Consider the following 144,179-nt stretch of genomic DNA (forward strand, 5'->3'; position numbering starts at 1 on the left):
TTCAGGCATTTAATGACCGTGGTACTGGTCATGTCTGGGCAGGGGAAGGCAAAGGGGAAACGGGAGTACTCATCAACAATATTGAGGAAGTACACATTACGGTCAGAGGACGGGAGGGGCCCCTTAAAGTCGATGCTCAGGCGCTCGAAGGGGCGGGTGGCCTTGATCAGGCTTGCTCTGTCCGGCCTAAAGAAGTGCGGTTTGCACTCGGCGCAGGTCTGGCAGTTCCTGGTTATGGTCCTGACCTCCTCGATGGAGTAGGGCAGGTTGCGGGCCTTAATGAAGTGGTAAAGTCTGGTGACCCCGGGGTGGCAGAGGTCGTTGTGGAGGGTCTGAAGTCTATCACTTTGCGCGCTGGCGCATGTAATTCGTGACAGAGCATCGGGGGGTTCGTTCAGCTTACCTGGCCGGTACAAGATATCATAATCGTAGGTGGAGAGCTCGATTCTCCACCTCAAGATCTTGTCATTCTTGATTTTGCCCCTCAGCTTGTTATTAAACATAAAAGCGACCGAACGTTGGTCGGTAAGGAGGGTAAATCGTTTGCCTGCCAGGTAGTGCCTCCAGCGTCGTACCGCCTCCACAATCGCCTGGGCCTCCTTCTCGACCGACGAGTGTCGGATCTCAGGGCCCTGTAGGGTCCTTGAGAAGAAGGCCACCGGTCTCCCCTCCTGGTTAAGGGTGGCGGCTAGGGCGAAGTCGGATGCATCGCTCTCGACTTGGAAGGGGATGGACTCATCCACTGCGTGCATAGTGGCCTTGGCAATGTCTCCCTTAATGAGGGAGAAGGCTGCGCACGCTTCCTCCGTAAGGGGGAAGGATGTGGACTTCATGAGGGGTCTGGCTTTGTCCGCATAATTGGGCACCCATTGGGCATAGTAGGCGAAGAGCCCCAGGGTTCTCTTAAGTGCCTTAGGGCAGTGGGGGAGGGGTAGCTCCATGAGGGGGCGCATTCTTTCGGGGTCAGGGCCGATGAGTCCGTTCTCTACTACACAGCCAAGGATGGCAAGGCGCGAGGTGTTAAACACACATTTCTCCTTATTGTAGGTGAGGTTCAGCCGTTGGGCTGTACGGAGGAATTTCTCCAGATTCACGTCGTGGTCCTGCCGGTCGCGGCCGCAGATGGTGACGTTATCTAGGTAGGGGAATGTGGCCTGCAGTCCGTTCTGGTCAACCATCCGGTCCATCTCCCTTTGGAAGACCGAGACCCCGTTGGTGACACCGAAGGGGACCCTAAGGAAGTGGTATAGGCGCCCATTCGCCTCGAAGGCGGTGTACTGGCGGTCCTCGGGGTGGATAGGGAGTTGGTGGTAGGCCGACTTAAGGTCGATGGTCGAGAATACGCGGTATTGTGCAATCTGATTGACCATGTCAGATATGCGGGGAAGGGGGTATGCGTCCAGCTGGGTGTATCTGTTTATGGTCTGGCTGTAGTCGATGACCAGGCGATTTTTATCGCCGGTCTTAACGACCACGACCTGGGCACGCCAGGGGCTGTTGCTCCCCTCGATGATGCCCTCCTTCAGGAGACGCTGCACCTCAGAGCTAATGAAAGCTCTGTCCCCAGCGCTGTACCGCCTGCTCTTGGTAGCGACGGGTTTGCAGTCGGGGGTGAGGTTAGCGAACAGGGAAGGTGGCGGCACCTTGAGGGTGGATAGGCTGCAGGTGTTACGCGGTGGGCGGTTTAACCTTCGCTGGTTGTCGACTGTGAGTGGGGGGAGGGGTCCACCGTATGCTAGGGTTACACTTTGGAGGTGGGATTGGAAGTCCAGCCCTAGTAGGACGGCAGCGCAGAGCTGGGGGAGGACGAGGAGTTTAAAGTTTTTATACTCTGTACCCTTAACCGACAAGGTCACAGCACAGTAGCCGCTAATGTCCGTGGCGTGGGACCTCGATGCCATCGAGATTCGGTTGCGCGTTGGCAGGACAGGGAGGGAGTAGTGGCTCACCGTGTCTGGGTGGATGAAGCTCTCCGTGCTTCCGCTGTCGAACAGGCAGGTCGTGGCGTGGCCGTTTACTTTGATGTCCATCATCGACTTGGACAGGTGGTGTGGGCGGGCTTGATCCAGAGTGACGGAGGCTAGCGTGTAGGTAAGCGAGTCGTTGTCGTCTGCGGGCGAGGCGGTCGTCGGGTCCGGGGGCCCGGTGGCAGTCGGGCGTGGTGGGTAAAATGGCGTCTCCCACGAGGTAGGACAAAATGGCGGAGAAGATGGCTGCCCCCATAACTCACATGAGGCACTATTGGGGTCGGTTGCCTTGATCAAAGATGGCCGCCCCCATGACTCACGTGTGGGGATACTGGCCTCAGTTGCCGTGAAAGAAGATGGCCGCCCCCACAGTTCGCATGAGGCACTGCTGGCCTCTGAAGATCCGCTCCTGCAGGCCTTAGAGAAGTGGCCTTTCTTCCTGCAGGTTGTGCAGGTAGAGTTCCTGGCTGGGCAGCGCGACCTCGGGTGCTTCTCCTGGCCGCAAAAGAAGCAGCCGGCGGCCCGATCGCGGGTGCCCGATGTCGGAGCCAGTACCGGGGGTGGCGGGCCCGGTCGGGTCCGGGACGCCGACGCTGAGGTAGGTCCCGGGGGGCGGCGCTGCGAAGGGTATTGCGGTAGGGGTCGGGCCCGAGTCCCAGGGTCGCGAGCAGTACCTGGAAAACGCCTCCTGGTCCTGATGGGCCACCTCCAGGGAGAGAGCGAGGGCTTCAGCTTTGTCCAGGTCGAGGTCTTTAGCTTCAAGCAGTCTTTGCCGTGAGTAGTCGGACCGTAGGCCTTTCACAAAGGCATCGCGGATATTATCTTCCGTATTTTCAACAGCCGTCACCGCTTTAAAGTCACAGTTCCTGCCGAGTGCTCTTAGCGCCCGTAAAAATTCAGCTACAGACTCTCCTGGCTGTTGCGGGCGGGATCTTAGGAGGTGCCTGGTGTACATGTAATTTACCGGGCTGCGGTACTGCTGTTTCAGTAGGTTGATAGCGGCCTCGTACGTAGTCGTGTCCTGGATGAGTGCGTATACTCTCGGGCTCGCTTGGGCGTTCAGAAGTCTTAGTTTGGATCTCTGCGGGGCGCCGGATTCTTCCAGGTAGGATTCGAAGCAGTCCAGCCAGTGTTTGAAGTTGAGGGCTGCGTTTGCTGCCTGTGGGTTTAGATCCAGGTACGGTGGTTTGAGGGCTTGCAGCCAAGCCGGCTGGTGTGGCTGTGCTTCTGGGAGGGCTTCTGGCTGGCCAGTAGTAGACATCTTTAAAATTTAGTCAATAAAATTGATATACCTATCAATTCGTCCAATAAAAAGCGACGAGTTAGGAACGTAACTAAAGGTTTTTATTGACTAAATAACAGAGCCCACCCTCGTGGGTGATCGGGTCCAACAAGGAGGAATACCAGCCAGTCGACTACCTTTATACCTGGGCAGGTAGGTGGAGCCATGGGCGGAGTCGGAGGTGGTCAGCCCAGGTATAACAGCGCGACAAGAGGCGACCTCGTATCGTGATACAACAGTGATAACGGTGATAACAATACAACAGTGATAACTATAGTGTAACGATAAAAGTGGTTTACCACACAAGGTATAGTTGAATTTAGCTTGACAACTCATCCAATCCTTTGTCACCTCCACACTTGAATATTCCAATGCAGTCCCAGCCAACCTCCCATCCTCCATCCTCCATGAACTTCATCTCCTTCAGAACTCTGCAGTCTGTATCCTATATCGCACCAAATCTCATATGCTTTTCACCCCTGTCCTCACCGACCTACATTGTCTCCCAGTCCCTGAACGGCTCAAATTTAAAATTCTCATCCTTGTGTTTAAATCCCTTCATGGCTTCACCTCTCCCTATCTCTGTAACCTCCTATACCCCTACAACCCCTCCCCTCACTCAGAATTCTCTATTCCTCAGTTTCTGGACACTTATGCACTCCCCTTTCGCTTTGCCTCACCATTAACTGCTATGCCTGCCACACTCTGAAATTCCTTCCCTAAACCCCTCGGCCTCTCTCTCTTCCTTTAAGATGCTCCTTAAAACCCACCACTTTGACCAAGCTGCTGGCCATCACGCCTAAGATCTCCTTCTTTATCCTCGGTATCCAGTTTCTTGTTACACCTCTGTGAAGCGTTTAGGATGTTAAAGATGCTATAATAAATGCAAGTTGTTGTTGTGACTCAAATAAAACAAATACCTGTAGTAAGCACTGAAAGACCAACATGGTGTGATGTCAGAAATGCAGCATGGAAAGCACTGATACAAATGCTCACATCTTGTACCATGCCTGTTACACTGTAGCTGAAAATTGGGACTGCCAAAGGGAAGGCTGTCATTGCTTCACAGAGCTATTGCATGTTTTGCCACCAAGTACAAATGGTGCCTCAAAATGTTTGCAAACTGTGCAGCCAACCCAAGGTGAAATGTAGGCTGGGCAATGGGAGGCATGTTGATGAGGTGATGGGTTGCCTCACTTTCTGAACTGCTCACTGACTGCACATCCAAGGGCAGGGGGGCCCAGAAAACATGGAGCATCCATAGGGGTCCTAGGGTCAGGCTGAAGATGTAACAGTAGGCCACTTTTAAAAATTTCAACACCCCCATTTCCCAGAACTTCAGATGGAATCAGAATCTTCATAGAAACATAGAAACATAGAAACTAGGAGCAGGAGTAGGCCATTCGGCCCTTCGAGCCTGCTCCGCCATTCAACGAGATCATGGCTGATCATCCAAACCCTAGCACCCGGTCCCTACACCGACAGCCATTCCACCCAAGCCCTATCCCCCGTAACCCCGTAACCCCACGTATTTAATCCCCCCTAACACTAAGGGCCAATTTTTATCATGGCCAATCAACCTAACCCGCACATCTTTGGACATCTCCCTCAGCAGCCAGAAGTTCTGATGTCAAAGGCCCAATGTACCTCTCAGGCCTGCAGTGGTCTCTCAGTTTGCTGTCCATTCTGCAACACCAGGCCCTGCCAGGCAGCAGGCCTCTGCCAGAGATGTTCCTGGGCTATGTAAATAATTCATGACAGGAAATCCTGGCACTCCTGTCTAGCGCTGAGTCATGGGGATGGGGGAGATAAATCTTCACTTGATTATCAAAAGGGACATAATAATGTTACAGGTTGTGGCAAACAGGGAGGGATGGTAATAGAGGCAGTGGTGATTAGGCAGAGCTTTATGGTCATGGAGCCAGTATATCATAAAGAGGACCATAGGACTACTCATGCAGAGCCATAAGTACAGATTTTCTCAATCAAATCAAATCAAATCAACTTTTATTGTCATTGTTAGTGCACAAGTGCAGTACAACTAAATGTAGGCTTGCGGCTCCCGAGAGTGTACAATTTGGATTAGGACACTTAAACATTCAACATACATTTATACATTTGGCTTGCAGTATATTAGCATAAATATGACCATAATAAAGTGCATTGGCAGATGTGCAGGCTTTAGTGTTTATTTGTGGAGTTCAGTAGGATGACAGCCCTGGGAAAGAAGCTGTTCCTAAATCTGGTCGTACGGGTGCGAATGCATCTGTAGCGTCTTCCAGATGGTAGGAGGGCGAACAGACTGTGGCTGGGGTGGGTAGGGTCTTTGATGATGGACCGTGCCCTCCGTAGGCAGCGTTTCTGATATATATGCTCTATGGTCGGTAGCCGGGTGCCGGTAATGCGTTGGGAAGTTTTGACTACCCGCTGCAGGGCTTTCCGGTCATGGGAGCTACAGCTGCCATACCATACCGTGATACAGTTTGTCAGGATGCTCTCTATAGTGCAGCGGTAGAAGTTAGAGAGGATCAGGGGTGACAGATTACATCCCTTCAGCCTCCTCAAGAAATATAGGCGCTGCTGGGCCTTCTTCACCAGAGAGGAGGTGTTGAGGGACCAGGAGAGGTCTTCCGTGATGTGGACTCCGAGGAACGTAAAGCTGGCCACCCTTTCCACCTCCGTCCCATTGATGTGGATGGGGGTGTGACTTCCGCCTTTTGGACTTCCTGAAGTCCACGATTATTTCCTTTGTTTTCTTGGTGTTAAGGGCCAGGTTGTTGTCGGCGCACCACTTCACGAGATGCTGGACCTCCTCCCTGTAGGCTGACTCATCGTTGTTGGTGATCTGGCCTACTACCGTGGTGTCATCTGCAAACTTGATGATGGTGTTGGAACCATTAACAGCCACACAGTCGTGGGTGAAGAGGGAGTAGAGGAGGGGGCTCAGCACACATCCTTGTGGGGCCCCCGTGTTCAGGGTCGGGGGGGAGGTGTGGTTACCTAATTTGACAGACTGGGGTCTGTTTGTTAGGAAGTCCAGGGTCCAGTTGCAGAGGGAAGTGTTCAGGCCAAGAGTTTGGAGTTTGGTGGCCAGCTTGTTGGGGACGATAGTGTTGAATGCTGAGCTGTAGTCTATAAACAACATTCTGATGTAGGTCTCCTTACCATCTAGGTGATTCAGTGCCGAGTGTAGAGCAGTTGTGATTGCATCCTCCGTTGATCTGTTTGCACGATAGGCAAACTGGTGTTGGTCAAGAGAGGCAGGAACACTGGCTTTGATGTGGGCTAAGACCAGTCTCTCGAAACACTTCATTATGATGGGTGTGAGTGCGACAGGTCGATAGTCGTTCAGACACGTCACAGCCGCTTGTTTAGGCACAGGAATGATGGTGGCGGTCTTGAAGCATGTAGGGACTACTGCCTGGGCCAATGACAGATTGAAGATGGCGGTGAAGACATCAGCCAGCTGATCAGCACATTCCTTGAGTACCCGTCCAGGGATGCTATCCGGTCCAGCAGCCTTACGTGTGTTCACTCTGCGTAGAGCGCCCCTTACGTCGGAGGTCGACAGAGTGAGCACCTGGTCTTCCGGGGGTGGCAAGGCTTTGGTAGCCGGCTCCTTGTTGTCCCTGTCGAAGCGAGCGTAGAAGTTGTTAAGCTCCTCCGGAAGGGAGGCGTCGCTGACCGGGGGACTGGTGTTTTTGCCCTTGTAGTCAGTGATGGACTGGATGCCTTGCCACATGCGCCGGGGGTCCGAGTTGTTGCGGAAGTGGTCCTCTATCCGCAGTGTCTGTTTCCTTTTGGCAGTCCCGATACCCTTTTTTAGGTTGGTCCTAGCTGCACTGTAAGCCGCCGCGTCGCCAGATTTAAATGCTGCGTCGCGTGCTTTCAACAGTGAGCGGACCTCTCCGTTCATCCAGGGTTTCTGGTTGGGGTATGACCTGATATTTTTGTGGGTCGTGACGACCTCGACGCAGCTGTTGATGTAGAATAGCACTGTGGATGCGTATTCCTCGATGTCATTATGGGCATTTTAGAAAATTGACGCACCAGTTTTCCACACCTAATCTGTTTAGTCAGTGGAACCTCTGTTTCATCATGCCAATTGTATGTTCCACCAGAATTGAGGTAGAAGCATGAGCCTCATTCCATATCCTTATGCCCTCTATTTGGGGATTCCTTACTGGCTGTAGATAGCCCTGGTCTACTAGCGAACAGTCTGCCTGCTCCTTAAATTAGTGCTGGCACAGTGAACTGCCACTAAACTAAAATATTGAGGCTGAGGTATCACTTATTCACCTACATTATCCTGTTCCTGTGGCTAACATCATCTGCACATTGATGGAATGGAAGCCTTTCCTATTCATATATGCAATGGGATTGCTGTTGGGGACCTTGATGGCTACATGGGTGCATTAGTGAGGCCTTTAGGAAAGCCTGCCACCTGGTAAAAGTGCTGTGCCCTCTTGTGTTGTTTGCTCTTCCCATGGGACAATGGACAAAAGTGTTTCCCCTGCCAAACAAGGCAACTGCTTGATGCATTGTTGGACTGAAGTATGACTGACGCGGCAACTGTCACCAGTGGTTGCTTGAAATAATCTAATTGTGTAAAAATTCAACAGCAACATGCAGGTCTAGATCTTATCATCAGTTGGGTTCCAGTAGATGACATAACTTGGTGTTAGCTTCCCTCATAAAGCAGATTCAGCAAAAGCAGGTATCTTCAGAAATGGCCAAGTAGGTGTGCCTACGTGTGAATACTTTGGTGCTGGACAGAGTCTGAGTGGGTGCCAGACACCTCAGGTACAAGTGCACCTGTCTTTCTTCCCTCTGCCTGAACTCCTCTTCCTCTTCCAATTCTATAATAGCCATTGGAAGGTCCTGCAGAATGCAGACGCTGAGCATTACAGCAAAGGTTTGCAGTTGCTGCCAGAAACAGTGCTGTGGCTACAGGTCTGTGCTAAATGAATGCTGTGTCCAAATATGCAGCATTAAATAGCAGAAGAAAGTAATGCAAAAGCAATAACACAGAAACTACAATATGAAAAGTCAAACAACGAACCAAATTGCAATGCAATTCAAATGTGTCTGTTCCAGGTTTAAGAATCCAAGTTTAATGAACAAACAGAAAAAAAACAAAAAAGACCAACAAGCCCTTCTGTTCTTCCCATCCAAACTACAGTCTACAAGCACCATCAATCCACCTCCCCCTCCCCAGTCCTGCAATCTTCCATTGTGTGTGTGTGCAGAATGCATGGGTATGTTCCCCGAGCGGACCATCAAGAAATCAGGCCGTATATTCCAAGTATGAGCTTACCAGTGATCTATATACATTTAGAGTAGCTTACTTCACCTTACAGTCAAAATCCATGATATAGATCCTAGTATTTATTTAGCTTTGTTCATGACAGCTTCACACTGAATGAAAACTTTCAGTGAATGATCATTAATCACATTTAAATTATTTTCCTTGTCCACATTTGCTGATAATCTCATCATCATACACACGTTGCTGTTTCCAGATCCAACATATATTAGCATGCATTAAAATATTTACTTTAGAGTCCAGCTGTCATTCCTTAAACTATCTGCTTAATTGGTTCAGATCTCATTAAATGTTGCTTATCTCCTTACACTTATCACCTGCATGTTCGCGCCCGGGTGGCCCTGGAGATGGAGCACGCGGTGTCCGCCGGCACGCTTGAGTACTTCCACGACCGGTGGGCGCCGCGGGGACTGGAGTGCGTCATCAATTCAGACAACACAATTTTAATTTGATTTGTTAAGGTTTATTTAAAATTTGATTAATTTACAGACAATTTGTTTTTGGTCCAATCAAAAGAGTACACTTATCACCTGCCCACAAATCTTGGTATCATCAGCAAATTTTATAAAAGCGTAGTACCATTACTTCCCTATATGACAACAGCAGGAAAGCCAGAACGTACCTACAGAAATCTACGAGTCACTACAACCAGGCAGAGTTTTTGTCAATTGATCATTACCTTCTGCTTCCAATTGCCAAGCTAGCTTTAAATCTAGTTAGCTAGTTCGCCTGTAGTTCCGTAAATCTTATCCTTGTTTAAAAGTTTCACATGTGAATTTTTCTCAAATGCCTCTTGTAAATCCAAGTACATTGCATCCAATGGATAGTCCCCATATATTAGCTTAGTCACTCCCTCAAAAGATTCCTCCTAAATCTATGCTGCCTACTCTTTATAGTCTCTGTAATTTTTAAAATTAACATTTAAAGCATCTGATAGACTACTCCTGAGCATTTAGCACACTGATGAATATATAACACAATTAAGACATTCTTTAACAGTCCTTTCCCCACCTCTTTTGTTTGGGACAACATAGGGTAAATTCACTGCTGAAGATATTCATACTTTCTTACAGCAGCTCCCCATTTGCTATCTGTGGCCACAAGCTGAGGGAGCTACTGTATAATTCTACCTAATTAGGGCCTATGGGTATCTTGCTGGCCATTCCACTCTATCTATTGGTTCTGGAGCAGGAAGGACATGAGCAAAAGAGGTATGTAGTTTAGTTAGGCATATGTATCCAAGATGATTGCAACTGGATGCACCTTACACAAGCTTGTCTTGAAAAGGACAGTGCTATGGAACAAGTGGCGAAGATAAGCTGTGGCCAAAAATCCTCACCTCCGCTCCATTGGTATAAGCGCTGGTATAATGGGTGGCAGTAACCTTCACTCCTGATCATGCCAGAATATCCAAGGTCAGAACAGGGTCACGTAACTTGTATGCCAATGGTGGGCACTCACCAGATGGCTGCTTAGGAGAACCAACAGCTGTGTCCTCCTCCCCAAGATGTGCAGGCCCCTCAGCCCTGCCCCCTTCTACATCATCTTTGGGGCAGACAGAAGTTCAACCCATCCCAGGCCTAGTCGGAAACTCAAAGCCAGCGGGATTCTGAACAAGAGACTTGGCATTCCCAGGCTGATCCACAGATTTCTAAGCTATCCAAATTCCAAGAAATTAATAAATAGTGCAGGAGTGACCAACAGGCATCCAGAGAGCTACAAGCAGCTCTTTAAAAGCTTTATTTAGCTGCCTCGCCTACACAATCTATTCCAAGGTCAGGTATGCATTAGGGTTAGGGTTACTTAAGAAGACAATAGACCACAACAATATAGGCAGCTTGCCTTCCGTTCTGTCCCAGATACCCTATACATGTTGAATGAATTTGAACATTAAATGTTTCCTACTGGGCATATGCAGTAGAACTGGTATTGTCCTCCATAATGTCATAACATATGAATGAAAACCGGGATCCTCGGAGTCACTTTAACTTTTGGGCAGCTGACTGGCGGAATGTGCCAGCTGGCCACCCATTCGATCAGTGAAGAGGCCGGAGCCATTTTGAGGTCTGGGTCCCATCTAAATAGAACTAGCAAGCTGTCTACCTGATGTGTGACCTGATGCAACTCGCTGGCTAGAGGCCGGTGCAATATCCCACGGGCCTGCGGCTGCCCAACCAGCAGCAAGGTAAGACCCGGGGGTGGCAATCACAGAAAGAACCCGCTCCTCCTGAAATCACAAAAAGTAATTTAAAACTTACCTTGTTGGGGCTTCTTCAGCTGTATTGTTAATAAAACTGGTCATAGAGAGCACGGCACACGCTCCTACTAGTTCTGCACTAAAATGCCAATCAGGGTCCTACGTATGCCCTAGTATGTCGTTGGCTCCTCAGCGGTAGGCTTCTGTAAAAATGGCATCAGGCATTGGCACTAACGGGGCTGTGAGTCAACCGACCCCATTTTGAGGCCGTTACCGCCCATTAATGCCGATTTCGGCAAGTTAAAATCGGCCCTCTAAACTTGGGTTTCATCTTTCTGAAAATAAAGCTTTTCATTTTGTGATGAATGTGTTAATTTTAGGAAATAGATCTTATACATTTAACCAACCCCCAAGGACTGTTGATATTGGACAGTAGTTTTGGAGAGTGAGTTTTCGGAGGTAACGTAGAAACATAGAAGATAGGAGCAGGAGTAGGCCATTCGGCCCTTCGAGCCTGCTCCGCCATTCAACGAGATCATGGCTGATCATCCAACCCCAGCACCCGGTTCCTACACCGACAGCCATCCCACCCAAGCCCTATCCCCGTAACCTCATAACCCCACGTATTTAATCCCCCCTAACACTAAGGGTCAATTTTTTATCATGGCCAATCAACCTAACCCGCACATCTTTGGACTGCAGTCTTTGTCAGCATTGGCTTCAGCAGAATCGTGCAACATGGGGATGCTGCTGGGGCTGCCTTCGAGGCTGCCAAATGAGGAGGAAGGGCAGCAGCGAGGAAACCAGCTCAGACCTGCAGAGGCTGCTAGAGAAGGGAAAAGGAGGTTCCAGAAGGCCTTGTAGCAGGCGAGTATTCAGAAACCGAACATCATACCTGGACCTGACAGAGGAGCAATGTGTCGGGTGGCTTGTGGGCGATCCCAAAGGTTACTTATTTCTCTTTTAGGTGGCCCTGTCAATTTCACATAATATGCTCACCCCACCATCTACAGGTGCAATACCTTTGGCCTGTTACAACCATGTACCATTTTAATCCATGATAGAATACAAAAGAACAGCTATAACAGATGTGTAAACAGAACACTGCCAATTTTTTCACACACATACACAGGGGAGGGAACAAGGAGGACAGGGGAGAGAAAGGGGGGAGGGAGAGAGGAGAAAGGGGGGGAATGAGGGGAGATAGTAGAGTATGGAAGAAAGTGAGTAAAAGAAGGGGCATAGGAAGGGAGAAAAAGAGTAAGGAAGGAGAGAAAGAGAGTGGATGAGAGACTAGGGAAGGAAGAGAGAGACAGAGTAGGAAAGAAGAGAGTGGAGAAAGAGGGGGTAGGGAGTACCAAATGAGGGGTGAGAATGAGAGGGGAGGAGGAGACAGCACAGAGATAAAGGAGAGGTCAGGAAGAGAGGGAGAAGGAGGGGAGAGACAGAGGGAGAAAGAGGGAGTAAGGCTGTGAAACAGGGGAAGGAGAAGGAGGCAGAAAGAGAGGGAGGGGGAAAGGTGGGGGAGATAGGGAATGGTGGATAGAGAAAGAAAAAAGGTGGGGAGGGAGAGGTGGGGCGATAAGGAAAGGTGGGAAGAGAGAAAGCAAAAGGTGAGGAGAGAGGGGAAGTTGGGAGGGAGAGGGTAAAGTGATGAGAGAGAAGAAAGGTGAGGAGAGAAAAAGAAGGGACATAGCGAAGGGAGAGAGGAGGGGAAATAAAGATTGGAAGGAGGAGGGAAGAAAGAGGGGAAGGAGAGAAGGGAAGGAGAGAAGAGATTGAATGAAGAGAGGAGAGAATGGGAGGGAGGAAGCAAAAGGAGGAGAGGCGAGAGGGGATGAGGAAGAATGTGGAAAAATGAGAGGTGAAGAAGGGGTAAGTTGGAGAAGAAAGGGAAAGGACATATAGGTTGAAGTAAAATAGGAGAGGGAGAAAGGAGGAGACGGAAAGGAGTACAGAGAGAGGAAGGAGGTGAGGGAAGGAGGAAGGAAAAAGGGAGGGAAAGGAGGAGGGAGAAGAGGAGCGAAGGATAGTGGAGCAGAGAAGGAGTTGAGAGATGGAGAGTGAGCAAGAAAGAAGGGAAGAGAGAAAACAAAGGCTGTGGAGGAGGGTCAGCTGTTAAATTCAAAATGATTGATGGCGGGATGTCAACCCGCCAAGATCCCGCCTCCGTATGAGTTTCAAGAGTGTCGGAATAAACGGGTCTTTTTCCAAGTGGCAGGCATTGACTAGTGGGATACCACAGGGATCGGTCCTAGGACCCCAGCTATTCACAATATATATATTAATGATCTAGACGAGGGAACTAGATGTAATATCTCCAAATTTGCAGATGACACAAAGCTGGGTGGGCGTGTGTACTGTGAGGAGAATGCTGAGAAACTCCAGTATGATTTGGACAGGTTGGGTGATTGGACAGATGCAGTATGATATGGATAAATGCGAGGTTATCCACTTTGGTGGCAAAAACAGGAAGACAGATTATTATCTGAACGGCAATAGATTGGGAGAAGGGGAAGTGCAACGAGACCTGGGTGTCCTTGTGCACCAGTCGCTGAAGGTAAGCATGCAGGTGCAGCAGGCGGTTAAGAAGGCAAATGGTATGTTGGCCTCCATAGCGAGAGGGTTCGCGTACAGGAACAAAGATGTCTTGCTGCAGTTGTACAGGGCCTTGGTGAGACCACTCCTTGAGTATTGTGTGCAGTTTTGGTCGCCTTATCTGAGGAAGGATGTTCTTGCCATGGAGGGAGTGCAGTGAAGATTCACCAGACTGATACCTGGGATGGCAGGAATGACGTATGAGGAGAGATTGGGTCGATTGGGCTGGAGTTTAGAAGAATGAGAGGGGATCGCATTGAAACTTATAAAATTCTAACGGGACTAGATGCAGGAAGGATGTTCCCGATGGCGGGGGAGTCCAGGACCAGGGGTCACAGTCTAAGGATAAGGGGGAAGCCATTTAGGACAGAGATGAGGAGGAATTTCTTCACCCAGGGAGTGGTGAACCTGTGGAATTCTCTACCACAGAAGGCAGTTGAGGCCAATTCATTAAATATATTCAAGAAGGAGTTAGATATATTTCTTAAGGCTAAAGGGATCAAGGGATATGGGGAGAAGGCAGGGACCGGGTACTGAGTTTGGATGATCAGCCATGATCTCACTGAATGGCGGAGCAGGCTTGAGGGGCCAAATGGCCTACTCCTGCTCCTATCTTCTATGTTTCTATGTCGAGTCTGCGATCTCAGAACAGACCCGACACCAAGTGGCGAGTGACGGATTTAAGACACTTAACTCCTTGTTAAGTGCTTGTTAATTGCTATTTGGACAGCCTTTTCCTATTTTCCCGCATTTTAAACAGGTTTCATGACGTTTGGAGATCACGTCAGGTAAGTATGTTGGGAGTAGCAGTGAGCTGCATAGTTCACAGCTGCAACTGCAGTATAAAAGCTGAACTCACACATCTGTTCATTTTCAAATGTCAGAGGTGTCTGATTTCAGGATTTGGATGACACATTTGATCTGTCTGGAGGCTGTAAGTGTGTGGTGTTAACTCTATATGCACTGTCACCTTCTTGGAGCAAGCTGTTTTACCACTGACAGATCGCTTCTGCAATCTCAACTTCAGCTGCCATCTAAAGAAAGAAAGACTTACATTTATGTAGCGCCTTTCATGACCACTGGACGTCTCAAAGCGCTTTACAGCCAATGAAGTATTTTTGGAGTGTAGTCACTGTTGTACTGTGGGAAACGTGGCAGCCAATTTGCACACAGCAAGCTCCCACAAACAGCAATGTGATAATGACCAGATAATCTGTTTTTGTTATGTTGATTGAGGGATAAATATTGGCCAGGACACCGAGGATAACTCCCCTGCTCTTCTTCGAAATAGTGCCTTGGGATCTTTTACGTTCACCTGAGAGAGCAGACGGGGCCTCGGTTTAATGTCTCATCCGAAAGACCGCATCTCTGACAGTGCAGCACTCCCTCAGCACTGCACTGGAGTGTCAGCCTAGATTTATGTGCTCAAGTCACTGGAGTGGGACTTGAACCCACAACCTTCTGACTCAGAGGCAAGTGTGCTACCCACTGAGCCACAGCTGACTCCATCCATTCCAGCAACATCGGTGCCCTTGAAAAAATCTCACCTTGGTCCTCTGAATCCCTCCACGATCAGCCCCAACACCAACATCACCAGGCATACAAACATCACCAACAACATCACCTACCTTCTGTGCAATCAGCTGATGCTACACAGGGCATCAGTACCTGACTACATTGCTGCCCGGGAGGCCAGCGATTGCATCACCATGGCCAGATGTACTTCACTTGACGCTGTACACCCTGGCTGCCTAAGCATATGAAGGGAGTCATGCATGAGCCAGGGAGTCATGCGCGAGCCTGGGTGCAGCCATGCACCTTTGTGCAGTGCTTGTCAGTGTTTGCAACACCTCAACACTGTAGAACACTGACAGCACAACTGTCAAAATCAATGTGGCCGTGGTCCCTTTAAGGAAACCGGCTGATGACGCGTCATCGAATGATGTCATCAGACCTGCTTCCTGTTAATTGGCTAGGAACCTCACAGGGCGGGCTTAACAAGGCCAATCAATGGAAAATCATTTTCGGAGAGTGGCTGCAGACGGGAACGAGACCGGAACCCACCAGCCAGTTCTCCCGCTGCCATCCTGCCTCCGCAGGGAAAATCCAGCCCAAAGAGATGGAAAGGAGGAGAAAGAGAGATTGTAGGAGGAGAGGAGAAAAATAGAGAGGAAGCAGAGAGAAGAAAGGAGAATTCCAAGAGAAGGTATGGAACAGAGAAAGGAAAGATCAAGAAGGAGGGAAAGAGATGGGAAGGAGAGAGGGGTCTGTCAGTAGATGGAGAGTAAGAAATGAGGGGAGAGGTAGGAGAGGTACAGAAGTGGAGAGAAAGGGAGCAACAAGTGGAAGCGAGAGAAGGGAAGGATGACATAAAGAGTGGAAGAGAAGGCAATGAAAGTGAGAAGGGAAGGAGAGAAAGAAAAAGAGGGGAAGGGACGACAAATGAATATAGGCGAGACAGACAGAAGGGAAGGAGAGGGAGAAAAAAAGTTAAGTGCGAGACAATTGTTATGTATTGTGTGTTCTCCTCCCACCTGTGGTGGTGCTGTCACAGCAGATAAATGGTTGGGTGTTCTCTTGGTTAAGTTTAGCTCTCTTTGTTCGGAACTTCCCAGAACTTCCTGTCCTTCCTGAATAAAGCACTTTATGTTTGAATCTCTGAGTTCTGAGTTCTAATTGTGTCTAGGTAGAAAGGTACAGACACAACAAGTGGCGACGAGGATCGGATGAATCTGCGTTGTGGGAACTTTCTTGTTTTCGATTACAAAACACTCGGAACAGAGATTGCAGCATCACATTAACGTTACGGCAGTGAGTAAACAGAAATTTAAATTTGAAACGTGAGATGGCTACTATATTAGGAAACATCGGTGATTTTGATGAAAATGTGGAGCAATGGCGCGCATATACGGAACGTTTTGACTATTTTGTATTGGCGAATGTGGTGGCAAACGAAAAGGTCGTGCCTACCTTTTTGAGTGTAATGGGACAGAAGACATTCAATTTACTTCACAGCCTTGTGCAGCCAGATAAGCCAGGAACTAAAACATATAAGCAACTAGTGGAAATTCTTGGAGCACATTTTTCACCAAAACCTCTGGTTATTGCTGAGAGATTTAGATTTCACAAACGGAATCAAGAGGAGGGGGAATCGGTGACGATGTTTATTGCTGCTTTAAAAAGGTTGTCAGAACACTGCAAGTTCAAGGAGGTGCTGAAGGACACCATTAGAGACAGACTCGTGTGTGTGTGGTCTGCAAAATGCAGCCACACAGAAGCGCCTTCTTACTGAGGACAACCTTACTCTTGAAAAGGCCATTGAAGTTAGTGTCTCCATGGAGATGGCGGAAAAGGAGGCTCACCAGTTGAGTTCAACAGGGAGAGTTCACAAGGTGTCGTCTGAGCCTAAAGGTGCGCGGAACGGCACATGTTACCATTGTGGGAAAACGGGCCATCACGCAAATGACTGCTGGTGTGCGGCGCTGGAATGCCGAAATTGTGGCAAAAAGGGTCACATTGAACGCGCCTGTAGAGGTAAAAAAAGAACAGACAGAGCTGGGAAGCATGAAAGCAAAATGTCTGTATTTGGACAAGAGAGGAAAAGGAGTGTTCATTCAGTGCAGTATGATGGAACAAGCAAAACAGAGGGGAGCGACACCTCTGAGGAGGAAGAGGTGCACATACTGACGGTTGCAGGTGGTTCAAATGGCTACTGGGTATCACCACTGGTGGAGGGACAATCAGTGCGGATGGAGGTGGACACAGGCGCAGCTGTGTCTCTTGTTTCAGACACTGTCTACAACAAAATGCTAAAGCATCTTACCCCTCAGCCAACAAACATTGTGCTAAAGACGTATACCGGCGAACCTGTGGCCATGACAGGCGTCATTGAGGTGACAGTTAAATTGAACGGACAGACTGCGAAACTGCCACTATATGTGGTAAAGGGAAATTACCCATCTCTACTGGGATGTGCGTGGCTAGAGAAAATCACACTGGACTGGCCTACAGTCCGCATGATGTCAAAAGGGGAGTCAGGTCTGACTGCAGTGTTAAACAAACATGCAGAACTCTTCAATGGGGAACTTGGGAGCATGAAAAAGATCAGCGTGAGACTGGACATTAAACCTGACAGCAAGCCGAAGTTTCACAAAGCCCGACCTGTACCCTATGCAATTAGGCCAAAAGTTGAGGCTAACTTGGAGGCCTTAGTCGAGAATGGAGTCCTGGAGCCTGTGAGCGTGAGCAAATGGGCCACACCCATTGTTCCTGTCCTGAAAAAGGATGGATCTGTTCGAATCTGCGGGGATTTTAAAGTGACTATTAACCCGGTGCTGTCTGCGGAACAGTACCCTCTTCCCCCTCATTGATGATCTTTTTACGGGCCTGGCCGGAGGGCAAAAGTTCAGCAAAATAGACTTATGCCAGGCTTATCTACAAATGCATGTCGATGACAAATCAAAGGAGCTGCTGACAATTGTGACACACAAGGGGCTATACAGGTACTGCCGCCTTCCGTTTGGAATTACGTCGGCCCCTGCTCTATTCCAAAGGGCAATGGATGAGATTTTGAGTGGACTGCCAGGAGTCCAGTGCTACCTGGACGACATCCTTGTCACTGGGACAAATGAGGAGGATCATCTTCTGAACTTGGATGCGACACTACAACGACTGAAAGAGTACAGACTCAGAGTTCGCAAAGACAAATGTGAATTCTTTCAGTCTTCAGTTGAGTACCTGGGGCATGTGATTGACGCTACTGGCCTGCATAAGGCGCCGTCAAAGGTCAAGGCGATCGTGGAGGCCCCAGCACCCCAGAATGTGAGCCAGTTACGTTCATTTCTGGGGTTACTTAACTACTATGGGAAGTTTATTCCAGACTTAGCAACATTGCTGAAGCCGTTACATCAGTTGCTATGTCAAGGCAAAACATGGAAATGGACTGAACTGTGCAACGAAGCTTTCGCCCAAGCAAAGAAAGCATTGCTGAAATCGGAGGTCCTGACACACTTCGACCCAAAGCTACCCATGCAGCTAGCATGTGATGCGTCACCATATGGTGTGGGAGCAGTCATATCCCACATCATGCCTTCGGGTGAAGAGAAACCTATCGCCTTTGCATCACGCACATTGAACAAGGCCGAGAGTAACTATGCACAGATTGAGCGCGAGGCCTTGGGAATCGTTTTTGGAATTCGAAAATTTCCTCAGTACCTGTTTGGGAGAAGGTTCACACTCCTGACGGACCACCGTCCATTGACTTCAATCTTCGGGCCCCACACCGGAATTCCGTCTCTTGCTGCAAGCAGGATGCAAAGCTGGGCTTTACTGTTGTCAGGACACACATACGACATCAAATATCGCAAATCAGACTTGCACGGCAACGCAGACGGTCTCTCGAGGCTACCCTTGCCTGTTACTCCCCCAGAGCCTCGTCAGATAGACATCTTCTACTTTAGACAAGTGGAGGGAGCACCTGTCACGGCAGTTCAGGTGCGAAAGTACACCCGCAACGATCCAGTCCTGTCTGAGGTAATGGACAATGTCATTCGAGGGCGAGCTATAGGAGATTCTCCTAGTTTGAAACCTTACGTTTCAAAAAGAAATGAGCTCTCCGTCCAGGCAGGTTGTCTTCTTTGGGGACGCCGTGTCATCATTCCGCCACCTCTGAGGGAACCTATACTGCAACAACTTCATACAGGCCACAGTGGGATGGTTCGGATGAAGGAAATGGCAAGAAGCTACTTCTGGTGGCCAGGTCTTGATGGAAATATTGAGGAGAAAGCCAAAACATGTTCCCCATGTCAAAGGGTCCGGAATGTTCCACAGCTGGCAACCCTACACCCCTGGGATTGGCCTGCAGAAGTGTGGCAGCGAGTACATGTGGACTTCGCCGGTCCTTTCGAAGAGAAGATGTTTATGGTGGTTGTGGACGCTCGTAGCAAGTGGCCGGAGGTCGCTGTGATGTCTACCACGGCAGAGAAAACAATTGAGAAACTTGGTGAGCTGTTCAGCCATTATGGCTCACCGGAACAACTCGTAAGTGACAACGGTCCACAATTTGTATCACAGGAGTTTGCAACCTTCCTGCATGTGAATGGTGTCCAACACATCAGGTCTGCGCCCTATCATCCCTCTACTTTACTTTAACGGCCAGGCAGAAAGGTTCATGCAAACTTTGAAGCAAGCCTTGAAGGCATCGCAAGGTCAGGGCTCCATCCACCAACGTCTGAACAGCTTCCTGTTGTCCTACAGGAACGAGCCACATGCCACAACCAAAACTTCACCCGCTTCGCTCATGATGAAGAGGCAGTTGCAGACAAGTTTTGACTTACTCAAACCTCCAAGGGCAGAACAGGTTGTCCATTGTCAACAACAAGCTCAAGTTGAAAAGAGAGAGAAAAGAGCCAAGGAGAGACGGTTTCACCCTGGAGAGCACGTCCTAGCTCGAAACTACAACACTGGACTGAAATGGGTTCCTGCTACGGTGATCGCACAGACGGGCCCTGTGTCTTACACGGTTGAGACTGCTGAGGACGTCATCTGTGTGTCTTCTCCAGATCAACTGTTGCTAGGAGCAGAGACAGCCACAGAGGCTCCAACGGCTGGTTGGCCTGAACTGTTTCCGGATGATACCGCAAACCAGCATCCTTTGCCACAGTGCTCTTCTCCAACACAGGAAGTCATAGAGACTGTTCCACCTGTGCAAACTCCTGACTTTCGACTGACACAGGCACCTTCTCCATCCAGGCCTGTGTCAATGCCTACTGCTGTGCAAGCCAGCGATGACCGCCGGTATCCTGTCAGGGAGCGGCGGCCTCCAAGACGCTTGGATCTGTAGGCTTAGTGACTTACCCACAAGACTGGGGCAGAATAAACCCCAGGGTAAAGTCAGGGTTTGAAGCAGTCTACCTCTACCCTTGGTTAGTGAGTGCATTGAAAGTAACTTACCTGTTGAGCAATAATGTGGACCTTTCATTTAAGAGGGGAGGAATATGTTATGTATTGTGTGTTCTCCTCCCACCTGTGGTGGCGCTGTCACAGCAGATAAATGGTTGGGTGTTCTCTTGGTTAAGTTTAGCTCTCTTTGTTCGGAACTTCCCAGAACTTCCTGTCCTTCCTGAATAAAGCACTTTATGTTTGAATCTCTGAGTTCTGATTGTGTCTAGGTGGAAAGGTACAGACACAACAACAATAATTTTCAAACTTACCACTGTTGGTATCCTTATTTATTGGGACATGAGAGGCTGGGAGTTTTGGGTAGACTTGACTGATTATAAGCCAAACATTTTACACTTATTGCCAACAATGGCATGTTGCCTAAGTGAGCAGCAAGAAAATGTTGTCTCAAAAATAAAATATAATTTTGCTCCAACAGAATTAGATGTGTCCATCGCTGTTTGCTCACAAATTAGCAAACAAACAGCAATGTCTATGCTAATGTTGCTATGACAATGTAAAACAGAAATGCATCTCGAATCTGTTAAAGAGGAAGACTGACTCAAGACGCAACTACAAATTGTGCTAAAGGAAACAAAAGCTGTTTATTTCATTTACTAGTACTGCAAAGAAGAAGTTCAGTTACAAGGGGAACTCCAAAAGGCAAAACACATCAGTGTTGTTCATATCAAAGAAAAACACCTTTCGCTCATGTGAAGATGTATGTAGCTTCAAATATGACTCATAATTAAGAAAATTCAAAGTCCACTCAAGAAAATGAAAGAACTTGAGGTCAGTAAAATAAAATGGTATTCTGTGTACTTGGAGAAGCTGTTTAGTGTAAAAGCTCTTTCAGTGGTTGATGTAGCCTTTTGGTGTTAAAATGCACCGGACCGTGGAGTGACTGATAAGATTTCAATTTGTTCCGGTGATTACCCGCATGTTGAGTTTACAACTTTGGTTGCGGTACCAGTATTTGACTGCAACAAGGGAGGTTAAAAAAAGGAAACGTGGCAGTCTGGCCTACTTGGTTTTGTATCTCACAATCTGGTTATACAATATCAGTGATGTGACAATAGGTTAGATTTGGTAAAGGCAGGAGCAGATAGAGTGCCTCTGAAAATCAGGCAGGAAGAGACTGAGATTGTCCAGGAGTCTCCAGGAATTAAAGGTTAATCTCCAGAACACTGGTGCAAATAACCAGGGAGAAAAACCATAGGTGCATTAAAATAAAATGCATGTTTATTTAATTGTCTTTGAACACTTTCATTTAGTAATTATAAAAATACTGGGGATGGGGAAAAAGGCTGTGAAACAATCAAGAATCATCCAATCTAGCGAAGAAGAGGCTGTATGCTTGCCAATTGGTGTGGGAAGGCGGTACACCGTGAGGATAGACATGTCAGGTGACCAGTGTTGGGAGCAGTTGGAGATTGATGAAACCGTCTGGAATATGTCCAGAGTTGGTAAATTTGGAAGAAGTGAAGTGTGTTAAAAATTCAAATATCAGTTTGTTTTGTCCCTTTTTAGATTGAAAAAAATCGAGAAACTGAGGTATAAAAATGCTTAAAATTAACTAGATTGCACCTTTTAAGTGTAAATTTTAAGTTGAACGTTTGTTGAGAAAGTATATCCTTGGACCACCCAATAATTTTCTGCCTTCAAGAGTTCATTTCCTCCTTTTAAGACCTTTTATGAACTTATATATACTTTTCTAATATAAGTGCAGCAACGTTAAGTAAACCACCAGCTAAAGTTACAAGGCTCACGTCAGAGGTGGTTCTTGAGTTACATTTTGAAGCTGTTGGCCAACATCGGCTAGTTTTCTGGTTGCAACATTTGATTAGTAAGTTAAAGCTGGTTGGGTGAGGGGGGCGGAAGGGATTTGAAGGCTGACGTTTGTTTCAATACTCACCAAACCTCCTCTCTTTCTCGCTCTGGAAAGTACCACTGTCTTCCTGCAGATGGCGGCCGGGGGCAGAAGGATCACTGGGAGCAGTCGGGCGGCGCTCGCAGCTCGGAAAACAGCGGCGGACGGAGAGCGCCACCGCCCCCTGCCGGCGGGGAGGAACCGCGGCGGACGGAGAGCGCCAGCGCCCCTTGCCGGCGTGGAGGAGCCGCGGCGAGCGCCAGCGCCCCCTGCCGGCGTGGAGGAGCCGCGGCGAGCGCCAGCGCCCCCTGCCGGTGGGGAGGAGCCGCGGCGGGCGGAGTGCGCGGCGGATGGAGAGCGCCAGCGCCCCCTGCCGGTGGGGAGGAGCCGTGGCGGACGCAGAGCGCGGCGGATGGAGCGCCAGCGCCCCCTGCCGGTGGGGAGGAGCCGCGACGGGCGGAGAGCGCCAGCGCCCCCTGCCGGTGGGGAGGAGCTGCGGCGGATGGAGAGCGCCAGCGCCCCCTGCCGGTGGGGAGGAGCTGCGGCGGATGGAGAGCGCCAGCGCCCCCTGCCGACGGGGAGGAGTCGGTGGTCCTCCGGAGCCGGCCCAGTGCGAGCTGGGAAGACACGCCCAAGATGGCGGCAGGGTTGAAAAGTTGCGCACGGTGGCGTGGGTTTTGAGCGGTGGGTCTGTCAGGCGAAGAGCAGCTGGGACCGAGCCAGGGAGGGAGAAGGGAAGCGTGAGAGCGCCCCCAGCCTGCGCACCGTGACACCCGTGTGTTGAGGCAGTTGCCCGATGTTGTTGCAGTAATGTCATTGTGGGCGGGAGTCGGGGGGTTTGTCGCCGTGGTTACCCTGATCGCCAGGAGCTGCCGCTGGTTCTTCAGCTAGAAATGGAGGATGATGCGAAGAAAGGTAAAAAGGTGAGAGTTGAGCGCGGCCCAAATTGTTGTAATTAAACGGCGGCGAGCTGTAGCTGACACCCCCTCCTTTGGGCCGGCTGACGGCGCTCGGTGGGTAACTTGCACCGACCGTGGAGCCGGGGTGGCGAGAGTTACATCGCCGTGGGAAAAGAAGAGAACGCAGGATAGTTTTGCAAAGACCAAGAAAAAAATATAACCCAGCTTTTCGAAATTTGTAATTTGACCAAAACTACGTTTCCACTTTGGGGAGGGTTTGTAATATTGGTAATTTGGAGTTGAGGCAGGCAATGTACTTAAAATATAAGAAACTTAGACCCTTTTTGTGCTTCGGTTTAAAAAAAAAAGTACTTCAGATGCAGTTGGTTAAACTTAATGTGATGTTCAGTGAAGGGCGTTTCTGTTGCTGTTTGGGTTGGGCTGTTTTCAATGGTGACTTTTTTTTAACGTCCGCTGGGGAGCTGCAGGCGTCGGCTCTTCAGTGGGTGATGGTTTCAGTGAGGCCGAGACTGACTGAACAAGGGTCTGTACCCGAAGTGTGATCGTGTGTTTCCAGCACATTCTGCTTCATTTTCAGTTCCGCGGTATATTGCTTTTTACTCGGTTTATTAACGTGTAAATGTGGCGTGCAAGAACAACAGGGTGCTTTACGCGAAAATGTTATGTGGCAAGCGGTTTTTTGTTTCATCTAATTGATAACGGTGGCGTTTCTCATATTAAAATGAGTACAGTTCTACAGCTTCATATGTGAAACTTTTATCCCTTTTGCAGTGCAGTTTGATTAGGCAGGTATCAAATTCAGTGACTCAGTTTACAATCTTTGATATTTCTTTTTTTCTTTGAACTGATATTTCCTGGGACTTGTGTCATGCTACAGCGTAGTTCGGTAGACAAAGTTTTCTCTGCATTTTTGCGAATTTTTAGAATCTTATACAGTACGGAAATGGGCCTTTTGGTCGAACAAATCTGCTGCTGTCTGTCTTCACACGAGCCAGCTTTAAACTGCTCTCACTCCAAAACCTTTAATATTCCTCGTTCTTGAGCAGCTATCTAATTCCCGTTCAAAATAATTTATGGATTCTGAATCAGCTGTGCTTTGTGACACAATCTCCCATTCTAGCCACCCTCTATATGTATAAACTTCTGCTAATCCCCCCCCTCTTTAATTTTTGTAATTTAACTTGTACCTTGTTTCTGCCTTGCTGGTCAGTGGAAAATAGGCTCGAGCCTATCACAATCCTTCATAATGTTGAAGACTTCTATCAGGTGACATGGTAAAAAATGCTCTAACTTCTCAAGTCTTCATAACTCTGATTCCCTCATCTCTGTTCAAACATTAATGAATCTACACTGCACTTTTTCAACTGCTTTTATATCCTTCCTATAATTGGGTGCCCAAAACTGCATGCAGTATCCCACCTGTGGCCTAATTGAAGTCTTGTATAGGTTCAGTACTTGCTTTTGTGTTTTTATGCCCACTAGATGCAAAACCAAGGATTCTATGGCCTGTAATTTGTGGTCAGCGGTGAAGCAAAGACACCCAAAGAAAGTTGCCCACCGAGATCTCGCAATTTCTGTGGCGAGACGTTTGGCTTTTTTGACATTCAATTGATTTCAGTGCTCTGCCATGGGCATTCCTGGTGCAATGACATCAACAAGCTGTCGAAGCAGCCAATCACATTGCAGAATTCTCAGACGGGAAACCGGGAAATGAGAGGCTGCTTTTATCTGGACTTTTTAAAAATGTTAGAGCAAAATAAAGACTGGGACTCTTGTGGGGACTAGGTAGAAGCTGAAATATTACAAACAAACTTTAAAAAAAAAAAGAACCTGAAGATTTTTAAAAATTGTAATTTTTATCATGGAGAAATTTGAACTCATAAAAATTAGTTTTTTGGGCTCAGAACATTTGTTTACCAGTCAATAAGCTGTTAAATCCAGTTACACCTATTCCAAGAAGGCTTAATATTTAATGAGTTATTTAAGTGATATTTCTGCAGAAAAGCCCAAGTTTCCGTCCGTTTTGCTGATTGCCGGCTCTGGCGGCGGGGGCACCGTGTCGGAGCAGTGAATTGCTGACCGCAACTTCAGAATTTCCACGTTTAAATGCGCACGCGTTACATCCTGAAGTTGCGGCCTGTTTCAGAGGGGTAATAACGGCGAATGCTGGTAGTTCGTAGTCATGACCCACTGCAAATTTAGGGCCTATATGTCTTTTCAATTTGCATTACTATCTTTATTAATCTACATCTGCACACCAAGGTCCTTCTGCTCTAATATTTCACTGAAAATGTTACCATTTAAAATATTTTTATTTTCTATTTTCTGAAAGATTACTTCATAGTTTTCTACATTGCAATTAGGAGGTGAAAAGGCAGAAACTAAATTTTGATGCTGGATTGAATTATTTACCGTATCTTAATTCTGTGCAGTTAATTTAAAACTTGCAATTATCACAACGAATCAGTAGTTATAGAAAAAAAATTAGTACGTTCCACTCGCCTATTGATCTGCAAATTAGATACACAGGACGCATTCAGTGGTATTTTTAAAAACACCACTATGTATGGATGGTGTGCAAATTTTTTTTAATGCTTTTTATTCCTACATTTATAAACAATTTAAATATAGAAGCCATACCCCCAGTAAGTAGTCCTAAACATTTTATTATGGGGGAGGGCTTAAAGTCACGCAGTGGTCGTAGCCATTATTTTTGACCTTGCTGCCACAGCTCGGTGCTCAATAAAATTGAGTTCTAGGGTTCCTTTTGGAATCTCGCCAAGTGGTTTTGGACTTTTTTTTGTAGTTTTTTTTATGGTGCACAAGATCTCCGTTACATAGATATTCAGTTCTTGCTGTAAATTTAAGTATTTTGGAACTGCATTTCTTTGAGTTAAGTTGTAATTTGATGGGTTGCTTAATTATGTAACAAACCTTAGGCCCTGCTTAATTAAGTGCCTTTGAAGGTTGTTTTGGGGGTGATTGGGATAGGAAAGGACCACTGACTTATGGAATTGTGCTTTATACTCATGGCTGATGTTTCAGTGAGAATTGTAATAGTACCAGGTATGTAATAGCGGTGGGCTTAAAGAACCTATGTACAAAAGTAGATCTTCCAGGAGTTCTAGAAAGCAACACGTTGAATTGAGGATTGTGTCGTGTGACACTTTTCCATTCCAGACATGTATTTTTGTGATCCATACAGAATTACAAATGAAAAAAGGAAGAGTTGTACTTCAATCGCCTTATTGAGCAATGATGGCTGGAGCTGGCCTTAAAAAGCACTGCCATGGTGATTCTGAAAAAGGATCAAAAGAAACAGATCACTGTGGAATAAATGTATTTTTAAACATATTGCAAAACCACTGAACCAGCCTGTATCTGTACTAGGAGCTGAAACACTTAAGTATCTCACCACCCTATACTTTTTGACCTGTAGACAGAATTGGTGCATTTTCAGACTTTGGAACTCCATTTCCTGCAACAGGTTTACTTGCTGAACTTGAATCAAGCACTGAAAAATTAATTTACAGGCCACTTATTTGTCCTTTTTCTGTCAATTTTCTCCCCATTTCCAAAATGTTGTACTTATGTTCATTAATAACTAGACATTCTTATTATGAACACAGCTAGCTTCTAGCTAGTCATTTATTCCGTACACGTTCTCTAGGTACAGTATCTGTAGAGATGCAGCATGTGTGCTCCTGTGTGCAGGCTGCCATCTTGACTGTTGCCTTGTGGGTAGCCTAGCCTCATGGGTAATGTAGTCTTAATATATATATACAGCTGGGTAGTGTAGTCTTATACATACAGCTATGTACAGCTCTACGGCTCCACCTAGTGTCCACTATAGAATGACGTTATTGATCATTACAGTACTGACTTTCTTGCTGAGTGTGGTTTCATGGGTGCCTTAAGGATGTCAGTGAATCTGGCAAGGCTGCATTTATTACCAACCCTAGTTTCCCTGTAGCTTCAAGGTGGGGTTCCTTGAACTACTACATACCATGTGATGGTGCTAGGAAATTCCAGGCTCTTGAAGTTGACCGTGATGGGTTGGCGATCTATGTCCATGTCGGGATGTGTGACTTGGAGGTGGTGTTGCTCTTGTCCTTCTCTGAAGTAGAGGCCATTGCATTTGCTGTCAAAATAAGCTTGGCAAGTTGCTGTGCATCCTGTAAATAGTACTGCAGTCACAATGCATCAGTAATGGAGTGATGGATATGGATAGTGAGTTATCAGTAAGAATGCCAATCAAACAGACTGCTTTGTTCTTGATGGTGTGGAGCTTCTAGTTTTGCAACTGTACCAATCTAGGTGGGTGAGTATGCCTTCACTCTCTTGACTTGAGCCTTATTGATGGTGGGGAGGTATTTAGGGGTCAGTAGATGAGCCACTTGTCAAATCTAACATCTTCCCTGCTCTTATTGCTGGGCCAGTTAAGCATCTGGTCATTGAGGACCTCTGGGATGTTGGTGGGGGGCTCTGTTGATAAGGTGGTGGTTGGGCCTTTCCTTGGTGCAGGTAGTTATTTCCTGGTACTCTAGCACAAATGTTACCTGCCATTTGTTAGCCCAAGCTTGTTGGTCAGCACAGGCTGCTTCATTATTGGAGGAATTGAGAATCGAGCTGATCGCTGTAGAATCATCTGCAAATAGCTCCACTCCTTTATGACTGAGGGAAGGTCATTGATCCTCTTAGCAGTGATGTCTTGAGCCATGGTTGGCCTCTGACAAACATGGCCATATTCCTGTATGTCTGAGATGACTCCAGCCACTGGAGGGTTTTCCCAATACCCTTCATTTTGTTAGGGCTCCTTGCAACCATACTTGGTCAGTGCCTTGATGTAGAAGCCAGCTGATTGTGCCTCTTTCTGGCCCTCCAGTAGCGTGCCCAAGTGGTATTTTTCGGGTGTGAGCTTAGATAGTGAGCATCAGCAGAAGATTTGACTGGGTCAGCATAGCAGAGTCCAATCCAGTCCTCCTCTGATGTCCACATGGAAGCACTTCCAGCAGGTATCATTAGACAGTGATCAGGAATGGGAGCCCTGATATATTTATCTTTCCTAACCCAGGATACTGAGACCAATTGTAGCAGCCCTACTGCCACTCACTACTTTTGAAGTGTAGTCCCTATGTAATTGAATGTGGTAGTTATTTTGTGCACAGCAAAGACCCATAAATAGCAATGGGATGAAGGCCAGTTTTCACTTTTGGTAATAACAGAAAATGCTGGAAAAACTCAGCAGGCCAGGCAACATCTGTGGAGAGAAATTAGAGTCAACGTTTCGGGTCAAAACCCTTTATTTCGGATTTCCAGCATCTGCAGTATTTTGCTATTCACTTTTGGTATGGTGGTTTGAGTGTTGGCAAGACACTGGGGGACCTTTTTCTTGAATATTGTTATAGGGTGCATAAAGCCCATGTTTATAGGGTGCTTAAAGCCCATGTTAACAGGCAAATGGGGTTTCTGTTTAACTTCCCATCTCTGGGTTTCTGTTTAACTTCCCATCTCCAGGCATCTGTGACAGTGCTGCACTCCTTCAATACTGCACTGAAGTGTCAGCCCAGAGTGCTTGCTCAAGTCCTAGACTGCAACCTAATCCTATATCGTTTCAATTAATGGAACAATACTACCATTTGAGCCAAATTTGTGCTTTTAGTGCAGAAGCTTTTTGATAGTTTATTGTGCAGAAGTGGAAAACTGAACACCTTTTCCCCCCACCTTGTGTAATGGTGAGACATTTTAGATTGGTTATTTGAGTAATAGTGGCAAGCTGGATTATTGGCTGAATTGACAATGATGGGGAATCTAAATTGTCACAAAATAAGGTGCATCAGTCGTACCTTTTTTCTGCCGTGTTTTTTTTTCTCTGCTTGGGCCTTGTATATCTTCTGGATGAGAAGGGAGATGGCTTACAGCTATCTGTTTGTCGATGCCCCTGTGTGCCAGCTGCTTCAAGATGCAGGGGGAGCCAAGATTGATTCCCATGGGAAAGCAGTTGAATTGCATTCTGCTTCCCTTAAAGCGTAGCTGAGTTGAGCGATCTGTGCTATGGGAAATTGGACCTGTGTCTACCTCTGCTGTCCAAGCTTCTTGCCATGTGGTTTTTATGATCTGCAGACTTGGGGCTGTGACTTGTGACCGTGCAGTTTTCCAAAATTATTTCAACTGAAATTTAGAAAAGCTGGCAAATTTTTCTTGGGCTACTGAATGACTACCTTCAGTCTGACAGCATCTCTGGACTAGTATGCTACGAAAAGTGTAAATCATTTGTGGGTCATTCTTTTTCTTGTAGCACCCTATTCCTTGAGCACTTTCCATGGTGGAAAGCATTTTATCCTTTTTATGCTGAATTAATGTAGGAAAAAATTCAGTGTGAAACCTGTAGAGCAGCCATTGACAATCAAATCTCAAGTCAATTGATACAACTTGAAGACCCATTTTGCTTTGTTACTGTCGCAAGAAGCCAGCTCAATGTTTATAGTCAGTACAAGTAGACTATCCTTTATCCGAACTTCCGAAAACCTCTATAAAAACCGAAAGTTTTTTCGTTCAGCGTAAGTCGTGCGCACGACATGACCAGAGTGGCGCACGACTTACGCTGAGCAGGGCAGAGGGTCACAGAGTTCACTCCTGGGTAGGAGATTGCCGGGCAGTGTGAAGGAGGTACCAGGAGAGTGAACCCAACAATACAGCGGCCGGTGCGATAGCTGCAGCAGCCCGTCCGATATTCTTTCCTCACCCGACCCGGACCGCGGCCTGTCCGATATTCTTTTCTCTTTCCCCCCCCCACCCCACCCGACCTGATTTGCGGGCCAGCTTAGTAGGAGTCAACCGATATCCGGCTTTCCAGAAAAGCAGGAAGGGGAATGAGACACAAGAGGTAGCCTGAACTTTTAAAATTTATATTAAATACAAATTTCCCAGTCTTATAATACCTTCTGAAATCTGAAAACCGAAACTCAGCTGGTCCCAAGGCTTTCGGATAAGGGATAGTGTACCTGTAACTCATTGCCATCTACTCCAGAAGATTCAGTTTTTGATTTTGACAAATACAATATTTTGAATTAAATATTAAGAAATTTATTACTTGCATAATTTGAATTCAAAGAGTAGGTAGTACTGACATTTGAGGCACCCAACTAAAGATGGTGAATGTTTTTCTATAACCAATAATACCTTGGTCTGTTTCCACCTTAATGCATGCACTCTGAAGCAGCAGCTTGGCTGTAGAAAGCACCCCTACTATTTTGGTTACGTAAAATGCCATAATGTGATGTGTTTCTACAGTTGCAATCTTTCTTCACTTTGCCTGTCTATGCAGTAATGTGCTGAAATTGGGCAGGTTTGGTTCTGTTCTGCACTGTGCTGGTGGCCAAACCATACCTGCCAGTATAATGGTGCTGGCATAGGAGACTGAATGGGAACTCTGCACGATGCCAATCTTGCTTTGTAAAAATGTCTGGTAATTGCTATGGATCTGCAGTCATGAGTTGTAAGATTTCTCAGTTCTTTGAAGAATTAGTGAATAAGGGTTTTAAGATACAGGAAATGTACAGCAAGTCAATTAACATCTGCAATGATAGGTAAATATTTTGGGTCTTGCCATTCCTTAGAATGGATTGTTTCTCCTATTCCCCAATGTCTAGCATTTTGTCCAGGTGTAGGTGTTGTAATTCTTTGTTTAGGATTTGTACATGAAATTACTGTAAATAACACAACTGATGGTTGTTAACTAAGCATTTTACATTTCCCATTCTCCTGTTTGATTCAGCATTCTTCTGATGTGTATCCACCTAACTGCACATCCAGTGCCTGCTTCTGAGATGACTACTTCTATGACCCAAATCTTCCTCAAATGAGTTGAAGTTTCTCTGACTTAAAAAATGACTAGTTTAGGACAGTGTACAAAAAGATTCTGTTGAAATTACCTGATTGGATTATTTTTGGATTAGTAAATTCATTTGAAGTGCACAACATTACCTAGAGTCAGAAAGTGGTAGTCTTGTTGGGGAAAGGGGGGCAAAAATATAGCCAGCTTGTCTTGGGCCTAGATTTTGCTGTCAAAATAATGATGAGGCTAATGGTACTCACCATTGAGCGCAAGTGGTACAGCAACTTCAGGCAAGGGGGCAGATTCGCGGTTAAATGCCAGTACACGCAAGTTGCTGTCCGAGTTGCGCAGCTCTGTTGTTGGAGTTGCAAATACAGCATTTTGCTGTTTGCCTTGCCATTGAAATGCATTGAATGGCGTGAAGTGGCTGCATTTGCGCAGTAGATACAAACTAAACTCGGCACAAAGTTAAGTCTTGTCACAAGCACAAGTACCCTTTTAGTGACGTGAAACTGTTAATTACTGCCAATCCACCTCTCTAACACCTAATTAAGTGTGAAGTCTCATTCCTTCAGGTATTTGAGATTTTAAAAATGTCAAATTAAAAAAATATTTTACTTTTCCTGTCTCCTTTCTCAATCCAATTTCCACCCTTCCCTCACCTTCACATGGTCCATCTCTGACTCTTCCCTTCCCTTCCTCGACTTCTCCGTCTCCATCTCTGGGGATAGGTTATCGACCAATATTTACTACAAGCCCACTGACTCCCACAGCTACCTGGACTACACTTCCTCCCACCCCGCTTCCTGTAAGTACTCTATTCCATTCTCCCAGTTTCTCCGCCTCCGCCGTATCTGCTCCGACGATGCCACCTTCCACACCAGTGCTTCAGACATGTCTTCCTTTTTCCGCAACCGAGGATTCCCCTCTACTGTGGTTGACACGGCCCGCGACCGTGTCAGTTCTATCTCCCGCACCTCTGCCCTCACCCCTGCCCCTCCCTCCCGGAACCACGATAGGGTTCCCCTTGTCCTCGCCTTTCACCCCACCAGCCTCCACATTCAACGGATCATCCTCCGGCATTTCCGCTACCTCCAAAGTGATCCCACCACCAAACGTATCTTCCCCTCCCCTCCCCTTTCAGCATTCCGCAGGGACCGCTCTCTCCGAGACACCCTAGTCCACTCCTCTATCACCCCAAACAGCCCTTCCCCTTCGCCTGGCACCTTCCCGTGCAAGCGGAGGAGATGTAACGCCTGCCCCTATACCTCCCCACTGTCCAGGGCCCCAAACACCCCTTCCAGGTGAAACAGCGATTTACTTGTACTTCTCGCAATCTAGTATACTGTATTCGCTGCTCACGATGCGGTCTCCTCTACATTGGGGAGACCAAACGCAGATTGGGTGACCGCTTTGCGGAACACCTCCGTTCAGTCCGTAAGGGTGACCCCGAGCTTCCGGTCGCCTGTCATTTCAATTCACCGCTCCATTCCCACTCGGACCTCACCGTCCTTGGCCTCTTGTACTGTTCCACGGAAGCTCAACGTAAACTCGAGGAACAGCACCTCATCTTCCGATTAGGCACTCTGCAGCCTTCCGGTCTCAATATTGAGTTCAACAATTTCAGATCATAACCTCGGCCCCTATTTCATTTTCACTTACATTTTTCCACTCCTTTCCTTTCCCCCCCCCCCCCCCCCTTTCCTTTTGTTTCTCTCTCACACCTGGCAGCTATCTTTTACCCTGCCAGTACACTTTACACCTAATCACAGCCTATTACCATCTCGTCTAGCTTCTAATCTCTTTTACTTCTTTTGGTTCTTTTATTCTTTTGTCCGATCGCAGCCCTGCCTTCGATCTAGTTCCTTTTCTCTCCAGTTTTGAAGAAGGGTCAAACCCGAAACGTCAACTCAAATTTCTCTCCACGGATGTTGCCTGACTTGCTGAGTTTTTCCAGCATTTTCTGTTGTTATTTCTTCCTTTCCCTCTGTTATTTCTCTTTCTGCACCTGATTGAACATTGAATTCACCCACTCTAACTTACACTTCCTTCCCAGTCCTTGCGTGGTTTATATTTCAGTCCTTTTAATCTGATTTGGTTAAGGAGATTCACAGTTGCTTTCCTTGTTCATTCAGGTCCCAGTTGTCCTGTTTCCCTCGCTGAGCTGTTATCAGCTCTCTTTCAGCAGCTTGCCGCGAAAATTTTTTTAAAAACCTAAACTTTGAAGTCCAACTATGCTGTTCCTTAATCATTGTTGGGGTCAAAATCCTGGAAAACACTGCATGGCAGGATTGTGTAATCAATTATACCACATGGACTCCAGAGGTACAAGAAGGTCCCCTAGTACCACCATCTTAAGGGCAATGAGGGATGGGCAATAAATGCCAGCCTTGCCAGTGATGCCCACATCCTAATTTTTTTTAAACAATACCATTGGCCCAGAATTTCCATTTAATCAATGGGACTAAGTGGCAACAAATCCCCTGGACCTGATGACCTGCATCCTAGGGTTTTAAGAAGTAGCTACAGAGATAGTGGATGCACTGGTATTAATCTTCCAGAATTCCCTAGATTCTAGAACAGTCCCCCAAGGATTGGAAGGTAGCAAACATAACCCCGCTATTTAAGAAAGATGAGAAACAGGGCGCTACAGGCCAGTTAGCCAGTAGTAGGCAAAATGATGGTACATGGTAACGGGGCATTTAGAATATCATCTGATTAGGCAGAGTCAACATGGTTTTATGAAAGGGAAATCTTGTTTGACCAATCTTAGTTTTTTGAAGATGTAACTAGTAGGATGGATACGGGGGAAACCAGTGGATGTAGTGTATTTGGATTTTCAAAAAGCATTCAGTAAGGTGCCACATGAGGTTATCGCAAAATTAGAACTCGTAGTATTGGGGGTATTAGCATGGATTGAGGATTGCGAAATGGACAGAACAGATTAGGAATAAACAAGACTTTAAGTTGGCAGGCTGTAACTAGCAGGGTACTGCAAGGATCAGTGCTTGGGCCTCAGCTATTTACAATCTATATAATGTCTTGGATGAAGGGACTGAGTGTAACGTATCCAAGTTTGCTGATGGTGCGAAAGTAAGCTGTGAGGAAGAGGTTGCAGAGAGATCTAGACAAGTTGACTGAGTGGGCAAGAACATGGCAAATGGAATACAATGTGGGGAAGTGTGAAGTTATCCACTTTGGTACGAAAAACAAAGCTGAATATTTTTTGAATGGGGAGACTTGGAAATGTTTGCATTCAGAGGGACCTGGATGTCCTTGTACATGTATCACAGTTAACATGTAGGCATAGCAAGCAATTAGGAAAGCAAATGGTATGTTAGCTTTTGTTACAAAGGGATTAAAGAAGTTTTAGTACAATTATATAGGGCATTGGTGAGGCCGCACCTGGAGTACTATGTACATTTCTGGTCTCCTAACCTAAGGAAAGACATACTTGCCTTTGAGGGAGTGCAGCAAAGGTTCACCTAGACTGGTTCCGGGGATGAGGGGATTGCCCTATGAGGAGAGATTGAGTAGACTAGGCCTATACTCCTTTAGAAGAATGAGGTGTGATCTAATTGAAGCTTATAAAATTCTTAAGGGGCTTGACTGGATTAATGCTAGGAAAATGTTTTCCCCTGGCTGGGGAATCTAGAACACGGGGGCACAGTCTCAGAATAAGGGGTTGGCCATTTAGGACTGAGATGAGAGAAATTTCTTCACCCAGGGTTGTGAATCTTTGGAATTCTCTACCCCAGAGAGCCGTGGATGCTCTGTCATTGAGTATGTTCAAGGACAGAGGTCGATAAATTTTGGGGAATTAAGGGGATAGTGTGGAAAGATGGAGTTGAGTTAGAAGATCAGCTATGATCTTGTTGAATGGCAGAACAGACACGAAGGGCCAAATGGCCTACTCCAGCTCCTATTTCTTATGTTCTTTACCACAGAAATGTAGAAGTTTGCAGCACTGAAGGAGGCCCTTCTGCCCATGTCTGTACCAGCTCTTTGGAGCAATCCAAAACACCAATCTCACTGCCCTGATCTCTTCCACCACCCTGCATTTTCCTCTACTTGTCCCTTTATCAATGCAAGCGTCTGCCTCAACTACTCTGGTAAAGCATTCTATGCTCCAGCGACTTCACATAATTAAATGTCTCTTAACCCCTCTCCTTGCTGTGCTAATTTTAAACTGATCAGCCCTGGGAGTCGATGACAATCGGGGGACATAGTGAAAATCCTTCATTATTTTGAAAATCTTCGACTATGTGTGTGTATGTATGTATGTTTGGTTTATTTTCTTGGTGTCCTATTTAATGGACTAAACCATATAAAATGCTGAATATTTTTTCTCTGCTCCTTGCCCCTCCATTTATATTAGTAAAATTCCTGCCTAATTTCTTAGAGTTTATCCTGCTCCTATAGAACTACAATATCTAAAGTGAAAACTACAATGCCCATGATGCATCGCGCATACTAATGCAGTGCATAGTTGGGATTTCCCAGGCTCTCAAATTGCCAGCTCCAGCTCACCTCCTGGAGGGAATGGCAGGTGTTTCTGGCATTAACTAATTTTATAGGTATACTTAGTGATTTTTATGTAACTTTTTTGAGATTTTTAACTGATGCAATAAAGTATTTTACAGCCTTTCCTCCTGTGATTAATTTGCTATCATTTCTTAATGCAAGTACTTTATTATTTTTTTATATTTTAAAATAAAAACCTTGTACTTTTTTTTTTTTTTTTTCAAATTTCAAACGGCAAGGGATCAGTTAAATACTGTTCAGAATCCCCACCCATCCAGGCACCCGCTCAGCTAGTCAGTAATGACTCCTTTTTCTCTGGGAGAGCCTGTGTAGCTGGCTCTCTGTAGAACAGAAAGAACTGAATCAGAATGATTGTGAATTTTTTTAATCTGTATTGTTTGGGAGCCCTGAGGCAGTGGTGTATGCTGCAGAAACTCTGGCAATTCTAATTCCTTTAACTTTGATTCAGAAGCTCAATGCAAAAACGGTGGGGGAAATGAAACGATGAGAATGCAGCACTCCTCAGTCCTGTACTGAATTGTCAGCTCCGATTGTGAGCTCGAGACCTGGAGCTGAGCTTGAACCCACAGCTTTCAGACTCCAGGGTGAGTGAAATCGAGCCAAGTCAACAGTTTTGTAAAGAAGTGGGCACTAAAGGCATTATTTTGATGTGGGAGGAACTAAGTGCCCCAGGGATCAGTGTTGGGACCCTTTTATAACTTGGATTCAGAAGCACAATGCAAACTGTTAAAATTTGCAGCCCACATTAAACTAGGAGAGGCACTTAAATCTGAGGAAGCAGCCTGGGTACCACAAAACAAGTTAGACAATATACATGAGGCAATAAAGCACATGAAATTTAATATGAACTAATGTGAAGTACACTGTGACTTAAGTACTCTGTATGGTGTTGAAATGGCTAAAGTGAAGTTGAGAGATTTAGGGGTTTTAGTAGACTGGATGCTCAACATGTTGAATCGCTAATCAAAATGTTTATTGATGAGAAAATGCAGGGTAATCTCACATCCTGGACCTGCATATTGCTAGTAACAAGATGCATTGCTAACATTACAAGATCAGGTGTGAAATTAGCTCTATAATATGGGCTTAATGTGGCACTTTTTCAGCCATACATCCAAACAGATGTGAATTTTATTTTAAGAAAGAATGTAGAGGAAAGTAACTTTTGAGGCTGATGAAATTGAGACTAGTGCAGATTTCTAAATTTCCTGTAGATGCCATGATAAAATTTTGGATTTGACTCCATAAATTTCTTTTTTAAAATTAAAGAATTTGTGGAATGCAATGTTCCTTGACCAAGTGCAGCAGGTGCTAAGGCAAGATCTTTCAAGAGGAATAACTGACTGACTTCTGTTGTAATAGGTTGGAAAATTTTAGAGCTGGTTCACAGATAAATGGGGAAGGAAGTAAGAAATAGGGAATGGGATGATGGATATGTGTGCACAAGGATTCTTACTCCAGCCCCACCTAATGGGGGAAACATTTTTTCTTCAAGTACAGGAAACTTTCTTTTATCCGACGTGGTGCCGGTTCATCAAAAATTCCGGATAACCGAAAGATACGGAGCTGAGAGCTCCATATAAAGCAACAAACCCTGTTGCTTAGCAACAAGTTCAGAACAATGGCCACAAGTTGCAAGTGTCTCTGTAGCTTAGCAACAGCTGCAGCCACACCCTTGCACAGCAACACATGGAGCAAGGCAAGTAATAAAAGTTACCTGAACCTACTCCTGAATTTTGCCGGTTAACCGGCATTTCCAGTTATTTAGGGGCCGGTTAATCGAAAGTTTCCTGTAGTTGGGTTTGTTGAAGTTATTGATACTCAAGCCCAGAAGAGCCTGGATAGCTAAACTGGTAAGAGCACATGGTTTTGTGTTTTATTTTAGCCATCCAATACTTCATCCACATCACTTGTTTTATAATTAGCTAGCTTAGCATCAGAATAGAACTACATTTCTCAAGTTTTAACTTGAGCTAGGTTGTTGGGAGTGGCAGGTTGGGCACAGTACTTGGAGCATTCATTGAAATAAGCAGAAACATTGTGGAACAGGAAGTTGCCATACTGTCGAAGCCTTGAAGTGAAAAATGCTTCTGTGTATGGACTCACTTGCATTGCAATTGGGGATGTTAGGTAGAAGCCAGAGCTCCTGGAGCTCCTGGTTAAGCCAGTGGGTGTGGAAAGTGTGTACCATTCACACTTCCAAACCCTGCTCCCCACCTTCCAAAACTCCTGGGGAAACAAAGCACTCCTTCAACCCCCCCCCCCCCCCCCCAAACAGTCACTTACAATTGCACTTTCAAGCTGCCAACTGCCGAGCCTTGTAGTTCAGGCCTTGCAAAGCCTCCGGCTCCCGTACTCACTAAAAGTACACCTTTCACATCGGAGACTTGAGCCGCTCTGCCAAACAGCCATGAGTAGACTTTCAGTACAACATATAATCGATTTGATCAATCATTTCATTCCTTTAGTAATGGAAGATTTTACTATTTTACACTACATTTTGTGTATTTAAGATAGTATCTGAATTTGTTTATAAATTATTGGGAGGGTAGAAGTGGGAGTGATAAACACAGAGTTGGCCTGTTCCAAATTTACCAATTTGACAATTTGCTCTCACCAGTGACTGTTAATGGGGTTATTAATTTTTGCACTATTATTCACGTGCTTTAATATCTCTCAATTAGCATAGCGGAGGCATAACTAAATGGACCTGGGTATATTGGACATTGCTTTCACTGTTTTAATTTAAGCCCTTTTTTTTCCCCCATACCACGAACAATTTAAGTTTTATTGTCCTGCCTGGAGGAGGGTTGTAAAGCTTTGTTTGCCAGTCCCAGTAATAAATAGCACTTGGAAGAAATGTGTATATTAGTGCATTACTTGTGCCCATTCTCGAGTGAAAGTCTGCAAACTCTACAGGCTTTAGCCATAAACCATCAATCTGCCTTTTCACATCCCAGAAGCAACGGCATTAGTGATTAACAATTTGTTTTAGGATGTGGGTGACTCTGGCAAGGCCATATTTATTGCTTTGGAGGTGATGGTCCCATGATATTTCTGCTCTTGACCTCCTCCAGAATAGAGGTCATGAGGCTGGAAAGTGCTTTTGAAGTAGTTGCTCCAGTGCATCCTCTCGATAGTGCATACTACAGCAGTGCACCAGTAGTGGAGGTGGTGGATATGGAGTTTAGTTGCAGGGTTACTGATCGATCAATCAACTGTTCTTTCATATATGGAACTGAAATTGTCAGACGTTTGGCAGCGCTGTCAAATTACCCATTGCTTCTGGGCAGAAATCTACTCTGTCTCAGAAAAAGTGTCTCCTTTTTCACTTTTTTTGTTACTTCCGACTGACTTGATGGGGCTGGAACTTGCATATCGTGAGGCTTTTCACCATCTCTATTCTTGCCACCAGCCATAGAGATGCCTGGCTGCCCTTGGTCCACAAGGTAACAGTAAGCAATGTTTTTCAAAAGGACACACAACTTCATACTTGGGTCAATTGAATGTGTCTGTGGTGATGGAGCTAATTGTTGCAGGAGGTATCCTAAGGCTCACCTTTCATCTGAGTGGGATAGGCTGGATGTCTGACATGAGCACTCCAGCTCTTTGCACATAACTCCTTTTGAATAGCAACACATTAGAAAGAATAACTCCCTCCACTATAGTCAGCAAGGATCAACGTACATATATTATTGATGGTCAACCTTTTTATTCAGTGATCAGTGCCATTGCCCATTACAAATGCTGTCAGGTGACAGCCAAGTGGCCAGGTCCTAGATGCATGCCTCTAAACTGCTTATGTAATATTTCATGCCATGCTTGTGGGTTACTAATATAAATTGGGGGTCGCAGTCTCCGAATAAGGGGTCGGCCATTTAGCACTGAGATGAGGAGAAATTTGTTCAATATATTCACAACCCTTTGTGAATTCTCTACCCTAGAGAGTTGTAGCTGCTCAGTCGTTGAGTATATTCAAGGCAGAGATCGATTTTAACCGATTTGAACCGAGTTAAGCCAAGATCAACCAACAATTATTTACAATGTTTTTGTACCCTTTTTATTATTTGAGCTTTAGCAATATTCAAAACCTTTTCCCACTGAATTTACCTGGGTTTTGTCAATTTCTCTTTTTTCGCCTCCCTTTTTAACACTGTTTACTGCCAATTTAAAAACCTACTTTGGGCATGGAATATAAAATATCCCCAAAGAAGGGTGACTACTGTGTTGCAGATGTTTTGGTTCTGGACAATCTACCTATCCAGGTAATACAAAGTGTTAGTTGTTCACCTACCTGGGCTAACAATCCAAATATAGCATTCATTGTTATTAATTGATGTGCTCAACTGCACTTGATGCATATTCTGGTACTGACATATTTTATTCATCCTTCACTTAAATTTCAACAGTACAGAGGACCATATATTAGTACATGATTTTGTGATGTTCTGCTGACTGAGTTATGAAACACTTTGCCCTTCCGTGACAAAATGGCATGCATTGGGTAACTGCTTATTGGGCAGGAATGCTGTCCTTTTAGATCCTATTGCATTATTTATGAGCTTTTATTGATTACAGTTCTAATCTACAAGTACATAGTTTGAATGTAAGAGCCCATCTTAATGGATAGAGAAGTGATCCATTTTCTTTGGGGAATATGTAACATATTTAATATATTGGTGCATTTAAAATGCACTGGAGATTTGTTGAGCAGAGAAGCTGTGCTATCTCCTTGGAGGTGGGAGGACAAATCCAGGGAGAGGCCTGTCTTGTCTCCTGGTGACTGGGTTTCGGGGCCATTGAGGGTGGTTTTGGTACTGCTGTACACTTGCCATCATGATGGGGGCATCAGGCAGTAGATAAAGAAAAGGAAATGAAGTGCTAAATAAATGGGGGAATCTTGGCCAAATACCCCAATCATTTTTTAAATTCACCTTGCAGCCTATACTCACCCCTTTTTGTAGGAACAAATATTAGACTTTAGGAAAACGGTGTGTTGACCTCACCCAGGCATGTCCATAAGTGATTTGATGTTTGTTTCTTCCCTTTAGGTTGTGAAAATCTGGTTAACTTGAATAGATGCTGGCTGTTGTTTATGACCATCAAAATGGATAATAAAAGCTCCGCACAAATGTCTCCTGTTTTCAGCTCCTTACTGTCACATTTCCTATTAGCTGGGGAGAGAGTATCGTAAACCTTTCAGTAGTGCACTGATCTAGAATGAAACTCGACAAAAACGGAAGGCTGGAGAAACACTGGTCAAACAGCATCTGGAAAACAGACAAGTTCATGTTTTAGATGTGGACCCTTTGTCAGAACTGGAAGATATTGCAGATGAGCAACATTTTAAAAAGGAACAGAACGTGGGGGGGGGGGGGGGGGGTGTGAGGTGATGCATGCACCAGCATACAGCTGTAAAGTGCTTAAGTGGAAAACGAGATGGTTTAGTGTCTGAAGTGAGGTGTGACAATAGGCACAATGAGGGATATAAGACATTTGTCAGACAGACCATGTGTTGGAATAGCTTTGGGGGGGGGGGGGGGGGTTTAATAGCCCCAAAAAACTGGCAGTGAAGCAGGCTCAAGGAAAAAAGTCAACACCAGAGGTTGAAGAAAAAATGTGAGCTATAGTTTTTAAGATCTACATTATTGAAGTAAATGTTAAAGGCCAAGGGCTGCAAAGTGCTATTAAGATAAGGTGCTGTTCCTCAAGCTTTTGTTGAGCTTCATTAGAATAGTTTGAAAGCCAAAGAAAGGCCTGAGCGGGATGGGAAGCTAAAGTGGTAAGCGACAGGTAACTAAACATCGCACTTGTGGAGAGAGCAAAAGTGTTTAGCAGAGCGGTCACCTAATCTGATCTGTGTTCGGTCTGCCCAATGTAGAGGAGAGTGCACTGTGGGCAGCAAATGCAGCACGGGGTTAAATATTTGGGAACATGCGTTTTATATTTTTTTCTTGTGGATGTGTATGAGGGTCTGATGGAGGAAAATCAAATTGAAGAACCAGTCAGTGCAAATGAGGAAAATTGTGATCAAGATTGTTCTCATTCCATACATGCATGGTCTGCTTGTATTGTGATGACTCCCCATCAGACTTTGGTGTAGCCATGCTTCCTCTCTCCACCCTTGATTACACAGTTGTCGGTTTATCTGCATCCTCTCTTGGCCAGACTTCATGAAAGATTCACGACCCTAGTTCTGAATGCGATCTGATCAATCTACAGTTACATGTTCTGATGCCTTGCAGTGCTTGCTGTGTTCTGTTCTGGTCTACTTTCAATTCTTGTGCAACTATCTTTATTTGCTATTGCTGATAAATTTGGTCCACTGGAAGTTACTGGAATCATCTGTCACAATCTTTGGAACATTTTCTTCCAGTCTTTGAGCTCTGCAACAGCCTTTTTTGCTGGGGGGGGGGGGGGTGGAGAAATGACAGTTCCTCTAAAGACCAATCCAATTCTGAATATATGAAGTCTAGCTTTTTGTGTAAATCTGAGGACCCAGTGTCAGCAACCACATATCCTTGTTTTCTCCCTTTTTTTTCCTCTCTCTCTCTCTCTCTCAACACCAGCATCTTCCCTGAAACTCTACAGCAAACTGAGTCAACCGTTTGTTATATTGACATGTACGTCCATACCCCTCTGAACAATCCTTAACTACAATAACAAAATAAACCTCAAGCTCTAGCTTCTCATAGATACTTCTCAATGCTCTGATATACCAATAGTCAATAAGAGCCAGCACACAGTCTGGGACTTGCTCACTCCCAGGTCTGACTGGAAATCTACCTTTCACAGGAGGGAAATAAGAGCTGTTCAAAATATAAACTTGCTTCAACTGCCAAGCCAAATGTAATTTTGCTCCCTCCCATGCCAACTTGCTGTGAGATTGTCGAATATTAATCACAGACTCGCCCACAGAACTCCAATTACATCATCCTTTTTGTTTCCGAGTTCATGACAGCTGTATGGCACCGCACACATTGCGAGTGTTTATTAAAACAAATAACTCTTGGCTCCATCTTGTGTTTTGATGCATTTAGATAATTACCTGGATAACATGTATACACTTTTAATTGTGTAAATGTTTTATAATAGGCTTTGGCTAAGATGGACGGCCGTTCATTTTAAAAACTTTTTTTAAATGAGAACTTGTGAACGGAAAATAAATTGGATAGGTCTTGCACGTTCCAAAATCTCAACCACAGCAATTTTAGTTTCCCTCGGCGGTGTGGCTTTTTAATAGTTTAAATCACCCTGAGTAATAAATTGCACAGATGCCAAACATTAACCCTATACTGTACTATTTAAACTTTTTTTTAAATTAAGCAATTCTTGCAGTCTTCCTTGGTTTTTCTCTCTCTACCTATCCTAGCCGTCCTACTTGTGTTGTAACTTTAAAATCATTTTGTAACCATTCAAAATACCATGCATGAATGGTTTTTCCCATTTTTAAAAGCCAGTGAGTTGGCTGCGCAGGAGCTCCAAAGCACTGCGTGGCCCCCAGCTTAAAGGGTACATTGCTATTGGTACAACTCAGGAAAGATTATTTGGGCTGGAGCACCTTTCTCTAGAAAAGAGGAGACTGAGGTGTGACCTGATCAGAGGTCTTTTAAAATTATGAAGGGGTTCAATAGGGTAGATGTAGAGAAGACGTTAACATGAGTCCAAAATTAGGGGCCATAAATATAACTTAGTAATAAATTCAATAAGAATTCTGGAGAAACTTCTTTACCTAGAGTGGTGCGAATGTGGAACTCACTACTACGTGTGTGGTTGAGGCAGTTGGCATAGATGCATTTAAGGGGAAGCTAGATAAGTACATGAGGGAGAAAGGAATAGAAGGCTATTTTGATCAGGCGAGATGAAGTAAGGTGGGACGAGGCTCATGTGAAGCATAAGCATCTGTCTAGACCTCTTGGGACGAATAGCCTAACTTTTTTTGGAGGTGGAATCGATGCGGGTGGGGGGGGGGGGGGTTAAAGCTATAGCTATGTTCAAGCTTTATTTCTGCCAGCTTTCAACAGTCATTGTTCAAAAATTGCACTAATTGTCACTTAAGAACTTCTGTTGACCAGGTGTGCCTCAAGATTGTTTACTTCTGCAAATGCCCACTAAGCACTAAAATGTTTGGTTGGGTAAGAGTTTTTCAGGAACTATTACTGACTATGTGGGTCTGCCACTATTTAAGGGAACAACTTCTTGGGCAACAGACAATTTGAGCTGAAGAATTTCTTGCTTTGCACATAGCTTTTTTTGGGCCAACTAATCACATTCCTCTTGTATTCCTCTTATTTCCCAAGAGGATGGAAGGGTTCTGTCCTGTACTGGACCTAAGGGTCTCAATTAATTTTGCAAGGAGACTTTAAAATATCGCTTGAATTATGTCATGTTGATTAGTTGGGCATGTGGCTGACCTCTGTCAAGAGATACAAGTGCCATTTTGCTCTTAATCTTCAGCATAAAGAAGATCCTGATTTTATGTGACAAGTTCTGTATAGCATACAAGTGAATGTGCTTTTGTAACCTGCCTTATTTCACATTGTACTTGGATAGTCTTGAGACTATAATTGAGGTTTTTGCCTAAAATTGAGTTTCTTTCAAAATACAATAGCTACTTTTTTTTCTAATCCATTGCCACATTTTTCCCTGGAGAGGAAATATTTTGTTTGTAGAGCTTGTGCTGTAGAACCAAGGTTGCTTGTCAGTCTGGGCTGGGCTAAGGAAAATATCCAGCATGAGACCTTGTTGCACAATGTAAGACTAATGGAGACTATGGTGCTCACAAGGTCACTGTTTTAAAGGGATGGTGTTATGTAATTTCCCACTGTTGTCTGGATGATCTATTCATTTGTATTTGGAGGAGATATTCCAAGAGGAATCTGTTCCACAAGTAGGCCTGCCTTGCTAATGATTCCCACATCCTGAGAATTTTTAAAAAATTTATATTTTACAACCTTTTTCAGTTAAAAATTTCAGAAGTTATGGGAAGATTTTCCTGGGTCTGTGCCCGTGATAAATCCATGTAGTGAGACAAGGACTCGAAGAGGCGATATCGTAGAATTAGCACGAGTACTTTATTAACAAACAGAGTAACAAACATCATGCCTGCATCCTGGCATTTCACCTTTGACCTTAACAGGAAGCAAACCTCTGACCTTAGCAGCAGCCTTGGCTACAGCACCACCTGGTGAATAACCTTAATCATAACATCCCAGATTACTATATCCCTCCTCCCTTAAGATTTCAGTATGAATTTCTTAAACAACCATTCCTGAAGGTCAATAAGGAGTCTCCATTCATCATGTTCCATACTTGACGAATCTAACAGTTCAGTATCAATCTCTCTGGTGGCTTGCGAGGCCTTTGTGAACGTCTTAACAGTAAAGTCCCTGCTTGTTTGTGGTGAAGCCACCAGCTGCTCCTGAGCAGTGCTCAGAGTATCTGACTCTGCAACGATGGTTTCCTCTTGACTAATCGGTTCCTGTGGAATTGGCTGTCCCTGGTGGTGGCACCACAGATGCACTTGGATAACTGGGGGCAACCCTGTCTTCAGTCATTGCATCTGGAACCTTCATTTCAATTTCCCCTTGTCTGGGAAGTATCTGATCTACATGTCTGCGTACTACCCTACCATCTCCCAACATGACCTTGTATGATACGGGACCGGTCATTGAGTCTATGAAGCCAGGAATCCACTTGGGTCCATAACTGAAATTCCTGGCAAGGACCGCATCTCCTTCTCCAAAACTTCGGCTCTTTGTTCTTTTGTCATGGTTCTCTTTTTGTTTGTTTTGTCTGTTTTCCATTTTCCTTTTTAGGTATGGGTGGACAAGGTCAAGAGTGGAGCGTAGTCTACGACCTAATAACATCTCAGCAGGAGTGAGTCCTGTGGTGGATTGAGGTGTTATTCTGTAGCTGAACAGAACCCGTGACGCTGGCTGCTAAACTTCCTTCTGCACTTTTTTTCATCATCTCTTTAAATGTTTGTACGGCTCTCTCCGCAAGTCCATTTGAGGACGGATGATATGGAGCCGAGGTCACCTGCACTATGCCATTTTTTCTCGAACTCTTTTGTCTCTGTACTCACAAAACAAGTGGCATTGTCACTCGCCACGATCTCCGGTAGCCCTTGATTCCTGAAGCTCCGACGCAGGCAGTCTATAGTAGTGGTGGAAGCAGAATTTACAGGATAAACATCCATCCATTTGGAATGTGCATCAATGATTATGAGGAACATCTTCCCCATGAATGGACCCGCATAATCTAAGTGCAATCTTCTCCATGGTTTATCCGGCCACTCCCAGGGGTGGAGAGGAGCTGCTGCTGGTGCCTTCCGGTGTTCCTGACAAGTGCTGCATGTCTTGATTAGATTTTCTATCTCCTCATCTAGCTTTGGCCACCACAAGTAACTCCTAGCCAAGGCTTTCATACGCGAGACCCCAGGATGACGCTGATGTAGTTGCTCTAGGATAGACTGTCGTGCTGGCTGTGGAATAATCACTCGTGCTCCCCACAACACGCAACCATCCTGCACACTCAGCTCTGTTTTCCTGACCGTGTAGGGTGTGAAGTCAGCCCCTTCTGGATGCTGTGGCCACCCCCTCACCACATATTCTCGAACACTAGATAGTACTGGATCTTTACCTGTCCATGTTCTTACTTGCTCTGCAGTCACAAGTGCTGTGTCAGTGTCCTCCAACATCAAAACTCTGTCCTCTGGAGCTGCACAGATAGGTGTGCCTAGCAGTGGAAGATGGCTCAAGGCATCTGCATTCCCATGGTACTTGTCCGCCTTGTAGACTATGACATACTCATATGCCCTCAACGTCACGGTCCACCTCTGGATCCGGGGTGACACCATCTGTGGAACTGCTTTCATTTCATTGAAAAGAGAGAGAAGAGGTTTATGATCGGTGCATATGGTGAACTTCCTGCCATATATGTACTTGTGGAACCTCTGTAACCCAAACATTACTGCTAACCCCTCTAACTGGGAATAGCTTTTTTCTGCGGGTGTTAGAGTTCGGGACATAAACCCTATTGGTCTTTCAGTTCCATCTTCCATGCAGTGTGAAAGAACTGCCCCACCCCGTAAAGTGAAGTGTCACGAGAGAATGATGTCTTTCTCTGCATTGTAGTGAACCAGCACATCCTCTGCATTGTAGTGAACCAGCACATCCGACGACAGCATCAGTTTCTTGGACTGTTCAAATGAAACCCCCTGCTCCTCTCCCCACTGCCATTGTGTCTCCTTGCGCAGTAGAGTTTGTGAAGAGGTGCTAACACAGTTGACAAGTTTGGTAAAAACCTGTTATAATAGTTCAGCAGTCCCAGGTAAGCTTTTAACTCTGCCACATTTTGTAGGAGCAGGGGCGTCCTGCAGTGCTTGTACCTTCTCCTTGAGTGGATGGAGCCCGGTGGCGTCCACTCTGTGTCCCAGGAACACTGCCTCATTCCCCAGGAAAGTGCACTTACTCCTCTTGAGCCGGAACCCTGCCCTCTCCAATCTCTGTAGTACCTCTCCGAGTGCTCAGATGCTCCTGGTTGGTTCTTCCCGTCACCAGAATGTCATCCAGATAGATGGAAACGTGGAATCCCTTGCAGTACACCTTCGATTGTCCTCTGGAAGATAGCTAGACTGGATGAGACACCAAACGGTAAGCGGTTATATGTAAACAAGCCCTTGTGTGCATTTATGGTGACGTACGTACTTTGATTCGTCATCCAGTGTAATCTGCAAATAGGCATGACTCATATCCAACTTTGTGAATTTCTTTCCTCCAGCCAGGTTTGCAAAGAGATTCTCTGTTTTGGGAATAGGATACTGCTCTAGTTTGGACACCCGATTGACTGTCAATTTATAGTCTCCACAGAGTCTTACCGAATTGTCCGGTTTTAAAACGGGTACTATGGGAGCTGCCCATTCCGAACATTTCACTGGCTCCAGTATGTTTTCTCTCAATAGACGGTCAAGCTCCGCCTCTACCTTTTGGCTTCATGGCATAAGGCACAGGTCGTTGTTTAAAAAACCTTGGCGGTGCCTCTTTGTCTACATAAATCTTAGCTGGGGGGCCATTAAATGTGCCAAGTTCCTCCTTGAACACATTCTCACGTTCACTCAACACTTCTTGCAAAGTCAACTGTTTGCCCGCATCTATTTGATGTACTGCTCCCCAGCCTAATTTAAGTTTTTATCCAGCCCCGACCTAACAGGTTTGGTCCAGTACCCGATACTATAACTACAGGTAGCTGATCCACTGTGTCCCTGTGTTGCACAGTTACCTTAGCTGTACCTAATGTCACTACTCGTTCACCTGTATATGTTTTAAGATGCAGGGAGCAAGGCTTTAACTCTGGAACTTTTGCACGGTTCCACAATTTTGAGTACTCTGCCTTGTTCATTATGGTCACGCCGCACCCTGTATCCACGTCAAAGTTCACCTTCGAGTCATTTACTGTCAGTTGCAATGTGATAGGAGCCATTTTTGGGATGTTCTCTAACATGCTATACATTATGAACATGTCCTCCTCTTCCTCAGCTTCCCCGCTGATGTGGTGTGCTCCATGTTTTTTCACTTCTCTCCCTTGGTTTTGCTGTCCTCCCCCTTTTGGTTTGGATTCCTCCACAGGTGATTTTGCCCTGCAAGCTTGTTTTGTGTGTCCTTGTTTCCCACACTTGTAGCACTTTTCCTCCAGAAACCGGCATTCACTCGCCAGGTGATCGCCCTTGCATCTATAACATGCCTTCACATGCTCACGTTGTGGTTTCTGACACATGTTCAACTTGTGCACAACAACCTGACCTGCAACTTGCGTAGCATTAGCCCTGTCTGAACCCTGTATTTCTTTTACATCTCTGTTCGCTGTGTCTCTGGCTTGAGCAAGTTCCAATGCTTGTTCATAAGTCCAGTCTCGGATAATCTACGCTGCATTCGGTCGTCCATTATTCCGCAAACTAGCCTATCTCTCAGCATTTCCTTCAGGTTGTTCCCATAATTGCAATCTTGTGCCAATTTACGCAACACCGCGACATAGTCCATTACACTCTCTTTTCTGTTCTTTGAACTAAACTTGAACCGCTGTACAATCTCACTAGGCTTAGGGTTGAAATGTTCTTTGAGCAAGGCCACTAATTCAACAAATGATTTGTCTCCAGGCTTTTCAGGACTGAGCAGATTCCTCATCAAACTGTAGGTGTGGCTTCCCACTGAACTAAGCAGAATGGCTTTCCTTTTTCCAGCATTTATTTCATTTGCTGCGAAAAAATAACCCAACACTTCACAGTATTCCTCCCAAGTTTGTGCTTGAATATCGAAAGCGGAGACCGTTCCTACCGTGGCAGCCATGCTTACATCCAATTTGCAGCTAACTTTAGCTCGTGAGTTTGTTCTTTAAAAGTCCCGGCAGACTTCTTTTTCGTGCAGGGTCCTTTTTACCTCGTCGCCAAATGTGATAAATCCATGTAGTGAGACAAGGACTCGAAGAGGCGATATCATAGAATTAGCACGAGTACTTTATTAACAAACATCATGCCTGCATCCTGGCATTTCACCTTTGCTGACCTTGACGGGAAGCAAACCTCTGACCTTAGCAGCAGCCTTGGCTACAGCACCACCTGGTGGATAACCTTAATCATAACATCCCAGATTACTATATCGCCCAAGCGTACTGGATTGTTTTGGCACAGTGGAAATTTGAGAATCTGGTGGGTCGGAGCACATGCCTATAAAGATCCACACTTTGGAGGAAAATCAGAACCATGTCATTTACATCCCTGACCTCTGACCTGTCCATTCTCTCTCTCCTCCCCTCTTTCCACACCCCCTCTTCCTTATTCACTGTGCCCAGGCAATCCATGTGCTTGTTCCAGTGGTTCAGGTGAACATGGAAAAAATCCCATGGCTTTATTTGAGGAGGAGCTCTCCCAGTATTCTGACCTGCATTCCTTCCCCAACTGATGCCACCAAATGAAAACTGCCATCTGTGGGAAGTGGTGGAGTATAAAACCAATCTTTGAGCTTTCAGTTACCCCCTCGTACTGTCTGTCTGTCTCCTGACTGCTAATCACGGTGGCATAGTGGTTAGCACTGTTTGCCTCACAGCGCCAGGGACCCGGGTTCAAATCCGGCCTCGGGCGACTGTCTGTGTGGAGTTTGCACATTCTCCCCGTGTTTGCGTGGGTTTCCTCCGGGTGCTCCGGTTTCCTCCCACAGTCCAAAGATGTGCGGGTTAGGTTGATTTGGCTATGATAAATTGACCCTTAGTGTTAGGGGATTAAATAGGTGGGGTTACGGGGATAGGGTGGGATATGTGTCGGTGCAGGCTCGATGGGCCGAAATGGCCTCTATCTGCACTGTGGGGATTCTGTGATTCTGTGTGATTCTGTGTGTGATTCAGCATTAGTTTTCTTTTTGGGGAGACCAAACGCAGATTGGGTGACTGCTTTGCGGAACACCTCCGTTCAGTCCGTAAGGGTGACACCGAGCTTCCGGTCGCCTGTCATTTCAATTCACCGTTCCATTCCCTCTGCGGCCTCTTGCATTGTTCCACGTAAGCTCGAGGAACAGCGCCTCATCTTCCGATTAGGCACTTTACAGCCTTCCGGACTCGATATCGAGTTCAACAATTTCAGATCATAACCTCGGCCCCTATTATTTTTATATTTTTATCCCCACTTTTTTGGTTTGTGCCTTTTCCTTTTTCTCTCTCCCACATGGCAGCTGTCTTTCATTCTGCCAGCGCATTTCACACTTCATCTCGCGCCATTGTTTGTTTCTTTACCTGTCTTATTACCATCTCGTCTCCCCTTGAATGTCTCTTATTTCATCCCTTCCCCCATTTCCCAGCCCCTAAACTGCCTTTTAATCTGTTTCAGTTCCTGCCTTTTTCCCCTCAGTTCTGAAGAAGGGTTTCAACCTGAAACGTTGACTTTTTCTCTCTCTGGATGTTGCCTGGCCTGCTGAGTTTTTCCAGTGTTTTCTGTTTTAGTTTTCTTTACCCTTGTTGTGAAGTGCTTTCAAACATTTTCTTAACACTAAAGGTGTTAACAGAAATGCAAGTTGTGGCTATTGGCCTACATAAATCACTGTGCTTCAAAAGTAATTCATTGTGAATGGTTTTAATGTGATAAGCACCATATTTCCTAATCACAAATATTTTGTTACAAAGGTACTGGGGGAGCTTTCAACTGCAGTTTACTATGGTTAGTGTTAAGAATAACTTGCATGAAATAATTTAAGTAGCGATTGTGGTTTAAAGATTTTTTTCTCCTCTTCCCTGACTGCATTGATTCATTGCTAGGTTACAATTCCACATGTGCTCGATGCCTTCTGATACCTTGCTCAAATGATGTCCTTTATTGGCAGCTCAGCTAAACATGTTCTTGACTCACATTGACCTGTGAATTTTCAGCAAGGATTGCTAGATAGTGATGATAGCCTTGGATGCCTTCCTCACTTAACCACAAATGCTAGAACTAATTCTAGTGCCCCTATTGGTGCACTGGCTGAGTTTAAAAGGATTAATCTGTTGCCTTTTTTTTTTAAGGTCCTGTGCAACAGTCAAGTCTAAAATAATGAGAATCCTTGCAGGAGCACTTCAGCTGATTATCACTATCACTATTTGCCTGTGAGCATTTTCCTTTCTTCTCCAGTGGCCCTGCCTGTATGAGCATTTTCCTTTCTCCTCAAGTGGCCCATCTGGACAATGTCCAATTACACTGACTAAATATATCCACAAATACGTATTTCAAGTGTAATCAGAGAATGAGTTTCTGTGGGAAATGTTACATCACTGTAGTATCTAGTAGCCTGCCAGAGAGGCACAGAAGTTTGACATGGAGGTGCATGAGGCCTCTAATCACAGCTGCAAAAAACCCTAATTTCTATACATGCCCTCAAACAAAGTTGTTGGAAGCCAAACACCTCAGCTAATTATCACTAAATGATATGCAGTTTGTATTTTTTGTATATGTACTTGATAAGGCCATTGTTTCCATTCTACTGGGATATCCTTTAACCTAGTTAATTTTTTTACATTGTGTGGAGTGCAAAGGTGAGAATTGGTAAAAGGGCGATGTGTGCAGCTAAAGCAGAGTTTGTCAAAGAAAAAAGACCAGACATATATAAATTTAAAAAATAAATGCAAATGCATATTAAGTAGCAATAGAGGTAAATCCGCCATATGTTGAGGATAGGATTGTTTCTCCAAGACTCAGAACAGGATAATAATTATAAAGATTCTCTGCATTAGAATTTTGTAAAATCAACTTTTCAGTTATTAGAAGGTTCCTCAAAATGTCTACATTTAAATTGAGCTGGGAGTCCTTGCTGAGTGCCTGAAGTGAGGAAGGTGTTACATTTCCTGCTGTAACCTCCTTTATTTTCCTGACCACAGAAATTGTTTCCTTGCTATTTCAGTAGGCTATGTGTCTTTACTATTGTCCTGTAACTAATGTGCCTCCTGTGTGATAGCACTGCACCACCACTAGGAACAAACTTTCCTGTTGTGGAACATCAAAAACTTCAAAAAAAATTATTTTGTACAGTAAGGTTCTGAAAATCGGGCTTAGTTCAGAAACCCTTCCTCTTTTTAATGTTGCAAATTCCACTTGAACATAAAAGTACTGATGATATGCATGCATGTTGTAATTCTAAGTGGGTAATAAGTCAAACATTTGTATATATTGGCCTATGTTTTCAAGTACATACCAGTAGTGAAGAACCTTTACCAGTCCCACTGGATATCGAAAAACAGTGACTAGCAGGTCTGCAATTTTCTAATGTGTGCTGGAGGTTCCTTGCCAGTAGTGCATACTTTAACGGGCGGAAATAAGCGTAGTCCTGAATTAGATTTCCCCGATTACATCGATAACTGTTATAGCACCTTTTTTTAATGTGGAAAAACATACCAAAGCAGCTTGTGGAGGTGTAATCAAAAAATGGATGCTGAGCCCAAAGGAAGAGATTGGTAGGAGTGTCCAAAAGCTTGGTCAGAGTTTGGTTCTAAGGAGGGTCTTCAAGGAGGACAGGGAAGTGGCAAGCTAGAGGGTCTTTCACTTTTTTTGTGACTAAATAATTATTCAGCTCTGATTTTGTTTAGAATTTTCTCGAGTTAAAGATGTCAGATGAATAGTTAGTCAATGTGATCCTACTAATTTCCTCACTACCTTTTTGGTTAGGATACTATGCATCATCCCTGACCATGATGGCTCTTTTGAGCAGCAACTAAACTATGAAAGCAATAGGGAGGAAAACACTTTTTTCCCCGTGTGTGTGTGGCAAGTGCCCAGCTTCTACTTGGAACTTCATTTCACAAAGAACCTTGCATTTATATAACACCTTTCAAAGTCCTCAGGACATTAAGTCCTACTACAGAGACTTGAGCACAAAATTCTAGGCTGACACTCCAGTGCAGTACTGAGGGAGTGCTGCACTGTTGGAAGTGCCATCTTTCGGATGAGACATTTAAACCGAGGCCCCATCTGCTCCCTCAAGTGGATGTAAAAAGATCCCGTAGCACTATTCCGAAGAAGAGCAAGGGAGTTATCCCCGGTGTCCTGGCCAATATTTATACCTCAATCAGCATCACTAAAAACAGATTATCTGGTCATTGTTGCATTGCTGTTTGTGGCAGCTTGTTGTGTGGAAATTGGCTGCCACATTTCCTATATTCGAACAGATTACACTTCAAAAGTACTTCATAGGCTGTAAAGTGCTTTGGGACGTCCTGAGGTTGTGAAAAGCGCTATATAAATGCAAATCTTTCTTTGGCTGCAAAGCATTTTGAAAGAACAGTGAAGAACTTGGAAGTGTAGTCGCTGTCGTAACGTGAGAGCCAAGTATGCACGTACCAAGGTGTCTCCAGCAGCAATGAGATGAGACCATGATGCGCTATCAATTACTCATAAAAGACGGAGAGTTAGGAGAGTAACTAAAGGCTTTTTATTAGCAAAGAACAGAGCATGCCTCTCGTGGTTGACTGGGTTCCAAGAAGGCAGGGGGCTGCAGGGCAATCACCTTTTATACCTGGGCCTGTGGGTGGAGCCAGGGGCGGAGCCAGCAGAGACATGCTGAGGCATGCATAGGTACAACAGTGTGCAACAACAACAACGAACAACAATAACAGTGGTTTACCACATTCACCCCTTGTTTAAAATTGAGTCCGACGGGGTGAAGTGTACTAAAGGTTCGTGTAAGTGAGTCTATCAGGTGGCCTTGTATGCCGTCGTGGTGGCGGCGGTGATGGTGCAGCATCCAACGTTGAATCTGGCGTCTCATTGGGTGGTCAATGACAGGTCCTGGGGCTGCGGCATGCCCTCTAGCGGGGTTGGGTTGTGGGTAGTGGTGGATGACAATGGTAGTGTTTCAGGGGCACCCGAAGGTGCGAGATCTCGTGTGGGGGCTGTGTCCTCCCGCCCGTCCGGGTACACTACGTAAGCGTACTGGGGGTAGGCGTGGGTAGTGGTGGGTGGCGAGGGAGGTGTTTCGGGAGCACCCGAAGGTGCGAGGTCTCGTATGGAGACTGTGTCCTCCCGCCCGTCCGGGTACACCACGTAAGCATACTGAGGGTTGGCATGGAGGAGGCTCACCCTCTCGACCAGGGGGTCCGTCTTATGGGACCTCGCGTGCTTCCGCAGTAGGACGGGTCCTGGAGAAGTCAGCCATGTCGGTAACGAGATCCCCGATGTGGACTTCCTGGGGAAGGAGAACAGTCTCTCGTGAGGGGTAGTATTGGTGGCTGTACAGAGCAGTGACGGAATGGAGCGCCGCAGGGAGGACTTCCTGCCAGCGAGAGGTCGGAAGGCCCTTAGATTTCAAGTTTAAAAGGACTGCCTTCCAGACCGTCGCATTCTCCCTTTCCACCTGGCCATTCCCCCGGGGGTTGTAGCTGGTGGTCCTGCTTGTAGCAATACCTCTCGAGAGCAGGTACTGCCGAAGTTCATCGCTCATAAAGGATGAGCCCCTGTCGCTATGAATATAGCTAGGGAAACCGAACAAGGCGAAGAGGTCATTCAGACATTTAATGACCGTGGTACTGGTCATGTCTGAGCAAGGGATGGGAAACTGGAGTACTCGTCAATTATGTTGAGGAAGTACACATTGCGGTCGGAGGAGGGGAGGGGCCCTTTAAAATCGACGCTCAGCCGTTCAAAGGGGCGCGTGGCTTTGATCAGGCTTGCTCTGTCTGGCCTATAAAAATGCGGTTTGCACTCGGCACAGATTTGGCAGTTCATGGTCCTGACCTCCTCCGATGGAGTAGGGCAGGTTACGGGATTTGATGAAGTGAAAAAACCTGGTGACCCCCGGGTGGCAGAGGTCATTGTGGAGGGTCTTCAGTCTATCAACCTGCGCGTTGGCGCATGTACCACGTGATAGGGCATCTGGGGGCTCATCGAGTTTCCCGGGCCGGTACAAGATATCGTAATTGTAGGTGGAGAGTTCGATTCTCCACCTCAAGATCTTGTCGTTCTTGATTTTGCCCCTCTGCTTATTATTAAACATAAAAGCTACTGAACGCTGGTCAGTGAGCAGGGTAAATCGTTTTCCGGCCAGGTAATGCCTCCAATGTCGCACAGCTTCCACAATGGCCTGGGCCTCCTTTTCGACAGAGGAGTGTCGAATCTCAGGGCCCTGGAGGGTCCTTGAGAAAAAGGCCACGGGTCTCCCCGCCTGGTTATGGGTTGCAGCTAGGGCAAAGTCGGATGCGTCGCTCTCCACTTGGAAAGTGATGGACTCATCCACTGCGTGCATCGTGGCCCTCGCAATATCTCTTTTTATGAGTGAAGGCTGCACAGGCCTCTGCTGCCAGGGGGAAGGAGGTGGACTTGATGAGGGGTCTGGCTTTGTCCGCATAGTTGGGCACCCACTGAGCATAGTACGAGAAAAACCCTAGGCATCGCTTCAGTGCTTTTTGGCAGTGGGGGAGGGGGAGCTCCATAAGGGGGCGCATCCTGTCGGGGCCGATGACTCCGTTCTCCACTACACAGCCAAGAATGGCAAGGCGCTCTGTACGAAACATACATTTGTCCCTGTTGTATGTTAGGTTCAGCCGCTGGGCCGTACGGAGGAATTTCTCTAGATTAACATCATGGTCCTGCTGGTCGCGGCCGCAGATGGTGACGTTGTCTAGATAGGGGAAAGTGGCCTGGAGCATGTTCTGGTCAACCATCCGGTCCATCTCCTGTTGGAAGACTGAAACCCCGTTGCTGACGCCGAAGGGAACTCTGAGGAAGTGGTAGAGACGACCGTCAGCTTCAAAAGCTGTGTACTGGCGGTCCTCAGCCCTGATGGGGAGCTGGTGGTATGCCGACTTCAGATCAATCGTCGAACGCCCGGTATTGTGCTATCTGATTGACCATGTCAGATATGCGGGGGAGTGGGTATGCATCTAGCTGGGTGTAGCGATTGATCGTCTGGCTGTAGTCAATAACTAGGCGCTGTTTTTCGCCAGTCTTCACTACCACCACTTGTGCTCGCCATGGGCTGGTGCTACTTTCAATAATCCCTTCCTTCAGGAGTCTCGCTACCTCTGATTTAATGAAGCTCCTATCCCCGGCACTGTTAACGCCCGCTTTTGGTAGCGATGGGCTTACAGTCGTGGGTGAGGTTAGCGAACAAGGAGGGGGGGGGACTTTAAGGGTGGAGAGGCTGCAAATGGTGCGCGGCGGGCGATTTAAAAGCTGCTGGCTGCAGACTGAGTGGGGGGAGGGGTCCGTCGTACGCTAATGTGACACTCTTAAGGTGGCACTGAAAATCCAACCCCAGTAGAACGGCAGCGCAGAGATGGGGCAGGACCAGGAGTTTAAAATTTTTGTATTCTGTGCCCCTTAAAGGGTCACTACACAGTAGCCACCGACGTCCGCTGACTGGGCTTTGGAAGCCAAAGAGATCCGATGGTGCGTCGGCAGGACCGGGAGAGAGTAACTGCGCACCGTGTCGGGGTGGATAAAGCTCTCCGTGCTCCCGCTGTCAAAAAGGCAGGTAGTGGCGCGGCCGTTTACCCTCATGTCCATCATGGACCTGGGCAGTTGATGAGGGAGAGATTGGTCCAGCGTCACGGAGGCCAGCGTATGGTCGAGCAAGTCGATGTGGTCGTCAGATGAGGCGGTGGTTGAGTCCGGGTCCCCCGTGGTTGAAGTTGGAGACGTCCAAGATGGCGGACAAAATGGCGACGCCCATGATCCCGATTCCCCACGTGGCTGGGGAGCCCAAGATGGCGGACAAGATGGCTGCCCCCATGGTTCACACGCGGCGCTGCTGGCGTTAGCGGTTTTACCTTTGCAGGCGCTGACATAGTGTCCTTTCTTCCCGCAGCCGGAACAGGTAGCATTTCTCGCCGGGCAGCGTGCTCTGGGGTGTTTTGCCTGGCCACAAAAATAACATTTCTGTGCCTTGGACATTGCAGCAGCAGTTGAAGGTTGTGGCGTCCACGTTGCGGAGCGGTTAGGGGAGAAGGCGTCCATATTCCTGTGGGCCGTGTCGAGCGAGAGCGCGAGGGACACTGCCTTTCTCAGGTCCATTTCTCCCTTTTCCAACAGTCTCTGCCGGGAGTAGTCGGACCTTAGGCCCGCAACGAAAGCATCTCGGATCAGTCCCTCCGTGTGTGCTGCGGCTGATACTACTTTGCAATCGCAGCCTCGGCCGAGTATCCGTAGTGCCCGTAGGAAGGCCTCCACCGATTCCCCGGGCTGCTGTCTGCGGGATCTTAAGAGGTGCCTGGCATAGACCGTATTTACCGGGCGTGCGTATTGCCCTTTTAGCAGATCGATAGCCGCCGCGTAGGTCGTCGCGTCCTGGAATATTGTATGAACTTGGTGGCTCACCTTTGAGGCCAGGATTTCCAGCTTGTTTTCGTCCAGGGTCACAGTTGAGGCTTGCAGGTAGGCCTCGAAGCAGCGCAGCCAATGCGCGAATTTGGTAGCCGAACCCGATTCTTGGGGGTCTAGGTCCAGGCATGTTAGTCTGAGGGCTCGCAGCAGCTCCTGCTGCTCAGCATTTGTTGTCGACGTTTTTGTTTTTGCTAATAAAATTGATGCGCTATCAATTACTCATAAAAGACGGAGAGTAACTAAAGGCTTTTATTAGCAAAGAACAGAGCATGCCTCTCGTGGTTGACTGGGTTCCAAGAAGGCAGGGGGCTGCAGGGCAATCACCTTTATACCTGGGCCTGTGGGTGGAGCCAGGGGCGGAGCCAGCAGAGACATGCTGAGGCATGCATAGGTACAACAGTGTGCAACAACAACAACGGTGAACAACAATAACAGTGGTTTACCACAGACCAGAAAGACTTTTTTGCAAGTGCACATTCCAGAAGGAGGTGGATGATCCCTTTCCCTACTGCAGTTGGTTCAAGGATAGCATATGTGGTAGTGCTCTAACTGCAGGTGTATGTGAAAGACCAGACTGGAAGGGCCACTCTTGCCACCAGCTAAGTCTCATCTTGTTGCTTGTTTGACAGCTCTGGTAATGACATTCTTCCAAATGACTGACAAATCTGCTCGGGAACCTTCTGACAAGATCCTCCATTTTTTCCACTGGACCTCTAGGATGTTAGACCACTGTCTGATTTGTGGTCAAAAATGTTCTTTTGTAGAAGCTTTACGAAGGACAGGTAATGCAGTACGCTCCAACTGAATGGCGCGTTCTACGGCAGAATGGCCAGAGCCATTCTTTGCAGTTTAGTAGCAGTGATTTTTATCTCTGTCCTAATTTGGCTCCTTGACTTGAATGAACACCATGATTTTTTCTACTTTTTTATACAAGTTGTGAGCTCATGCTGGCCCCAGCCATATTTCTTCTTGAAGTGGTATTGTAAGACAGATCTGTAATATGAGAAATTTCAACACTCGCCAGTATTTTTGAATTTTAACATTTTAAGTTTCTTCTTCAGGATTTGATCTTGGTATCTTTGCAAGGCTTTTCAGGGTGGAAAAAGTAATTCTGCTAAAAGAATGCAGATGCAAATTAACATGGAAAGGTCTTGAGGTAATGTATTTTGGTGGAAAAACATGACCATGTGCTCAATAGAAATATGCTGAAAGCTGTGAATGGATAGACACTAAGTATGAAATGCTTTGTCTTTTAAGGGAAAATTGGATAAATATTAGCATAGGCAGTTGCAGGACTGTAGGGGAAGAGTTGTGCAGTGGGCTGAGTTTTGGACTGTTCTAGCAAAGAGTTGGCGCAGTCATTGGCCTTTTGTGCTATAAGGTTCTATGGGATCTAGTAGCAGTATTGTGATTCAACCAACTTTTAAAATCCGGTCACTGCAATAAATAATCCTCTAATATACTTTTGTACAGTGATTTGAACCACCTATGATATGGAAAGGAGCACAGGGAATTTAATCTTAAATGGCTTGTAGAGTAATAAATATTTAAGCATAATTCAATAATTCCCCAGCAGTACAATAACTAAGTTTGTGCAGTTGAAAGTTCATAGCCAACATTTTTAAAAATCCATTGAATTAACACTCCACAAGATTGTGATAGATTGCTGATCCAGTCAAGATTTACTTTCAGTTTAGCTGGAAAACCATACAAGAAATGTCCCTCCAGTGGATTACTAGTCAACTATAATGGAAGTTGTTGAAGCTAATGGTTTAACTGAAATATAATTACAATAAAACTATCTTCACTAACAGTGATTTTGGTCAGACATTTAGGCAGTTTTTAAATGTTTCTTGTTTCTATATCTTAAACTACAACAGTAATTCAGGACTTTTAAAATATGAAAATCTATTGCGGTGCAAATTTGTTTTAATACCATGATTTATCCAATACCTAGTTCTGAAATGTAGATAACCCATGGGTTTCATGTTTACATGTAATGTGCATATTGTTAACACCATAAAGTAAGGGCGTTTTTGTTACCAGCTCGAGAAGGAAACTGCGGTGACAGAATTTCCTGTTCTTTACTGCTGTTGGAGTTTTAAGGTAGCGTCAGATTCGCACTTGATCCACAGCTTGCAAGTTCATTTTCAATCATTATTTGACTCATTTTGCATTTTATAAAATTTCAAGTGCATAAATTAAGCTATTGTTGCATTATAAATGTAAGAGTTCAGTTTACATGGTCCTTATCCACGGGTTCAAATTACATTTATTCAATAAAAGCTACCTATCACGGGTCGAACCAGGTCGACGGCTTATAAGCTTGAAGGCACGTCCCATATGTAGTCAGTTGGTTTTACACAAGTATTTTTTTAGTTTGTAGAACCTGTTGTTTCTGGTCCATTGAACTTCATAATTTTGTTAGCTATGTACACTAAGCATATATTGACATGAATAAATGGGTACACTCTGGTGGGGATGAGAGGAACAGGAAAAAAACTGATGAAAGCAGGAGGTCAAAACAGAATAGTGGTCGTGTTCTACTCTCCGTGATTCACTTGCAACAGCCTGCTTCAGTGATGTGATTACCAATGTTTTGGTTCCTTGCTCAGCAATGTTGGCACAACCTCAAGTTTAAGCAAAGTATTTATTTGGGAAAGAAAGCTCAAGGCCTAGCAAATTCTGGTTTGTTTTCTCAAAGGCTTAAGAATTCATTGATCTGTCCATGCCATGCTTGCTAATCTATTAAACAGTGGTCTGTCCAGTGGGTTAATGTTAATTTTGTCTTAATAATTGGAGAATAATTCAATGGAAATACAGTGCTTCTCTGAAATCAATCAAATAACTTGCATTGCTGTGCTGTTCAATTTACATTCCTGCTTTACTGAATTGACAGTTCGAGGAGGGGGTTGCAAAGGCATAGTTGGGTAAAAGTCATTGCCTAATTCCCAGCAACAATCTCAATCGGGTAGATGTGCTGAGGGAGTGTTCCAGAGGGTGGGAAAAGATGGTCTAAGGAATAGCTGTTGAGGAAGTAGGCTAGTATTGGACTGAAGGGTGCGTACAGTCCATGGAAGGGTCTGACTACTTAAGCTGTGAACCTTGGTCAATTCACTGGGACATGGTAAGCTAGTGGAATTTGGCAAGGATGATGGGGAGGCAAGTTTTAGTGTGGACAAGGACATGAGTTATGGCATTCTGGGTGACAATTTCCCCAAGTTGATCCCTGGGCTTGCAGTTCTCAACTGAGCTCCCCTCTTAAGTTTTCTCCATGGCCATCCACAGCCAATCTTGCCACTTCTTTCTTTCTTCCACTGCCGACCACCCCCCCATTCTCACTTTAGGTCTCCTCCTGCTAGAGGCCCTTGCTTCCCAATATTCAGTACATCTTAACCTACACGTTGTAAAGCTATCGACTCCTAATCACATGCCAAACTTTCACCCCACTGCTCTAACCTTCACCTAGATGCTGTTTCCACCAGTAGGATTCTGTTCAATGTTCTGAACTCCTTTATTAATACTGTACTCTTCCACTAGACCATTGGGTTTTAGCTGCTGTTATGCCTGCTCTGCTACTGGCCCATCCCAGTCATGCCTGCTGCTTAAATTTCTGCTACTCTGGCTGTCGTCGTCCTTCTCTCATGCTGTTACTACACCGATTTATCCGGTGTCAAGGGCTCTCCAACCATTATATAAATCACTGCAATATTTTTCGACTTTCACCTGGCCTCCACACACTTGTTCTCCATCCTCATGCAGGTCCTGACTCCTGGCCACTCTTGACCTTTTGTGCTGACCCTAGATTATTCTCCGTTACAGCGCGACCATCTGATCTCTACATGAATTTTGCACTAATCTCCAACTTTCCTGGCTAACTGCAGATCCTGCCTGGCTGAAGCATCTGCCTGACCAACTCTAGTGCTCTAACTCTTACTTTGCTGCTTGTGTTTTTTTGGCCTTTTTTGTGGCTCCTGTCTCCACTGCATGCACCACATGGTTCCCATCTTGGATATGGTGCTCCTTTTTGACATGAACCATATTCCTCTCCACAATTTTCTGTCCACTGGTTTCCATCGTGTGATGCTGATATTTAATTTTAGAAGCAAAACTAAGTGTAGGAAATAGAGCATAATCTAATGGATTAAAAAGATGAAGCCAAAATCTAATGTACAGAAACATTGCAGTAAGCTCACTGTGAAAGAAGCAGGATTGCCATATTGGAATTCAGGAATAAAGTAGACTCTGCCTTGACTGCTGTGAATTACTTGTGCTACCAGTAGATGCTGCATGCACCATGGCACACAAATTTGCAATGTTTTTAAAATATTTTTTGCCATATTAAAACTGCAGTGGTATTGCATCGGTAATCACTTAACAATCAAAAATTGTATTATGACACCACAACAGCCTACTTGATGTCCACTGACTTCTATTTCATGCCAGTTTACCATAACTTAAGCCTCCATTATGACGACTAGACATTTGACAATTGATTTTGCAAGACTTGGGTTTAACTGAAGCTCCTGTGCTTTTATTTGTAGCCTGGAATCGTGTCACCATTTAAGCGGGTTTTCCTGAAAGGAGAGAAGGGGCGTGATAAGAAGGCACAAGAAAAGGTTACCGAACGAAGACCCTTGCATACAGTTACCCTGGCCTTGCCAGATCACAGAGTTGACCCAGAGATTCTGTTAAATGATTACATTGAAAAGGAAGTAAAGGTAGAACTGCAAACTTTTAAAGCTCCACCTTGATGCTTATCTTATAAGTTGGTGCTTTTAAATTTATTACAAATTTTATAGACTCGTACCATACACCTATATTAGTTGGGATTGCTTTGGGTGCATGTGTATTACGTTTTAAATGATAAAGCCCATTGTTTCTGCACATCCTGTTAGCGCACTGTTTTGCATGAATGGACTTGTATTTTTTTGGGAGGGGTAGAGAGCGAGAAACCATGTAGAAATGGTTCATCATCTGGATCTGCAGTAACGACCCAGTGCATTGATTTTGAATTTACTGAACCTTTCTTTTCAGAAGCAGTTTATTTTTTTTCTTGTCATTTTTCTGCCTTTCCTCCTTTGGCTGAAGCTGCTGATTCCATATTGGGGTATAGTCTTGCATATGTCCTCTGGCATTTTACTCAGTGATGATCATCATTCAAGTGTGAGCCATGAGTGTTGACTCCTTATTTACCAGGATGGCATCACAGCAGAGCCTGAATAATTTTTTTTCCCCTAGTGTCCAGAAGGAGTTACTGAAGTGACTGGGGATTGGGTTGTTTCATGTTTTTTTCCCTGCCTAACCCAGGGGCACTGAAGACTGCTGTAGAATCCTGATCGTCACCCCAGTTCAAAGCAAAAACCAACCTGTAGAGCAGGGTAAAACTCTGCACTAAATTGAAAATCTCATAACTAAATCTTGTAGCTATTTAATAAAAAATTATTGCAGTTTTATTTTTCCATACTGATTATTTGTAAAATTTCCTGATTTATTGAAGTGCCAAAGAAAGTAATCTAACTAAATGTATACAGCAGGGCCAGCTAACTGGTTGCTCATTTGTTGCTGAAGTGCAGATTTTCTGTCTAGCTGAACTGTTGGCATGATCTGGCTGCTGTTGTTAATTGGGAGGCTGCAGCAGTCACATGCACTGGACTGAGGGGTGGCAGGAAATGTAATTTTGTGAGGAGGCGGAAGTGTGGTTGAGTGAGCAAGTGTGGTCAAATGGAGCGCAACAAAAAACTCACATTTTTTAACACAAAAATGAATATACCTGAGGTGGGACATGAAAATAAAGAATCGATAGGTGGCTGAAGAAAAAGGAATACCAGGATCTGGGTACTAAGTGGGCATGTGGGACTCTGACAACTGCTCATGTGGAGGATAAATGTTAACATGGACAGGTTGGGCCAAACAAGCTATTTTCTTGTAATTTCTATGTAATTCTATAACTTTGGGGAATGGGGGAGAGGAGGAACACCATATTGGGGAATGTGGCAAGAGTATAACAAAACAACGTTGGGTGGAGGGAGCTTGTATGGAAGTTTAAGCACTGGTTGTCTGCAAATGCATGACCTAGAGAAGTCAGCACAATTGAAGCTGTGGGCCCCTTTCGGTTTCAGCCTCGAGACAGAAATTATTGGATAGATTTCCAACAGGAGCAGGGCATGTTCCATGATTAAATTAATTTTATATTATTTGGGGGGAGGGGGGGGTTATTTAAAAAGAATTGTCTTGAGGCCTAATCTGTCAGGTGCCTAATGCTTCAGTTTTGCTGACTTCTCTCTCCTTTCTCCATATCATGCATTTGCACAGCTGCAGACCACCAGTGCTTAAACTTCCATGCAAGTTTCCTCCATCCAATGTTTTGTTTGTGGTCAGCTGACTCAAGAAAATGGTCACCAAACAAAATAAGCAATTTGGATGGTATTTCTGCTGCTTACATATCTTTTTTTTATTGATGTCTACCAAGGAATGGAAGTTACTGATTCATTCAGATTTGCTCAGTTGAATTTCTGATTTTTAATTTGGACAATTGACCATAGAGATGCCAGCAGTGCTCTTGTGCCACCAGAAGTGTGGTGGGACAGAACTTCTATGCACCCCATCTCCGTGTGATCGCCCAAATAGCAATTTGGATAAAAATAAACTGTCCATTCCTGTCACACTCTGCTTAACAGTAGCAGTGCAGCAGAGAACAAGGTCAAAGCAGGGAATAATGGTTAAAAAATTTAAATTAAAGGCTCTTTTTATCTGAATGCATGATGCATTTGTAACAAGTTAGACAAACTAGTGGCACAGATATAAATGGGTTTGACCTAATAGCCATTGGAGACATGGCTGCAAGGTGACCAAGGCTGGGAACTAAATGTTCCAGGGTACTTGACGCCTTGAAAAGATGGTGGGGTAGTAGCCCTGATATACAAAGGATGACATGAGGACAGTAGAGAGAAAGGATCTTGGCTCGGAAGATCAGGAAGTAGAATCAGTATGGGTGGACATGAGGAATAACAAGGGGCAGAAAACACTGGTGGAAGTAGTATGTAGGCTACCTAACAGTAGCTATACTGTTGGACAGAATATTAATCAAGGAATAGTAGGAGCTTGTAACAAAAGTAATGCAATAATTGTGGGGGACTTTAATCTTCTTATAGACTGGACAAATCAAATTGGCAAAGGTCGTCTGGAGGACAAGTTCATGGAATGCATTTGGGACAGTTTCCCAGAACAATGTCATGGAACTAACCAGGGAACAGGCTATTTTAGTTCTTGTATTGTGTAATGAGACAGGGTTAATTAGCAATCTCCTAGTAAAGGATCCTCTGGGGCAGAGTGATCATAATATGATAGAATTTCACATTAATTTTGAGAGCGACTTGTCTAAGTCCAAAACTAGAGTCCTAAACTTAAATAAAGCCAATTACATAGGTATGAGGGGCGAGTTGGCTAAAGTAGATTGGAAAAAATAGATTAAAAAGCATGGTGGTAAATTGAGCAATTTAAAGAAATATTTCATAATTCTCAACAAAAATACATTCCATTGAGAAATAAAATCTGCAAGGGAAAAGTGATCCATCCGTGGCTAACTAAAGAAGTTAAGGATAGCATTAGATTGAAAGAAGAAGCTTATAATGTTAAGAATAGTAGTAAGCCTGAAGATTGGGAGAGTTTCAAAACCCAGCAAAGGATGACCAAAAAATTGATCAGCGAAAAAATAGAATGAGAAAACTAGCAAGAAATATAAAAACAGATTGTAAGAGCTTCTACAAATATGTGAAAAGGAAGAGTGTAGCAAAAGTAAATGTTGGTCCCTTAGAGGCTGAGACAGGAGAAATTATTATGGGGAGATAAGGAAATGGCAGAAACGTTAAACAAAAATGTTGTCTGTCCTCACAGAAGACACAAAGCGTACCAAAAATGGTGGGGAACCAAGGGTCTAATGAGGGTGAGGAACTTAATGTAATTAATATAAGTAGAGAAAAGGTACTAGAGAAACTAATGGGACTAAAAGCTGACAAATCCCCCGGACCTGACTGCCTACCTCCTAGGGTCCTAAAAGAGGTGGCTGCAAAGATATTGAATGCTTTGGTTTTGATCTTCCAAAATTCCCTAGATTCTAGAACAGCCCCAGCGGATTGAAAGGTAGCAAATATAACCCCGCTATTCAAGAAGGGAGGGAGCAAGGAAACTGGGAACTACAGGCCAGTTAGCCTGACATCAGTCGTCTGGAAAATGCTGGAATCCATTGTTAAGGAAGTGGTATCAAGGCACTTAGAAAATCATAAAACCATATTGACTCTGCCTAATCATGCTATGAAAAGGAAATAGTGTTTGACAAATTTATTTAGTGTTTTGAGGATGTAACTAGCAGTGTAGATAAAGGGGAACCAGTGGATGTAGTATATTTAGATTTCCAAAAGGCATTCGATAAGGTGCCACATAAAAGGCTATTACACAAGATAAGGGCTCATGGGGTTGGGATAATATAGTAGCATGGATAGAGGATTGGTTAACGGAGAGGAAACTGAGTAGGGATAATGGGTCTTTTTCAGGTTGGCAGGCTGTAACTAGTTGGGTGCCGCAAGGATTAGTGCTGGGGTCTCGACTATTTACAATCTATATTCATGACGTAGATGAAGGGACCGAGTGTAATGTATCCAAGTTTTCTGATTTATACCAAGCTAGGGGGGGACAGTAAGTTGTAAGAACAGTCTGTAAAGTGATATAGATAGATGCAGTGAGGTGGCAGATGGAGTATAATGTAGGGAAGTGTGAGGCAGGAAGAATAGACAAACAGAATATTTTTTAAATGGTGAGAAACTTTTAAATGTTGGTGTTCAGTGAGATTTGGGTGTCATCGTGCAAGAAACACTGAGCTAGCATGCAGGCACAGCAAGCAATAGAAAGGGAAATGGCATGTTGGCCTTTATTGCAAGGGGGTTGGAGTATGAGAGTAAGGAAGTCTTGCTACAATTGTACAGGGCCTTGGTGAGACCACACTTGAAGTACTGAGCACAGTTTTGGTCTCCTTATCTAAGGAAGAATGTACTTGCCTTGAAGGCGGTGCAACGAAGGTTCTCTAGATTGATTCCTGGGATGAGAGGGTTGCCCATGATGCGAGATTGTGTAGAATGGGCCTATACTCTCGAGATACGAAGAATGAGAGGTGATCTCATTGAAACATACAAGATTCTGAAGGGGATTGACGGGGTAGATGCTGAGAGGTTGTTTCCCCTGGCTGGTGTGTCTAGAGCTAGGGGGCATAGTCTCCGTATAAGGGGTAGACGCCAGGTGCGGCAGGTGAAAGGATATAATATACTAAATCACTGCATCAGTCTCTTCGCATTTAAGACCGAGATGAGAAATTTCTTCACTCAGGGTTGTGAATCTTTGGAATTCTCTGCCCCAGAGGGTTGTGGATGCTGAATCTTCGAGTATATTCAAGGAGATAGATTTTTGGACTCTAGGGGAATCGAGGGATATGGAAATCGGGTGGGAAAATGGAGTTGAGGTCGATGATGTTAGTGAATGACAGCAGGGCTCGAGGGGCCATATGGCCTACTCTTGCTATTTCTTCTGTTATATTCTTAAATCATAGGATGGATCATTTATATATTCTTGGTGGGCACTATGCTTGCTTCCTGCAGATGTACATACTGCTGACATACGCAAGGTTGTCTCTGGCACGATTTCCAGGGGAACCCGGGAAGGCCAAAGCTAATGGAGCATAGGTTGAAAAAGTGCCTGCTAGCTGTCCATCAGAAGTTGGATGCAGCAGTTAAGGGATGGAAACCTGGTAGAGATGGGTTCTACCCAAATTTCCAGCTCCCCACACTTGGGGCACCTGACATCCTTCCCCAAAAAGGAGTAGAAGACCAGCTGGTCCATCAAGCCTTCTGACATTCATGAAGGCTGGAGCATTCTTCTTCCCCCCCCCCCCCCCCGAATTTGCTCCCTTTATTCTTTTTGCCAAGTGTCAAATACTTTGATTTTGGCACCTGTGGAGGAGCGAGAATATCCATATAGGCCCAAGCATTGTTGGTAAGTACACGCAGCAGGGATAAGATGAAGCCCCAGAGGTGGCGATAGTCTATACATGGTACCCCATCTTGTCTCTCTCCCTCTGTTGGGGCTGGGAGGAAAGCACCTAGTGTAAATTCTGTTGTGTAGTTACTGATCTTTTTGATTTTTTAAAATGTATAACAAAGCAGAATCTGTGGATGAAGCCTTTAGAGACAGAAGACTTGCATTTGGGTTGGATTTGACACCAGGTGTGGGCGGTGAAAGGATAGTATACTAAATCACTGCACCTGTCTCTCCACATGGATCCTTTCTAACAATATAATGGGCCAGAATTTGTTGCCAAAATAATGGTGAGGCTAATGGCACTCACCATTATTTATGCGTAAATGATGGAGCAATTTCAGGCCAGGGGCAGATGTGTGCTTAAATGCGAACATCCAAGTGTTCTTGTCCGAGATGCGCCGCTCTGCTGTTAACTTTGTGAAAACGACATTTTGCTGTCTCCCTCACCATTGCATGCATTGAATGTCATGAAGCTGCTGTATTTGCACAGTAGATATTTGCAAGTAATTAGTAGCATAAGTATCCTCTTAATGACATGATTGATTGCTGCCAATAAACCTCTGGCATTGAAAATTAACTTGCAGATGGGAGTCTCATCCCTTAAGATTTTAAATTGTTTGGGGAGCTTTTTTAAATGTTAGATTTTAAGTTTGACCTTTTTCATTTTTGTTTCTTTTCTCTCCATCCAATCTTTCTTTCCCTCTTTTATTTCTCTTTCTGTAGCTGATTTACATTGAATTCACCCTCCTTCTCAGACTTTCCTGTCTTTTTTCCCCAATCCTTACATTGGTTAAGAAAATACCCTGTTGGTTGCCTTGTTCACTCGGGTCACAGGCCCTGTTTCCTTCACTGCACTCTTATAGCTTGCACTTGGGCAATAATTTTTTGAGCTGAAGAGTGCAGACTCTGCTAGATGCCCTGCTACAGCAAATTCTGGCTCAATACTTAACAGTTTGGCTCCTTGTTTTGCCACCGAGTGAACACAACGTTTAGTCAACCTGCATAATTCAGCAGTGAAGCCAGAGTGCTAAAGCAAATCTTAGTATTCTCCCCAGAGACATGTTCTTCAAGTCAGGAAAACATCATGGTAGGTTTTGGGACTGAGGCATTATCCATGCGATTTTAAGAGGATCAATCTTGCCAGTTTCTTGCTATCTGCCTGTTGCCTAAATAATTGGTGGTGTTTTCTGAATAGGAAAAGTTCATGTCCAGGATGCTCAATTCATTCTGAGGAGCTGGTCACTCCCTTGGGTACATTAATAACCATGATTATATACTGGACTGAATTGTGGCCAGTTTTCAGAACATATTTGGAGTCACCTAGAGAATTAGGGAGATGGGACTGTGTATGTTTGCAGTGGGTACTTTGTGTAAAATATTTTTGAAGCAAATAATTAAGTTTGAGGACTTCTCATAAATAACATCATAAATCACACCTTGCAAGTATGTTTTTATGCCTTTTGAAATATACAACAAATCTAATACAGTATTTAGTCTTTTGTTATCCTATAAAATGATTGTTCAATACCCTTTTGTGTGCTTTTGGTAATTTATTTGTCTGCATTCAACAAATTTTATTAAAATTTGTGGAATTTTTTAACTGCTTGATTAAAGACGCTCTCTCTCTTTTTAAATTTAGTATTTAGGGCAGCTCACATCAGTGCCTGGGTACCTGAATCCATCCAGTCGAACTGAGATATTGCAATTGTTAGATAATGCAAGGGTGAGTAACGCTGTGTTGATAGTAATGTGGTTGGGGAGGTGGTTGTTTACAAATAAAACCAGGTCTGCCTTGTACAGAAAGGTGAGGCTTGGAACTTTTAATCTGTTAGTGAATAATAGTCAAATAATTAGTAAACTTCCAAATTGTCTGAGCCAGACTGACATGCATGGCAATCAAGACTAAACACAAGAACGAAGATGTGTTGTAAATTGCATTTTTACCAGCAGATGGAATGCTGGCAATAATTAAACCACACTAAATTTCAGCCTGATAAAAATGCACTTAACAAATTTAAACAAGATCTTAAACATCCTATCCAGCCTCCTTGCAAGATTTTTGTTTGAAAATTAAATGGCACTGCCCAAGATTTGTTAATTATGCTGCTTGATGGACTTTTTCTATAACTTTCTTCCCCTTCTGGAAGGCATTAACTCCTTGCTGGGATACGGTTCCATCAGCGTCCTCTGGTACCTTGCCCAAGTAGCCATTATTTACCTGTCAACAGGATAGTGTCGTTGCGCTGTTTGACCCCCAGCTGCATTACAAATCATCTCCGTCCTGTCCCCTCTCATGGTTCATATACACACACACCGATGTATCCAGGGTCACACAATAGCAGTCCAGAAGTAGACAACTGGCCAATTTTTTCTCCTTGCTAACACCCATAGGGTGCTAAGACTAACTGAACGTAGGAACAGAAGTGGACCACTTGGTTAGATCATGGCTGATCTGTTCCTCGGCTCCAGTAATGAGCCTGTGATCCACAGCCTTGGCTAATGGACTGGACAGACTAGATGCAGGAAGGATGTTCCCGATGGTCGGGGAGTCCAGAACCAGGGGTCACAGTCTAAGGATAAAGGGGTAGGCCATTTAGGACAGAAATGAGGAATTTCTTCACCCAGAGAGTGGTGAACCTGTGGAATTCTCTGCCATAGAAGGCAGTGGAGGCCAATACATTAAATATATTCAAGAAGGAGTTGGATATATTTCTTAAGGCTAAAGGGATCAAGGGGTATGGGGAGAAAGCAGGGACCAGGTACTGAATTTGGATGATCAGCCATGATCGCATTGAATGGTGGAGCAGGCTCGAGGGGCCGAATGGCCTACTCCTGCTCCTACCTTCTATGTTTCTATAAAAATCTGTCGATCTCGGTCCTAAATTTTAATTGAGCTAGCCTCCACAGTCTATTGAGGAAGGGATTCCAGATTCCCACTGCCCTTTGTGTGAAAGAGTGCTTCCTGAGTTCACTCCTGAATGGACCGACATTAATTTTAAGATTGTTCTCCCTTATTTTGGATTTGCCACCAGAGAAAATAGCTTCTGTATCTACTGTGTAAATCCCTTTTTCATTTAAAACCCCCCAATTAGATTACCCCTCAACCTTAAACACAAGGGATTACAAGCCAAGTTTATGCAAACTATCCTCTCAATTTAACCCTTTAAGCCCTGAATCTGCATTGTACCCCCTCAAGGCCAATATATCCTTCCTGAAGTACGTTGGCCAAAACTGAAAGCAGTACTCAAGATGGGGTCTGATCGTGGTGCTGTACAACTGAATCATAACTTACTTCCCTTTTATTACAATGCCCTTGATATAAAGGCCAGCATTCCAACATTAGCCTTTTTAATTGCATTTTGTACCTGTGCACTAGCTTTTAGTGATTTGTCTACCTAGTCACACAAATCCCTTTGCTCCTCCACAATTTCTAATCTCTTGCCATTAAGAAAATATTCAGATTTGTCTGTTTTGGATCCAAAGTAGATGACTTCACATCCTTGCTGATGTTTCTTTCCATTGCTGTAATTGTCTTTTTTATCACTACTTTTTATTGCTACTTTCTGAAGATCCTATAGCCTGAAATATTTAGCTTCCAATCATACCCAACTTGTAGCCAAGTCTCTAATGGTTACTACGTCGTTTCCTTTAAGTTGAATTTGTGCATCTAACTGATTTGTTTTATTTCTTGTGATGTGCTTAACTCTTATTTGAGTAACTCTCCCCACCCTGCCCATATGCCCCGATGGTGTATTTCCTACATTTTTGATCTATTGCACTAATCGTTGCTGATGTTCTGTTCATTGCTATACAGACAACTTAATATATTTTGTTTTACATCACTTGTGCTGAAATAATTTCACTTACTTCCCATAAAACTCTGTTCCCAGAGTATTTATCTTTATCTCTTTTTGTACCTTCGCTCTTAACCCCTTCTGTAGCACTTCTAGCACAGCCATGGCTAAAAATGGTTATCAGCACATTGCTGATTTTAATTTGTATGGCTCAGCTTACTGGATAAACTTACTGACATTTTTTGGGGGGTGGTGAGTGTGTCAGTGGTAGCACACTTGCCTCTGAGTCAGTAGATCGTGGATTCAAGCCCCCATCCAGAGATTTGAGGACATAAGTTTAACACTTCAGGTCAGTACTGCACTGTTGGAGGTGCCATCTTTTGGATGAGGTGTTAAACTGAAGCCTTGACTGGCCCCTCACATGGACATAAAAGATACCATTGCATTTTTTTCAAAGAGCAGGGGAGTTCTCCCGGTGTCCTAGCCAACATTTAATCCTCTACCAACATCACTAACCGATTATATGGTCATTTTATCTCATTGCTGCTCACGGGACTGTGCTTTGTGCAAATTGCCTGCTGCATTTCCCTATAAACAGTGTCTGCACTTCAAAAAAGTAAATACTTCATTGGCTGTAAAATGCTTTGGCACCTCCTGAGATTGTGAAAGGCAATTAAGAAATAACGGCCCATAATTTGTGATGGGAGGCTTCCTGCGTGCAGATGCCTCCTATCGGGGAAAAAATTTACACACTTACCTGAAGGCTCCTGAGGTCCGGACACTTCCGATGCTGGGCCTCTCCACAGTCGAAATGTGCAAGGACCATGTATCCCAGGGGCGCATGCAGTGCGCAAGTGTCCCTGGGATCATGTGGGCCAGGCGAGCCAATAGGAGAAGGGAATCCCCCTTAAGTATGAATGGAGATCACCCCAAAAATGCATCAAAACATTAAATACATTTTTTTAAATCATGTTTTTAAAATGAGTTAAAATTACATGATTAAATTATATTGTAAACAATTTAATTTATTTGAAAAAAATAATTTTTTATGTGGCTAAACATAAACTTACCTTTTTAAAAGTATTAAATTATAAATGAGTGGGGGGGGAAATATTTTAAACTTTTTAAACTCTTATGCTGGTAAAAGATTTCTAAGGGTTTTCAGCGGGCGGAGGGTCTGCAGAAAGCGGAACTCTCCACCCGCAGAGTTCTCGACAGATCGTAAATGCCGGTTTTCAGCGCATGCCTGGAATCGGCATTTCTGATGTCCGTACAGGTGTGCACACAGCGCGTACGCATCGGAAAATATGGGCCATTAAGTTCTTGTTACTGATAACTAGCTAGGCTTTGTTATTTAAAAATAAGCATTTTATAAGAATATTAACTTAAATATGAACTTAAAACCTGGACTTACAATCACTACTTGGTGAAATTGAGAAAGTTGAGTATTTGGAAATGTTTTTGTGCTGTAGCTGCTGTTATTGGTAACTTGATTAAACGTACTTGGGCAGAAGTCATTTTTCTCATGTCAGATAAGGGGATAGTAGCTTATCCTTGGAGCATTTGCTTAAAGTAAGAAACCATCTCATTTACAAGTGATGCATCTTAATTTTTAGAGGGCACATCAGCTCCCAGGGCCGCTAACACAAGAACAAGATGCAGTGATTAGTGTATCCGCATACAATATTAAACTGGTATGGCGAGATGGAGAAGACATTATCCTCCGAGTTCCAATCCATGACATTGCAGCAGTCTCTTACATCCGAGATGATTCTCTTCACCTGGTCATTTTTAAAACTGGTAAGTTCCAGTGTTTTTGGAGGAAGGGTCCTCGTAATTGATCCTGGCTGCTTGGACAGAAAAGTGTGGTATAGTTTTTTTTGTTGCTTCTACACAGATCTGTATACTTAATCACCATTATATCCTTTTCATGTACTTTAAGTCTTGCTATTTTGTGGCATTCAAACAGCTAAATTAAATAACTTGAAAGAGCATATTCAGGCAATATCACTTGGCTCATGATGATTTTTGATCTCATTCAATACCTGTCATACTGAGGAGCGGAACAACCATATTTCTTTCTGCTGGGTATGATTTCAGCCACTGGAGAAAGTTTCCCCCACCCCCTGCCCTGATCCCCATTGACTTCAGTTTTACTCGGGCTTCCTTAGTGCTACACTGTCGAATGCTGCCTTGATATCCAGAACAGTCACGCTCTCCTCACCTCTGGAATTCGGCTCTTTTGTCTATGTTTGGACCAAGGCGGTACAGAGGTCTTGAGTTGTGTGGTCCTGACTGGACCCAAATTGAGCATTAGTGAGCAAGTTATTGGCAAGTACCACTTGATAGTGCTTTTGAAGACTCCTTCCATCAATTTGCTGATTATTGAGAGTAGGTGGTAATTGGTCAGGTTGGATTTGTCTTTGTTTTAAAAACATAGAAGATAGGAGCAGGCCATTCGGCCCTTCAAGCCTGCTCCGCCATTCAATGAGATCATGGCTGATCATCCAAATTCAGTACCCTGTCCCTGCCTTCTCCCTATATCCCTTGATCCTTTAGCCTTAAGAAATATATCCAACTCTTTTGAATATATTTAATGAACTGGCCTCCACCGCCCTCTGTGGCAGAGAATTCCACAGGTTCACCACTCTGGGTGAAGAGATTCCTCCTCATTTCAGTCCTAAATGGCTTACCCCTTATCCTTAGACTATGACCCCTGGTTCTGGACTCCCCGGCCATCAGAAACATCCTTCCTGCATCTAGTCTGTCCAGGCCTGACAGAATTTTATAGGTTTCGATGAGATCCCCTCTCAATCTTCTAAACTCCAGTGAGTATAAGCCCAATCGACACAATCTCTCCTCATACGTCATTCCTGCCATCCCAGGTATCAGCCTGGTGAATCTTCGCTGCACTCCTTCCATGGTAAGAACTTCCTTCCTCAGGTAAGGTGACCAAAACTGTACACAATACTCAAGGTGCGGTCTCACCAAGGCCCTGTACAACTGCAGCAAGACATCCTTGTTCCTGTACTCGAACCCTCTTGCTATGAAGGCCAACATACCATTTGCCTTCTTAACCGCCTGCTGCACCTGCATGCATCCTTGGACAGGATATACCTGGGCAATTTTCCATATTGATGGGTAGATGCCAGTGTTATAGCTGTAATGGAACAGCTTGGCTGGAGGTGCAGCTGGTTCTGAAACACAGGTTTTCAGCAGAATAACCAGGATGTTGTCTATACTCGTAGCCTTTGCTATGACCAGTGCGGTTAGCCATTTCATGATGTCACATGAAATTAATTGTATTAGCTGAAGACTAGCATCTGTGATGGTAAGGTTCTTGGGAGGAGGCTGAGAGGTCATTCACTCGACATTTCTGGCAGAAAATGGTTATGAACACTTCAGCCTTGTCTTTTGCACTCGTGTGCTGGGCTCTGTCATCATTGAGGATGTTTTTAATGGAGCCTCCTCCTGTTAGTTGCTTAATTGATGTTGATTGGATGTGGCAGGACTACAGAGCTTTGACCTGACCTGCCCCTCGGTGGCATCATCCAAAATCCGTCCGTTCCACATGTATGCAGATGACACCCAGCTGTACCTCGCCACCACCCCTCTCGATGCCTCCCCCGCCCCCCACAACTGCCTCTGATTTGTCATGCTGCTTGTCTAACATCCAGTATTGGACAAGCAGAAATTTCCTTCAATTAAATAATGGGAAGACCAAAGTCATTGAGTTTGTGGCAAGAACCAAAGACAGTTTCCCTAGCCACTGATTCCATCCCTCTTCCTGGCCACTGTCTTAAGGCTGAACCAGACTGTTTGCAATCTTGGTGTCCTATTTAACCCTGAGCTCTGTTTCTGACCCATATCGCCTGCATCACCAAGACTGCTTGCTTCTGTCTCTAATGTCACGCATCTCCGTCCCTGCCTCAGCTCATCTGCTGAAACCCTCATCCGCACATTTGTTGCCTCTAGACTCGACTATTCCAATGCTCTCCGGGCTGGTCTTCCACCTTGCACTCTCCGTAAACTTGAGCTCATCCAAAACTCTGCTGCTCATATCCTAACTTGCGTTCACAAATCACCCCTGTGCTTGCTGACCTACATTGGCTCCCAGTCTGGCAATGCTTCAGTTTTTTAAAATTCTCATCCTTGTCTTCAAATCCCTCCATGGCATTGCCCCTCCCTATCTTTAACCTCCTCCAGCCCTACAACCCTCTGATCTCTGCACTCCTCCAATTCTAGCCTCTTGCACATCCCTGATTCTCTTTGCTACTCCATTGGCAGCTGTGCCTCCAGCTGCCTAGGTCCTAGCCATTGGAATTTCCTCCCTAAACCTCTCCACATCTCTACCTCTCCTTTTAAGACGCTCCTTAAACCCTACCTCTGACCAAGCTTTTGATCCTGTCCTAATGTCTCATGTGGCTCGGTGTCATATTTTGTTTGCTAATCGCCTGGGAAGCGCTTTGAGACCTTTTACGATGTTAAAGGCTATACAAATACAAATAGTTGTTGTGATCTCTTGGTTGCGGGATCGCTTGGCTCTATCATTTTCAGAAACACCTGGTGCTGCTCCTGGCATGCTCTTCTACAGGCCTCATTGAAACTGGGTTGGTCATCTCGATTAGTGATGGAGGAGTGGGGGATATGCCGGGCCATGCAGTTACAGATTGTGGCTGCTGATGGCCCACAGTGCCTCATGGATGCCCAGATTTTAGCTGCTAGATCTGTTCTTGGTGCCACATGACAAGTGGGACAGATTATCACCATGCTATGATGGTGTCCTCAGTATGAAGATGGTACTTGGTCTCCAAGGACTGTGTGGTGGTCACCCCTACCAATACTGTCACGGATAGATGCATCTGTGACTGGTAGATTGATGAGGACAAGTAGGTTATTCGCTCGTCATTTCTCTTGCTTGCCAGCTAAGTCCTTCAGGGCTCGGTCAGAAGTGGTGCTACAGAGCCGCTCTTGGTGATGGACATTGAAGTCCCCCACCCAGAGTACATTCTGTGCCCCTGCTACCCTCTGCTTCTTCCAGGCTGTGTTCAAGATGGAAGACTACTGATTCATCAGCTGAGGGTGGTTGATAGGTGGTAATCGGCAGGTTTCCTTGCCCATTTTGACCTGATGCCATGAGACTTCATAGAATCTGGATGCTGGTGGGACAGGACATACCCAAGGATGGTGATGGAGGGCTCTGGAACATCACCTGATTGGTATGATTCTGAGAGTATGTCAGGCTGTTGCCTGACTAGTCTGTAGGACAGCTCTCCAACTTTGGCACCAGACCCCAGATGTTAGTGAGCAGGATATTGCAGGGTCAGCTGGGCTGTGTGCCTTTGTAGTTGCTGATGTTTGGGTCGCAGACGAGCAATCCATCTGGTTTAATTATTGCTTTTTGTAGTGGTTTGCTCGGCCATTTAAGAACATAAGAATTAGGAACAGGAATAGGCCATACGGCCCCTCAAGTCTGCTCTGCCATTCAATGAGATTATGGCTGATCTTCGACCTCAACTCCACATTTCTGCTCGATCCCCATATCCCATGATTCCCCTAGAGTCCTAAAATCCATCTATCTCAGCCTTGAATATACTCAACGACCCAGGATCCACAGCCCTTTGGAGTAGAGAATTCCAAGATTCACAACCCTCCGTGAAGAAATTCCTCCTCATCTCGGGCTTAAGTGGCCGACCCCTTGAAAGTTGACCACAGCAGTAGTTCATGGGGTAATTGGTTATTCAGGTTTAGATGGTGTGTCTTCGGTTCAAAAACGAACTGCTCAGGAGGGGTGAAATGGTAGCTGCGTTCCATAGTAAAACCTGTTCGATAAGGTGCATAATTTCTTTGGTAATGGCCGGAAAAACCTTGAGGACTGAAGAAGTGCACTATTGAATGAGAAATGTATGGTACTACAGAATGTCAAGTAATCCTACTTTTTAAATTGTAATTCCAATATCATACTGCATTGGTCTACTATTGAATATAGCAGACACCTTCCTCCTTTTACACGGAGGTGTGGGGTCTCCCCTGAGCCTTCATTCCTTTTACTTTGGAAAGTCTTTACATGCACAAAAGAAGTGCTTGGTTATGATTAGTGGCAAATGTATTAATATGTATTCAGTTAAGCAGGATATGTTTGGAATAGATGAAAAGTGATCACATTGGATCTTAAATAGAATCTTTAAGTGGGCTGAATTTATTTTCATATTCCTACTGTTGGACATGGGTTTTGAATACTAAAGATTGCCTTGCATGAAGTGAAAATTAATATGCAACACTTAAAATTAAATACTGATCATGCTATCCTCAGCCCAGTTCTAACAAAGGGTCCACAGCTGAAACATCGCTCCACAGATGTTGCCTGACCTGTTGAGCATGCCTGAATTTTCATTTTTCATGCTATCATTTATACTGGTGTCTATGTAAATCTGGACACATTACCTGTGTAAACTAGCACTCATGACCTGAATTTATTTCTCTCCATTTGGTTGCATTACCTTTTCCAAAGCAAATACTGGGCACCAGCCCTAATTAGACTTGGTTTAAGATGGTGGTAATGTTGCACAGTTTATTACTGTGGTAACGTGAACTTGTTTGAATCATGTTTAAAATTGTTTCACTGACATTGCTACAGAGTTTTGAAGTATGATCGGGTCGGCAGTATAAGGTGTCAGCCGTGGCTCAGTAGTAGCACACTCACCTGAGTCAGAAGGTTGTGGGTTCAAGACCCAGCCCAGAGACATGAGCACATCATCCAAGCTGACACTCCAGTGCTGTACTGTTGGAGGGTGCCGTCTTTCAGATGAGACATTAAACCGAGGCCCTATCTGCCCCCCCATGGACGTAAAAGATCATAGAACATTTCACAAAAACAGGCGTTCCCTCCGTGTCCTAGCCAATATTTATCCCTCAACCTTATTTCACTTCAAAATAAGGAAACAGATTATCTGGTCATTAATGCATTGCTTAGTGTGGGCCCTAGCTGTGCTGCAATGTTTCCTACATTTCAAGTGACTACCCTTCAAAAGTACTTCATTGGCTGTAAAAGAAAGACACTATATAAATGCAGATTTTTCTTTCCTTCCCTGTTTTTCACACCTTTTTTATAGTAGCATAAGATTGAAAAATCAGGGATGTGCAAGAGGCCAGAATTGGAGAAGTGCAGATATGAGGGCTGAGAATTAGGGGTAGGGAGGGGCAAGGCCATGGTGGGATTTGAAAACAAGGATGAGAAGCTTAATTAGGAGCCAATGTAGGTCAGTGTGCACCGGGGTAATGGCCTTGTATCTAAATCTTTTGTCTCTTGGAGAGAAAGACTCTCTCAATTAATTAACTTGCCCTAACTACATTGGATGTGGCTAAAGAAGTAGTTTAAGAAAAATGTCGCTTTTTTCAACCATGCATTTGGGGTGACTGGGAGGAAATGCAATTCAATAGCTTCATTAGGCAGAAAAGAGAAACATCATCTCCAGAATGAGTCAGAACAGGGAGCTTTATGGTACTGGACTTGCAACCCAGAGGTAGAGTTCAAATTTCCCCATGGTAACTTGTGAAATTAAATTCAATAAATCTGGCCAGTTGTGGGCTGGCAGATTGTCAAAGTCCTTTAGCAAAGGGATCTGGCACTCCTACCTGTTCTAGCCTCCTTGTGATTCCAGTCCCATGCTGTGGTCAACTCTTAATAGCCTCAAGGCAACTATGGACTGGCAATGAAGCTGCCAACTACATCCCAAGAACATACTGCTTTGAGCCACCAAGAACACTGACCTGCCCATATGTGCAGTAAGGCAACAGTAACTAAATTTAGGACTTAAAAAAAAAACAACTGTGGTTGGCTTCCTGGTGGAAGTTGTCTTATTTACAGAATGCTATATATACTGTGTGTAGTGAAATCTTGGTGCAACTTAAGTCAGCGCCCTTTTAAGCAATATTTACTATCTAAACAAATGTCAATCTAACAAAACCGACCTCAAAGCTGCAAGAATATTATCAAATGTTTGTGCTTTGCTTTCAGCCAATGATCCTGGGAATTCAACCAGTCAGAGCACTGAAGGTTCCGCTAAAATACAGGTGTCAATGTCGGAAAGTGGAGCTGGAACCATGGAAGCATGTAGTCTGGTGGTGGTGGTTGTAGAGAACAAAGTAAGAAGTTTGCTAGTTCAGATTGAGATTTTTTGTTTGTACGTATAGAGTTGGAACTAAATGTCACATTTAAGTGATGTGAAATGATACTTGAGGTAGTTACAATACTACACTCTGTTATCAAAGGATTTAGCTATTGCAATTTCTGATCCCAGTGGTCAGGTAACTCTCAATCTTGTTTCCTGGCCAATAACTTAATGTGATCTAAACTTAAGTTCGAGGCTGCCTTTATTCTCCTTTTTTATTCAATCGCCCTGTACGAGTAGGCGTTGCCATCCTCCCACAGGAGGGGGAAAATATCTGAGGACAAGGTTTTTCTTTTTAATTGCAGCATTTCCTCTTGGCATCCCTCCGTTGTATAAAATGTCACATTCAGACCAGTAGCCTTGGTTTTTCTCCTATTCTAAGGCTTAAATGTGCTTGGCTTAAAAAAAAATTACTTCATTGTAAATCCTCTTGTGGCTTGTAGCAACATGTTTTAATCTTTTAAGTAACAAGTTTTAACTTCATTATTTTTCAAAAATTTTGATGAAGTTTCATCTTTTCTTGATTAGAGACCATTTGCCTTGGCCCATGCATCTCCATCTATTGGTCTTAATGTATTTTTAAAAAAAGGAAGTAGCTGGTTCCTGAGTGTTCCTGTCAATCATCTGCTGGGCTGGGCAGGGCAAATTGTTGTGGGACATCGCTGTATGCAAATTGGCCTACAAAATAAGTCATTGCACTTCAAAAATAAATCATTGGCTGTAAAGCACTTTGGGACAACTTGAAGACGTGAAAAGCGCTATATACTGTAAATACATGTTCTTTATTCCACCCCTTCTACAGCTGCTTCCAGGCGTTGCTCAGAAAAGTCACAGCTTTTGCAGTGCTGCACAAACAGTAACATTACATTCATTAAACATTTCTCATTGGACCTGGCATCTGCATAGGCTAATGTCTAACCACTGGCTGGTATTAAAACTCCATTTTAGGGGCCTCCATCCACCCTGATTTTACTGCTTTATGATCCTATGGGGTGTGGAGCATGTGGAATGAGGGAAGATTCTTCATCATTCAAATACTGTGTAGCCTAGCTTGATGGAGGGAAGTTGTTGTCGGTTATTTTCCCTTTGGAACCATGGCCAGGCTGTATCAACTTCAGGAGCAACTTCCTGAAGTTTATGGTCAACAATTGGGAGATTATTGGTTGAGTGAAGTTATAAATACTGTGTACACACAAACTAAGGGTTGGAAACCTTATTAAACACTTTGTTGCTGTGAAAACAGTGCTGGTTAAGTATTTGGGCTTCATCTTGTACTTCAGACTATGCAGAGTATATTTTCTCGTTAATGGAAGTTTTGGTAAAATTACTTAGCTTAAACACGTGTTTCTGCATAGTGGGTTAGATACTGGCCCTTCGTCTGTGGGTATGGTTTCAAATTCATGCCAGTGATGGTATGCAAGACTTTGTTTGGCTGTAGGGTTCTATGTGAAATTAATTTGAGCAGGCTTAATCCAGTTTCTGGTAGTGAAGATGTTCTTGAGGCTGTGGCAGAGTAGAGGAGATTTACTCTACATCTTGCAGTGGTGATTCTAGGAATAATCAGTGCTGATGCTGGGTGCCTGAACTGGAAAGAGTTCCATTTCCCAGCATTAACACCCCTCACCTTGACGAGTACAAACATTTCAATATATTTTTAAGTTCAAAAACTTGAGCTGCCAAAAGTGTAGATGGCCTTCCTGAGACTGAAGTCTACAAAATTTACCCCTGTTGCCAAGTCCTAACTTTTTGGATATTTACACTAAAATATGAATGTCTCCAGGCTCGAGAATGTAAAGGAGTCTGCATTGTGCTACATGAAATGTAATTATTTATTCCTTTTATTGAGATAAGAAAAGAATTACTTGTGCAAATCTATCCATTCATAATTTTCTCCTCTTCTAGGCAGCCGCAGAAGAACTCTGTTCCCTTCTTAGTCAAGTCTTCCAAGTTGTTTACACAGAGTCCACAATAGACTTTTTGGATAGAGCAATATTTGATGGTGCTTCTACCCCAACTAAGCACATGTCCATATACAGTGGTAGGTGTTGGTTATAAATTAACCTTTAATTGCATTGTTCCAGAAGAAAATACTTTAGCAATAGGTTCTGTTACAATTTCAGGTTCAGGTTGCTATTTAATTTTATTCAATATATTTAAAATTCTACATGCATGAGCTTTTGGCTCTAACTGCATTTATCCATTCTGAGCTTTGTGTAATGTCCAAATATCTGTATTGAGCATCACATTCTGAGCGTTCACTTATTTCAAATATCTGATCTTGGTCCTATTGCACAGGTATGCAATGCCATGTGTGGCTGGATGAATAGAATTCAGTCGGGGAGCTAGATTTAAATATTGAATTCATTTAATTTTGGGGGGAAAAGGAAAAAGGGGGAGTAAAACTCTGCGGAATGCCACCCCAACACAAAGGCAGTTGGGATTGAGACATAGAAACAGAGAAGATAAGAGCAGGAGTAGGCCATTCGGCCTCGAGCCTGCTCCGCCATTCAATGAGATGATGGCTGATCATCCAAACTCAGTACCCTGTCCCTGCCTTCTCCCCATATCCCTTGATCCCTTTAGCCTTAAGAAATATATCTAACTCTTTCTTGAATATATTTAATGAATTGGCCTCAACTGCCTTCTGTGGTAGAGAATTCCACAGGTTCACCACTCTGGGCGAATAAATTCCTCCTCATCTCTGTCCTAAATGGCTTACCCCTTATCCTTAGACTGTCACCCCTGGTTCTGGACTCCCCTGCCATCAGGAACACCCTTCCTGCATCTAGTCTGTCTAGTCCTGTTAGAATTTTATAAGTTTCAATGAGATCCCCTCTCATTCTTCTGAACTCCAGCGAGTATAAGCCCAATCGACCCAATCTCTCCTCGTACGTCATTCCTGCCATCCCAGGTATCAGTCTGGTGAATCTTCGCTGCACTCCCTCCATGGCAAGAACATCCTTCCTCAGATAAGGTGACCAAAACTGCACACAATACTCCAGGTGTGGTCTCACCAAGGCCCTGTACAACTGCAGCAAGACATCCTTGTTCCTGTTCTCAAATCCTCTCGCTACGAAGGCCAACATACCATTTGTCGTCTTAACCGCCTGCTGCACCTGCATGCTTACCTTCAGCGACTGGTGCACAAGGACACCCAGGTCTCGTTGCACTTCCCCTTCTCCCAATCTATTGCCATTCAGATAATCTGCCTTCCTGTTTTTGCCACCAAAGTGGAAACCTCACATTTATCCACATTGGGCAGATGCATGGCAGATGCAGTATAATCACCCAACCTGTCCAAATCCTACTGAAGTTTCTCTGCATCCTCCTCACAGCACACACGCCCACCCAGCTTTGTGTCGTCTGCAAACTTGGAGATATTACATCTAGTTCGTCATCTAGATCATTAATATATATTGTGAATAGCAGGGGTCCTAGCACCAATCCCTGCAGTACCCCACTAGTCACTGCCTGCCACTTGGAAAAAGAGCTGTTTATTCCAACTCTTTGTTTCCTGTCTGCCAACCAGTTCTCTATCCAAGTCAGTACCTTGCCCCCAATCCCTTGTGCTTTAACTTTACACGCTAATCTCTTATGCAGGACCTTATCAAAAGCCTTCTGAAAGTCCAAATACACCACATCCACTGGTTCTCCCTTATCTATTCTACCAGTTACATCCTCAAAAAATTCTAGTCGATTAGTCAAGCACAATTTACCTTTGGTAAATCCATGTTGACTTTGTCCGATCCTGTCGCTGTTTTCCAAGTGCTCTGCTATTACATCTTTTATAATGGACTCTAGCATTTTCCCCACTACCGATGTCAGGCTTACTGGTCTATAATTCCCCTTTTTCTCTCTGCCACCTTTTAACCATGATGCTTCACTAGACATTTAATTTCTCTCCACTCTGCCATTTATTTTTGCTTGTTTGGCCTCCAGCAATATTGTGCCTCTAATTTTTTCTTATAAAAACAGTACTTTTTGGGGAAGGTCTAAAATACAGAAAATGAACTTCTAGCTGAGAAGGAGCATTTCTAGTATCTTGATGGAAAATGGCGCCTCCTCCCACCCACGTTGGCAATTACTTTCAAGTCCTAGCCGCTACTAAATTTCATGTTTGCATTTCAGAATCGGGATTGATATTCATCTCTGTAAGGATCCATATTTTTCCCTGTCCTGAATGGCAGCTAGTCGGGAGAGAATGTTGACCTTTTTCCCAAAGTAAAAACTGTGTTTCCAGGGAGTACTCCCAAGAGTACTCTTTCCTTGAATTCTAGATCTATATTTTAAACCATCTCGCTAAGGTTCACTTCTGAGTGCTTGCCGCCAATCTTTCACTGAAGAGACTAAGCAATTACTATTAATGTGTATTAATTGTTCCCTCAGTTAAAATTGTATGATTTGTTTAGCTCACAGTTGGGAGAACTTGTGGTGTTATCAGAGACTTTTCTATAATGTATTATAGTGCAGAGCAGTTTTAGTTTTGTTTTGATACTTGCAGTTTGCACGAGTCAACTTGTCACCTTCATTAGCTTGTGCTCCATGCTGCTTATGGTTTTTACATAATTCATGCCAAAGAGCATTGCAGCTGCAAGTCAGAATCAACACTAATGAAAGGTCCAAGTTTGTGCTAGTGTAGTTTCTCATTCCATGCCTTTTTCTGTTTCAGTTGTTTTCCTTGTAAATGTATTCTGTTTTTTTTTTGCCATCATACTGTATGTTGTAGATAGTTGTTACTACTCTCCTGAAGCTGTCAGCTCCATGTAGTTCCACAGGGCCTCTGGTTACTTAATACCTTTCTTCCTCTGAGTTTAGCTGGGATGGTGAAGAGTGGTGTCACTGAGCCTTTTCCTGGCCTTGCCCACCATTCTCAGATGTGCATTTTCCAGCAGCAATCACAATGACCATGGTCCTTTGCATCCAGCACCTTGGGCTGGGTTACATGAAGGCTAATTTAGTGCATTTACCCCTGTTTAACTAAGATTAGCTAGATCAAACCTGGGAACTTCCTGGTCTGTATTGTACCAGGTGGTACATTTGACTTGGGAGCCAACAGAGAGCATAGTTAACTTGGGTATTTGCCTACACAGAATAAAATTCCTTGAAAGTAATTGCTGTATATTAGGCCTTTCTTACTTATGCAAACATTGTGTAACTATAGTGGGCCGGAATTTGTGCCAGCCATACATTGCACTTGCCCTTGCCCACAGACTTTCTGTGGGGTTTTGCACTGCACCTTGCTGTGATTAGAAAGCCATTTTAGTGCAGCGCCCTCTACAGGGGATCTGGGACCTGTGAACAGGACAAGCAACTGTGTATCTACTTAACAATTGGATTGAGGAATTGCTAATGCGCAGTGCCTGAACCTGGAAGTATAAGTTAGAATGTTTAATTGAATGTCAAATCATGTACAGAAAGTACAATAGAGGCAAAGAAAGATGGGATTAAGAGATAAAAGATGAAGAAAAAATTTAATTATTTACATTTTAATTTAATCTCCAGTGATGATTAAAATCTGAAGGAATGAGACTCCACACTTGTAAAAGTTAATTTTCAGAACCAGAGAGGTTGTTTGGTAGTAATTAAGACTTCTCACGCCATTAACAATGTACAGGAAACTCTTTCTTTTAACCGGCACCTAAATATCCAGAAATCTCTCTCTCAACCGGCAAAATTCAGGAGTAGGTTCAGGTAAATTTTACTATATATTTGTGGCCGTGTAACGGGGGTTCCTGCATCTGTGGTCGTGTAACTGGGACTCCTGTACAAGTGCCGTGTAACCGGGGCTCCTGCACCTGTGGCTGTGTACGGGGCTCTCGTACCTTGGTAAGTATACCTCTCTGTAATCCGGACTTTTTGATCAACCGGCACCACGCCGGTCCAGTCAGTGCCAGATAAGAGTTTCCTGTACTTGGAATTGGAATGGACACGCCCTAACTTTTTCTGGTGAGCTTAGTGGGTATCTATCACGCAAGTGCAGCAACTTCATGCCGTTCCATGCATTTCAATGCCAAGTCTCTTGGCGAGATACTGGTATGGCAAAGCTTCTGGCGGAGCAGGGCAACTTCCTGATTTCCATGTTTAACTGCGCATGTGCGGTTGTTGTTCGATTTACACTTTATTAACTGAACGCTGATTGCCTCACTGTTGTTATTGCAAAATCCGGGCCAATGTTCAGTTCGATGTGAGATTCTTTCCTCTGAGCTCTAATTTTGAAATCAAGACCTGTGGAATGGTAATTCTGAACTTTTTTAGTGAGGTGTTTTTGTTTTCCATCTCCAACATTTTAAAAATTGTGAATTTTTTAATGCAGAAATATACAGGTTTTTATTAAGGTGTTTAGGTTGCACAAGCTGAGTTAAAACTAAGACTGCAGCTGGGATCTTTAAACTATTATATTCTGTTTCCTGTTGTAATATATTAAAACTCATATCTTCAAAAACTGATTCCTTCTATTGAAGAATGAGCCATACCTTTTACCTGCCTAAGATGAATCAATAAGTTAAAGATGTGAAGTCCTTAAAATATGAGGGGTCTAGACTTGGTCGATAGTCCTTAAGATCATGAGTCTAGACAGTGTAGATCGAGAGAAACTGTTCTCATTGGCGGAAGGGTCGAGAACCAGAGGACACAACTTTAAGGTGATTGGCAGAAACGCCAAAGGCGACATGAGGAAAAACTTTTTTACGCAGCAAGTGGTTAGAATCTGGAATGCACGGCCAGCACGAGCTTGAATGGCCTCGTTCTGTGCTGTAACCATTGTATGATTCTATATTCTCCATCAAATTGAGCACTAACTAACTATTTCAATTTGATGTTTGATTGACCCCTGCAATTTTGCTTCCCTGATGTGTACACTTGAGCTAAGCTGTTTTGTGACTGCTTGATGGCTTAATAAGTAAATGCACCAGGTACAGAAGCACTGGTTCAATCCTTTATTCTGTACTGAGTTAGTTGGTCTTAACAGGATGACAGGGATGCTACAAAGGGCCATAGCAATCTGAAAATTGAAAAATAAGCCATTGTCCTATTTCTGATTACTCTCCAGTGACCCTAACTGGAAAAAGTGGATGTTTTGAGGAGAGGATCTAGCTTGGCTATGATGCCTTCCACCGGCAGGTTGTCTGCCATATATCACGTCAAGCCTTGCACATAAAGACTTGCCTTTAACAAATGCTGCTAGCACCTGTGACACCAAAGCCGAGCACAATCCAGCGACTTGTTAGGACTTGGAAATCCTTACCAGAAACAAAATTAATGATGACTTTTAAAAGGGAAGTAGATAAATATCTTTAAAAGGATACAGGGAAAAGCAGATAAATGGAGTTAAGGGAATAGTGCTTTCAGGGAAAGGAAATAATAGCTGGGGTGGGGGGAGAAATTAAAATGATTTTTCTTGGGGAAAATTGAAATAATCTTGTGGCTTGTTTACAATTTTTTGCTACTAATTCCTGAAAGCACTGACTCGTCCTGGAGTACAGTTCTTTGAGTACTGTCAGCCTTCAAGTATTGCACCCAAGTGACTGTTCTTTGAGAACCTGGACAGTATTGTCGAGTTTTTCAGCCATGGGGCCATCCCAGCTCAGCCTGGTCTTGTCCTCGCCTGATATTCACACACACTTCACTGGAATCACTAGATCGAATCATACAATTTTACAGCAAAGATGGCAGCTTTTAGGCCCATGTGTGTCAAACTTTGTTAAACTGTCCCAAGGCACCTCGAGTATTATTACATTAAAGGTGCAATATAAATACAAGTTGCTGTATTTATCTCATTAAAATAACTCCATCTATTTGATCTCTTAACCTTCCAGTGAAAAGACCAAGTTTCTCCAAGGTCTCAACTAAAACCTTACATCCCAATTATCACAGTAAATTTGGAGAGCAGTTGAGCGGTAGTCTGGGCTGTTCCCTGCGCCCCCTTTTTCCTTCGTCCTCATTTCTTTAACCTCCCCTTTCCAGCCTGTAGTGCTGATGGTTAACTCTGCATAGACCAGCAATTGAACCTGGAAAGTAAAACTCAAAGATGAGGGGGGAAAAAAGCCATTTAGCCCTTCGACACTCCTCTTTGGTACTCAAGGGAACGCTTACACTACCACTGTGTTGCGGCAGTGATTTCCACTTTGCAGAGAGGCAGAAGTGACGGGCACTATAACTCTGAAGGCCAGTCCTGAAAGCAGCAAAGTGTATGAGATTATAGCTAACATTTTTACCATTATAGCTTCCAGCTGCATTTTGAATGTCCTCACTGATTGATTGATTTACTTCTACCCTGCCAAACATTTATCATTGTTTGAGTAAAGCTGTTCTTTCTGATATGTTTCAACTTTGTTTTTCACCAATTTAAATTGATCATTTTGTCCTACTTTTCTGGCTTCATTTAAAGTTGCGATTTTGTGCTCTCATGGCCATGTGCTATACCAACTGATGCCTTTACCCACTTTGCCAAAGAGTAGATTTGAGTAACTTTTTCAACCCTAAGTCTTGAATTTCCCATGTGAAGTGCACTCAGTTTAATATTTCTTTTGGAAACAGATGATTCTTCAAGTAAAGCGGATGTCAAAGAGCCGTATGATGCAGAAATTAGTAACTTGTAAGTATCTTCCTTAATGTAGCTATTTTTAAAAACTCTTTCATATTGTGGGAAATAAGTTTAATTTCAAGTTTGTATTAAAATGGCTTTAATTATGTAGATTAACAAGCTACTGTGGCCTGAGTAAAGTATTCAACCAGTCTGAAAATGTTACTGGAGATAATTAAATTCAAACTGTGTTGCCTGTTTCTTTTCATGGGTAGAAAATGTAAGCTTTTAAGATTTAATCTGATCCTTTCTGTTCGAACATAAAAGTATAGCCAACTGTTTTCCACTTTGAGGTTTATGCGTGCTCTGGAAACCAGTAGGCAGTTCAGGTTGCCCACTGTGATTTTGTTGAAATACATTGCCCTTCTCTTTTCCCCTTCCCCCAACTTTCCCCAGTTGATAAAGGCTGTGTAATTGAACCATGCACACCAAAAGATCCCTGGTTCAATTGCTTGTCTGTGTGGCATAAGTGATCTCGGATGTGCTGCAATTTGCCTCAACACTGATGGCTATGACACCTCCATTTTAATCCACACCTTAAAAGGGTTATGTTGCAAAATAGATCTTAATTAAATCAGGATGTCCAAACTACAGCCCACTCTGGATCTGGTTCATGAGCTGGGGCTATCAGCCCAAATACATGGAGCACCACTACTGGCTCCTTCCCCCTCGGTGCACCTGCTGACTCCTTCACCACCCTCATATAAAAGTCATACAATAATATAGCATAGAAGGAAGCCATTCGGCCCATTGTGCCTGTGCCAGCTCTTTGAAAGAGCTATCAAATTAGTCCCACTTCCCTGCTCTTTCCCCATAGCCTGCAAATTTTTCCCCTTCAAGTATTTATACAATTCCCTTTTAAAAGTTAACATTGAATCTGTTTCCACCACCTTTCAGGCAATGCATGCTAGATCATAACTTGTATATAATTTATAATTAAAAAAACTATGTCCCCGCTAGTTCTTTGGCCAATTACCTTAAATCTGTGTCCTCTGGTTACTGACCCTTCTACCAATGGAAACAGTTTCTCCTTTTTAACTATCAAAACCCTTCATGATTTTGGACACCTATCAAATCTCCCCTTAACTGCTCGAAGGAGAACAACCCCAGTTTCTCTAGTCTCTCCTCATAACTGAAGTTCTTCATGCTGGGTCCTACCTCCCACTGCTGCTTCGCTAAGTGATTTGAACTATGCTGTAGGTAGGAATTCCTGATACTGTGAGTTCCCACCATGAGTATGTATCCGCTTTCAATCACTTGGAGCAGCAGTGGGAAGTAAGAACCAGGAAATTGCCAAACTCCTCAATCACCATCCCTGGGTATGTTCTGTGCCCCAGAGACGGATGCACCGGAGATGGGGGGCACAGTGGTATATTGTATGGGGAAGTGGCCTTGGGAGTCCTCAAACATTGACTCCGGACTCCATAAAGTCTCATGGCTTCAAGTCACACATGGGCAAGGAAACTTCTGACTGATAACAGCCGACCGCCACCACCCCCCCCCCACCCCAGCTGATTAATCAGTACTCCTAATGTTGAACAGCACTTGGTGGAAGCACCAATGGTAAGAAAGGCACCGAACATACTTTGGGTGGGGGACTTCAGTGCTCGATAGCACCACTACTAATAGAGCTGGTTGAATCCTGAGGGACCTAGCTACCAGACTGGACTTCTGGCAGGTGGTGAGAGAATAAATGAAGGTATAGCCTCCTTTGCCTCTGCCTCACCAACCTACCTGGTACAGATGCATCTGTCCATGACGGCATTGATTGAAGTGGCCACTGGACAGTCCTCGTGGGGAGCAAATCCCATGTTCATACTGAGGATACTCTCCATTGTGTCGTGTGGTACTACTACCACCATGCTACATGGGGTAGTTTAAAACCGATCTGGTGTACCGATTAGTGTATCTCTGGTAAATAGGATCGATTGCAAACCAATATGGTGGGCATATTGTGTTTAATAGGAGTTTAGGACGGAATATAACTCTAGTAATACAGCAAAAACATACGACCGTGACAAGCAGCTGGTACTGGTCCCGATCGGACAGATGGCTGGCGTGCATGAACAGTTCTGGTTTGCGGCGCCTCTTCCTCTCATCTAGAACCTCCAAGTTGGTGAGCATGGGATTACTCTCGCAAGAGCGTTCGACCAGCCCAACTTCTGCTTGGCTCTTCCCGCCACCATCTGTATGGGCAAGCCCTCGGGGTGTTACTTTTATTCTCTTTTTAGGGGTAGGTCCGAGGCCAAATTATTGACCAGACCATTTAACCTATAGAAGTTCCCCATAAAACTCCGTACCCAATGGGGCACTGAGTTCTTTGTCTCAGGAGGCATAGATTTAAAGTAATTGGTAGGAGATTTGAGGGGAAATTTCTTCACCCAGAGGGTGGTGGGGATCTGGAACTCACTGCCTGAATGGGTGGTAGATGCAGAAACCCTCACCACATTTAAAAAGTGCTTGGATGTACACAAGATGTGCCGTAACCTACAGGGCTAATGACCAAGAGCTGGAAAGTGGGATTAGGCTGGGTGACTCTTCGTCGGCCAGCGTGGACACGATGGACCGAAATGGCCTCCTACCGTGCTGTAAATTTCTATGATTCTAATTTCTATGAATTCTTGGATGAAAGCCCTCCCTCAAAGGAGTCTCATGTCCTTCGCCAATTTATCTAGTTTTTACATTTTGAAGGTTCCTCCATTGGAATTCGTCCTATCTTTGTCCCCATCTTCCCTGGCACAATTGTTACTAGGCCTGGCCTTGTACCCTTTCATGAGGCCCAAGCCAGAGCTGTCCCACTTCAGCCGGTCGTTATCTCACTTTCATCTAGCAAACTGCTCCATCCGTGAGATGGATACCTTAACTCTCCTAAATTACTTTTATTCTATGTCTTTCTATACTAATTAACTTTTTTAATTATCTTCACAAATAGTTCTATTAAACTCCAAATTCTACCTTGGCATTATAAAGATACATTAACAAAGTCAAAACCCTAACTGACAAATAATAGACAGTTAGCCTGGCAGGGTAAGGCCATGCAATGCCTCATCTAATCTAACTAACTGAAGACATTTTGTCTCAAGTCTAATGCAAGCCTCCAGAAAAACAAAACTTCTGCAGTCCCAGTAAAACATGCATTAACCCCTTGCTTGTCTCGAGCAGAAACATGCAATCATTTTAAACACAGTATTATTCGCGTAGCCTTATACAGTTTTAGGCACCCCTAGTTTTTAACAGTCCCCACCTTGAGAGGAGAAAAACTCTCTCTTGACCTCTCAATTTCCACCCTCTACCAACCGTGCCAACTCTAGATTATTGATTCAACGGTTCAATTCACTGTTTGCATTCCAATTCTGCCCCACCTAGGGTATTCTGTCTCTTCTATCTTTCCTGATCTTATCCCATCTAGGGTCTCCTCTACGTTGCCTGATTTTCGTCTGTCATTAATTCATTAGTACAGTTATGTTTATAGATACACATTTGGCTTGTGCATCAAAGTCTTACTACACAGGTTACATATATCAAATACACTATCATTACAAGTTTGAGAACTATCCGAGCGTGTGAAATAATACGAACCCAAGGGTGTGCTGCTATATAAAGCCCAATATCCCACCAGTGTGAACCGTCCCCTGTGCTGTCCATTTCAATATCTATTCTCTAATTGTTTTGCTCCAAAACATAATGCTTTAGGGAGGAGTTCAGTCGCATCACTAGCTCACTGCAGCCCTCGGACAACAGGGGAATGTCGTACCTGAATTGTGCCATGTAACTGTGCAGCTCATGCTGGCTTTTCCCACGCTCGGTTACCTACAAAACACAATTATTACTGTTAGTTATAATTCAGTCTTACAATCATTAGCACGCCGACTAAGTACATACATTTCAAGCGACAATGATGCAGACAAAGAATACAGAAATTGTAAAGAAAGCTACAGTTTAACATCTAACCAGGAATATTTATTCTTAGTTTTCAACTGATTGATATGGTACCATTTAGCCACCTTGGCCCTCCCCTTTTTCCTAGGAAATTGCACCAGATAGACTGAAGGACTGGCCCTGTCAATAATTGGGAAGAGGCCATTCCACTTTGGTTTGAAGCAATGTTGCTTCTTCCCATAGTTTAGTACCATTACAATATCTCCCACTTGATACTCAAATGGTCAGACCTTCTTGTCGAAGTATTTCTTTGCCTGGTTTTTTGATTTGCCTGTTTGTGTAGCTACAAACATGTTAGTTTGTTCTATGTTCTCTACCACCATTTCAAGCCATTTTTGGTTGGCAATTCCCTGTACTAAGGGTGTAGCTGAAGGGGTTAACAGATGGGCTGGCATTCGCATTAGTCGCCCGGTCATAGCCTGGCAGGGTGAGATACCCGTTATGCTATGCAGGGTGGATCCAATAACCGTTCGACACATTGGCAACATACTGGGCCATTTGGTGGGGTGATCTGCACAAAATTTAACATTGTTTTCAGAGGTCGTTTTCCTCTTTCCACCACTCCAGATGATTGTGGGTGATGGGAGATGTGATGTTTATGCGAGATACCCATTATTCGTTGTAGTTCAGTTAAAAATTTGGGCACTAAAAAGTGATCCTTGATCGTTGTCAACTTTAATTGGCACTCCCCACCTGCAGATCACCTCATCCAATAAAAGGCGAGCTGCTGTCAATGCAGTGCTCGTTTTACATGGAAAAGCTGCCATCCATTTAGTAAATTTGTCAACTATAACCAGACAATACCACAAACCAGAAGGTCCTGTCGGTAAGGGTCCTATAAAATCAATTTGAAGGTGGGTCCACGGCCCATCGGAAGGAGGGGGTCTGCGCAATAGTGCCCGATTTAGTGTGTGCATTTGGATTGTGCTGTAAACAGGGCAGGCAACAATTCATCCTAGGAGTAACATCCGTCACACAATCTGGTACCATGTAAAGTTGCGTAACTTCTGAATTGTTACATCAGCTGAATAGTGTCCTCCTCCTGGGTGTGAGTGGAGGAGATCAAAAATTTCAGGTGCCATGGCTGGGGGAATCACAACAACTGGAAGATCGGACAAAAGCCACCGCAGGCAGGAGTTATACATTAACGGGGGGGCAGCTTCCCCAGACTGATCCGGAGCCAGTTGTGAGTCTGCAACCCATAGAGTGGACTGAGGTAATGGGCATCCATTTTGATGCCATGCAACAGCAACCGCATAAGGGAAATAACTGGCCTGGAGGGAGGGGAGGTCGATGTCCCCACCTTGGATACTCAAGCCTGATCTTAAGGCAGGGGTAGGGGCTTGCCAGAGGTCACCGTTAACAGCAGCGTCCTTAGCAGCACGATCAGCCTGGGAGTTACCCTGAGTATACATATAAGACGTACGATCAGGAGTAGGTCATTTGGCCCCTCGAGCCTGCTCCGCTATTCAATAAGATCATGGCTGATCTGATCTTGGCCTCAACTCCCCTTCCCTGCCCGCTCCCCATAACCCTGGACTCCCTTACCATTCAAAAATCTGTATCTCCACCTTTAAATATATTCAATAACCCAGCCTCCACAACTCTCTGGGGAAGAGAATTCCAAAGATTCATGACCCTCCTGAGAAGAAATTCCTCCTCATTTCTGTTTTAAATGGGTGCAGCCTTATTCTGAAATTATGCCCCCTATTTCTAGATTCCCCCACGAGGGGAAACATCCTCTCTGCATCTACCCTGTCAAGCCCCTACCGAATGTTATGTTTCAATAAGATCCCCTCTCATTCTTCTAAACTCCAATGAGTATAAGCTCAACCTTTCTTAAGACAACCCTTTCATCTCCGGAATCAACCTCGTGAACCTTCTCTGAACTGCCTCCAATGCAAGTATATCCTTCCTTAAATAAGGAAACCAAAACTGTAAGCAGTACTCCAGGTGTGGTCTCACCAATGCCCTGTGCAGTTGTAACAGGACTTTCCTACTTTTATACACCATTCCCTTTGCAATAAAGGCCAACATTCCATTTGCCTTCCTAATTACTTGCTGCACCTGCATGCTAACTTTTTGTGATTTCATGTATAAGGCCCCAGATCCCTCTGTACCTCAGCATTTTGTAATCTCTCCCCATTTAAATAATTTGTTTTTTTATTTTTCCTACCAAAGTGGATAACCTTGCATTTTCCCACATTATACTCCATCTGCTAGATTTTTGCCCACTCACTTAGCCTATCCATATCCCTTTTTGGAGATTCTTTGCATCCTCCACAATTTGCTTTCCCACCTATCTTTGTATCATCAGCAAATTTGGCTACATTACACTCTGTCCCTTCATCCAAGTCATTAATATAGATTGTAAATAGTTGAGGCCCCAGCACTGATCCCTGTGGCACCCCACTAGTTAGTTTGCCAACCTGAAAATGACCCATTTACCCCGACTCTGCTTTTCGTTAGGTAGCCAATCCTCTATCCATGCTAATATATTACCCCCAACCCCGTGAGCTCTTACCTTGTGCAGTAACCTTTTATGTGGCACCTTATCGAATGCCTTCTGGAAATCCAAATACACGACATTTACTGGTTCCCCATTATCCACCCTGCTCGTTACATCCTCAAAGAACTCCAGCAAATTTGTCAAATATGATTTCCCTTTCATAAAACCATGCTGACTCTGCTTGACTATAATAATTTTCTAAATGTCCTGCTACCACTTCCTTAATGATGGACTCCAGCATTTTCCCAATGACGGATGTTAGACTAACTGGTCTATAGTTGCCTGCTTTCTGTCTCCCTCCTTTCTTAAATAGGGGTGTTACATTTGCGGTTTTCCAGTCCGCTGGGACCTTTCCAGAATCCAGGGAATTTTGGTTAGATTACAACCAATGCATCCACTATCTCTGCAGCCACTTCCTTTAAGACCCTAGGATGCAGGCCATTGAGTCCAGGGGACTTGTCCACCTTTAGTCCTATTAGTTTGCCTAGTACTTTTTCTCTAGCGATTGTTTTAAGTTTACCCCCCCCCCCCCCCACCCCAATAGCCCCTTGATTATCCATTATTGGGATGCTTTGTGTCTTCTGCTGTGAAGACCCGATACAAAATATTTGTTCAAAGTCTCTGCCGTTTCCCATTATTAATTCCCCAGACTCATCCTCTAGGAGACCAATGTTTACTTTAGCTACTCTTCCTTTTTATATACCTGTAGAAGCTCTTACTTTCTGTTTTTATATTTCTTGCTAGTTTACTCTCATAAGCTATCCTTTTTTAGTCGTCCTTTGCTGGTTTTTTAAAAATTCCCAATCCTCTGGCCTTCCACTATTCTTCGCAACATTGTATGCCTTTTTTCAATTTGATACCATCTTTTACTTCATTAGTTAGCCATGGATGGTTCATCCTGCTTTCTCACTGGAATATATCTTAAGGAGGGACACAGCTGTGATATGTTTGGTTGTTCACTCACAGGCCACAACATCCTCTTTGCCCTTTAAAAGTTCATATAAGGGTTTGGCCAGCTCTGCCAATCTGGGAATAAACTAGCGTTGGTATCCCACCAGACCCAAGAAGGAATGAAGTGCGGTTTTGGATGCGGGCAATGGTAGATGCTGAATCACATCAATCTTATGCTGGTTGGTCCTACAGTAACCCTATAAAATGTCACTTCTGGTTGTGCTGCCTTTGGATTAATTTTTAGTCCAGCCTTCAGATGGAGGTCTAGTAACTCTTCCATTAGTTCAACATGAGTCTGTTTGTCAGGTGTAGCAAGCAAAAGGCCATCAACATACTGCAGCAAGCAATCAGGTCTCGAGACAGGTTTAAGTGCCTGAGCCATCTGTTTGTGGAATATAGTCGGGACATTGTGTAAGCCTTGAGGCAAACCTGCCCATATATAACTTTGATCGTCAAAGGTGAAGGCAAACTTATATGACTGCATAGTATTCGGCTCCATTGGCAATTCCTCAGATAATTAAGCAGTCCATGCCTGCATGCAGCAAGACCTGGACAACATCCAGGCTTGGGCTTATAAGTGGTAAGTAACATTCACGCCACACAAGTGCCAAGCAATGATCATCTCCAACAAGAGAGAGCCTAACCATCTGTTCAGTGGCATTGCCATTGCCAAGTTCCCCGTCATCAACATCGTTGCGGATCACCATTGACCAGAAACTCTACTGGAATACATCAATGCCATGGCCATTAGAGCAGGTCAGAGGCTGGGTATTTTACAGCGAGTGACTCACCATCTGACTCAAAGCCCCTTGATCACCTGCAAGGCACAAGTCAGGAGTGTGATCGAATATTCTCCGCTTGCCTGGGTAGGTGCAGTTGCAACACTCTAAGCTCAACGACATCCAGGACAAAGCAAGTCCACTTGATTGCCCATCCACCATCTTAAACATCCACTCCTTCCACTCTCGGCATACTGTGGTTGCAGTGTGTACTTACAGGATGCATTGCAGCAAGTTGCCAAGCACGTCCCAAAACCTCCCCAACCTCTAAGGACAAGGGCAGCAAGTGAACGGGAATGCCATCACCAAGTTGCACACAATTCTGACTTGAATATATATTGCAATTCCTTAATTGTAGCTAGGCCAAAATCCTGGAACCCCCCCTGAGTTAACAGCACTGTTGGGAGTACCTTGACCTCATGAACTGCAGTGGTTCAAAATGACAACCCACCAGAACATTCTGAAGTGCAACTAGGGATGGGTAATAAATGCCGGCCTTGCCAGCATCCCGAGGGGGGGGGGATTTAAACTGCTGAGAGCGTAACTACAGATGTTAAATTAGAGGGAGGGGGGAGAAGTTCCAGCATAAACTTAAGCAGGAGGGGCGAAAAGTCAAATGGATGCAAAATAAGAAATCCAAGGAAATTTCGAGGGGTGGGGGGAATCAAACAAGCTGGATTATTCTCTCGTACTAAGATGCTCATTACACCTGAAATGCAATATTATGGGAACACATACTGTCATTGTGTAGTTTTGTTTATTGGTTTTTAGGCTCCTTTTTACCTTGTACAACTACAAAGCTTTGAAAGATGACAATTTATCTTCATTATATACTTGTGAAAGTGTATGCAGTCTAATTCTGAGCATGTTCTCAGATGGCCATTATTTTAAAACTGAACTGTATTTTTAGCTCAATTGCTGACAGAAACTGCTCCTAAATTAAATTTAGCATCTCTTAAAATCTATGTAAATCTGTAAATTTGCCTGCAAACGTGAAGCCTGTCAACAAAATATTTTGGTTTTGCTCCTATAGTTCTGCAGTTTCCTGCAAGCTAGTTGCAAGTTGAGCTAAATGAGCTTGGAGAAAGTAGTGTATCAGAGTATTATGCAAGATGTTGCAAAAACATCTGTTAATTGTAAGTGAACTAATTGCATGGAATTTGATGAACAATTAATAAATGCAGTTATCATTCTTGGCTTTTCTTCCAGAACTCTGAGGCTCAATAAAAAATGTTTGCAAGACAGTAAAATTCTTTCTTATACATGTTTTCAGAATTTGTTCATCCCTGTTTGGCATAAAAATAAAACAAAAAAGGTGAATCAACCGTGGCTAGCAAGGGAAATTAGGGATAGCATAAGATCCAAGGAGAGGACATCTAAATTGGCCAGAAAAAGCAGTAAACCTGAGGATTGGGAGCAGTTTAGGATTCAGCAAAGGAGGACAAAGGGATTAATTAAGGGGAAAATAGAGTAGGAGAGTAAGCTTACGGGGAACATAAAAACTGACTCAAAGCTTCTATAGATATGTAAAGAGAAAAAGATTGGTGAAGTCAAGTGTAGGTCCCTTGCAGTCAGAATCAGGGGAATTTATAATGGGGAACAAAGAAATGGCAGGCCAATTAAATATATACTTTGGTTCCGGCTTCACAAAGGAGGAGGACACAAATAACCTCCCAGAGATGTCGGGGAACATAGGGTCTGATGAAAGGGAGGAACTGAAAGAAATCAGTATTTGTAGGGAAATGGTGATGGGGAAATTGACGGGATTGAAGTCCAAAAAATCCCCAGATAATCTACATCCTAGGGTACTTAAGGAAGTGGCCCTAGAAATAGTAGATGCATTGCTGGTCATCTTCCAAACTTCTATAGACTCGAACAGTTCCCATGGATTGGAGGGTAGCTAATGTTACCCCACTATTCAAAAAAGGTGGCAGAGAGAAAACGGGGAATTATAGACCGGTAAGCCTGACATCGGTAGTGGGGAAAATGCTAGAGTCCATTATAAAAGATGTAATAGCAGAGCACTTGGAAAACAGTGACCGGATCGGGCAAAGTAAACATGGATTTACAAAAGGTAAATCGTGCTTGACTAATCTACTGGAATTTTTTGAGGATGTAACTGGTAAAATAGATAAGGGAGAAGCAGTGGATGTGGTGTATTTGGGCTTTCAGAAGGCTTTCGATAAAGTCCCGCATAAGAGATTAGCGTGTAAAGTTAAGGCACATGGGATTGGGGGCAAGGTACTGACTTGGATAGGGAACTGGTTGGCAGACAAGAAGCAGAGAGTTGGAATAAACGGGTCTTTTTCCGAGTGGCAGGCAGTGACTAGTGGGGTACCGCAGGGATCGGTCCTAGGACCCCAGCTATTCACAATATATATTTAATGATCCAGACGAGGGATCTAGATGTAATATCTCCAAGTTTGCAGACGACACAAAGCTAGGTGGGCGTGTGTGCTGTGAGGAGGATGCTAAGAAACTCCAGTATGATTTGGACAGGTTGGGTGATTGGGCAGATGCATGGCAGATGCAGTATAATGTGGATAAATGCGAGGTTATCCACTTTGGTGGCAAAAACAGGAAGGCAGATTATTATCTGAACGGCAATAGATTGGGAGAAGGGGAAGTGCAACGAGACCTGGGTGTCCTTGTGCACCAGTCGCTGAAGGTAAGCATGCAAGTGCAGCAGGCGGTTAAGAAGGCAAATGGTATGTTGGCCTTTGTAGCGAGAGGGTTCGTGTACAGGAACAAGGATGTCTTGCTGCAGTTGTACAGGGCCTTGGTGAGACCACACCTTGAGTATTGTGTGCAGTTTTGGTCGCCTTATCTGAGGAAGGATGTTCTTGCCGTGGAGGGAGTGCAGTGAAGATTCACCAGGCTGATACCTGGGATGGCAGGAATGACGTATGAGGAGAGATTGGGTCGATTGGGCTTATACTCGCTGGAGTTTAGAAGAATGAGAGGGGATCTCATTGAAACTTATAAAATTCTAACAGGACTAAACAGACTAAATGCAGGAAGGATGTTCCCAAGGGCGGGGGAGTCCAGAACCAGGGGTCACAGGCTAAAGATAAAGGGTAAGCCATTTAGGACAGAGATGTGGAGGAATTTCTTCACCCAGAGAGTGGTGAACCTGTGGAATTCTCTACCACAGAAGGCAGTTGAGGCCAATTCATTAAATATATTCAAGAAGGAGCTAGATATATTTCCTAAGGCTAAAGGGATCAAGGGATATGGGGAGAAGGCAGGGACAGGGCACTGAATTTGGATGATCAGCCATGATCTCATTGAATGGCGGAGCAGGCTTGAGGGGCCGAATGGCCTACTCCTGCTCCAATCTTCTATGTTTCTATGTTTTTGTATACAATAGTTTGATCATGTGCCCAATGAAGATTGATGCTTCCTATCAAAGTTACAGAAAAGTCTAATTTTGGTAACAGATGTATTTCACAATGTAAAATTGAGCCTGCTACAATTTACAGCTTAAGTTTTTGATTTTATTTAAAGTCAATTTTTATTGGTTAGTGTAAGTCGCAGTTAGTTAAATCTGCAAGTGTTTTGTTCACTCAGGTCTTTTCAGGGATCAGATACCGGTGGAAATTCACCATCATCCTTGACTCTCCCATCACCTCAGATAAAGAATGTCAGTGAAGGTGAACTCAGTGCCTCTGCAGCTGAACTGCTTCAGGATTACATGATGACAGTAAGACCCTGTTCATGGTATCAAAACACAAGTTTCTTAATTAGCTTCTGCTTTTATAGTGAGAAAGTAAAGAAAATATTTATGCTGATTCACACTGAAAGTATTGTCATTTTATATGACAGTAGGTTTACACAGTTGCCTGCCATTAAGGTCAGTGGAGTTGCTCAAGGACTCAGAACCATCTTGTAAATATGTCTGGCAGAAAGCAGAGTTGTGGCACGCTCACCTTCATGAATGTACAAATAATACCGGAAACAAGAAGATGTGTAGAACCAAGTGATTAAAACCCTTTCCTTTTTATAAAAAAAAAAAAAAAAAAAAATATTTTTACTATTGTTTTTAATTTGCTGTTGCTTTAGATTAGACTCGTTTATCATCTATATTTTTCTGTTCATGACCGCATTTGAATTTGCTCACCTTGTCTTTTACAAGTAGCTTAAATGTGGCTTTTTCTCCCCAGTATAAATGATGTGCAAAAAAAATTAAAGTAGACATGAAAATTAGCTATGCCATTGAAGGAGTTTGGATACTTCCATTTTGTATTTTTGTTAGTCATCCTACAGGCTTGTTACATATTTTGTGAACAGTAGCAATGAGACTTGTAGAGTCCCACGTGTTTATTGCTTCAGTGCTTAAGATCTAAAGTTATTTCCTGTAATATACTAAATCTCATGCATTTAGATTTTGGACACTGTTCAAGGTGAGTTATAACCCCACCCCTCCAGTTTTAATCTTTAGTAGGTATGTTGAAAAGCAATTGGAGTTCATTTTTTTTTTTAAAAAGCCTAGCAGAAATTCTGAAATTGTATTGTAGCATCTATTACAATTAGCTTTTATAGAGTCATAACGGCACAGAAGGAGACCATTCAGTACATCGAGTCCATGCCGGTTCTCTGTAGAGCAATTCAGTCAGTCCCATTTTCCCGCTCTATCCCCGTAGCCCTGCAAGTTTATTTCCCTCAAGTGCCTATCCAGTCTCCCCTTGAGAACATTGAGTGTCTCCGCTTCCACCACTTCCGTCGGCAGCGAGTTCCAGGTCCTCACCACTCACTGCGTAAAAATGTTTTTCCTCACAACCCCCTGTATCTCTTGCCCAAAACCTTAAATCTGTGTCCCCTCGTCCTTGTACCATCAACTAGTGGGAACAGCCTTTCTCTGTCTAGCCTATCCAAACCCGTCATAATCTTGTACACCTCTATCAAATCACCCCTCAACCTCCTTTGCTCTAATGAAAACAAATCCAGCTTCTCCAACCTGTCCTTGTAGCTAAGATCCCCCATCCCCGGAACCATTCTGGTAAATCTCCTCTGCACCCTCTCAAGTGCCTTCACATTCTTTCTAAAGTGTGGTGACCAGAACTGGATGCAATACTCCAGTTGTGGCCTAACCAGCACTTTATGAAGGTTCAGCATAACTTCTCTACTTTTGTACTCAATACCTCTATTTATGAAGCCCAAGATCCTATATGCTTTGCTAACCACTCTCTCAATATGTCCCGCCACCTTCAGGGACCTATGCACATTAACTCCCAGGTCCCTCTGTCGCTGCACACTCTTTAAAAACTGTGCCATTAAGTGAATATTGCCTCTCCCTGTTCCTTCTGCCAAAATGCATCACCTCACACTTCTCTGTATTAAATTCCATCTGCCATTTGTCTGCCCATTCTGCTAGCCTTCCTGTTGCAGTCGATTGGTATCATCCTCACTGTTTGCCACACCCCCAAGTTTGGTGTCATCGGCAGATTTAGAAATTCTACTCTGTATTCCAATATCCAGGTCATTAAAGCATTGGCCCCAGCACTGACCCTTGGGGAGCACCACTGTCTACCATCCTCCAGTCTGAAAAACAGCCATTTACCACAACTCGCTGTTTTCTGTCCTTAAGCCAATTCCTTATCCAAGCTGGCACTGACCCACCTATTCAATGAGCCTCAGTTTTGTTAACCAGCCTTCTGCTAGCCTTTCTATGTCCTGTTGCAGTTGATTGGTATCATCCTCATTAGAAAGGCAGCGTATGCTTAGAGTGGACAAGTCACCTGGTCCAGATGGCTTGCATCCCAGTTTGCATGGGCAGACAAGTGGCAGATGGAATTTAATACAGAGAAGTGTGAGGAATTTCTTCACCAAGAGTGGTGAACCCGTGGAATTCTCTACCACAGAAGGCAGTTGAGGCCAATCCATTAAATATATTCAAGAAGGAGTTAGATATATTTCTTAAGGCTAAAGGGATCAAGGGATATGGGGAGAAGGCAGGGACAGGGTACTGAATTTGGATGATCAGCCATGATCTCATTAAATGGCGGAGCAGGCTCGAGGGGCCGAATGGCCTACTCCTGCTCCTATCTTCTCTGTTTCTATGTGGTACTTTGTCAAACGCCTTCCTAAAAGCCATCCATTGCATTCCCTTCATCAATCCTCCCTGTTACTTCATCAAAAAATTAAATTAGATTAGTCAAACACGATCTGCCTTTTACAAATCCATGTTGGCTCTCCTTAATTAGCTTAAACTTCTCCAAGCGCCTGTTAATTTTTTCCTTGATTATTGTTTCTAAAACTTTACCCACCACTGATGTTAAACTGACTGGCCTGTAGTTACTAGGATTGTCCTTGCACCCTTTCTTGAACAATGGTGTCACATTTGCCACTTTCCAATCCCCAGGCACCTCCCCCGCATCTAGGGAAGATTGGAAAATTATGGTAAGCCCTTCCACTGTCTCTTCCCCCAATTCCCTTAGCAACCTGGGATGCAAGCCATCTGGACCAGGTGACTTGTCCACTCTAAGCATACCCAGCCTTTCTCGTACATCCTGTCTATCAGTTTTCACCCCTTCCATTGCTTCTACCTTTTCCACTTCTACCGATATTTTGTCAGAACCACCTCCTTAGTAAATGCCGATACAAAGTACTCATTGAGTATTCTAGCCTTGCCCTGCGCCTCTAAGCATATATCACCTCCTTTGTCCCTAATAGGCCCCACCCCGCCTCTTACTACCCGCTTACTGTTTACATGCTGGTAGAAGATTTTTGGGTTCCCTTTTATGTTAACTGCCATTCTACTCTCATATTCTCTCTTTGCCAATCTTATTTTCATCTTTACTTCCCCTCTCAATTTATTGTATTTGGTCTGGTTCTCCCTTGAATAATTCACCTGACATTCATCATACACCTTTTTTTTGTTTCATCATCTTCTCTATCTCCCTCGTCATCCAAGGAGCCCTTGCTTTGGTTCCCTTACCCTTCCCTCTTGTTAGAATGTACCTAGCCTGTACTTGGAACATCTCCTCCTTAAAGATCACCCATTGTCCCGTTACAGTTTTTCCTGTCAGTTTTTGGTTCCATTTTACCCTGGCTAGATCCTTTCGCATCCCATTGAAGTTAACCCTATTCCAGTTTAGAAGTTCCACTCTAGATTGTTCCTTGCTGCTCTCCATTGCTAATCTAAATCTTATACGATGATCACTCATACCCATGTGTTCTCCCACAGACACCTGGTCGACCTGGCCCACCTCATTCCCCAGCACCAGATCCAGCAATGCCTCTTTCCTAGTTGGGCCAAGAACATACTGGTCAAGGAAATTCTCCTGAACACATTTCAGGAATTCCTCCCCCCTCCTTTCCCTTTACCCTAGCATTAACCCAATTGATATTTGGGTAATTAAAGTCCCCCAATATCACCACTCTATATAGCTCTTGCATATCTCTGCGATTTCCCTGCAGATTTGCTCCTCTACACCTCTCACTATTTTGGAGGCCTGTAGAATACCCCCAATAGCGTGATCGTACCCTTTTTGCTCCTCAACTCTAACCAAATGGATTCTGTCCTTGTCCCCTCAAGAACATCCTCTCTTTCCAACACTACAACGCCTTTCTTAATCAGCATTGCCCCCCCCACCTCCCTTTTTTCCTTCCCTATCTTTTCTAAACACCTTGTACCCTTGAATATTAAGTGCCCAGTCCTCTCCGTTTTTAAGCCACGTTTCTGTTATTGCCACAACATCATATTGCCACACGGCTAATTGTGCTTGTAGCTCACCAACCTTATTCACCACACTTTGTGCGTTTACATACAGTATGCATTCTAAACCCATTTTTGAATTTTTCGTAGTCTTTTAGTCTGCTCCTATCTAATATGGTACTACTTCTGCCTCTAGTACTACTTTCTTCTCTAGTACTATCCAACACACTCACTCTTTTTATGCACCTTATTCCTCTTTTCTACTCCTATATGCTGGTGCCCATCCCTCTGCCAAGCTAGTTTAAACCCTCCCCAACAGCACCAGCAAACCTCCCCACGAGAATATTGGTCCCGGCTCTGTTGAGGTGCAACTCGTCTGGCTTATACAGGTCCCACCTTCCCCAGAAATGGTCCCAATGCCTCAGGAATCTAAAGCCCTCCCTCCTGCACCATCTCTCCAGCCACGCATTCATCTGTTCTATCCTCTTATTCCTGTACTCACTAGCACGTGGCACCGGGAGATTACTATCTTTTGAGGTCCTGCTTTTTAATCTCCTTCCTAGCTCCCTATAGTCTGCCTGCAGGACCTCATCCCTCTTTCTGGTACAGATATGGACAACGACCTCTGACTGTTCATCTTCCTCCCTCAGTGTCCTGCAGCCGCTCAGTGACATCCTTGACCCTGGCACCAGGAAGGCAACATATCATCCTGGAGTCACATCTGTGTCCACAGAAACGCCCATCTCTTCCCCTCTGCCTGCACATTCTGAGGCTGCAGGGTGACCACTTCTAGAAAAGTGCTTTCCAAGTATTTCTCAGCCTCGCGGATGCACTGTAGTGACTCCAGCTGCTGCTCCTGGAGCTCGAGTTGCTGCAGTTGGTGACACTTCCTGCACACGTGGTCATCCAGGCCGCAAGAAGCATCCAGGATATCCCACATGGCACAGGATGTGCAAATCATCGGACTGAGCTGCCCTGCCATGTCTCTATTTACCAGACTATGGAGGTAATTTAGCAGAAATAAACTTAACAATAAACAATCAACAGCTACCCACCAATCAGCACTTCCCTCTATTAGATAGGCTATGAACTAAGCAGAAATCTTTCCTGCGATCTTGTCCAATAATTAGAGCTACACAACTAATAAATGGGACAAGAAGTCTTTGTTGAAATACTTGTACACGTTCTACCATTATCTCAATGTGAATCCTGGAGATGACTAATTTAATGTTTATACGGCATGCTTCATTGACTCCCAAATATCATGTGTCAATGGGTGTATTTTACAAACTAATATTAAGGTCTGATCAAGCTGTGTGATATCCACTGTGGCTACTAATGTCAACATTTTTTTAGGGGGGTGATGGGCAATGGTAGGGTTGGGAAGACTGTCTGGAAATGGTGTGACCAGAAAACTACAAATGTTCATATGTTCACTAATGGTGTACACCTTTAATTCATACAATTGCCAGTTGTTAAATATTTGTCAGTTAGATTTGACTTGCTAAATCTCACTTTATTTAATGGGTGAACAAGATCAAAGTCTTTTAAAGAGTGTGTGCAATAGGTAATAAGCAGTTGCAAATTGGATAAACCCGCTGATGTAAATTTTAATATTAAATGCCTTTGACTCTTTGCTTTAATACCTTTTTGAAGATTGAGGAGAAATCCGAGCTTTGAGTTTTTCCCGCCCAGTGGGTACTTTCCTTCAAGTGATTTAAGTGTTTTATACTGCAACTTTAGCACTACTATGAAGCTTTGTTTGACACTGGGTGGAATACGCCTCCACTGTGATGTCAACTCCAGTGTAAAATATACTTAAGATTTCATGGACCTCCCTGAGCACTTTTTTATATCTACCTGGAGTTGATTTTAGATGTTTAGATCTAGTTTGCAGATGCTGTTGCCGGCACTCAACATTTAAATTCTACCAGCTGGCTGAGGAGGTCTGCACACGCACATTACCATGTATGCACAGAACTTTGAATAGAATTGCAGTTCCAGACAGGCAGTATAGCCTAGGTACTACTTGGCTGGAAATAACAACAGAAAATGCTGGAAAAACTCAGCAGGCCAGGCAACATCTGTGGACAGAAATTAGAGTCAATGTTTCAGGTCAAAACCCTTTGTCAAGACTAAAGAGGCACAGGGAATGAAATAGATTAAGAGGCCAGGCTGGGAGAGAACAAGAGAGAAGAGACATTAAGAGGTATTCAAAACAAGACGGGATGGTGATAGGACTAGTGGAGACAAAAGGCAGCTCTAGATTAGGTGTGAAATGCGCTGGCAGAATGGGAGACCGCTGCCATGTGGGAGAGAGGGGAAAAAAAAGAAAAGGGGGGGGGTGGGGGGAGAGGAAGGCCAAAACAAAGGTGTGGATAAAAAATTTAAGTAAAAATGTAATAGGGGCCGAGGTTATGATCTGAAATTGTTCAACTCGACATTGAGTCTGGAAGGCTGTAAAGTGCCTAATCGGAAGATGAGGTGCTGTTCCTCGAGTTTACGTTGAGCTTCCGTGGAACAATGCAAGAGGCCGAGGACGGTGAGGTCCGAGTGGGAATGGGGCGGTGAATTAAAATGACAGGCGACCGGAAGCTTGGGGTCACCCTTCTGGACTGAACGGAGGTGTTCTGCAAAGCAGTCACCAATCTGCGTTTGGTCTCCCCAATGTAGAGGAGACCGCATCGTGATCAGCGAATACAGTATACTAGATTGCAAGAAGTACAAGTAAATCGCTGTTTCACCTGGAAGGGGTGTTTGGGGCCCTGGACAGTGGGAAGGGGAGAGGTATAAGGGCAGGTGTTACATCTCCTGCGCTTGCATGGGAAGGTGCCAGGCGAAGGGGCAGGGGTGCTGGGGGTGATAGAGGAGTGGACAAGGGTGTCTCGGAGGGAGTGGTCCCTATGGAATGCTGAAAGGGGAGGGGAAGATGCGTTTGGTGGCGGAAATGGCGGAGGATGATCCGTTGAATGTGGAGGCTGGCGGGGTGGAAGGTGAGGACAAGGGGAACCCTATCGTGGTTCCGGGAGGGAGGGGCAGGGTGAGGGCAGAAGTGCAGGAGATAGAACAGACACGGTCGAGGGCCGTGTCAACCACGGTAGAGGGGAATCCTCAGTTGAGGAAAAAGGAAGACATGTCAGAAGCATTGGTGTGGAAGGTGGCATCGTCGGAGCAGATGCGGCGGAGACGGAGAAACTGGGAGAATGGAATAGTGTCCTGACGGAGAATGGAATAGTCGTTTCAGCCTGTTCTTGCCCCACGGAACTTATCTTTTCCTATCTCGACTCTATCTTTTCTCCCCTTGTCCAGTCTCTTCCCACCTACATCCGCGACTCTTCGGACGCCCTCCGCCACTTTAATAGTTTTCAGTTTCTTGGCCCCAACCGCTTCCTTTTCACAATGGACGTACAATCCCTCTACACCTCCATCCCCCACCAGGATGGCCCGAGGACGCTCCGCTTCTTCCTTGAACAGAGGCCCGACCAGTCCCCATCCACCACTACCCTCCTCCGCCTGGCTGAACTTGTTCTCACATTGAACAACAACTCCTTTGACTCCACTCATTTCCTCCAAATCAAAGGTGTTGCTATGGGTACCCGCATGGGTCCTAGCTATGCCTGCCTTTTCGTGGGATATGTGGAACACTCTTTGTTCCAGTCCTACTCCGGTCTCCTCCCTCACCTCTTTTTCCGATACATTGATGATTGTATCGGTGCCGTTTCATTCACTTTGCCTCCAATTTCCACCCTTCCTTCACATGGTCCATCTCTGACTCTTCCCTTCCCTTCCTCGACTTCTCCGTCTCCATCTCTGGGGATAGGTTATTGACCAACATTCACTACAAGCCCACTGACTCCCACAGCTACCTGGACTACACTTCCTCCCACCCCGCCTCCTGTAAGAACTCTATTCCATTCTCCCAGTTTCTCTGTCTCCGCCGCATCTGCTCCGACGATGCCACCTTCCACACCAGTGCTTCCGACATGTCTTCCTTTTTCCTCAACCGAGGATTCCCCTCTACCGTGGTTGACACGGCCCTCGACCGTGTCCGTTCTATCTACCGCACTTCTGCCCTCACCCTGCCCCTCCCTCCCGGAACCACGATAGGGTTCCCCTTGCCCTCACCTTTCACCCCCCAGCCTCCACATTCAACGGATCATCCTCCGCCATTTCCGCCACCTCCAAAGTGATCCCACCACCAAACGCATCTTCCCCTCCCCTCCCCTTTCAGCATTCCGTAGGGACCGCTCCCTCCGAGACACCCTAGTCCACTCCTCTATCACCCCCAGCACCCCTTCCCCTTCGCCTGGCACCTTCCCGTGCAAGTGCAGGAGATGTAACACCTGCCCTTATAATTACCCCCCTTCCCACTGTCCAGTGCCCCAAACACCCCTTCCAGGTGAAACAGCGATTTACTTGTACTTCTTGCAATCTAGTATACTGTATTCGGTGCTCACGATGCTGTCTCCTCTACATTGGGGAGACCAAACGCAGATTGGATGACCACTTTGCGGAACACCTCCGTTCAGTCCATATGGGTGACCCCGAGCTTCCGGTCGCCTGTCATTTTAATTCACCGCCCCATTCCCACTCGGACCTCACCGTCCTCGGCCTCTTGCATTGTTCCACGGAAGCTCAACGTAAACTCGAACAGCACCTCGTCTTCCGATTAGGCACTTTACAGCCTTCCGGACTCAATGTCGAGTTGAACAATTTCAGATCATAACCTCTGCCCTGATTACATTTTTACTTATAATTTTTATCCACACCTTTGTTTTGGCCTTTCTCCACCCCCCTTTTTTTTCTCTCTCCCACATGGCAGCTGTCTCCCATTCTGCTAGCACATTTCACACCTAATCTAGAGCTGCCTTTTGTCTCCATTAGTCCTATCGCCATCCCGTCTCGTTTTGAATACCTCTTAATGTCTCTTCTCTTTTGTTCTCTTCCAGCCTGGCCTCTTAATCTATTTCATTCCCTGTGCCTCTTTAGTCTTGACAAAGGGTTTTGACCCGAAACGTTGACTAATTTCTGTCCACAGATGTTGCCTGGCCTGCTGAGTTTTTCCAGCATTTTCTGTTATTTCGGATTTCCAGCATCTGCAGTATTTTGCTATCTTACTACCTGGCTGGGTCCAATTCTGTAACGACTAGTCTCAAACTGATAGCTGCAAAATAAATGCAATGAAAGTAAGACACACAATTGATGACCTTTTAAAGTGAGGAATGATCAATATGCAGCACTAGTTTTGATTTGACTTGAGGCTTTTTTTTGATATATTTGTGTTTTAAAACTTTGAAAGGAACTCCACTTTAGATTTCAGAAGGTTTTTAATATCCTTATCTGGAACAAGCTAATACAGTTGAATCAAGTTCAGAAATCTAAAACAATTTTAGCTGCTTATGGACATGTACTTGTTTTCAATGTAATAGATTTACAGTATTGCCCTGATGTGAGCTATGGAAGAGTCTTTATTGTCCAGTTCTGTGAAGATATATTGGCTGATCATACTGGAGGAAAGTAAATTTTGTACTAAGACAGTGGTGTGTGGGGACTGTATTGATTGCTTCTGATCACAAGCTCTGATCCATTATATACAGTGTAATAATTGTGAATTCTGTTTTACAGCTGAGAACAAAGTTGACTTCTGAAGAAATCCAGAAGTTTGCTATGCTTCTGCATGAGTATCGAAATGGTGCCTCAATTCATGAATTTTGCATCAGTCTTCGACAGTTGTATGGTGATGGTAGAAAATTTCTTTTGCTTGGTAGGTTATAGGGCAACTCTAGGTTTCGAGTTCAATAATTGGTTAGCAATATTTATGATTTTGCATTGTGATGAGACACAGCATTTGTCTAAGTTGTTGACTGATGCAGCCACTTCAGTTTCAACAATAAAGTCTTTTAAATGTTTCACCATGAAATCTTTAAGTCTTATTCATATATATCTTGTATATAATTTGGTAATATTTTGTAACATGGAAAAGATTGGTACAGCAGCACACTGAATTGTGGTCTGCAAGGTGTTACCACTGTTTTAGTAGTTCTAGTATGGTTTTTCACACAAATGTAATTTTATTTCAAATATCCTTACCCAACAAATATCTATCGATCCCGGTCTTGAAAATTTCAGTTGAAGTGGCATCCATAGCCTTTTGGGAAAGCGAGTTCCAGATTTCCACTACCCTTTGTGTGGATAGGTGGTTTTTGATTTAACTCTTATAGCCTAGCTCTACAAGGCCTGCTCAAATACATAAACTAAAGTATACATTTCACAGTCCTACCTCATTGCAAATAAATGAGGCAGACCTAGTGCACTGGAACCAAGGATATTATTCCCAGTGGTTGAAATAGGCTTGGTGACAACTGCTAAATTGGCTGCTGTGTTTCCTACATTACAACAGTGACTACACTTCAAAAATTGGCTGTAAAGCGCTTTGGGACGTCTGGTGGTTGTGAAAGGTGCTATATAAATGCACATCTTTTCTTTTTCCCCAACCACTGAGCCTTAAAACAACTGAAGCCAGACTGGCACTGAATTTTATATATCTTTTACCATCAGAAATAACCTAAGTTCTGCACCTCTTTCTTTTAAGGAAATATATTTTCAGTACTTCATCCCTACATCTTTTAATAGCTTTACATTCAGACAGTTATGGCTTCAGCCAGGCACTTTACTCTTAACTGAGTATCACAGTGTTATCTCTGCTAATGGTGCATATTTACTCAGTTATTGCATCGACTTGGGCCACCCATGCAGCTAGTGAAAAACAGACTCTGAGAGAAGAAAGGATTTTGTCCAGAGTTATCTCCAGTGTCAATTAAAGAGGGCAGTCACCACCAGGTGATGTTTTTTGAACCCCTTTTTCCTGTGATGCCAAGAATAATTACTTGTTTTTGATCCATTGAAAGCTTCAGGGGTTGGGCTATTATGTTAGAAATCACTGTTTCCATTTAAATTGAAAATACCTTTTGATAACTTTCATAATCCATCAATTTGTGTCTGGAAATGAAACATGGTAACAGAAGCTCACCTGCCGAAAAGCAAACAGACTTTCAGAGATCCAGTTCATGTCTCCTTTCCTATTGAACTGCTTTATGATGTGTTATGCCATATATTAATTCTGGTTACACTTTCCTAAAACATTTAAATGTACCACAGTTTATCTGAAGACTGTCCATAAATGGTTACTTTTGCCATAAAGGTGTCTTGGGTTCAGTGGTTGACAGTCGTGGCATCCCAGGAAGCACAGTTGTATAGTTCCGGAATTATCCCTTTGCATCATAATTTGACTTGACATCAACCTTGGTCCATTAGAGTTCATAGAATTACTTAGAATATACAGCACAGAAACAGGCCATTTGGCTTAACTAGTCTGTGCTGGTGATTATACTCCACACGAGTCTCCTCCCATTGCACCTACCTCATCTCAGTCCATCAGCATATCTTTCTATTCCCTTTTCTTTCATGTACTCATCTAGTTTAGTTTCCTTTTGAAAGCATCTAAGCTATTTGCCTCAAACACTTCCTGTGGTAGCGTGATCCACATTCTGACCACTCAGTAAAGAAAATTCTCATTTTCCTATTGGATTTATTAGTAACCATCTTGTATTTATGGCCCCTAGTTTTGGATTCTCCCACAAGTGGAAGCACATCTCCCCTGTTCAACCCATTCATAATTTTAAAGACCTCGATCAGGTCACCTAAGTCTTTTACTTTTCTAATAGCATCTACATTACCCTTGTCTATTCTTTCCGTTACCTCTTTAAAGAATTCTGTCAGGTTAGTTAAGCATGACTTAGCCTTTCAGAATTCATGCTGACTATTTTTTACGTTTTCTGTCTCTAGATGCTCTTGTCACTTTTATTATAGATTACAGTATCTTTCCTATCACTGACGTTAAGCTGACTGGTCTATAGTTCCCAGGTTTTGTTCTATCTCTCTTTTGTATGTAGGAACAACATTAGCTGTCCACCAATCCTCTAGCACTATCCCCTCTTCTGTGGAACTTTTATATCTATATAAACTAGTGCCTTTGCTATCTCTGAGTTTCCTTGAGTGCGTGGGTGCGTACCATCTGGACCTGGGGTGTTTTATCCTTAGTTTTGCTGGCTTGTCACTTATTTTCTCCCTTTCTATCCCAACTGTTAATCTTTTTAAGCTTATCCTCTAGTGATGTGTCTATTTCATTATCTTCTTTAGTAAAAACTGGGGCGAAGATGTTATTATATACTTCTGCCATTACCTGTGAGTTTATCTTGCTCATCCTTTAGTGGCCCTACCCCTACTTAATTTTCCTTTTTTGTTTTTCTGTGGAACACTTTTTTTATATTCCTTAATAATTTGATTTTGTAATTTCTCTTTGCCTTCCTGAGATTTTTAAAAATTCTTTCCCAAGTTCTTTTTTATCCTCTTCAAAGAAAGACTTGCATTTATATAGCGCCTTTCACGACCACCAGACGTCTCCAAGTGCTTCACAGCCAAGGAAGTACTTCTGAAGTGTAGTCACTGTTGTAATGTTGTTAGTATCCAAGTACTTATTATCTTTCTTTAGATTCAGTTTTCCCTTTAGCTCTTTATTTATCCACGATGCCCCATAATTAGCTTACTTGTTTTAGGCTTTTAGTGGAATAAATTTCTCTTGATTACCCTTTTTTTGAAAAAGATTTCCCACTGTTGTCTTTTTTTTCAAGATTTTCTCCCAGTTTGCCACCTTTACTTCCACCCTCATTTCCTCATCATTTGCTCTTTTCCAATCTATTACCTTTGTCTTTATTCTACTTGTGTCACTCTCAATCCTAATCTTGAACCTTACTATGTTGTGATCACTGCTAAGATGCTCTCCGACTCTTGCTTCTCCTACCTGTTCTGGTTCATTGCCCATGACAAGATCCAACAGTGATTTTTTTTTTTTCTTGTTGGACTTCCTGCTTACTGAGTAAGAAAGGAGTCCTGTATACACTGTATAATTTTTTTTTTTAAACAGTAAATTCCTTTGTCCCCTTTCACTACTTCTTCCTGCCAGTTTATTTGGGAGTAGTTAATATCCCATGATTATTATTCTATGCCTGCTACTCACCTTGTAGATTTTTTCCTCCAATTCCCTTCCACTATTTGGTCTATAGTATACCACTATTCGGGTAATGGATCCCTCCTTATTTATTAACTTAGTCCATATGGATTCTGTATCTACCTTACTGCTGGTTGCATCTTTTTGTTTTCTACTGCCATTGTTATCTTTAACTAATAGTTACTCTCTCCTTCCTAAAATGTGTTATATCCGGCAATACTTAGTCGCCAGTCCTGTTCTCTATGTAGCTGTGGTTCAGTCATCACTACTATATCTACAAATGATTGCCTCTAGTTCATTTTTTTTGAATACTATGTACATTTCTGTACCAAAAGTTTAAATTTGTTATTATTCCTCTGCTTAGTAGTTATTTACCTTTCTGCTCTGACTTCAACCAATATCTGGCCATTCGTGTTATCCTTATTCCTTTTAGTTTGTCCTTTGCCCTCCATGATTCTTTCATTGTTGGGTTCGCTCATTTAGTTACGCTTTATGGCTTTCAATGCCTTCTTGAATAAAAATTCCATAGGTGTGCAATTCTGAATATTGAGTTTCATGGAACAAGCCTGGTAAGACTGTCCAACTCTTATTACCATTGAGCGCTCTTAATCTTTTCCTTGTTTGTTTTGAGGCAATATCCTATTCCGGCTTTATGTTCCTGAAACTTAACAGGCCCCCTGTTGTCATTGATTTGGAAATGTCGTGTTAATGAACTTCAGATTTTCATTTGTAGAGCTACTATACTTTATTTGGTGATTGGAGCTGTACAAAATGCTAGTTAGGCCACAGCTGGAATACTGTGTGCAGTTCTGGTCGCTACACTATAGGAAGGATGTGATTGCGTTGTAGAGGGTGCAGAGGAGATTCACCAGGATGTTACCTGGGCTGGAGCGCTTCAGTTATGAGGAGAGACTGGACAGGCTGGGGTTGTTTTCCTTGGAGCAGAGAAGGCTGAGGGGGGACCTGATTGAGGTGTACAAAATTATGAGGGGCGTAGATAGAAAGGAACTTTTCCCCTTAGAGGGGTCAATAACCAGGGGGCATAGTTTCAAGGTGAGGGGATTTGAGGAACTCACTGCCTGAAAGGATGGTAGAGGCAGGAACCCTCAACATTCAAGAAGCATTTAGATGAGCACTTGAAACGCCATAGCATACAAGGCTACGGACCAAGTGCTGGAAAATGGGATTAAAATAGACGGCTTGATGGCTGGCGTGGACACGATGGGTCGAAGGGCCTTTTTCTGTGCTTTATAACTCTCTGACTATGACTCTATTGGATAAAGATTCTCTTGGATTCCATTTGAGACCATTTTAAAGTTTCAGAATTCTGTCATGAGGTTATTTATGGTGATAGAAAATTGCAGCATTATTATACAGTGCCAAGCCAGAGGGCAACAGAAGTTAGACTTCCCCTGTGCTATTAAGTCTCAGTTACTGTGGGGAAGCACCAAGCCGAAGCCAGAGGCTTCCCCAAAAGGTTGGATGGAAAATCAAAAGGAGCCACGGGCCAACACTGCACCATAGCAGCTTGCTTGGCATGGTCTTGGAGCAGATAGGCAAGTGGCTGTGCGTGGAGCAGTGGGTGGAAGTATTACTGATCTGGTTTCTACTCCAACATTGCGTAGAATTCTAGAAATTGTGAACAGCACTAAAATTTGCATAAATCTAGACCAGTATTTCCACAGCGTAACTTGAGTAACTTCAAACAGCAATGCAGTGGGTTGTGAAATACCCTATACGTAAAAAGTGTTTTTCATTCTTCGTTCTATTAGCAGTGTTGTGTTTCTGTGTGTTTGCAATTAAATAGTCATGCCATTTTGTCTCCTAGGACTCCGACCTTTCATTCCAGAAAAAGACAGCTTACATTTTGAAAACTTCCTCGAAACCATTGGTGTCAAAGATGGAAGGGGCATTATAACGGACAGTTTTGGCCGATACAGAAGGACTTTGAGTAATGCATCCAATTCAACTACGAATGGCAATGGAGCAACTGCAGGCTCAGATGATCAATCGGTGCCTTCTGAAGGTGACGAGTGGGACAGAATGATCTCCGATATCAGCCATGATATTGAGGCCCTTGGTTGCAGTATGGATCATGATTCCTCTTGAAACTGAAATCTTTGCACATCCTGTTAATAGCTTTCAGACTTATACAGATGTGTTCCTAAATGAAGTTTACTACAATGTGAATATTTAAATGGATTGTTAAAGCATTTCTACAAAATGAAGAACATGAAGCAATCAGGCCATACGATAACTTTTTTATTGTAGAAAATACTGCATATTTGTATTCAAACCTTTTGTAACAAAGCAAATAGCTGTTAGGCTTAATTGTTCCAGTAGTGGGCAAGACCTTCCTTGTCATATCACATGGTTTTGTATCCCAACTGCACAAGGTTACATATTGCAGTATACTGTGATGTCAGGGATTTAATTCACTTCTCAGCAGATCGCTCTCTTTCAGCCCCTGGCTCCAAGAAACTGAGTTTGTATGTTCCATTTCTGCCCTATGGTGTGTTTGCAGCATTTGAGGAGATGTCTGGCGCTAGCAAATAGCACTGCACACTTCAAATACTTGTGAATCTTGATGGTCACACATTAAAATGTAACTAAATTTGCCTGAATGTGACCCAAGTAGGCAGTGTATTTCCTGTTTCCCTTGGGAGGTGCAGAAGAGCTGGTGTGGAAAAATTAAATTGAGCTTGCATATAGTTGCAATGCATTTTCATTATTGCAAGATAATTAACACAAACGTTAGGGCATTTTATTCGGGAGAAGAGAACCCTGCTGCAGACTGATGTGTTTTGCTGTCAGCTAAATGTTTTAAGAATTCCTGCAAATGTTTGTTTGCTATTATCCCTGCATTGTCTATAGTCTGCTTCTGCTTTCAAATAAGGGAAAGCATTATCATGATATCAGTTAAACTTGTAGAGTTTGAAACAAAGGGTTAATGTTCTAGTGAAATGAACAATAGGGTGCACCATAATGGTGTGTCTGTATATTGATACTTTTTAAACTGTCCTGTCTATTTCTGCACACCCAATGCAAATATTTTTAAAATTTAAATGCTTATTAAAAGTAAGGATTATTCAATCATGCCCCATCCAATTGCAGTTTTTTGCTGTAATATCCTGCCTTGACTATCGCCAAATTAAAGCGAAGAAACAATTCTTCATGAAACTACAGCAAAATGTAACTTCAAAACTTGGACAGTGGTCCCTTTGGATGCTGTATATAGACTTAATTTAAACAACCCCTTTTAAATTGTCTATAAATTTGTATTTATTATCATTCAACATTTTATACCAATACATGTACTGTATTGTATTTGTATGTGCAGTGGGTAGTGTGAAATTAATATGCGTAGCATGTGAAAACAAGAAAACCTCAAGATCAACCTGAACTAATGGAATTTACTAGTACTGCCAGTATAATGGTTCTTGGAACCACTTAAGTTTTTATTTGGGGTTGATGTGTATCGCACATGCTTCAAAATCCCATCTATTATTTTGACATGAAGTAACTTGGTAGTAATACTTCAAGTGCTTTGATTTTATGCTTAGGTTGTAAACCTAAATGCAATATTATACAATAATAGCAATATGTGTTAAATCCATTGCAATGTCCCTTTTCAAAGTCACAATCCTATTTTCTGTTTAGTGTGTCATTACTTAAAATTTTAACTTGCGTTGAATGCCAATGACATTGTACTGGCAAACTGCATAGTGGGTTTCCCAGTCTGGATGCTAGGAATTAATTGTATGTAACTAAAAGTGGATGAGTGTGTATAATGTGATTGCTTTCTATTAAATATTGGGAAGGAGGCAGGGAAAGTACAACTGTGCATTAGTGACAGGTAGATGCAAGTGTTGGGATATTCAGGTATAAAAGGGGGGGTGGGTAATTGAGCTGCATAAATTGCCCACTCTGGATATGAATATTAGAAGTCTATGTTTTCTACATCTACAATCACTTGTCATTGAGACAATACCTTTTTTAGCTGTTTTGTTACCACACATTTGACTGAAGTTATCCTTCTGTATGTTTTGTCTCCAACCTGTCAGAAATTTGCCCATTTAGTTTATGTACAAGAACTTTGCTTTCTTGTTAATTATGATTTACACATTGTAGAATACCTGCAAAAGCAATTCAATTTCAAGTTTGTTCTGGCACTAAAGGACCCATGCATGTTTTGTGAAGCTTTACCCTTTTTTTTCAAGTTGTAGACTGTGAATTCTGGCAGAGAGGATGAGTGAATGGCCATCTTCAAACCTCTGTGCTACTGACTAATTGGGGTGTTGCTGAAATGCAATCTGCTGTTTGTTCCATTGGTCAAATACTTCATCTATTCTCAAACTGTCAGCTGGGTCATCTGACACAGCCCAGAAGTTCAAAATAAAGGCTGGGATTCCAACCCAGGTTTGCATCCATGGCAAAGCAATCTAACCATGCAGACTGACCACTGGCTTACTGCAGTCGCTCATGTCAGTTGTACTGTATATCTGTAGTACAGCATCATCTATGTGTTTTCCTGATGTTCTAGTTTGTTTAGACAGTGAAGCCTTTGGTGCGGACTATGGTAAATGATAGCTGATTGTCAGGGTTATGGTTTTCCAGCAAAGATAATGAGAATAATTTGCTCTTGGTATCTTGATCCTCCTGCGATCACTTGAGCAGTGATGAGGTGGGCAAGGATAAGATGGATGCCAATATCTTGCGTACAAAATCTTTCTAAATCACCACCTCCATGCTGCAAAGGACCATCTTACAAGTAATTTTCCCAGTTAGAAATGGAACAGCAGTTCATTTCAGGATTATAAAGGTGTAATGGTGACTGGCAAACTGAGGTCAAGAATTTTTGGTAGTTGCTGATGTATTTTTTTCTCGTTAAACCAAAATTAGCAGTATTATAGTTAATTGTGATCCAGTTCTAGGATAGTATAGTAATGCAGCACATTTCCAGTGTGAATAATGCTTCCTGTTGCCCTTCAAAAAGGCACCACAACAGAACTGAATTTATCCTTGCTGATTTTGGACAGAAGTACACTTTGCATTGGAACATGTGGTACAGTTAATTGGTCAGTGACGCATACTAATGTGTCTTAACGCAAAAATTTGAATTTTATTCCCTGCAAATTTGCCTGCAGTATCCATTATTTGCTTAATACAAAACCTGGCCATGTTTGCTGAAAATATTATTCTGGTAAAAGTAATTCCCTGACCATGGGGACTATAACTGTTTTCAGCACAAGTAGCAAAGCTGTAATATTCCAGACTAGGTCAAATGTGTATTTATTTTGGGGTCTATTTATGTCCAGTCTGTTTAATAAAGGAGACTTTGCATCTTTGCAGTATTCCTGTGTAGTGAATCGTTTCTGCTTGCATGTTTTATCTATTGCTGATAAAATTAAGTTTTTTAAAAACGTTGTTACATTACTCCATGTTCTTTTTCATAACTTCGTTGCTCATATCTATACTATTAATTTTCTTTTAAAATTGAGATTTAAAAAAAATTGAAGTATTACCAGATAGGACAAGCCAGAGAAACTGCAGTGTGTTGATGTGCAAGCTCCGATATGCATGGGGACCGTTTTTTGTTACGCTCTTTTTGCTGTAATTGCTTTACATTTGTCAGTTCAGGTATTCTGATGAATTGCACATGGTTACTACAAACAATTTGTGAGATGCAAAGGTTTAAGTAAATAAAGTACTTCCTGTACAGTGACAAAGCAGATTAAAACAATTTGCAAAACTGACATGGTTTTACTATCTGAAATGCACTTTCATACCATATAATAATATATTAGACATCTGAAAACAATTCAGAATCTCCGGCATCCACAGAAAATATCTGCAACCGGTCCCCACCCTCCTCCGCCTGGCTGAACTTGTTCTTGCATTGAACAACTTCTCCTTTGAGTCCTCACTGCCTCCAAATAAAAGGTGTCGCTATAGGAATCCATATGGGGCTTAGCTATGGCTGCCTTTTTGTGGGATACATGGAACATTCTTTGTTCCAGTCCTACTCTGGTCCCCTCCCTCACTTTTGTTTGTCCGGTACATTGATAACTATCGGTGCTGCTTCCTGCTCTTGGCCCGAACTGGAAAATGTCATCAACTTTGCTTAAAATTTCCATCCCTCCCTCTCCTCCATGGTCCATCTTCAACGCTTCCCTTCCTCGACTTCTCTATCATCATTTCTGGTGATAGACTGCCAACCAATATCTACTATAAGTCCACCGACTGCCACAGTTATCTTGATTACACTTCCTCCCACTCTGCTTCCTATAAGGACTCTCTTCCATTTTCTCAGTTTCTCCATCTGTTCTGACGATGCCATCTTCCACACCGGTGTTGGCGATATGCCTTCCTTTTTCCTCAACTGTGTCTGTCCCATTTTCTGCACTTCTGCTCTCGCCTCTTCCCCCCCTCCACCCCCCCCCTCCCAGAACCACAGTAGGCTTCCCCTTATCCTCACCTTGCACCCCACCAGCCTCCACATTCAACAGATCATCCTTCGCCATTTCTGCCACCACCAAACACATCTTCCCCTCCCCTTTCAGCATTCCAAAGGAACCATTCTGCGACACCCTGGTCCACTGTTGAATCACCCCCTCCCCTTCCCATGCAAGTGCAGGAGATGCAACACCTGCCCTTTCACCTCCTCCCTCCCACGGCCCAGGGCCCCAAATACTCCTACCAGATGAAACAGCGCTTGTACTACTTTGAATTTAGTATATTCATTGCTCACAATGTGGTCGTCACATTGGGAAGACCCAATTGGGTGATTGCTGAACACCTTCATTCAGTCCGCAAGCAGGACCCTGAGCTTCCAGTTGCATGCCACTTTAATTCTCTGCCCTACGCCTACTCTGATCCCTGTCCTTTGCTTCCTACACTATTCCAGTGAAGCTCAACAGAAGCTTGAGGAACAGCACCTCAACTTTCGATTAGGCACTTTGCAGCCTTCCAAACTCAACATTTGACATCAATTTCAGTTCATAACCACTGTTCACTTTTTTTTTGGACAGCAACTGTTGGTAATGATTCTGCTATCTCCATTTACAGCTCCTCTAGATGACTCCTTGTTTCTTTACTTGTCCTGTTACCTCCCCCTTTTGCCTTACACGATCATCCCTTTTGTCATTGAAATCACTCCTGCCTTCCACCCTATCGCAGACTTTCCCTTTTGTTCTTTTCTCCCATCCACCTTTTCTTGTCTCTCTACTTTCTTACAATTACACTGAGTGCGGCAGCACAGAGTGAACAACTGCGAGTTTGTAAGTGTGGGAGTTTTAAGGGTTAATCTCTTAAAACCTAGTGTTAATTGCTCTTAAGTAAGATCAACTGTTTAAGTTAAAATTTAAAGTTTTTAAGTTTCTTCAGGCTTAAACAGAGACAAACAAGCAAAATCTGCTGGAGAGCTGCTGTAGTTAGTTAATTAGCTAACTGGATTAAACTGGTTCCTGAAACAGTAGCAGAGTAGTGGTGACTCATCTGAGTCACAAACAGTATAAAAACAGGCCTGTGAGTGCAGCAGCACAGAGTGAACAACTGTGAGTTTGGTAAGTGTGGGAGTTGGGTGAAGTGGGGGAAGGAGGTGCTTGCTTTTCTTAACTTCTCCCACAGAGCGGCGGCGGACCTTAGCAGGAGCAAACCGAGGCCCGAGAGCAGGGATAAAAGCAGCAACAGACCTGCATCAACAAGAGAAAACGGCAGTGTGACGTTACAGGTAAGTGATTGGTAGTGACTGTGGGCTAAGTTTTAAGTTGACCTATAACTAAATTTTAAAAACTAAACTTAATTTAATAAACTAAATGATGTAAATAATTTGATTAATACTAAACTAATTAATTAAACAAATAAAATAATGGGAGAACAGGAGGTGTGTTATTGCTGCAATATGTGGGAGCTTGTGGACATTTTTATCCAGGGCGACTACATCTGTGGCAAGTGTCTGCGGCTCGAGGAACTTCGGCTCCAAGTTGAGGAGCTGGAGTCCAAGCTGCAGACATTGCAAAACATCAGGGAGGGAGAAAGTTACCTGGACCTTTTGCTCCAGGAGGCAGCCACACCCCTTAGATTAAATACTTCAGAATTGACACGTGGTCAGGAACAGGAGGGTGTGACTGCAAGTGAGGCAGGTACAGGGATCCAGGAGGTAATATTGCAGGAGCCTCAGTCCCTGCACTTGTCCAACAGATTCGAGGTTCTTGCAACCTGTGTGGACCAGTGCGGGGAGGACGAGCAAATTGACCATGGCACCGTGATACAGGAAGCCATTCAAGTGGGAGGAGTAAAAATGAAGTTGGTTATAGTAGCTGACAGTATAGTTAGGGGGATAGACACTGTTCTCTGCAGCCAGGAACGTGAGTCCCGAAGGCTATGTTGCCTACCTGGTGCCAGGGTAAAGGACATCTCCGGGCTGGAGAAGAACTTGGAGTGGGAGGGAGAGCATCCAGTTGTCGTGGTCCACGTAGGTACCATCAACATAGGTAGGACAAAGAAAGAGGTTCTGCTGAAAGAGTTTGAGCAGCTAGGGACTAAATTAAAAAGCAGAACCACAAAGATCATAATCTCTGGATTATTACCAGAGCCACGAGCAAATTGGCATAGGGTCAATAGGATCAGGGAGATGAATGCGTGGCTCAAAGATTGGTGTGGGAGAAGTGGGTTTTGATTCGTGGGACACTGGCATCAGTACTGGGGAAAGAGAGAGCTGTTCCGTTGGGACGGACTACACCTGAACCATGCTGGGACCAGAGTTCTTCATTAAAATGTTAAGTGAAGATGTCCAATCTGAAACTAGGGTCCTAAATCTAAACAAAGGAAACTACGATGGTATGAGGAGTGAGTTGGCTGTGATAGATTGGGAAGCTTCATTAAAAGTCATGACTGGATAGGCAATGGCTACCATTTAAGGAACAAATGCATGAATTGCAACAGTTATACATTCCTTTCTGGCGCAAAAACACAACAGGAAAAGCAGCCCAACCATGGCTAACAAAAGAAATTAAGGATAGTATTAGATCCGAAGAGGAGTTATATAAAGTTGCCAGAAAAAGTAGCAAGCCTGAGGATTGGGAGCAGTTTAGAGTTCAGCAAAAAAGGACCAAGCGATTGATTAAGAGGGGAAAAATAGAGTATGAGAGTAAACTTGCAAGCAACACAAAAGCGGACTCTAATAGTTTCTACAAGTATGTAAAAAGAAAAAGATTAGTGAAGACAAATGTAGGTCCCTTACAGTCAGAAACGGGAGAATTTATAATGGGGAACAAGGAAATGGTGGAGCAATTAAACAAATACTTTGGTTCTGTCTTCACAGAAGAGGACATAAATAACTTCCCAGAAATGCTAGGGAACCAAGGGTCTAGTGAGAAGGAGGAATTAAAGGAAATTAGTATTAGTTAAAAAAAAAAAAATAGTGCTAGAGAAATTAATGGGACTGAAAGCCGATAAATCCCCAGAGCCTGATAATCTGCATCCCAGAGTACTAAAAGAGTGGAAATAGTGGATGCATTGGTTGTCATCTTCCAAAATCCTATAGATTATGGAACAGTTCCTGCAGAGTGGAGGTTGGCAAATGTAACCCCATTATTTAAAAAAGGAGGGAAGAGAGAAAACCGGGAACTACAGACCGGTTAGCCTAACATCAGTAGTAGGGAAAATGCTGGTCTATTATAAAGGATGTGATAACAGAACATTTAGAAAATATCAACGGGATTAGACAAAGTCAACATGGATTTATGAAAGGGAAATTGTGTTTGACTAATCTACTGGAGTTTTTTGAGGATGTAACTGGTAGAATAGATAAGAGAGAACCAGTGAATGTGGTGTATTTGGATTTTCAGAAGGCCTTTGATAAAGTCCCACATAAGAGGTTAGTGTGCAAAATTAAAGCACATGGGATTGGGGGTAATATACTGGCACGGATTGAAAATTGGTTAACAGACAGGAAACAGAGAGTAGGAATAAATGGGTCTTTTTTGGGGTGGCAGGCGGTGACTAGTGGGGTACTGCAGGGATCAGTGCTTGGACCCCAGCTATTCACAATATATATCAATAATTTGGATGAGGGAACCAAATGTAATATTTCCAAGTTTGCTGACTACACAAAACTAGGTGGGATTGTGAGTTGTGAGGATAGTGCAAAGAGGCTTCAAGGCGATTTAGACAAGTTGAGTGAGTGGGCAAATACATGGCAGATACAGTTTAACGTGGATAAATGTGAAGTTATCCACTTCGTTAGGAAAAACAGAAGTCGAGTATTTAAATGGTGATTGATTGGGAAATGCTGACGTACAAAGGGACCTGGATGTCCTTGTACACCAATCACTGAAAGCAGAGTTGCAGGTGCAGCAAGCCGTTAGGAAGGCAAATGGTATGTTGGCCTTCATTGCAAGAGGATTTGAGTACAGGAGCAAGGATGTCTTACTACAGTTGTACAGGGCCTTAGTGAGACCACACCTGGAGTACTGTGTGCAGCTTTGGTCTCCTTACCTAAAAAAGGATATACTTGCCATAGAGGGAGTGCAGCAAAGGTACACCAGACTGATTCCTGGGATGGCAGGGCTGTCGTATGAGGAGAGATTGTGTCGACTAGGCCTGTATTCGCTAGAGTTTAGAAGAATGAGAGGGGATCTCATTGAAACATATAAAATTCTGACGGCTGGACAGACTGGATGCAAGGAGGATGTTTCCCCTGGCTGGGGGGTCTAGAACAAGGGGTCACATTCTCAGGATACGGGTAGGACTGAGATGAGGAGAAATTTCTTCACTCAGAGGATGGTGAACTTGTGGAATTCTCTACCACAAAAGGCTGTGGAGGCCAAGTCACTGAATATATTTATATTTAAGAAGGAGATAGATAGATTTCTAGACACAAAAAGCATCAAGGGGTATGGGGAGAGAGCGGGAATATGGTATTGAGATAGATCAGCCATGATCATATTGAATGGCGGAGCAGGCTTGAAGGGCCGAATGGCCTACCCCTGCTCCTATTTTTCTATGTTTCTATGTAACAGTTTCTACTTTCTTACAATTGTAACAGTTTTTAACATTTTCCAATTCTGACTAAAGGCCACGGACCTGGAGCGTTCACTGTTTCTCCACGGATGCTGCCTGACCCGAGTATTTCCAGAGTTTTCTGTTTGTTTCTGCAAGTATATACATTTTATTGTAAAAGTTCTGTAAAGTTGACAACTGAATTGAATCAAACTCATGTTAACTATGATCATAGGCATTTTCCACTGCTATTTCAGTCAGCTTGTCTGGCTGAGTCAGCTATTTCTCCCCATATATACTTTAATTTCTTGGAGCCATAGGGCTGAATTTTCCCCATAAGTGAATATATCCCATTGTACCTGTAAATGAAGCTTCCTTGGGCTAGCAGTATCCCTTGTAGAAGACTGAGTTGGCTGAGTGGTCTTGAGTAAGGAAGTTTCTTGAGTGCTTTCACAGATTGGCTGTTGCGGAAGTGACTTCCCCTGATGCCCAGATGAGAGTGATGGTTGAGGAGGTGAGTGAAGGCTGAGAGTAGTAGGTGATGTGTATTGGCAAGAGTGCTTTGACTTGCCTTGGCTACGCTTAAGATCATTGAACCTCTTTCTGCACTGTCTGGCATTTCTTAAGGTGGTACAGCTTGCACTGATTGCATTTTAACGCTATCCTCTTGTAAAGTCCGCGCCTCAATAATACACGGACTTCGGGAGAACGGTTTAACAGGTACTTTACTGAACAAGAGGCAGCTTGAAACTGAAACTACAGAAGCCTGCTAGGGCCTTTTATACAGGGGTGGCCACTGCCGGTACTGCAGTCTAAGACCAGTTATTCCCTTAAAGGTACATACACAACAATTCCTCCCCTTTTAGATAAACAGTACATAACATTCATTTAACAACTAAATAATAACTAATTACAATTACAATTTTCTCAGTAATATATACATCAACTGAAATAGTCATTTATAAGTTCAGTCTTTGAGGAGGCTTCCTGATCCGGACTGGATAGCGCCTTCCTCGAGTATCCTGTTCTGGCGGTGGAGTCAATTCTGGCTCATTGTCATTGGTTGGTTCGTCAGCTTCCAATACCCCTGCTTCTGAGGTAAACACAATCTGTACTTCGGGCTCATTACCAGGTGCACATGCTTGTGGTACAGGTTTGGCTTGTTCCTGTGACTCTAGAATCTGGTCAGCATGGCGTCTCACGATGCTCTCTCCAACGTCCACTGTGTACATTAGTGGTCCCTGCTGTGTGCATATCGTGCCTGGCTGCCATTTTTCTGTTCGGTAGTCGCGGGCCAAGACTGGTTGCCCTATCTTGAAGCTCCTGGTTGGCTTCTCATTTATGTGCTGGAACTGCTTATCCTCAACATCTCGTCTTATGTTTGGTTTGAGCAAATCCAAGCGACATCTTAGTCTCCGGTTGAAAAACAGTACGGCCGGGGTTTGGTTGGTTACTGCATGTGTCGCATTCCGGTAAGCAAACAGAAAGTTATCCACCTTGTGTTGCAGTGGTATGTCGTCATTATACATTGCCTTTATGGCCTTTTTTAAAGGTCTGAACAAACCTCTCAGCCAATCCATTTGTGGCTGGATGATATGGGGCAGATGTGCAATGTTTCACCCCATTATTCTTCAGGAACCTCCGGAAATCCTCAGACACAAACTGTGGGCCATTGTCGGAACAGATCTGTTCTGGCAACCCATTCCTGGCGAAGATGGTCCTTAGGACTGCAATAGTTTTCTCCGTGGTGGTGGACGACATTTTAATGACCCCTGGCCATTTCGAATGGGCGTCCACAGCGATTAGAAACATTGAGTCCATAAACGGACCAGCGAAATCAATGTGTACCCGTTGCCATGGAGATGAGGGCCACTCCCATGGATGTAGCGGGGCCTGTGGTGGAGCGTTTTGGACCTTCTGGCATCCTGTGCATCTCTTGGTCATATCCTCGATTTCTTTATCGATTCCCGGCCACCACACAAACGCCCTGGCTAGGCTCTTCATTTTTACCCCTCCCAGATGGCCCTCGTGAAGCTCATTGAGTACTCTATCTCTCAACTTGGGTGGAATTACCACTCGGGATCCACACATCAAGGTTCCCCGGCACACTGACAGCTGTTCCCTCCTTGGCGAGAATGCTGGCAACAGTGAGTCGCCATATGCTGGCCATCCCTTCACCGTCAAATCATAGACCCGAGAGTGTGTCGGGTCATTTCGGATTTCCTTCTCAATACTTGCGTTTGTAACAGGCAAACATTTGACTATGGTCGCATGGAATTTCTCCACCGGGTCCACTGCAGGTGCTTCTTCCGCCGTAGGCGCGACAGCCCATCAGCGTTTCCATGTTGTTTCGTACCTTTGTACTCTATGTCATACTGATGTGCTCCTAGAAAAAGTGACCATCTTTGCAGCCGTTGCGCCGTCATCACCGGAACGCCCTTCTTTGGGTTTAAAAATTGAGACCAGGGGTTGATGATCAGTCAGTAGGGTGAATTTCTGCCCGTGCAGATAGTGATTGAACTTCTTCACCCCACACACCAGGCTGAGGGCCTCCCTGTCAATCTGGGCGTAGTTACGCTCGGCTGAGGTTAGCGAACGCGACGCAAAGGCTATTGGCCTCTCTGAACCGTCACGGAATTTGTGTGGCAGCACCGCTCCAATGCCGTAAGGTGACGCATCACATGCCAACCGAATCGGTAGTGTTGGGTTGTAGTGGGCCAATACTTCTCTTGAAGTGATTTGACATTTACATTCCTGAAAGGCACGCTTACACTCATCACTCCATTTCCATGTTACACCAGTTTGAAGGAGGGCGTTCAGTGGGTGCAGAATTGTAGATAAATTCGGCAAGAACTTATGGTAGTAGTTCACCAACCTGAGGAACGACCTCTGTTGCGACACATTTTCTGGTGCTGGAGCCTTGACTACAGCCTCAATCTTGTCCGGCGACTTATGCAACCCTTCCTCATCAATCATGTGGCCACAATACGAGATTTGTCTCCTGAAGAACTCGCATTTGGGACGGTTGGCTCGTAGCCCATATTCCTGCAATCTCGTGAGCACCTGTTCCAGGTTGGCAAGGTGTTCATTGTCATTTTCACCCGTAACCAGGATGTCGTCCAAATAACACTGGGTCCCCGGGATCCCTTGCAGGACTTGTTCCATTGCCCTCTGCCACATAGCCGGGGCCGATGCTACCCCAAATACCAGTCGATTGTACTGGTAAAGGCCTTTGTGAGTGTTTATCGTGAGGTATTTCCTAGATGCTTCTTCCACCTCCATTTGTAGATACGCTTGAGCCAGGTCAATCTTTGTAAAACGTTTCCCTCCAGATAGTGAGGCGAAAATATCTTCTATCCGCGGAAGCGGATACTGTACTGTGTGCAGGACTGGGTTCACAGTCACCTTGAAGTCCCCACAGATGCGAACCTTCCTTGGCTCCCCAGGCGTGCTGCTCAATGCTTTCTTCATTACAGGAACGATGGGTGTGGCCCACTCGCTCCAGTCCACCTTGGACAGCACCCCCCCGAACGCTCTAGCCTCTCCAGTTCAGCTTCCACAGCTGGGCGTATTGCGTATGGCACCGGTCTTGTAGTTTATGTACTTTGCAGAAGGAACTATATTCTGCAGCCCCTGTATACTGCAGTACCAGTAGTGACCACCCCTGTATATAAGCCTGTGTAGTAACTTTTGCATAGTAGTTCCAGTTTGTCTCCACTCAGTAAAGACCTGTTATAACCAACTCCTGCAGTCCGTGTCTCAATTACACACGGACATAATACTGGCGACGAGCAGATCCGAACTTACCTACAGTCTGCACCACCTCATGGGGATCCATCCCTGAAGTGAAGTTGTCAGAGGTCGGGGCCAGAAGGAAGAAAGAAAAAAAAACAAACAGAAGAAACAGGCATCGACCATGGGCAACCGCCCTCTGATTCATTGGCGTTGAAGATTTGCAGGAGAGGCTGTCGAGAGCGGGGCTTGATTATCCTGTCGATGGTGTTCCAGCTAATCGGGCTGGTGGCAGGTAGTACACTGGTCCTTCCTGGGCTGCGGCGGGCTAGAGCTCGATCGGGTGGCTTGTCAATGGGCCGAGCAGCGTTGTCGGGAAGAGGAGAGAGAGAGAGGGTGGAGCACACAGGGCGCGGCTGGTGCTACGAAGCCGGGCAGCGTACAGACCCGAGAAGAGGGAGGAAAGTGTCCCGTAGGGTTGCTCCGACGACGGGGAAATAAAAGAAATTAGAAGCGCAGAAAGCCGCGAGGAGCTGCCGTTTGCCACGGGAACCGCGGAGAGCGGCGTTAGCAGCAGCGCGGGGGGAAGTGCGCGAAGACCATCGGGCGTCGCCATCAAGGCACAAAACGCCAGCAACAGCGCTAGCAGCAGCGGAGAAGACGGAAAGCGCGGGAGGCGCCATTTTGTTAAATCGGGGAAGAAGGCAAAGCACGGGAGGCGCCATCTTAGATTTCCAAGATGCCGAAGACTGGCAATATCACTGCCTTCGATAATGCAATAGAAGAGTGGACCACGTATGTGGAAAGAGTCGAAGTATATTGCGAGGCAAACATAAATACATAGATACATAGAAGATAGGAGCAGGAGTAGGCCATTCGGCCCTTCGAGCCTGCTCCGCCATTCAATGAGATCATGGCTGATCATCCAAATTCAGTACCTGGTCCCTGCCTTCTCCCCATATCCCTTGATCCCTTTAGCCTTAAGAAATATATCCAACTCTTTCTTGAATATACTTAATGAACTGGCCTCCACCGCCCTCTGTGGCAGAGAATTCCACAGGTTCACCACTCTCTGGGTGAAGAAATTTCTCCTCATTTCAGTCCGAAATGGCTTACCCCTTCTCCTTAGACTGTGACCCCTGGTTCTGGACTCCCCGGACATCAGAAACATCCTTCCTGCATCTAGTCTGTCCAGGCCTGGCAGAATTTTGTAGGTTTCGATGAGATCCCCTCTCAATCTTCTAAACTCCAGTGAGTATAAGCCCAATCGACCCAATCTCTCCTCATACGTCATTCCTGCCATCCCAGGTATCAGCCTGGTGAATCTTCACTGCACTCCTTCCATGGCAAGAACGTCCTTCCTCAGGTAAGGCGACCAAAACTGCACACAATACTCAAGGTGCGGTCTCACCAAGGCCCTGTACAACTGCAGCAAGACATCCTTGTTCTTGTACTCGAACCCTCTTGCTACGAAGGCCAACATACTATTTGCCTTCTTAACCGCCTGCTGCACCTGCATGCTTACCTTCAGCGACTGGTGTACAAGAACACCCAGGTCTCTTTGCACTTCCCCTTCTCCCAAACTATTACCATTCAAATAATAATCTGCCTTCCTGTTTTTGCCACCAAAGTGGATAACCTCACATTTATCCACATTATAGTGCATTTGCCATGTTTCTGCCCAATCACCCAACCTGTCCAAATCGTGCTGGAGTTTCACGATTTCCTTCTCACAGCAAATTTGGAGATATTACATCCAATTCCCTCGTCCAGATCATTAATATATATTGTGAACAGCTGGGGTCCTAGGACCGATCCTTGCGGTACCCCACTAGTCACTGCCTGCCACTCGGAAAACGACCCGTTTATTCCAACTCTTTGCTTTCTGTCCGCCAACCAGTTCTCTATCCAAGTCAATACCTTGCCCCCAATCCCATGTGCCTTAATTTTGCACGAAGTAGCTGATGAGAAAAAGGCATCGGTACTACTAAACTTAATGGGCGCAAGAACGTACGGCCTATTGCGGGACCTGATTACTCCAGCCAAACCGATGGCGAAGAGTTTTAACGAAATTGTTGATATCCTACAGGGACACCTAACTCCTACACCGCTGCTGATAGCAGAAAGATTTAAATTCCACAAGAGAAATCAGCATAAAGATGAGAGCAATGCTGATTACCTTACGGAACTACACAAGCTATCAAAGCACTGACAGTTCGGAGCAGGACTGGCAGATACCCTATGGGACAAATTTGTCTGTGGACTCCTGAGTGAAGGAACACAGAAGAAGTTACTCTCAGAGAAAGAGCTGACGCTAGATAAGGCTTTCAGCGTGGCAGTATCGTATGAAGCAGCAGCAAGGGGAGCTGCGGAAATGCAGCAAAAGCCACAGGAATACGGCACCCACGAAATGACACGGGGATTTGAAAAATGTTATCGCTGCGGCAGAACAACCCATGACCAGAGGGACTGCTGGTCCAAGGACAAAATATGCAGGCAATGCGGAAAGCTGGGACACATTGCACGAGTTTGCAGGTCTGGGAAGAAGACTAACGACAACAAAAAGGCTACGAAGGAACAGTACAGGAAAGTACAAAAGATGATGGACAGTAGTTCCGAAGACCAGATGAGCGATAGTGAATCCGGGAACAAGCGACTAAGCTGTCTCAAACTTCACAACGTAATCGCAAAAGAGGATCACCGAACCATTTGGGTCACCCTCACGATAGCAGGGTCCCAAGTCAAAATGGAATTGGATACAGGATCAGCCCTCACCGTCATGAATCGACGAGACTACGAGCGGCTATTCTCTCACATACCCTTGAAAGAGACATCCATTGTCTTGAAGACGTATACGGGGCAAAAAGTATACCCCAGAGGGAAAATAAGGGTGCCTGTCGAATACAACGGCAAGGAAATACAGAAATTGTATCTGTACATACTGCAAGATGGTGGACCACCGTTATTGGGACGTGAGTGGATCAGAAAGATAAGTTTAGACTGGCACTCCATTCAGGCACTGACGGTGGCTGGTAAAAAGGATGACGACGTCACACCTGGACGATTGTCAAAAATCTTAGCTAACACTAAAGAGGTATTTCAACAAGAACTGGGAACTCTTAAAGGCGTAACCGCCTTGATAAAAATAGAAGAGAATGCAATTCCCAAGTTTTTCAAAGCAAGACCGGTACCGTATGCAATTCGCCCAGCCGTCGAGGCAGAGCTGGAGAATCTGGAGAATGCAGGCGCGTTATCTAAGGTAGACTGGAGCGAGTGGGCGACACCCATCATTCCTGTCATGAAGAAAATGTTAAGCAATAAGTCTGAGGAGCCAAGGAAGGTTCGCATCTGTGGGGACTTCAAGGTGACTGTGAACCCAGTCCTTCACACAGTACAATATCCTCTCCTGAGGATAGAAGATATTTTCGCCTCACTATCTGGAGGGAAGCGTTTTACAAAAATTGACCTAGCACAAGCATATTTGCAGATGGAGGTTGAAGAATCCTCTAGGAAGTATCTCACGATAAACACTCACAAAGGTCTTTACCAGTATCATCGACTGGTATTCGGAGTAGCATCAGCTCCGGCGATATGGCAAAGAGCGATGGAACAAGTCCTGCAAGGGATTCCGGGGACTCAGTGTTACTTGGACGACATCCTAGTGACAGGTGAAGATGACCGTGAACACCTTGCCAACCTAGAGCAGGTGCTCACTAGACTGAGAACATGGGCTACGAGCCAATCGCCCCAAGTGCGAGTTTTTTAAGAAACAGATATCGTATTGTGGCCACGTGATTGATGAAGAGGGGTTACATAAGTCCCCTGACAAAATTGAAGCGGTTGTTAAGGCCCCAGCGCCTGAAAATGTGTCGCAACTGAGGTCATCCCTCGGATTGGTGAATTACTACCATAAGTTTTTGCCAAATTTGTCCACAATTCTGCACCAACTGAACGCCCTACTACAAACTGGAGTAGCATGGAAATGGAGCGATGAATGTAAGCAGGCCTTTCAGAAGAGTAAAGACCTAATCACTTCAAGAGAAGTATTGGCTTACTACAGCCCATCACTACCGATAAGACTGGCGTGTGATGCGTCTCCCTACGGCATTGGAGCGGTACTGTCACATAAATTCCTTGATGGTTCAGAGAGGCCGATAGCTTTTGCGTCACGCTCGTTAACTTCAGCCAAGCGTAACTACGCCCAGATTGACAGAGAGGCCCTCAGCCTGGTGTGGGGGGTGAAGAAGTTCAATCACTACCTGCACAGTCAGAAATTTACTCTACTAACTGATCATCAACCTCTTGTCTCCATTTTCAACCCTCAGAAGGGCGTCCCGATAATGACAGCACAATGGCTACAGAGGTGGTCCCTTTTCCTAGGGGCACACCAATATGACATCAAGTACAAAGGAACTAAACAGCATGGGAATGCTGATGGATTGTCGCGCCTATCGTTGCCGACGGTGGAAGAAGCACCTGCAGTGGATCCAGTGGAGATATTCCACTCGACCATAGTCGAATGTCTACCTGTGACGAATGCAAACATAGAAAAGGAAACACGAAATGACCCGACACACTCCTGGGTCTATGATTTAACGGTGAAGGGATGGCCAGCACATGGCGATCCGCTGTTGCCAGCATTCTCGCCGAGAAGAGAACAGCTGTCGGTGTGCAGAGGAACCTTGATGTGTGGATCCAGAGTAGTAATTCCACCCAAATTGAAGGATAGAGTGCTCAATGAGCTTCATGAGGGTCATCTGGGAGGGGTAAAAATGAAGAACTTAGCCAGAGCGTCTGTGTGGTGGCCGGGAATCGATAGAGAAATCGAAGAGATGACCAAGAGCTGTACAGGATGCCAGAAGGTCCAAAACGCCCCACCACAAGCCCCTCTACATCCATGGGAGTGGCCCTCATCTCCATGGCAAAGGGTGCACATTGATTTTGCTGGTCCATTTATGGACTCGATGTTTTTAATTGCGGTGGATGCACATTCAAAGTGGCCAGAGGTAATAAAAATGTCCTCAACCACCACAGAAAAAACTATCAGTCTTGCGAACCATATTCGCCAGAAATGGGCTGCCTGAACAGATTTGCTCCGACAATGGATCACAGTTTGTGTCTGAAGAGTTCCGGAGGTTCTTAAAGCACAATGGTGTTAAGCATTACACATCCGCCCCATACCATCCAGCCACCAATGGATTGGCTGAGAGGTTCGTTCAAACATTCAAGAAGGCTATCAAGGCAATGTGTAATGAAGACATACCCCTACAACACAAGGTGGATAACTTCTTGTTTGCCTACCGGAATGCGACACATGCGGTTACCAACCAAACTCCAGCCATGATGTTCTTCAATCGAAGACTACGATGCCGCTTGGATTTGGTTAAGCCAAACGTCCGAAGAGATGTGGAGAACAGGCAGTTTCATAATATGAATGAAAAGCCGACCAGGAGTTTTAAGATAGGCCAACCAGTTTTGGCCCGGGACTACCGCACAGAGAAATGGCAGCCAGGAACGATCTGTGCATGGCAAGGACCTCTAATGTATACCGTGGACGTTGGAGAGAGCATTGTAAGACGCCATGCTGACCAGATTCTAGAGTCACTGGAAAACGTCAATTCCACACCACGATCCGATACACCTGGTGATGAAACTGAAGTACCAATTGCATCTACCTCAGAATCGGTGATATTGGAAGCAGACGAACCAAACAACGACGTTGATCCCGAATCAACTTTGCCAGAAGAACCTGATACCCCAAAGAGGCGTTATCCAGACAGAATCAGGAAGCCTCCTCAAAGACTGAACTTATAATTGCTTAACTTCAGCTAATGTATCTAGCAACTGTAATTGTAAATATGTTATTTAATGATTAATCGAATGTTATGTACTGTTTAGCTAAAAGGGGAGGAATTGTAGTGTATGTACTTTGCAGAAGGAACTATATTCTGCAGCCCCTGTATACTGCAGTACCAGTAGTGACCACCCCTGTATATAAGCCTGTGTAGTAACTTTTGCATAGTAGTTCCAGTTTGTCTCCACTCAGTAAAGACCTGTTATAACCAACTCCTGCAGTCCGTGTCTCAATTACACACGGACATAATAGGTCTGGCCTTGAAAAATTTTGGGGTTGCGTTATCCTCAATCTTTATGGTTGCCTTTACTCCTTTTAGAGTCCCAAGTCCTTGTTGGAACACCTCTTCCGCGTTAGATAGAATTTGTGACAGACGTCCAGGCGCGACGTCATCATCTTTTTTGTCAGTCACAGTTAGTGCCAGAATGGAATGCCAATCCAATTGTAGTCTTTGGATCCATTCACGTCCCAATAATGGTGGTCCTCCATCTCGTAGTATATACATGTATAGTTTCTGTGTTTCCTTTCCGTTATATTCAACTGGCACCCTTATTTTTCCTCTGGGGTAGACCTTTTGCCCCGTGTATGTCTTCAATACAATGGACGTGTCCTTTAAGGGTATGTGTGAGAATAGCCGCTCATAGTCTCGTCGATTCATGACAGTTAGGGCTGATGCTGTGTCCAATTCCATCTTCACTGTGGACCCTGCTATCATGAGGGTGACCCAAATGGTTCGGTGATCTTCTTTTGCGATCACGTTGTGTAACTTTAAACAACTTAGTTGCCTGCTCCCGGAGTCCTTATCACTCTCCTGATCTTCTGAACTACTATCTGTCAGTTTCTTTACTTTCCTGTACTGTTCCTTGGTAGTTCTTGTCGTGTTGGTCTTCTTTCCCGACCTGCAGACTCTTGCTATATGTCCCATTTTCCCACATTGCCTGCATATTTTGTCTTTAAACCAGCAGTCCTTCTGCTCATGGGTTGTTCTGCCGCAGCGATAGCACTTTTCGGCTCCATACGCCATTTCATTAGTGCTGTATTCTTGTGGTTTCTGTTGTATTTCCACAGCTCCCCGTGCTGCTGCTTCTTAGGATACTGCCACGCTGAAAGCCTGTTCTAGCGTCAGGTCCTTTTTTGAAAGTAGTCGTTTCTGGGTTTCTTCACTCTGGAGCCCGCAGACAAACTTATCCCGTAAGGTGTCTGCCAGTCCTGCTCCGAACTGGCAGTGCTTCGATAACTTGCGTAGTTCCGTAAGATAGTCAGCATTGCACTCATCTTTGTGCTGGTTTCTTTTATGGAACTTAAATCTTTCTGCTATCAGTAGTGGTGTAGGGTTTAGATGTTCCTGTAAGATATGAACAATCTCCTCAAAACTTTTCTCCATTGGTTTAGCTGGGGTAATTAAATTCCGCAATAGGCCGTACGTACTCGCACCCATCAGATTTAATAATACCGACGCCCTCTTTCCATCAGCCACCTCATTTGCCTTGCAGTACACTTCAATTCTTTCCACATACATGGTCCAGTCTTCTACCTCGTTGTCGAAAGCAGTGATACTGCCACTTTTCGGCATCTTGGGCGATTTAAAATGGCGCCTCCCGTGCTTTTGCTTCTTCCCCAACGGGATAAAATGGCGCCTCCCGCGCTTTTGCTTCTTCCCCTTACTGCCATGCTGCTCCTAGCGTTCTACGGGGTAATGTTGGCGACCCGCAGCTTCGGTGCGTCTCGCTTTCCTTTCCCCCCCCCCCCCGTTTAGTTTCTCTCCGCTATCCTGTTCTTGAGCACCGACCGCGCCCTGTGCGCTCCACCCTCTTCTTTTCCCGGCGACGCTGCGCGGCCCGATTTGTAGAGCCGCTCGATCGAGCTTGAGCCCGCCGCAGTTCGGAAGGGTCCGCGCGCTACCTGCTACCAGCACGATTCGCTGGAACAACAGTCTCTCCCGCAATTCTCCAAACACCGATGGATTCTTCGGGCGGTTGCCCTCGGTCGACGCCCGTTGCTCAGACTACGACCTTCCAGGACCTTACTTTCAGGCGAGATCCCCGTGAGATGATGCCACACTGCAGGTGAGTTCGAACTTACTTGTCGCCACTGTAAAGTCCGCGCCTCAATAATACACGGACTTCGGGAGAACAGTTTAACGGGTACTTTACTGAACAAGAGGCAGCTTGAAACTGAAACTACAGAAGCCTGCTAGGGCCTTTTATACAGGGGTGGTCACTGCTGGTACTGCAGTCTAAGACCAGTTATTCCCTTAAAGGTACATACACAACACCTCTCCCTCTAGATTGCCTGCTTTTACCCTTTTATGTAGCTGCGCCTTTCCTGTGCCCAGCGGTCTACCTCATCTGGTCCTTAGCTCAGCCAGAAAGACTTCTGGTGACACATTGGATAGTTGGTGTAGAAATTTGTGGGATGATATGCAAAGCACTTCCCCTCACCATAAACTCTAATTTGTTTCCAGTCCACTGTTTGCCTATATTTTGAGCACAGTGCCGTATTGAGGGAGTGCTGCACTATCTGATGTGCCGTCTTTCAGATCAGACATTAAACCTCTCGGATGGACGTAAAAGGTTCCCTGGCACTATTTCGAAGAGGAGTTGGGGAGTTCTTCCCCAGTGTCCTGGCCAATATTTATTCCACAACCAACCTCACTGAAACATTATCTAGCCATTATCTCATTGCTGTTTGTGGGACCTTGCTGTGTGAAAACTGGCTGCTGCATTTCCTACATTACAACAGTGACTACACTTCGAAAATACTTCATTGGTTGTAAAAGATGTATTGGTCTTGGAGGGAGTGCAGTGCGGATTCACCAGAATGATACCGGGGCTAAAGGGGTTAAATTGAGGACAGGTTGCTTCGTCTCGGCTTGTATTCCCTTGAGTATAGCAGATTTAAGGGGTGATCTAATTGAGGTGTTTTAAGCTGATTAAAGGAGTTGGTAGGGTAGGAGGTCGAGAGAAACTATTTCTTCTGGTGGGGAGTTCAGAACAAGGGGCTATAAACTTAAAATCAGAGCTAGGCTGTTCAGGGGTGATGTCAGGAAACACCTATTCACAGAAGGGGTAGTAGAAATCTGGAACTCCCTCAAAAAGCTGTTGAGGATAGGTCAATTGAATATTTCAAAACTGAGTGAAAACATTTTGTTCAATTAAAGGTATTACGGGATATGGAACCAAGGTAGATATCTGGAGTTAATGCAGATCAGCCATGAACAGGTTCAAGAGGATGAATGGCCTACTCCTGTTCGTAAGTTCCTAAAGCGTTTTGGGACGTCCTGAGGTCATGAAAAGCATTATATAAATGCAAACCATTTTTTTTGTTGAGATTTTGCAACTAACTTGTCTTCCAAAAACTGCCAACTCCCACTAACTCTTATGTAGCAAAATTCTGGAAAAGTGTTAACTGAAGTATCTTAGCTCTTCTAAATTTGAGTGGCACAATAATAAAAATCTATCAGTCAAATACTTACGGAACCATTCAAAAAGCTTTCAATTCTATTACCGGCAAGCACTAAACCTCGCAACATTGTATTGGCGCAGAAATTCGGGTCCCAACGCGTGAGTACGCATGGAGTACTCACGCGTGGACCCAATGGAAGTGCCGGTTCCTTGCATGCACTACGCATGCGCGGGAAACCGGCACTTCCGATCCTCTGAACGAAGGGGTTCAGAGGTCGAACGCGTGCGCTTTGAACTTACGTTTTTTTTTTACAGGTTTTTCCGTGAGGGTAAGTCTTTAGATTTTAGAAATGTAAAAACCAAGCGTAAGGACTGCATTTTAAAAGGTAAATTAAAACATTTTTTCCACAGGTTTGTTATTTTTAAATACTTTAAAGCAAGGTAAGTTTATTTTTAGCCCCGTTTTTTAATAAAATTATTTTTTTCAAAAATTTAAATTATTGTTTAAAATAGTTATTTAATGTAATTTATAGTTTATTTAAAAAGTGTGATGTTTTTAAATTTATTTGAAGGTTAACTACTGTTTTGGGCCCTCAGCATTCATACGTTTTGATAGGTCTTTCTGTCAATCTTATTAATGGGCTTTTCCCTCCTCCGATTGGCTGCCCATGACTCACGCGATCCCAGGGGACGCATCGCACTAACTACGCCCCTGGGACACGCAAGCACAACGCGCCGGCCTCTGGGCCAGACCCCAGAGAGGAATTTTACGCAGGCCCAGAGCTCAACTGCCGGCGCACTAGGTAAGTGTAGGTCAGGGGCTTGCACCCGCGGGAAGCCCCCGACCCGAATTTCTGGGCCATTAAAATAGATTAGGTGCATGACCGGCTTTAGCTGGTTGTTAAACACTCTCTGTACAGTGACTGAGTTTTAAAAGCACTGCTACCAGAATAACACCAAACAAAAACCATTTTGGTCATAACAGGAGCTATCTTTACAGATTTCATGTGACTCCTGAAGTGGCCTAATATAAGACAGTATTAGCATTTCTTTAATCAAATTAACTTTCAGCTGCCATTCAATATAGGTTTCTATATGCAGCCCTCTTTTGATTATTTGTAATGTAACTTTATTTTCATAGCAGCCTGCTTAGTCTGAATACTGCACTTGGTCTTGACTCCCTAAGTGCACTGCCAAGGGAGATTGACCAGCGGACACATTTTTTTTCTTGAAGTTTATTTCTACCCCTACATTATTGTTTTACATTTTTTAAAAATCTGCCCTGGTCTAACTTCCCTTAATTTCTAATCTAGATTTTGTTAACCAAATGTTGCACTGTCGCTAAATCTATTTTGGGTACAAGGCTGTCAAATGAAACAGGATTACACGTGTATATTTTAGAAATCAATTTAATCTTTATAACTGACTTCCAAGTATACCAGCAAAGTAGCAACATGACCATAGCACTAACAGGACATCGCACTACATTCCCACTAATGGATCAACCTTGTCACCAGAACGCACTGATAATCCCTGCCCTGGGAACTATGCTAACTCAGGTTTCTTCTGTGAAGGATTCAGCATAGCTCTCAGCCTAGGTGTAGACCCTTTCCTTATATATTCTATCACTGCTATGTGACAGCTCTGCTACAATTTCTCAGCTTTCACATGAACTTTATTGCACTTGTCCAAAGTTCACACAGTGGCAATGAATTGAAGCTGATGAGAGGAAAAGGTTAAATGGAGCCCAGCAGTTAACCTGCTTACAGGTAAGGAAGTTATAAGTTCAGCGTGGTTATTATGACCCATCCCAGAATGTTCTACAGCAATACGTAGGCCCTGAATTTATGGTCAGCAGTGTAGCTAAAGAGTACGCCACCGACATCCGAACAAAATCCGCACTTGCCTCGTGAAAACTTGCTTTCAAACGCTGCAGAGTTGTGCGCAGTATAGTGGCCCAGGGACCCACTGTTGTGCGTATGCGAACCTGGGATCACGTGAGGCAGTGTTCCTTTCACTTCCTGACTCTTAGCCAATCAGGAAAGAGGAGATTGCTGGTTTGCCCACAACTCATTTAAAATAATTTAGCAGCCAGAAATGCTATTTTAATAAATTACAATCATTGCAATAGTATTTAATACACAAACCAAGATTTCAACATTAATAGAATTCGATCAAACACCGAAAAGTTTTGAGATACTTTTTACTGAAGGTGTCCTTAAAACCATAAAACTCGATTTTAGAATGCTTTTTATGGGCTGTAGCATAAACCTAGCTTAAAATTAATACAATTTTCTCATCTCTCCCCCCACCTTACGCTGTGCAACAGGCTCCTGCGCCTGTTTGCACCAGCTGTAAACATTTTCAGGGTAATTAATGCACAGTAGGTGGACAATTAGCTCAACCTTTCGCCAGCACGCTGATTTCAATGGGTAGGTGAAACGTGCAGCGAAGCCGATGTGGGGTCGGAACTTGACAGATTGCAAGTTCGGGATTTAGCGCATGCACTTGATGACCCCAATATCATACGGGTGACTCGAGCTTAATTGCTAGTCTGCGCTGAATTAACTGATCTTGACTAGTGCAGCTAATGGGACTCGATTATCTTGAAGGACTTTAGCAGCTGTATGTTTTGAAAGCATCTGTAATTACCTAGTCTTTTGTGCTTTTTGCATTATGCCCAAAAACTAGAATGCTTTTATTTAAAAATGTGGTAAACTTGGAGTTGATGTGATGGATGCTTGGGTTAGCAGACTTCAGAGTAGGTTGCAGTGTAACAGTACATCCAGCTGAGTGCAGCAGAGGAGCATCTTCACTTGTGACTGGTTGTGGGATTCTCTAATGTTCTGCATTCTGCTGTCAGTTGGAACTGGAGTGTTCTGTGCAATATGCTTAACAAATGATGGTTAAAAAATATTTTCAAATTTCCAGGATAGGAACTAATGTGGATTTCTGGTGGGTTATCTGCTCCCAGAATTTGGAGAAACCCACAGTTGCAGTGAAATTGTTGGCTGATTTGATCTTGCTCTTGCTCTATTATTGGGTCCCTATCCGATTGTGCTTCAGCAGGTTTTGCATGGTATTTCAAAGCTATATTTTGCCTTTAATTGGAGTGTTTTGCGCATGTATTTAGAAAAACAAGTAGACATTCTGACATCACCACACATTATCAGCAAGCTGGTACATATGTTGCTAGTGAGTAATTGGAGTAACTATGCCATTTGTGGCCAAGATGCAACTGGATTCTTTTTGGATCATCAATATTCCAGAACTGTGAATCCTGATGCATTTTTTGTTTTCAATATTAAAAAAAAAAAAATCATAGAATGCTGTAGCACAGAAACAGTGCATTCATCTCATGGAGTCTGTGGCTTGTTTTTCTCCATGAGTCACCTAGTCAATCCCACTTGCCTTCTTGCTCATTGCAACCTTTAAAATTCCTCTCTTTCAAGCAATGATCTAGTTCCCTTTTAAAAAATGTATGGGCTCTGCTTCTCCAGAAATTTGTTGCTGTGAGTTCCACATAATCGCCCTCCTGCATAAACATTTTTGTGATTATCTTAAATTTGCACTTTCTATATCTTGCCAATCAGTGGAAACAATTCTATTATTACCTTACCATAACCTTCATAATTTCTATCAGGTCACCCTTTAACTTTCTCAGTTCTAGTGAAAAAATTCCTAACTTCTCAAGTTTCTTTTTATAACTGTAATCTCCTCATCCCTGGTAACATCCAAATGAATTACTACACCTTTTCTATTGTTTTTATATCTTTCCTAAAATGGGACACACAAAACATGCACAGTATTCCAACTGTAGCTCGACTGAGGTCTTAATATGTTCACCATTACCTTCCTGCTTTTGTATTTTATGCCTCTAGGTAAAAGACAGTTTGTCTTCTTATGGTCTTATCAAGTTGTTCTGCCAACTTTGTCGTTCCTCTACTCCATTTAAAATCTTAGCATTTAAGGTGTCTTGCCTTTCCAAGATGTATTATTTCACATTTTTGTTACATCGGCCCATCCTTCTAGCTTACCTGTTTTTTCTGCAGTCATCACAATTTGCCATACTCCTCAATTTGTTTTCACCAGCAAATGTTGCTATTCTCTCAATTCCTAAGTCCAGGTAATTTATGTATGTAACCCCCTTCACGGTTCTCTAGATATATGTGAGATGTGGTCTCTGTTGTAGACAGTATTCTATAGTCCAGTAAGGAGATCACTACTACAATGGCTTAATTCTAATGATCTTACTTTATAGTTTTAACGTCAGACAGTATAAGATGATTACAGGTCAATGAACTAAATTAGACATTTGCATACATTAGAATGAATCTAGACATAATAAACATACATTCTCCATTTATATGGATTCAAAGGAGAATCTGTCCGTGTCCAAATTCGAGTGCACTCTTTCGTTGGCGCGCTTAAGTTGGAGCTCATGGTATGTATAATGTCTGCAAGACTTACAACTCCGAACCCCTTCGTTGAATTCTCTTCACGATCACTGAATCCCACTTTGAGTTCTGGATGCAGAGCTGCTAATACGAAGGGCGGCGGCCGCGTTTGAAAGCCCGGGACGGGATGCGGCAGCCATTTGCCTCCTGAGCCCTCTTTTCAGAGCTCCTGCCCTCCTTTCTTTCAGTCGCTCCCGTTTCCCGCTCGGAAAAACCCGACTCCGCCCCTTCCTCCTGGGGTTTCTGCCTGGAGACTGCGCAGCCTCACTGTCTGCAACAGTTGATACTGGCGCAGAATTATGGAAAGTCTGCTCTTAGTCACATTGTGTCCTTAAAAGTTCTTGCCGTACCTTCACATGGGCAACTTTAACCCAGGGATTTATAACAATGATAATAGTGTCTAAGTTAAAGATTGATAACCATACTTAGCGTACATAACATTTCCAGTGGGTATTACATGTATAATAGTAAATAAAAGTGTCCCAATGGAACATCACTCATTACATCTTTTCAATCTGAGAAACTACCTTTTATCCCTGCTTTGTGCCCTCCAACCATCTCTCTAACCATGTAATCACATTCACCTTAATTCCAGCTGCCATTAACTTTGTCATTGGTCTCTTATTTGGTATCTTACCAAATGCTTTTTGAAAATCCATATAAATCACATCCACTACATTATCTTTATCCTATCTGTTTTTTCCTCAAAAAAAAGATTTGACCAATTTAATACATACAAAATGTTTTGTATTTTTGTTGCTTGGTGTGTATGTAGAAGGATACATTCCCCAGATGCCCACTCCCCAGTTTCTAGCCTCTTTCTGCAATGTTTACAATAACCCTTTAAGATTCTTTTAATATCAGAAAATCAGTTCTGACGAAAGGTCATTGACCTGAAAAGTTGGCTGTAATTTTCTGGAGTCTGTGCGGGCATGATCGGAGGTGGGTCAGGTGGGAAATTTGCAATATCTTGGAGCGGGTTGGAAACACGCAGTTATTTCGCCCCCACGTGCCTTTCCCAGCAGTGACCCGAACGGCAGAGGCAGGCGAGCTAATTTAAATCATTATCAGGTAGTTGTCGGACCCTTAGAGACTTTTTAAACCTATCTTTCAAATTTCCCTGCCTGACCATGGGAATCATGCAGCTCGGGAACCACGTCTGTCAACCTGAGGCGGAAGTTCAGTGGCCATTGCTCCAGCTGATTAGTGCACAGCATGAAAAGTACAATAAAAATTCCCACCTGACAGCTGATCACTTTCCTCGGGCAGAAGCTGTTGCTGACTGCATTGCCAGCACAGATTTAGCTTTCTACAGGCTGCAAGTGTTTCCAGCAAAGTTGCCATCCAGTGTCACTTCATTGGTAGAACCTATCACATCATTGACAGATTGGGTGTGATCTTGCCAGCCTTGGGGAGGTGGGCATGGAGGTGGGACTGCCAGGAAAATGGCAGAATCTGGGGCCAGGTGCCCAAGCCGCCTCCGTGTCATCTTGCCAGGAGGCGGGTAGCTGACCCACGCCAGGTCCCATCTCCTTGGAGGTGGGAAGGGGATTAGTGCCACTTATCTGCCTATTAACAGGTAGTTAACAGGCAGATAAGAGGATTATCCCCATTTTACCCACAAGTGTGGACTTCCTGAAGGCTGTGAACCCCGCCAGGGTCACCGAGGCGAGCAGTGGGTCTGCAAGGATCAGAGGGGTGCAAAAGTGCGCTGTGAAGGTAAGTGATGGGTGCAAGTGTGGAGAGATAAGTATGTGAGGTAAGTGGAAAGTATTAGAAAAAGTTTACTTACCTTTGTTTCTTCCTGCAGGCTTCAATTGGTGGGTATGCGGAGAGTCTCACACCTCTGCGGCAGAGATGACATGGCCATTCTCCAATGCAACAACCATCTAATTTCTGCTAAATAAAGAGGTTTGGTGAGTCTTGAATTCAAGAACTCATCAAACTACAGAGAATGTCAGTGTTTGACAGCTTCACAGCGTGGCCCAATTTTTGACAGACAAAACATCATACATTGATGTTCTCTGTAATGGGCTTTCCCTTAATTGGCCTGCTAAGCCCACTGGGCGGGCTTAACAAGGTCAAAAAAGGGAAAATAATGTGGGTTGGCCAGAAGTTGATGATGGCGGGACTGAAACCTGACAAGTGGGAGACCCGCCTCCAAAAGCTCCCCATTGGCAAAATCCAGCCCATTGTTTCTGTCATCTCTACATGATCTGCCATCTATTCCATCAGCATAGGTGCTGTCTAAACTGTCTCACCTTGGTCCTCAGATTGGAGGGTGGCAAATGTAACCCCACTATTTAAAAAAGGAGGGAGAGAAAACTGGGAGCTATAGGTCGGTTAGCCTAACATCAGTAGTAGGGAAAATGCTAGAGTCTATTATAAAGGATGTGGGGGTAATATAATGGCATGGACTGAAAATTGGTTAACAGACAGGAAACAGAGAGTGGGAATAAATGGGACTTTTTCAGGGTGGGAAGCGGTGACTAGTGGGGATCAGCGCTTGGGCCCCAGCTATTCACAATATATATCAATGATTTGGATGAGGGAACCAAATGTAATATTTCCAAGTTTGCTGACGAAACGAAACTAGGTGGGATTGTGAGTTGTGAGGCGGATCCAAAGAGGCTTCTAGGCAATCTAGACAAGTTGAGTGAGTGGGCAAATACATGGCAGATGCAGTATAATGTGGATAACTGTCAAGTTATCCACTTTGGTAGAAAAAACAAAGGTAGAGTATTATTTAAGTGATGATAGATTGGGAAATGTTGATGTACAAAGGGACCTGGGTGTCCTTGTACACCAGTCACTGAAAGCAAACATGCAGGTGCAGCAAGCAGTTAGGAAGGCAAATGGTATGTTGGCCTTCATTGCAAGAGGA

General features: G+C 44.2%; 1 protein-coding gene across 4 annotated transcripts; it reads left to right on the top strand.

Annotated features, from left to right (window-relative positions):
- The first annotated feature begins 22,800 nt into the window (after window positions 1-22,800).
- On the top strand, window positions 22,801-118,198 carry ccm2 (CCM2 scaffold protein). 4 transcript variants are annotated; one of them, XM_085997020.1, is made up of 10 exons: window positions 22,801-23,102; window positions 61,855-62,031; window positions 69,036-69,119; window positions 72,807-72,990; window positions 79,208-79,335; window positions 81,264-81,399; window positions 87,897-87,954; window positions 99,691-99,823; window positions 109,403-109,541; window positions 114,673-118,198. In XM_085997020.1, exons 1-10 carry the CDS (start codon window positions 23,073-23,075, stop codon window positions 114,951-114,953), a joined length of 1,350 nt encoding a protein of 449 aa, XP_085853146.1. In that variant the 5' UTR covers window positions 22,801-23,072; the 3' UTR covers window positions 114,954-118,198. The 4 variants fall into 4 exon arrangements, with proteins under 4 accessions (XP_085853146.1, XP_085853147.1, XP_085853148.1 ...); XM_085997021.1 differs by having other exon boundaries at window positions 22,801-23,094; XM_085997022.1 differs by lacking the exon at window positions 61,855-62,031.
- Window positions 118,199-144,179: the final 25,981 nt, after the last annotated feature.

The sequence above is a fragment of the Somniosus microcephalus genome, chromosome 9 (assembly GCF_052327205.1).
Source record: "Somniosus microcephalus isolate GS21.2 chromosome 9, FLI_Smic_1.0, whole genome shotgun sequence".
Taxonomy (NCBI): domain Eukaryota; kingdom Metazoa; phylum Chordata; class Chondrichthyes; order Squaliformes; family Somniosidae; genus Somniosus; species Somniosus microcephalus.

Excerpts from the sequence above, each read along its gene's own strand:
- ccm2 (XM_085997020.1), top strand. The coding sequence starts at position 23,073 with ATGGAGGATGATGCGAAGAAAGGTAAAAAG. Across the intron at positions 79,336-81,263 it reads TGGTGGTTGTAGAGAACAAA|GCAGCCGCAGAAGAACTCTG; the intron begins GTAAGAAGTTTG and ends CTCCTCTTCTAG. Across the intron at positions 109,542-114,672 it reads TAGAAAATTTCTTTTGCTTG|GACTCCGACCTTTCATTCCA; the intron begins GTAGGTTATAGG and ends TTTGTCTCCTAG.